We start from the raw sequence: 102592 nt of genomic DNA on the forward strand, positions 1-102592 counted from the left end.
TGAAAAGCTTCAAGAACAAATTTCGCCTCTTCTGTACAATGGCCTGAACAGTGAGCACAGATCAGGGATTATGCTGCAAACAGCTCAGGGCAACAATCACTGTGTCCATCATTCACAGCTCTGTTTTCTTTCCTTCCTCCATTCTCTGACTGCACACAATGCAGGTGTTACACATGCTCCAGCAGGTCAAGTTAACACCGTTTGCCTAAAGGATGTTACTCGTTTGCAAAGAGAGTACAGGAGGCAAAGGGGGATCTGCACTATAGTCACAATGTTATCTAAAATATAATGAGGAGAGAACGAGAGTTTTGGCAACCAAACAGAGACTATAGAATGTCAGGCAACAGGTTTTTTATTTAATGTAAAGAACAATTTGATAGAAAGAGTTAGCTTTTTTCAGTCTTCAGTCTTTCAGATTATCAGATGTAAAAAAAAAAATAATAAATCTGTATGCAAACCTCATTAAACCTGTTGTCTTTGATAAAGCGCACAATTAAATTTGGATGCCGTTTGTAGTACTGAAAGATAAAAAAAAAAAAAAGAATGGCCTTTCCAAGTCAAACTGAGAAGAACAGACCACAGTATGTACGACCTAATGAGTTGATAATGACAGTGGCCAAAAGGTGTGACTTCATTTAGTGGCCCCTGCATACCACTGAGATAACAAAAGGCCTGAGCGTGTAATTAGGATAGACCATAGTCTGGACTGAATAAGGTCTGTTAACAAAAGCTTGAAGGGAATCCACAGAAAGCATTTAACACTCTGACACCTTCGCCATGTTAGTTTTTCTTTCCGAAGCGAGTTCCTGATTACTGCCGAGGAAATACTTCAGCTTGTGAAACACTTTGACGTGTTTTTTTTACTTTTCGTGAGAATATACAACACAAGCTTGATTTGATGTTGAGAGTTTTGTAACCAAAGAATAATTGCAATTAAACATATGGAATATATATATATATATATATATATATATATATATATATATATATATATATATATATATATATATATATATATTCCTATATAATATTAGAACTTAGATTAGCATTATTATTATTATTATAATTATTATTATTATTACTATTAATAGGCCACAAAATATTAAGACTTGCTTGGAAAATAATAAAAATAATATAGAGATGATCTATACACACTGTCAGCATATGTATCGTAATTTGAGACACTGAAAAATGTTCTCATGGCCTATATCTTTTATTTAAAAGTAGTTTATTATTAGACTATAGTGCCACACTGGCGTATTATTGACCCCCACACCCACAATCCACAAATGTTAGTGTTAAAAAAATTCAGATTAAAGAATCAAATCAAACAGATAAGAAAAAAGAAAAACACCCCACAATCTGAAAACCACTGTGTTTCTCCTCGGCCCCCCCTGAGCCCCCTATTGGAAGCACTAACAGGATTTACCGAGGCCTCGGTCCCAAATGGAGGGCTGTTAGCATAGCGTGAATGTTATCAATGCTGTCCCACCTCTTTGCTATCAATTCTCCCCCCCACCTCCAGCCCATCTTTTGTCGTTTTCCTTATCAGCCCTACTCCATCACTCCCTCTAACAGAGTAGTGGCACTGTAAGCGAACCGCCAATGGGAGGATGGCTTTGTTAAGAGATCGAGCAGGTCCTGCCCCCCGCTCTCTCTCCTGGGGGTGATTTGATTGACGGCCCCTGCGTGGGCTGAGTGACAGGTGGCATTCGTTAGCCTGAGACAAACACTGCAGGCCTGGCTCATGCGAAGTCCCTAGTGGCGTGTGTGAGAGAGATCAAGCTTTGACTTGATTTCTGCATGCTCTAATTACCTTATTACCACATACAAAACGCTTACGACAATCATTTCCTACTTTATATATGTGCTGTTTATTATGTAAGGCTATTGTAATGTTTATACACTTAGTCAAGTCAAGTCAAGTCAAAAAGCTTTTATTGTCATTTCAACCATATATAGCTGACGCATTACACAGTGAAATGAAACAATGTTCCCCCTGAACGCTGATACAACAACAATCACAGAAAACACAGGGCTAAGGACTAGTAAGTGTCCTCGCCACATAAAGTGCATCGTGTGCAACCTGGTGCAAACACAAGACAGTGCACAAGACATTGCAAAACAATTCAGGACAGCGCAACACAAGACAAATACACAAAACACAAAATAGCACCGCCAGTAAACCCGTTGTAGTCTCACACACACACACTATTAGTCACACTATGACACTATAATTTGCACTGTGATTAACAACATGCACATTTATATAGAAGTGCCAGATGTAAGATGTGTCTCTGAAACTAGAGAAAATCCAAAATATGAGGTAGAAAAATACGACCTGTTTCACGCCTCTACACCTTTACAGAAAATGCATGTTCAAGCCGTATTCGAACAATCACACGATTCACGGTTTATATATTTATTTTTAATAGCACGTGAGAAACTTTTTTGACATGTAGGTGCTATTTATTACACTTTATAAATAATACTCATGATGGCTAACCTAATGATGATGAGAAAACACATGTATACAGACCGTAATATGAAATTTTTACACGAATAAAACTACGAATTGCAGAAATTCGAAATTTCTAGACAATTTTCGTTCCTACGAATTGTCCTGTGTGGGTTTATTGAGTGAAATAATGGGGAAAAGGGTACCTTATTGGTTAGGATGGTGGCCTTCTATTAGCAAGATCTTGAGTTCAAATCCCACTCTTGGGCCCTTGAGCGAGGCCCCTTAATCCTCTGTAGTAGGGATGATTAATCTTTAATTATACATTATATATAAATGAGTATCATTGAGATTGACGATAGTCGCTCTGGATAACGACACCTGCCAAACACAGAGATGTAAAATATTCGGCTAATTCGATTGTTCTCCTCATCTGGCCACATATCATTGGTCATGCCATTGACCGAAGTCTGATATAAAAAATCCAGTGTGACTTATACTTCACACTCTCACTAGAGACAGCTACGTGTCCTGGAGTGTCACCGTGTTGGTCTGATACATAGCATAGGTGGATTAGCCGGTGTTTCATCACACCAGGGAAAAATGTCATGCGGCAGAACAGAAACGTGGCACTAATTGATCGATGTCGTAAAGAATATCTATAAGAACTTAGTAGTTTCAGTGCTGTTTCAAAATGTCACACTTTTTTATTTTATTTTATTTTATACAATGGCCAACTTATGCTAGTCTAAAAATTGAGTCGCTATGACATCACAATTCTATTTACGCATTACAATAATCATAATCTGCAGAGAATGCAGCGCAGATGATGACGATGAAGAGTGTCCTTGCAAGCGTTTTTTATTTTGTATTTTTTTTTTTTTAGATTAACAAATGTACTTTTATGCAGCCGTATTTTTCCCCACCTAGCGCTCACAATCAATACCTGGGGTGCTTGTAAAGCATCTGTGATGTGACATCTACATTTTGGGCCATTTGTAAAACAAAGGCTACAAGGAAGCTGGAGGCCTCGGGCCTTCGAGTTTCACCCCCCCTCCTTTCCCCGGCACAATAGCAGGCCAGGAGTGCAGCGGTAGGGAGCAGCCCTCAGATGGAAATGAGCAACCAAACCAACAATGTAGCGCCTAATCTCTTCAGAGAGCCAGGAGTCAGTTACACACAGCAGTGTGGACCTCTCTGTGCTTTTCACTACAAGCGGCCTCGTCATTGAAACAGCACCCCCTCCACCCCCCAACCCACCCACCAACTCCCTCCTACACCTTTCCTCCGAGCGCATACACGCTCATACACATACACATACACCCCTGACCCCCCTCGTGTGCAGCCGCAGGATCCTCTTACACACAGGCAAGATACAAGCTACAACAGAAGGAGTTGGGGTGTAAAAGGCTTGAGGGGGGGTGTTCTAGACCCCTCAAAGCATAGGATTAGAGCTAATGTGCCCTCCTCGGGTCCTAATCTCTTCAGAGGGCTGATTTTGTTTGAGGGCTGCAGGGCAGTCAGATAAGTATCTATTACAGCAAGTCCTTCTTATCCTCCCAACAACACCCCTCCTAGTAAGAAAACGAGGGCTCGAAAGCACTCGCATGTCCACCCTCTCAGCCCTCTGATACCTCCAAGCCGCAAAAGCAAGTGCTGCCCTTTTTAGCGGCTAAGCTGGAATTAAGGGCTCAAGCCTTATGGAGGACCAACAGGGCCCATATTTACTCCATCTGGGGGAGCTCAAAGCCGAGCGATCGAGGTGAATCAAAGGCAGGGCGAAAAGAAAGGAGGGAGGATAAAAAGAGTCTCACCGATTAGCTGAAGGATAGGTGGGAAGCCGCGCAGGAACCAAAACGGGGGATCTGATAGGGTGTAATCTTGTTAGGATCATCCATGAGCCGGATGACGAGACTGGAGAATGCCATTTATTATCATAAGTGTCTAAAAGTTGATTGGGGGAAAAAGAAAGCATGCTTTGAGAAGATTTAGTTTGCAGGTGATGAATTTTTTTTGTAAAATCGGTTGACTCAAAAAAGCTGAGAAAAGGAAAGCCAGTTCTGGATTTAGTCATGAGAGAGAAATGCGCTGATGATTAACAATGACATCAGAACAGCGAGCAAATGTGTGCCAATGTAGACAAAACACACCAAAACATGTCAGTGAGTCAAAAAATATATATATTTGTTCATGTCATGATCATCTGAAAAAAAATAGGCCTTATTAGAACAGAAAACAAACGTGAAAACACATTTTACACTCAAGGCAAAAATGCTATTTTATTTATTGATTAATTTTTTATATTTTAATCCGAAAAATCTATTATGAGCTTCAACAAGACGTCACTGGTATAAAACGTTTCATTTAAAAGCAAATGAACTGCAATATGCAAAATAGTCATGTGAGGTGAGAAAAATAGCAACCGGTCAAATGCGGTTCATTCGGCTTTGGAAAGCATGTAGCAGCATTAAAACAATATATATATATTTATATAAGAGATTAGATATTATAAAGCCATATGACTTGAAACATCATAGTGTATAAAAAAAAAATAGACAACTCAAAAACATAAATAAAACAAAAATTATTTAACATGAACAAGAAAAAGAACAAACACCAGGTCCATAAATGCGTTCCTTGTAAAAGAACCAATTGTGCTCGACCCCCCGGTTACTGTACAGCAGCGATCACTGTTCAGCGAGAGAACTTCCTGGGTCTGAATGCAGGGACCACGAGCTGATGCGGGACGCTCCTTTCCTCTGGGACGGGTGCCAGTTCTTCTGCAGAACCCCATTTCTTCCGTGACTGAAACAGAGACGTTAGCTTCCTGTTGCGGCGCTCGGTCACCTGCGTGGGGCTGTGGTATCCGGCATCTTCAACGGAAAAGAAACAACTCAAAACCAACACCTAGTATTACTCATATGCCACTCATAGCATCTCACTAGAGAGTTGTCGTAACTCAGAACCTGACACATCGCGGGTGGATTCTTTGTTTCAGTTGGTTCCCAATGTAGCACACTTAACCTGAGAAGATCCCAATAAACATGCTTAAACCTCCCTTATACGTTTTCTTTTTCCTGTCTCTTCAACACACTCATAACACCAGTCAGACTCTATTCTACTCTCATGTATAAGTGCCTGATTATTATTGTTTTAATTATAAATAGGTTACATGAGTTTGATTAGGCTAAATAGGTTGTATCACGCTACTTCTATTGTATCTAATAAGTTCTATGCTAGTTATTAGGTCAATTTGTTGGATTAATATCGGTTTGATTAAAACGCACGCTAGGTTGATTTGAATGAGGGAGTCCCTCCCTTTCTGGAGTATATATAAGCGATTTACGGATCAGTCGCCTTACGAGTCGCGGTCGCAATTATTTTCACGTAAATAACTAGCAATTATTTTCAAAATAGAAAGAATACAATGATTCCAATCACATAATGGAATGACCCATAATTCTAGCCTTGACAGCGGTAACCGAAGGTTTCTGAAAAAGCAAAAAAAAAAAAAACGTCCATCCTGAAGACTTTCTATAATCACACTCTTGATGTCACCCAAATGAGTCTGGTTCCTCTCAAGGTTTCTTCCTCATAACATCTAAGGGAGTTTTTCCTTGTCACAGTCGCCACGGCTGCTCATCAGGGATAAATGCACACCATTCACCTTAACTCTGTTGTCTGTTGTGAAAAACGCTATAGAAGTAAACTTGACTTGACTTGACTTTCCTGCGCCAGAACTATAACTCAAATTTTAAAAACAAATAATAATAGAAATATATAATCTGCTCTTTTTTTAAATATAAAAGCCTGCTATCCGATTTTCCTTTGTACGTTCTTACGTTCTCTTCTTCAAAAACTGATCAACCCCTTCTGACCAATCAGAGCAGAGCACTTAATGGTACGGTATAAGGTGTGCACACATGTTGAAAATGATTTGAATTATTATTTAGAATGCGCCGAACCACAATAAGGGGCTTGTAGTAGTCATTCAGGAAGACATTCAGTTGCAGTTTAGAGGTTTGATATGTGGGTGTGCACCATCAAGAGACACGGCTCTATTAATACATTGAAAGGTAGAGGCGTTTGGTATGACTGTGATTACTCACTCGGATCAGTGCTGTCCTCCGCTTTCTGTAAATTCAGGTAATGGGATGCTAAGTGGCCGCTGTAGTCACGAACATTCTCCTTTGCACCTATTTGACAAGACGGAGTATCAATGTAAGCATGTTATTTATTACATCATTATTATTAGTAGTAGTCGAATTAGTAGTAGTACAAATTCAATCAAATAAAATAATATTAAATATAGTTTAATTAAATATTTAGGCCACAAAGATACAAAATTCTTAATTCTGATCAATCAGAAGGTTTTGATTCCTTTTGTATTACAGCAACCCACAGAGTTTTGTATCTATGTATTGAATACATTATAATATTATACATTACAATAATTATTATTTACTATAATTATTAAAATATGATTTAATGTAATATTCTTTTAATAAGCGTTTTTTTTTTTTAATAAGCATTTTTCTCTCTCAATATAACAACATTCACAGCCTTTCTTTGTTTCGTTAGTTAGTGAGGGTCTCCACCTCTAAACTGCTTCAGCGGATGTTCTACAGTTGTAAGCGGAACAAAAATAGGCACAAAATGATTAGCTGTCAATTATCAGCTATCGTTCGCTTAATAGATAGAAAAGGATTGTTTGGAAAGTTTGGTGCTGATGGTCTGTTATAGGAAAAGCATCAATTTTGCAGTAGCCCACCCTTTCATAGATCTGTTATGTTACTATAACAGCGTTTAAATCGTTTGCTTTATTTTGAGAGAAGAGTTTGTTGAAACGTGTTACCAACATAACTACTGGTTAGTTACGACTTTCTCGTGTATCTCATCTCTTCATAAGCTGGTCCCAATTGAATTGAAATATAGAATATAGAAATATAGAAATTGGCAAGAAAACACCTGCCCGTAGGCTTCAATTTAAGGGTAGTTTGGAGTGTTTCTACTACAGGAAACATGCTGATCTTCACATCTGCACAGATTTAGTGTCATTATAATACAGAGATCACTAATCCATGATAACATGAACAGGGACTTACCGTAGGTTTGGACGAGTAAATTAAATATATGCATATGACGATGTAGTGCAGCAATGTGTAAAGGTGTGTATCCCTGGAAGCCAAAAAGATTTAGTCTCATTAGAAATAAAATAATATCATTTTGTTTAATATCGACAACAAAAAGAAACAACGAAGACTTACACCCTAGCGCATCCAAAGCCACAAATCCGTCCGGCGTGCATAAATCAGAGTAGAATCGGGAAAGAAGCGAAAGACAGAAGGAAAGAGAAAAAAAAAAAAAAACACGAGAGGGTGAGAGGACACAAATTAGGTGAGGTTACAGCAACAGACCCTAATAACAGCATGATAATTGGCTGGTAATTCAGTGCAATTGCTCCTCTCAGGGCCCAGCTATTGGAATACATGAGGACATTGTTTAGGGGAAGTGATTAACATGACACAGTTTGATTTATGAACACGCGCTGTGAAGCAGAGTTCATTTGTACAGCTGGGGTTCTCAGTAAGTGGAGTTATGGCAGAAGTTTGGAAAGCAGGCAGGCATGGGAGAACGGCGTCACTGTAGATTACCGATTTCCCGTAAGAAAAGAGGACAAACTGGGGCAGGTACTTACATGCTGTAGAGAAAAAAAAGACAGAAAAAAGATATTTGCTGTTTAATTAATAAAGCTATAGAACAATAAATTGTTTTAAGACAAAAAAACAAACACCAGACTATCCAATGATCTACTGGAAAGGTTCTATTGAGTAAAACGTACGGCTTTGATGTTGACGTCGGCCCCTGCTTTAGCCATCGCGACAGCCATGTCTTCTTTTCCATGCTTAGCAGCCCAGTGCAGAGCGGTCTGAGAAACACAAACACTCAGTGTAACACATCGGAAATACTGTACATGAGTCCACACTCCAAGTTTCTCTCCAAGAGATAAAACAGCTTTAAAAGTAGGTGAAAATAAATAACCATAATCATATGATCCTCCTTGTACCAAAGGACATATTTGACTTGAATGAATGCTACAATCGTCCTCAGCACACATTTTATGCACATCATTTAAAAGTGTGCAATCATTTGACTATTAATTAAAGGCAGAAAGTCTTTATTTTAATCCCTCAATTAGACAGAACACATAGAAAATAACAAAAAAGCAGCCAAACCAACTAATAACTATATTCCTCAGTGACCTCAGTGCTGAAAACATTAACTTTTATAATAACGGGGTGAGATTTGCTTCACGTCCAACACTAGAGGAATCAATGACGTACAGGAAAGATATAATGCAAGATCTTTTTACTGTTCGCCGAAAAGACTTTATTCGAGGATAAGACTTATGATCATTTTTGGGGGAAATCTGTAATATATATCAATTTGAACATATTGCAAATCATGGGATTGAATAGACACAGTATGCTTTATAAACTAGCATACAAATTAAAACGTATTAAACATGTCAAGTATGCTATGTTCTTAAAGCAGAGATTTACTTTTAGTACATTGCAACTATTTACAATAATATTACAATATAAATACAATAAGTACACTATAAAAACTTGCCACGTATTGACAAAAAAATGATGAGCAATTATAAAATGTTACATAATTCATGCATTAATAAATGGCTCATTCACCTTTAAACAAGAAACATTATAAACTTTAGAACTTAATGAAGTTGCTCTTAAATTTAATTAGATTTAAAAAATAATAATTTAAATAATATTTCATATAGTTCTACCCCTGAATGACTGATCACTTAAATCAAATAGGTTAAAAGATAAAACCCATCATCTCTGTTGTCATCACATAATTAAACATTATGATTATTATTATTCGTAGTAGTAGTATAGTGTGTACTATTTGGTATACACTTTAATATGATTGCAAATGTATTCACACGCCTGCTGTCACTTACATACATATATAGTTTATTCATTACAGTTCTGTAAAGTGATGTTTTGCTCATTTATTTACTGTATATTATTAATTACAGTTCACTCCCCCATACTGATCCCTGTTCTTTAAGACTCCGGGTTAGGCTAGACCACGTCTCGAAGATATTTTCAAGTGACAATGGAACGCGTCTCCATCGTAAATAGTCGCCTGTACTTGAATGCTGTTTAATGTTATGCTCATTTGCTATAAACTTTTGTCTAAAACTACAACTTTGCATTTCTCAATAAATGACAACAAAATTTGCATCTGTTTGTAGATGAATGGAACATTGTGGAATGCCCACAAAACCAGTTAGTTCCTGTTCTTACGTGACAGGCCCTAGAAATAGTCATTTAACCACCCACTCTTGATCTACTTAGTCTTGAAACTAAATGCAAAATACAAAAAAAAAACTAAACCTTTTTTTTTTTTTGTAAGCCAGAATGTTGTAAGCCGGACACACAAAAATATTCATCGAATGTATAAAAAGCTTCCTCGTATCAAAATGCTTTTTTTGTTAAATTATTTTTAATAGTTTCATAATTGTATTATTGTATGTTTTTTTGTTTAGAAGCTTCAACTCTAAAAGCAATCATCGTGTATAAATGCTTGATTATAACCCTGGTGGAAAATGAGAAGGTTAATAAACACTGTCTAATTTAAAAGCTCAACAGGAATGTGATACAAGATTAGTTGTATTAAGTGGCTTGTTGGTTCCTTCTTTACGTAAGATCACAGGTTTTAATCCCTAACAAGGCTTTCTGGGAATCGCACAATCCCTGTGCAACATGACCCGAGCTTTCATACATCAGCTATGCTCGGTTTGCTTTTCCTGGCTTGCTCCTCACTCAGAGAATGGACACGGCCGTGGGCTTCTGTTGGTCATTGGAGGAGGGGCCCAGCTGCGCTCGGAGAGGACGGATTCCTGCCATCTAATGGCAGCCTAATTACAAAACAACAAACCAGTGTGCCCACTGCGGGGGAAGCTTGGGCCTGTCACCCAGTGCAAGATTGATGATGTTGGTATGACCCTGTGATGGAGGACCCACCCAGGCATCAGCCCACTGACAAGCCCATCAAGAAGACACAGGGCCACCACCACCACACACACACACACACAAGCTGAAGCTACACTAATGGACAAGCACTGAGAACAGAAATGATGGATTCTACATGCACAACCTGATGTTTAACAACACACTCAGGCTAAAAAAGCACAAACACACGGATGTACAGTAATCACGTGTTCACGCTCGCCTTTCGTTTGTTCGAAGGCCATTTGGATTTGTTCTGCACAACTCCGTATATTTATCTTTTTTTAACGCTGATGAGTATGAGAATGAAACTGTAGACTATTTCTACAGTTTGAAGAGTGTCAAATGATTTGGGTAAATCCCTTATAATAAATCAGCCTGACAAATAAAATAATAAAATGAACCTTTTTTTTAAACGTGTAGAAACACGGTTTGGTTATAACCTGCTTTTCTTTTTCTCTCTCATGCGTTTTGTAATAAATCGTGTGAAAATGACCCAAACAGCTGTTGGTAGTGTTTTTTTTTTTTACTCCTCTATATTCCACTGTATGTGTCCCTGGTGCAGCAGGACGACCCTCAGCCCCTCCTCTAGGCTCGGCCCTTGAGACAGATTGTGATAAATGGAGTCTGGCTCTTCTATCTACGGACCCATTGTCCTCGATGTCACACTCTCGAGACGGATTGGTCATCGTGCCGTTTGAGCGACAGTCCGACAGGTCTCTGGGGGTGAGGTGTGACGGACGATGGCCGACAGGATGTGGCGTCTCCTGTCCTCATTGCTCAACTTCCTGTCTAGGCCCTGCGGGGTGCCCCTCTGGCGACACTGAGTAAAATAGAGCAGTAAAACATCCGTGTCCTGTTCTAGGACTGTTAACAAGGGGCACAATGGGGTGCACTGCCACACATATTCACAACATCTTCGAAAAAGGAGGAGATGGGGAAATGATATACTTACAAACTGGAGGAAGGAAGAGACGGGTCCAGGACAACGGGAAGAGAGAGCCGTGGTATACAGGACATGAAGGGGAGATATAGAGAAACACAGAAAGAGAGAGATAACAGGAGGGGGTAAGGGATGGGTACAGGTGGCTTTTCATTCGCACGTTATCTATCTTGCACTCGTTGACGGACAGGTCCAGCTTGCAATGCTCAAAGGCCAGGAATGTTTACGCTGCATCTGGGATGACGGGCGTTTATTTTTGGGGTCGCCCTGCGAGAGGAGCAGCTGGAATTCCAACCCCCTGCCAAAACCGCACCCTTCAAACATGTGAAAGGAAAACGCAGATAGCGCTTGTGTCAGGTTACCTGCTATTGCTGTAATGGTGCATTCCCTGAGGCTCAAGGCGATGCTTAACCACTTTGAGTGCGTGGAGGACTTAAGCCAAAGCCAAAGAGGAAAAAAAAAAGAAAACAACAACAACAAAAAAGAGCATCCCTCTCAAGCAATGCTTAAGCTCTGATAAAACCTTAAAAGTCACTTAAGAGTAGAAACAACCCTTAATGACAGGAAATTTTCTAATTCACCATGACCAATCAGGCACTTTGCCAACTTAATATTGTCTGGCGTGACCTGGCCAGCTTGGCATGCAAGTCCAGGCTGGCAGCCAGCGAACGGAGGGAGGGCATCAAAGCCACCCGAGGTCAGACCCGACATTGTTCCCCAATTAATCCTAGCCTGCGCTATTACTTTCAGATTATCTTTAAGTGGTTGAAGTCTTTGAGGTGGCACCTAATCTCCCCTGTACTTCAATGCTTGCTGTTGTATCTTGTCCGGGTGGGGAAGGGAGAGGCTTAGTGGCTCTTAGAAGGTGGTCCAAGCCAGGACACTGTGAGAACTCCGGGCCAGGGAGGGACAACAAACACTGAGGCAAAGCTCTTAAGCGCACATGCAAGGGAGGGAGAAGAGACAAATAAAAGGATTTGAGCTTGTTTTGAGGGTGCAGGAGCTAAAAAGCCATCTTTCATAATCCTTTTGATAGTAGGTCTTTGAAATGTAAGCCTGGGACAGATCCCCCCCTCCACAACTCCCTCCTTTTTTTTTTTTTTTTTTGCGTTCCTTCACTCTGCACTTGGGGGAACCAGGGAAAGAACTGTGTAGAAACGCGAACATTTTTTTGCGGTAGAAGACGTCATTAGAAATCATTTGCTATTTGCTATTGAGATTTAAATGATTACTCACCCCCTAAAGGTTTTCAAGCGCCGACCAGAGAAACGTATATTAGAGGAAAAAAAATGGAAAAGAAAGATATCATTAGCAAATAGTTATGATAAATGTTAAAACTAAGTAAGGGTTTTGAAGAGCTGGTACTTACTGAGGTAAAATCCTGGATTGGTGTGTGCATGTAAAAAAAACAAAACAAACAAAAAAAAACAGCAGAACATTATTTATAACATCAACATTTGCTGATAAATCTGTTAGAGGAGGTTTAATCTAAATAGTACTTTTTTGTTGGCCAGTGAGGCGTCCTGTTTGAGCAGCTGGGTGAGGTGTGAGAGTCTGCCACATGCTGCAGAGTAGATCCACTCTTTCTCAATAGGATCCAGCTGCAGCGAAAAGCACGACAAGAACACACTCAGGTGAACATCACTAACATCACCGTGCTGAAATATCAAACATCTGTTTGGTACGAGCACACGGCTGCATCACGGCCCACAGGTGCAACGTGATAAGGTCGGGTTTTGATTGCGACATACGATAGAAAGAGACTAGAAGATGGCGTATAATACAAAGAGAGATCCAGATGTGAAGTGAAACGATTTGGGCTGAAGATAATATTTTAAAAAAATGTTTTACGAGAAATTTCTTTAAAAAATACTGTACAAGCTTATTTTCATGTTAGAATTCGACAGCTAATACTTAAACAATAATGATAAATCATGATAACGATCGAAATAATAATGATAAATTGAAAAAACTTTTATTTAACCTATTTACAGAAAACCTCACCTCATCCAGAAACACCTCGCCTTGCATCGTTCATGCGTCGCGAGACTCACGACTTCGTGAAATTTCATCGTAGACAAATATTAAAGTAGAAAAACTTTGCAGACAATTACGCAAAATTCGAAAAACACCGACGCGAAAACAAAATAATGGAAATATGAGAACTTTGGGTACCACACAATTATTTAGGCTTTTAAATGATTTTATACATTACACAAGATTGTTTTGTATATAAATATATATAAATATTTTATCATTTATTTTGATGCAATTTTAAACCCTTTTATTTCCTTTAATAGGTTTTAATATAAATTATAAATATAATTTAGCATAAACCAAATTTTTTTTCTCCAATTAACAAAAAGTCCAAAACCTGACCTGATGCGATATCTGTATTGTATCGCATATCGTGAGAATCGCAATTTATTTTCATCATATTAACCAACCCTTAACTAAGAACACTAATTTTTGAACTTTTATTACCCTTAAATTAACTTAAATTATAATTTAAGTAAAATCTGAATTTTTAAAGTGGATGAAAATCATTTTAAACGTGTCTTTTGACAAAATGTCGTTTTTTTCAGGGGGTTTTTTTGCGATTTTTTTATTATTTTGCTTTATTATATTCATGATAGCAACAGCCTATAGTAGTCTTTTAAATATGCATATATTTTATTTAAAATGGGAAAAAAAATTCTGTAGTAAGAAGTTTGTCTGCTTTAGAACAATGTACATTACGAGCACTACACAAAAAACTGAATTAATTTAACATTTATAGAAGGAGTCTCCAGCATCAGTGGTGAATGTTTATGTAGTCATAGTGTGGATGTGGAGAGAAAAAAAAATCGATGAATTGTTCTCTATAACAGGACACTTACAGCAACATTTGCAGAGCCTACACTACCCGTAGATTCTTCCTCCTGCTCCGATTCAGACTGGAAAAATAATAGACAGACAGAGAAGAGGAAAAAAAAAGAGAAAAAGAGATTAGGTGCATTTTAATACAAAACAAGACTTTCATAATACATGAGATCTGTTGCTCATCTCCAATACACAAATTCTGTCCCTGTGTATGTGTGTGTCAAAGCAGCAAGCTTCCTCCTCGTCACTTCTACTGTGTGTGTTTCTAAAAGAATTTCCGTCACCGTCACGCTGTTAATCAAGCAGCGATGTGTGAGACTCGTTGGTTTGGCTGTAAGTACAGCATAAGGACCATAGACATCAATACACACTCGGGGGGGGGAGGTATTACAGAAGAGATCACAGATTCTGGGTAGTGATACAATGCGAAATAAACGAGAAAGAAATAGAACATGAATAGAATATGAAACGTATTGCATTCTCAGAGGAGAGGATACGGGAGAAAGACGAGTTTCCACCCTTTTTAAATAGAGACGAATCCAGGCAATGGCATGCGGTCAAAACCCAGAACAATTTGCTTCTCTGAAAGCTTAATTGCTCACATTGGGTACTTTGCTCCTTTTGAAATTATGTTCACGAGAGGCCAGAACACTTTGAGGGCCAATCTGGCTGTATGTACGCCGGCTGAAGTGTTCGTGAGAAAGGAAAATGGATGCTGATTTTTCCCCCCCAAAAAAAAAAAAAAAAAAAAGCATGTGATCGCTAAGTGTTCTGAGGGCAGGGGAGCTGCGGTCAGCCAGACAGAGAGCAAACACAGTCTTTCTTTCATGTGCTCTGCGCTAACTGTCCAAAGTGTCCGCTGTAAACGGTGCCGCATTTAACAGCTTAGACGGGCCGTGGAAAAGGTAACTACAGACAATCAGTTATTAACTGTCGGGACCTGAACATTCGCACTTGTCCTCTGATCCAGGTTTTTAAGCTTGAATGCGAGTAATTATTGCCATGGAAACTCACAGTAGGAGTTTTTACTTTATTTTGAAATTATTATTATTATTATTATTATTATTATTATTATTATTATATACATGCACAATTGGATTTTTCTACATGCACAGTTATGGTCTTTTGAATCCATGGATGAACAAGGAAATGCGGTTAAGAGTCAAACTCACTCATGTAACTGTATAGCTAATGTACATTACTTATTATATTACAAGTAATATGCAGTGTTTAAGGCTTTGGGTTACTGAACAGAAGGCCAGAGGTTCAAGCCCCAGCATCACCAAGCCCCCTGAACCTTCTGTGCTCCAAGGGCGCTGCATGTCTGAACCAGCGTCCTGATATGTGAAGAAAGGATTTGACTGCACAAAAATGTCTTCCTTTAATATTTAATATATATAATTCCTAATGTTGATTGCATTTTTATGTCTCTTTTATTTGTAATCTTTCTTCTTATTATTTTTTCTTTTATTTAATGAGATAGTGAATAATTGTTTTTAGTTAATAAACAATTTATTCATGCAATTTTGTAATAAAATTAAACGAATGTTTCTTAATTAAATAATGAAAGACAGTTTCTACTGTTTTGTCTAATAGCTTTGCCAAACCCGATCTACATCCGAATGGTGGGTGAAGAAAGATGATTATTTTCTCTCTAATGAGGAAGAACATGTTGCTGTTTTACACAACAACAGAGCGCATCTTTCACATGGAAATCCGAGGCCTTTTCATGTTCTGCTTCCCCGAGCAGCTCCAGTAAAGCAGAATAATTGCTCTGTCGCCCCCTGGTGGTTTTGCACGGCATACATTTTTTGGTTACATTTTCTTGCTTCTTTAAGTGCTGGAGACTAACCTTTGACCCCGAGTCCTTGTCCAGGTCATCCTCTGTGTCTGTGGGTTCAGGATTCTCCTCTGACAGTGGTTCTGGGTTCTCCACTGAATGATAGTCGACTGTTACCTGATTATTAACGACAGACAAGATCCTTTAGTAAAAACGAATGTTGAGAGGTACATACAGCATCCTGCACAGCATATATATAGACTTGTGTATAATCAGCTATTTGAGTATTCAATGTATTTTTTCTATGTAGCTTTTTTTTTATCGCTTCGAAATGTCTTGACAACTGAAACAGGAAACTGTACCGGTTGCAGTCAGTGAAAACTTTCCTGTTGTAGTGTTAAACCACAAACCACACTTCACAATCTATAGTCGTGTTCTTGCCAACCAGCTCATGGCTCAAGCAACCCATTCACATGTTCTATTTTCTTCCTAATTCGTCTCCGATTCAGCAAACGAGTTCACGTTTGCGTCGCTGTGAGCCGTTTGTGCTCGAGTGACACATCAGAGCTCGGGTCTAATGTTTAATTCACACCCAGGCTGAAAGAATGGCTGTGACGCAGCATATCCGGGAAGGAAATTCACACTTGGGAAATGTGGCAAAACTGACAGCCACGGGTCAAAATGTAAAAAAACAAACAAGAATAAAGCTGGAGAAGGAAAAAAAAAAGTACCGGCGTCATTTACAATTTATTTTTGCGCTTGGCTGCTAACAAACGTTGTTTAATATCGTTCCTTGCATCATAACACCACTTCGTACCTCCATTGTCCTTTACTTATGAGTCTTTATTAGTCATATTATAAGCCAGATATCACACAAGTTAGCTCATCCCTGTCACATCTCTGCTACTAACAAGTGTGGGTGAAAGCTAGCATGTGCTTCCTGCAGGACACAGGGAGGCTGCCGGTCGCTACGTGTTTTTTTTTTCTTTTCAACTGTCGCAATAACAAGACAGACACCAACCATTGGTTAGTATTGCTCAGAATGTCTCGTGAATGTCTTGTGAAGTATATACGCATTGAATTCATTGCAGCCAAGCGATCTTATCACCTATCTCTCAACAGCCAGTGCAAAAAAAAAAAAATGCCATAACAAAGTTTCTCCGTCCACAGAATTCGGGCATGGGGTGCAGGCTTCTGCTGTCCTTCTCTTACACACTCCAGACCCAATCAGAATCGAGGAATATGCCACAATTACATTTACATTTGCAGCATTTAGCAGACACCCTTATCCGGAGCGGCATAAAAAAACAACTTTGTGTTTCAAGGAATAAATCCACACCATCCATGGTTAAAATACCATCAGCCTGTTGAGGGGAATTACTGCACACTTTTTCTTTTTTTTTATTTCTATTTTTTTATAATTACAACGATCAAACAAACGGGTACATCCGAGCAATGAAACCAATGAGACTGTCCTGTTCATGTCTGAAAAACTATGGCAATTTTAAAAATCTTTCCGGATCTCTGACTCGACATTCTACCATGGCTTCCCTCAGATATTTCACCACCACTTCACTTCCTGTTCCATTTGTTGTCTCCTGCATCTCCTTACAGAGACGCTTCCTTATTATGTTAAAAACGTTCATTCGCTCGTTACTATAGCTTTTTTTTTCCTCTGATGATCAAGGCATTTCCACATTACATAATTTACTATAAAATCAAGTCAAGTCAAGAGGCTTTTTTTGGCATTTCCTCCAGAACCCTGGTGCTACAGTAAACAACATAGAGCTACAACACAACACAAAGCTACATAACATAAAGTGCAATCTAGTGCAAACAGTGCAGACAAAAAACATTACAGACAGACAGACAGACAACACAAGACAGTGTGGGACAATACACATAACACAAGATAGCACCGACCAGTAAATCTACTGTATACTCTGAATATTCAGTACTGTGCAGAGGACTATAAAAACTATAACCAGGAGTAAAATAAAAACAAATACAATGCAGTGCAAAAACAGCAGTAGCAGCAGTTAAGAGGTGCAAAAAAACAGCATGTAAACGGGTTAAGTATTAATAGTAAATAAATGGTGGTGGAATGGTGGAGATGAGTAATGAGTGTGTGTTAAGTTCAGGTTGTACAGTTCAGTAACACACAGTTGAGTGAGTGAGTGTGTGTGTGTGTGTGTGTGTGTGTGTGTGTGTGTGTGTGTGTGTGAGTTCCAGTTTAAAGTGTATATCTAAAGTGTATATATAGTCAAACTATTATCTTCATATTGCCTGACCCTAGACGCTAGCTCAGCATTTCAATACCAGTCTGGGCAAATATACACTTGGTCTGACGAACGTGGAACAAGTCCTGTTGCTTGTGCAATTGCACAAGGTTGCTGAGCTTTCTGGAGAGTGCAACTATTCAAAACTGCCCGTATTCTTTACACATGACCTAGCAGACGCCAAGCCCGGTTATGGCAGACGTCTCACACTTACGCCATCCGTTTCCTTTTTAGGCGAGTGAACGCCGTTTCCTACAGCAACTGCTATGAAAAATTGATTGCGGCACACTCAACACATGGCGTGTTTGATAATCGGGCGTGTTCGTAGTAATTCATAATTAATAAGACGAATTGCCCTTTAGGACCAAAAGATGGCCGATTAATCATAATAAACAACCACGATACCCCGTTCTCTCCACCTGGCATAAAACGATTCAGCTGTCCTTAAAAATGCACCCAATGCCTACATAAAACCTGTCTATCTGCCGTAATCTCCCTTATCTCTGTGTGATTCTCCGCTCCAGGTGAGCAAACGCTTGGAAGCCAACAGGGCACGCAAACAGCTTTCCAAGAGAACACTTGCCTGCAAATGAATGTGGGGCATTGGTAAACATCTCATGCTGAGCTTTAGTGGAAATGAGCTCTACACAGGAACGCTATTGCATAAATCGTGGGATTTTTTTACAAATATATATTTATATTTTCCCTCAAAAATGTGAAAAATAAGGCAGAAAACCAGTGTAAATAAAAGACATGACTGACTGAATTAAGGTTAGTATGCGTTAGTATGATTTTATTATACACTATATGGACAAAATAAAATTGCTTTTTGAACATCCTATTCCACGTTTAGTCCCCATTTACTGTTTAGCCTCAGGGAAGATGTTCCACTAGATTTGGAGTATGCTTGTGGAGATTTATGGTCATTCATCCACAAGAGCGTTAGGAAAGTCAGGTACTGATGTAGGTGAGGTAAAGAGTCCTGGGGTGCAGTCAGCTTTCCATTTTATCCCAAAGGTGTTCAATAGGGTTGAGGTCAGAGCTCTACAGCAGGCCACTCGAAATCTTGAACTCCAACCTGTATAAACTATATCTAGAAGAACCACAGGTCAGATGTCCTGATACTTTTGTCCATATAATGTAGGTTGAAGTGTTTAAAGCAGAATATACCGCTGTGACAAAAAAAACAACATGATGAAGCCACGTGTCCAATAAATAATTTCAATTACAACAAAGGATATATATATATATATATATATATATATATATATACAATAAACAAATTTTTCTTCTATTAATTATATATACAGTTAAAAAGCTGCAGTTGCTAAGCAGCATAAAGATCAGGATATTTTGCAGACGGAGCAACGATATAAGTTAGATGGTGTCGAAAAAACTGGTGCATCGATACGGAATACGGTTATGGTCACACGTGTGTGTGTGTGTGTGTGTGTGTGTGTGTGTGTGTGTGTCTGTGTGTGTATTAAACTTAAAAGCAATCGTTTTAAACTTGAGCGAAGCAGCAAGCAGCATTGGGACCATTTACTAATACGTCCCCAACTAGTGATGTACTCACATCCTCGCCCTCATCTGGCTCTTGGGCATCAGTAACAGTAATGGTGGGTCCTACACACCATTCCACTTGATTTGTGTTTCTCTTCAGAATACCCGACTGCAAATGAACCTGGGGTATTAGTACACAGAGAACGTCTCATGCATTCAATTTTATGGAAATGAGGACTTATTGTTCGATGAGCTTTCATAGAAATGAGCTTCACATGGGGAACCCTATTACATAAGTGGTGTGTAACTGTGTGTGACCTAAATCATTGTATCTGTTTTGTAGAAATATATTACTAATATTCATAGAAAAATACTATTTGTCAAAAAAAGGTGTCAGGAATATGGTTACTATATGGACAAAAGTTTGTGGACACCGGACAATAAGGTTCCTACGGACGTTCGATTATCCCATTCCATATTTAATCTCCATTTGCTGTTATAAAAACCTCGACCCCAATGGAAAGAAGTTTAATAGATTTTGGAGTGCGCTTGTGGAGATTTGTGCACATTCAGCAATAAGGGTGGTAATAACACAATTGTGTGCCTCCGACATTGTGGTGACATTTTGGGGAAGAACTTCATATGGCTGAAAAAGTCAAGGTGTCCCAATACTTTTGTCCAAATTGTTCTGTGTGCACGTTTTTTTTTTCGCACTTGCTTCCGCTTTCCGCTCATTACATGATGTTGTTTTGTCTAACTAGCACGGTTTACTATATGTAAACAAAAAGTATTATTTTTAATGGTTTTTGTTTGGTTGTTTTTTTGTACAAATGTAAAAAAATCATGAAAAAGTGTACATAAAAGGCATGAAATCAAAAGTGAGTGATTTGATCATATACTGTATGGAGGTGTTTGATAAACAGATCAGCATCATCTATAGACAGAAGTTAGGTTGGTTAAAAAAAAAAAATGGGTGTATTAATACAGATGTTATTTATGGTCATTTATGGCATTTAGAAACAGTTTAAACCGCTGCTTTTGTTATTGATCCGACCGAAAGCAATCGTTCTGTTCACATTCAGAGATCTTGAGCTAATCAATGTGTTTTTTTTAACAGAGCATTATCTTATACTTTCCCATGATGTACTCACATCTTTGCTCTCGTCTCGGTCTCGGTCTCGTGCATCGGTAACAGTAATGGTGGGTCCTACACACCATTCCACTTGATTCGTTTTCCTCTTCACTCCCTGCCCCGAAACCGCAGGCTCTGATTCACGCTCCTGCATGAGTTGCTTGTACTTCTTCTTCAGGATAAGGTACTTCTCTCCCTGAAAAAATAAAAATACAAATTATTTAAAAAATACATTAGAGACAAAACAAATACCATGAAAATCTTACAAATGCTGGTTTCTTGGGTTTGAAATAAATGTGCCTTACTAAAATATGTATTTGAGTATCCACATCATGACTGTGTGCATTAGAATACTGCTTGAAATCACAGAAAAGCTTCTCTAACTGAGAGAAACCAGAATTCACAGGAATTGCAGCTTAAAATAGAAATGCACTAAAACCCATATTAGGTATCAGATGAACTATTGCTCTGAAAATAAATTAGTACTGGATCTGCTTTCACACATTTTCCAGTGTTGCTTTATTTATCTAGTGATGACTGCAATGTTGACCTACCCCATGAACTGTCCTAATGAAAATACAATGAACTGCAAATTGCTTAAAAGTCTTCCATCATCACCTGATTATATCTTAAATATATACAATATCAGGCATAAGATTATCAGCACCTGTATAATATTGCGTTGGTCCCCCTCTTGCTGCTAAAACAGTTCTGACCCATCGAGCATTAACAGCATTAACTTCTTCAGCAGTTTGAGCTACAGGAGCTCGTCTGTTGGATCGGACCACACGTGCCCTGAATTCGCTTCCCACGTGCATCAATGCGCCTCAGCCACCCATGACCCAGTCGTCTGACCAGCACTATTTGGCTTTTGTCAAACTCGCTCAAAATTCTTACATTTTCCCATTTTCCTGCTTCTAACACATCGACTTTGAGGACAAAATGTTCACTTGTTGCAGAATACATCCCACCCACTAAGAGGTGCCATGATGAAGAGATAATCAGTGGTATTCACTTGTCATAATATTATAATGTCATAATGTTATATATCAATTTTGGAATGTGCTTGTGGAGATTTCACATTCTTTCAGCCACAAGCACTTTAGTAAAGTCGGGTACTAATGTAGGGTGAGGAGGCATGGGATGCATTCCAATTCCAATTTATATACAAGGCCACTGAAGCTCTCCCACTCTAATCAATGTACACCTATTAATGCAATCTAATCATGGCTTTGGCACAGCGGCATTGTCATGCTGTCATGTCTGTGTAAAGCTGCTTTGAGACAATGTTCATTGTTAAAAGCGCTATACAAACAAAAATGAATTGAATTGAATTTAAGGCTGTAGCAGGTTTGGGTCTCCCAGTATAGGTCAAAATTATATAATGATACAGGGTCACACTGGGAAGGGGGAAATTTTGGAACTAGAAGTTGGCACGTCAGTTTCCCGTGCGCTCATTTTGAAAAAACATGTTGAGCCTCAAGAAAGAAAAAGTCCTCGGGTGGTCCGTACACCAGAGATTATCGAGGCTGCCATCGCGAGGATCCTTCGCTGATCCGTTCGTCAATGAGCTGTTTCTTCAAAATTAGCACTCACACAATCACCATTCTTATAAAAGGTTTTACAGTGAAGGCTCCTTGTGCACCACTCTGCTGAGGTCACACTGATTCCAAACAATTGCAGATGCGCCGCAGGGTTGCCAAATACAAAATTTTCCCGTTTCCCTGCGCCACCCTGTATATGTCACATAGTAATTATCAAAAAATAGACACTAGACGGTCTTTCCAGAATCAGGAATAAGAACGAACAAAGGAAGTGGATGGTAGCATCAATAACACAAAGAAGCCATTCAGATACATTCAAATGCCTGTGAAGAGAGAGAACAGTGTAGCTCGCAAGCGAAATGTGGCACATGATGCAAGACATTTTCCGGAGAGAATAGAGACTATAGTTAGATAAAAACAAATCTCCTCTCCCAGATATCCGACTACTCTTTTTTCCCCCACAGTCTGTTTAAATGCTCATAACCTAGTAACTAGCATTCTGGAAAAGCATACATTGGCACAGGACTGGGCAGCACAACTTAATGTAATAAGACTATTAAAGCACACGACACATTCCAGTCAATTACACTTCAACTGTCTCTATGGGAACACAGGATTGTTCAGGAACTTCAGGAAGCAATATAATCTTATCAAACTTCAATTACATGGGTGTATCTCAGACAAAACAGAAATCGTACTCACGTTCTCAGTTTTACACACAGCTATCCGGTCGATGATGACTTTGAAGTCCTCTCTGTATTTGGCTGAGAAAAGATAAAAAGAAATGCATAAAAACAGAAAATGACATTTTGCTATCACCCTGTTCACATTGGGCATCGTCTATAAAAATCTATTTTGACATCGTTATGAAGCCTAGACTCAGCAGGCTCAATCAGATCTTCGGGGAAATGCCTGTTGGCCGTAATGCAAGCAAAACAGCATGGGAGTAAATCTCTGAGCTTGCAGAATCACCCATTTTCTCTGAAAATTGCACTTTGACTACGTGGTAAAAAACAAAAGCTTTCTCAAGCAAGTTGTCACTTTTCGGACAACTGCGGGGAGTTGCTCAAATGTGCGGCTTCTGAAATGACACTGAAGCTCAAACAACAATGGTGTATCTAATTACTTTTTCCATTTGCATATAGTTTTCTAACAAGTTTGGAATGACATTCAAATGTAAATTGTCCAAACAACTGATAACATGACAATTACTGTATAGTGGATTACTGGTGTTTTCTCTGATGTTTTCAACATTTAAGATAAGCAAGTTTAGGTAGGGATTAACCTCAGGCATGTCCAAAGAATGCAAAAGATTCCTGACTGGGAGAGTTCATCTATACTCCATTACCCTTGGATGATTTCTTTGTAGCTCCCACTGTCTCTGTTCATAATTTTGTGCATTAAATCATGTAAATGGATCTCACGCAAAGATTTTCCAGCATTGCCAAAGAAGTTGGTTTACATTGAGCAACATCCTAAATTTTGAACTCAAGCTCATTTCAGTAACCTTTCCAACTATTTGCAAATACTTGGATAAAAGGTTGCCAAGACGACAATCTAAAAAAAATGTCCTCGTGAAGCAAACTGAAAGCTACAGTTGCCAAAAAACATTATGAATTAGTTTAAAAAGTGTGTTAGTGCTTTCAATACTGTCGGGAATTCACGGGTGCGTGTTTACAAAAAGAGAGCATACCTACGACAATTTGAACCTTTCCGCTTTCCTGCCAGCAGACAACTGCTGCACAACAACAGGAAACCCAAACGGGAAGCCAACATTCAACGAGGCAAGTATACCACATTCCTGAGGGACACAGCTTATTCATTACCCTGTGCTCAATATACTCATGGTGACCAGAGATGTTCACATTAGCCAGTTCCCACATGGAAAACACTAACTGCTCAAAGTTCATTTTATAAAACAAACAACACATCTAAATCTAGACTGTTCCAATGGACTGGGTTTGATCCCACTATAATAGACTTGTGAATGCTGAAAAATGTAGGTGGTGCCAGATGTGAAAGGCTTTGCACACATCTGGACTCCAGCATCCGGAGAGAACTTGCAGTTCCAACAAAGCCATAGAGCCATGTAATGGAACATTTAAATACATACATTTAATAAAGGTATTAAGCTGGTTGAATATGTAATGTACTCATGTTCCACATGACCTTCTACAACAGTGTATATGCATCATAGGTTTACTTAGAAAGTGTCCATAAGTATAAATTACAGGCAAGTTTTCTGTTCAAATAGAGAACTGCTGCTGTAATCATAAAAATCCGGGACAGGTTCTCATCCCAGGATCCTTATTCACTGACTCATCTTTTTAAACCACTTGTTTTAGAGTATAAGGTCAAAAAGAGTAATGATTTACAATCCCACTATCCTGAGTCACCCAGAAGACGAAGCATTCGCTATTGATTCAGGTTCTTCTCGAGATTTCTTCAAGATTTCTTTGCCCCAATCGACCAGATTCCAATTAAATTCAAATGCTGTAAGAATGAAATCTAATTCAAATTGAATCAAACTTCAAAACACCATTACTATCCATTTGCACGGCAACATAACCTTGCGCTCACACTACCGATTGAGAGGTTGCTCATGTTGTTTGTATTTTATCTCTCGTGGTTGTGCCTGACAGGCACTGTTGGCAGATTTGGCAAAGCAAGCTAACGTACACCCACCAGAGACACCAACTGGTTGTGATTTCTTCCTTCCAAGATTGATTTTCTCCGTAATGTCTCTATACACGATTACTGACAGATCTGGTGCTTTGTTGTAGTATAAATGTAGGAAAAAAGCAAGTTCATTTCCATTCACGTTTTTCCACATTTTCAAGTAAATACGTAAATGTTTTAGTGGAACAAGTTCCTCTGGTGTTCCTTGGATCGTTAACAGTTTTAGGCTGAATACAAGGATTCAAATTGGGATCTTATTGGAAAGAGGAATTGTTGTAAGGATCTCTGTTTTATATGTCATACTGCCAAAGCTGTCCAATAATTTCAGTTAAATATATAATTATGAAATAATAAAAGATGTTCCTTGGGTGTTATTGAGATACTGTACGTACCATTTCCGAAAGACAAACCTTCAGTAGTGATGTAATTTTTAACATCCCTGCTGTCATATCAAAATCCTGTCTGTTGAGTTCACATGAGTTAAATACAAGAACATCACTAACAATTCCAGCTAAGAGATTCTACTCTTTCATAAGTCCTGATCAAATCTCAATTCAATGTGAAAAACTCTGGTGTTCTTTAAATGGATAGTGATTCTAGTTGTCTAAAGGAGTTTTTCCTGGATCCTTTTCTACATAAGGAACCGTATGTTGGGATGTTCTTGTAAAAGATGTAAACCTTCCTCTGGTGTTCTTTAAATGATGAACAGTTCTAAGTTGTCTAAAGAAGTTCTACCTGGATCCTTTTCTTTTAGAACCCAATGTTGAAATGTTTTCATCATATTTTATTAACTCACATGGTAAAATTATGTAAAAAATGTAACTTTTCGTTAAGGCTGTTCCTTTACCTAAAGGTGTTCTTTAAATATTTAATGGTTCTAAGTGTCCAAACTACATGGAACCTTCAAAAGGAACCTAATGTCTAAAGAAGTTCTACCTGGATCCTTTTCTTCAAGAAGAACCCTATCTTGAAATGTTTTCATTCTATTTTATTAACTTACAAGGCAAAATTATTTAAAAAAAATCATAAGTAAAGATGTAACTTTTCGTTAAAGCTGTTCCTTTACCTAAATGTGTTCTTTAAATGGTTAATGGTTCTAGGTGTCCAAAGGAGTTCTAAATGGAACCTTCAAAAGGAACCTTATGTAGGGATGTTTCATCATCATAACACGTAAACCTTTACGTTATAGCTGTTCCTCTGGTGTTCTTTAAATGATTAACAGTTTACATGGCAAAATTATGTAAAAGAAAATCTGAAGTAAAGATGTAACTTTTCATTAAAGCTGTTCTTTCACCTAAACGTGTTCTTTAAATGATTGATGGTTCTAGATGTCCAAAGTACATGGAACCTTCAAAAGGAACCTTATGTTGGGATGTTCTCATCATATTACATTAACCCTAATGGTTTAAATATGGGCAAAGATCTCCCCAAGATGGCTAAGAAAGAAACCTTGAGAGGAACCAGACTTAAGAGGGAACCCATCCTCATCTGGGTTTCACCGAAAGTCCATTTATTGCAGATATATGATGTTGCGGGGTACAGTGATGGTGATCAGAAGCAAAAACCTTTATCTTAAAGCGGTTCCTCTGGTGTTCTTTGTATGGTTATCGGGTCTAGTTGTCTAAAGGAGCTCTACTTGTAACCTTTTAAGAAGAGCCCTATGTTGGGATGTTCTTATTTTATTGACTCTCATGGTATAAAGATCTAAAAGTCTAAAAATCTCAGGTAAAAGATGTTAACCTTTCAACCCAAGCTGTTCCTCTAGAGTTATGTGTATATAGTTATCTAGCAGGGTTTTCTGTGTGGAAAGTGGAAAACCTCTGCTCTGAGATAACCCTTAAACGTTCCCCAAAAATGAGACCACCCAAAGAGTGTTTTAAAGGAATTTTTGCTATGAAGGTGCAAAAAATAAGAAAATATGTCTCCTGTGGCGTTTATCATCTGTTTATACAGAGTCAGTTATATATATATTCAACAACACTGAGGATATTTGTGCGCACGCGAGGCCCAACGGAAATGACCGCATTCCCGCCGCGCGCTATATGGAGCTTCTACACACTTCTAATGTAAAGCAGATGGGTTTGGTTTAAGGCTGGTTTTTAGACTAAACTAGGCGTTTGTGAACCCAATATATGTTCACACCGGCTTAAAACAAGTTATTTGAGATATAAATATATAATCTGAATAGGTAGATATATTTGAAAGATTGTCATATTGCCATAGAGCATTGAGAGAAACGTCAGAGCTGGAAGCGTTTCCAACATCACAATCTCTCCATGAGAAACAGAATTGATTATAGAGGCAAATCTTCGGCTACTCACCCCGTAGGAGCAAATCATTATGGTTGACAAATTGCTTAAACGTCTTCAACAAGTCTGCATTTTTAACTTTTCCGCCTGAGGAATGGATGTAATCCAGCAGAGACGCTTCACTCACATCCCCCATGTTGGTCACACGGCTTCCCCAATGCACCACTATAACCCGAGCGCGTGTGAATACACTGTTATGTAATCATCGGTTTTTCTTTTCCATCAGGAATACTATTGCATGGGCTTTGGTATTTGCTACAGAGCTGCCTAATTAAATAAAAAAGGAAAAAGTAATAGTGGATGTACCAAGTTCACTCCACCCTCATTCAGCATGCGCGCCTCCTACGATTTAACCCTTTACAGGCTGATTTGTACTTTGTCCTTGGTACTGGCATGAACTGGAGGGAGATTGGATATGAAATGTTCATTGTATAATCATCTATACAAAAATTACACAAATAAAATCATGGCCAGTTAAAAAAAGCTTAGCAGTTTAACAAGGACATGTATAAAACATTTCTGTGACTGCAACCATATGGTTGCTGGAATCCGATGAGCTGGTTTGGGTTGATCAGAAACTGCTGATTTCCTGCGAATTTCACACACGACCGGGTGTAAAGTTTGGTGTGAAAACAAGTGTGAGCGAATGTGTGTGTCGGAACACCACATCGATAAGAAAGGTCGGTTGAAAATGGCCAGACTGGTTTGAGTAAACAGAAAGGATAGAGAAACTCACTCGCTACAACCGTGATGAGCAGAAAAGCATTTCAACATGCATAAACTTTGAGGTAGAGGGGCTATTAGAGAAGAAGACCACACTGGGCCCCAGTCGAGTCAGCTGAAAACAGAAAACCGAGGCTATCGTAGGCAAATTGGCCAGTTTTGTGCTTTTCCTGCTGTTTGGTTTGTGTGAATTTGTTCCCCACGATATGACGTTATTTTCTGACAGGACTGGGGCCTAATTTGGTTTTCTGCTCTAAAAGCCCATCTATTTTAAGGTTTGATGTTTTATGTATTCTGAGCTGCTTTTCTGCTCACTACAACTGCAAAGAGTGATTATTTAAATTACTATTGATTTTCTGTCCCCCAGTCCCAACCAGTCTGGTCATTCTCTTCTGATCTCTAATTAAACTCCAGACCATTATGTGTACAAATCCTAGGAGATAAGCAGTTTCTGAAATACTCAAATCAACCTATTTAGCACAAAAAAAGGTCTGTCATGATCAAAGTCACAGTGATCACACATTTTCTTCATTCGGGTGCTTGATGTAAAGATTAACTGAAGCTCTTGAGCTGCATTTGCATCATTTGAATGCATTGTGAAGCTGCCACATGACTGACAAATCAAATAGCTCCATGAAGGTTGATCTGTAGGTGTTCCTAATAAAGTGTACAGTGAACGTATAGTGGCATTGTGAAAAATCCTAAAAACAATTCCGAAATCGTGAGCATTTGATATTCAGAATGTTCAGGTTCTCATTTAAACATAAGTACATTTCACACACAGTTTAGTCGTTACACAGAACAGTGCAAAGAAAAAAAATGTGTGAGCGATGGTTCTGTGGGTGGAAACTTTACTGATAAAAAAAGAGGTCAGAGACAATGGCCAGACTGGTTTGAGCTGAAAGTAAGAAGATGTAGAAACTCACTCTTTACGACCATCATGAGCATAAAAGCTTTTCAGCATGCAAATAAAATGGTCTGGATGGTCTACAAAAAATCCAAATTGGGCCACACAAGTCAGCCAAGAACAGCAAATTGATGAGTGTGCACAAGTGTGTGCATTAAATCACTGGTGGATAAATTACACAAATCATGTACTTAAGTTAGAGATACACCAGGTAAAACCTTACCCCAGTAAAAGTGGTTCCTTTAAATTTTCACTTAAGTAAACCTACGAAAGCATTTGCCTTCACATGTACTTAATTATCCAACGTACTATGATTTTTTATAGGTATAATGTTCCTGTTATCATTTTTAGTCACAAGACTCTTGCTTAATTACCTCAGTTTATGTGAAAATTCTCTTAGCACACCACTCTATTAGAGTCTGTTAGAGTCAGAAGTTTCTTCATCATTTATTACTTTCAAAATGTTCTGCTTGCTGTTGAACTGATGCAGAACTGCATGCTGGTGTTAAGTAAATACCACCAAGCGGCAATCAAAACAAGTTCAAAATAGAGCGTGTGCTCAACCCTGATTGGTGGCTCGACTGGTTTCATTTTTATCCAGTCTTAAATATAAAGGAATGACCGATTTTGCAAAATGGAGTTGAGTAAAACGTCGGCTATTTGACTCTGAAATGTAGTGAAGTTAAAGTAAAAGTCTCCCGTAGTGGAAGTACTACTACTTACTGTACTTAAGTAATTTAAAGCTACTTAAGTACAGTAATGAATTACATTTACTTGGTTACTGTCCACGACTGGTAATTCACTTGTCCCAGGGACTGTAAATGTGGATGAGAGTCATTTGAATGATTAAGTGGTCATGTTTGTATTCATTTACGGTAGAGTCAGTTTTGAAAGTGTTATTGCAGTTGCAGTATTTTATTATTATTATTTTTTTTTTTAAGAGCTACAGGCCTTTTTGCCAAATATACTTTCCATTCTAATCAAACTCTTTCTATGCATTTCCTAGCGCCTTAGGAACTACAGTATGGTGCAGTGTCAGCCATGATACCGCACTTCTATGCGACTTTCTCCAAGGCGCAACATCTGCAGCAGTGGTGGACAGCTACTTTACTTACAACAACAACTTTCTTTCGGCTTCTCCCATCAGGGGTCGCCACAGCGGATCATCCGCTTGTTCAATTTGGCACATTTTTACGCTGGATGCCCTTCCTAACGCAACCCTCCCCATTTATCTGGGTTTGGGACCGGCACTAAGAGTGCACAGACTTGTGCCTCCCTAATGGCTGGGGTTGGTTCCCTGACCGGGGGTCGAACCCGGGCCACAGCAGTGAGAGCGCCGCATCCTAACCACTAGACCACCAGGGAACCGGACAGCTACTTTACTTAAGTAGATTTTTTGCGTAACTGTATTTCCATTTGGGGAGATTTTTACTTTAACTTCACTACATTCAAAGTCAAATATCGTACTTTTTACTCAAATACATTTCTAAATCAGTTCTTTTTTTTGAGATATTTGCTAATTGAACAATACAGATATGTAGAAAGATATATGTTTTCAAACATTTACACTGTTTGTACAATTGTATCAAGATAATACTCAGTGTATATACAAATGGTTTCTAGATATATAAAGATAATCTAGGATGTGCTATGAATTTACAATTATGTACAGTTATAATTCTACAGAAATAATAGAAATGTGATATGACATGTATGAAGTATATCAGTAAAAAAATATCGTATTAAAGGAGGACTTCTATTTACTGAGGGCATGACTGTGAGTCAGACACCGCTTCAGATGTTACAAAATAATAAAATAAATAAAAAAACTTTAGCTAGTAACAGTTAAATACATTAAAATAACTTTCCAAAATGACAAACCCCATTGTGCTCTTGATATAAAAATCATGCAGAGATCATCATGTTATTAGTACTGACAGGATTAATCATGTTATGATGCACCTTATCTCTATTAAGTGCTCCTTAATGGGGCTTTTGCTTTAGGTTCTGGGTGCCTGGTCCATCAAAAAGACATCACTGGCACGGTGCACTATACAAGATATATATTTTTTTATCAGCACACTGCAGATATTAATGAAAAGGCCCTGGCTTGCAATGTGGCCTCAGATGACTTTTCATTTAATTACAGGACACGTTTTAACCCATTTTAAACAGACAATATAAACATGCCACAATAAGCCTCTTATGTGCTGATACAGTAACAGTGAGTTATGCTTATAAATTGTTCCTTATGGTCATGCAGTTTCAAATAATACTACAAATGGTAAGCAAATGCAGGAGGACATATGTTTTAGAGGATTGGGGTGTGCGGCTGTAATTCCAGTTTACCATCCTGCTGTACATTTATAGGTAAGGCTCAAATTGATTTTCACTGTCATAGTACAAATACAGAGAAAAGGAAATGCAATATTAATTAGTGCAAATAGAAAAAATGAATCAGTAAGGTTATGGTGCAGTATTTAAAATAACACTGTAGATGTACAGGTATACAGTATGATGCAAATTGCAATGAAGTTAAATCTAATTATATACAGTACAGACCAAAGGTTTGGACACACCTGCTCATTCAAAGAGTTTTCTTTATTTTCACGATTATGAAAATTGTAGAGTCACACTGAAGACATCAAAACTATGAATTAACACATGTGGAATTATATACATAACAAAAAAAGGGAACTGAAAATATGTCATATTGTAGGTTCTTCAAAGTAGGCATCAAGAGAATGCCAAGAGTGTGCAAAGCAGTAATCTAAGCAAAAGGTGCCTACTTTGAAGAACCTACAATATGACATATTTTCAGTTGTTTCACACTTTTTTGTTATGTATATAATTCCACATGTGTTAATTTATAGTTTTGATGCCTTCAGTGTGACTCTACAATTTTCGTAGTCATGAAAATAAAGAAAACTCTTTGAATGAGAAGGTGTGTCCAAACTTTTGGTCTGTACTGTATAATAACAGTAGTTATAACAGATAATCACAGTAAAGTGTTTAGTTATTAGTGAAAGCTAGTGGAGGCTGGCTGTTAAACCTGAGTAGCTAAGGTTCAGCATTGGTATGACTGAAGAGATAGAGCTGTTCATGAGTGCAAACAGTCCATGGTGGGGATTGATAATACCTTCTGCTTCCCACCAAAAGCAATTCTCATGTGTCCATAATGTTGCGTAAATGTGTTCCAATGACATTTTTAGGCAGTTTTCACTACTACTGATCATGTTGCTGTCCATATTGTGATGCAGTTTGTAAAGATGGTACAGCAGTAGAAGTTCTCCATGATCCATGAAGGTACTGAGGTTGTGAGAAAAGTCAGAGGGAATGTAGACAGCCAGAACGATCTCATTCTTTGGTTTCCGTGGTAAGTTAAGGGGGTTTTATATGGACAACTGGCATTGAATATTGAATATTATCTATTATATAAAGTGCTGGGTTTTTTTTTCCAATAGGCATGCAGCAAAGGCAATATGATGGTCTATAAACAATGTTCTTAAACATTTTCTGAATAATTCTTAAAGAATTTTGGATATTTTTAATGACATTTTCATAAATAAGCCATGTTTCTGGCATTTATCTTCTAACGAAGCATCATTTTAATATTGAAAAGATCACAAGGATGTTCATTGTAATAGGACTTAAATGATCTTTTTTTTTTTTACCTTATCCAAATATTTTGTTCTTAGATTTAAGAGTACTAGAAATGCCCCACACCTATAGTAGTTATCATTATTGACAGACAGTAGCCAAAATGCCTATTAAAATCAGTTGTTTGAAGAACTTAAGAATTCTCTGCAAGCATATTCTCCACCATGAACACAGACATGAAAAAGTTTGGTTATATAAATAGGAAAATTATTTATCCTACATGTTTTGCTATTTCCTTCAGCTAGCATATGAATAAGGGTCCTGATGAAGCCAGATGTTGCTCAGCATCCTCCACTTTGCAGCAGTGCCATCCTACGCTGTCTCGGCTGATGGCCAGCAGCTGTTCCTATTGTGATCTCCTGCATATGGCCACAGGGGCTTTTGTAATCCGTTCCTGAGCCTCAAACTGACTAGATTCCAAAAGCCACATAAATCCAATAATTTCTGCCCTCTTAAAAGCTGTGTCACAGAACGAAGAGCACATGTTCAAGCTCTCTAACACAACCCTCTAGATAACAGTGTCACCAAAGGGACATGATGTTCAGGGCTTAACAACATGAATTGTTTAGGCAGACAATAGAGTTTACCTGATTTGAATCCCAGGGTAGTGCAGAGCACTGGGATTAGCAGTGTTTAATAAACGAAAGTGCATCTGTAATCTGGATTTTCCAAAGTGCCCTTTTTTTGTGGATCACGTTTTTTTTTTTATATATATACCAGATGCTTTCTGACATCTGTCACAGGCAGGTGCATTAATCCTTAAAAACCAGAAGAGGTCTAGAGCTTGATGGTCAACCTACAATTGTACACATAATTACATTTAGCACATTTATAATGCTCAATTATTTCTAGTTACTTTCACTACAGAACATTTGCTGCTTTCATATGCCAAGTATGGACATATGATGGTTTAGAAATTCGATATGAAACACATAATAGCCCTTTCACAGGGAAATCTCTATTAAAGCTACAGCAATGGAAACACGACAAACTAAAAACAATACCTAAGTAAGGAACAAAGTTCATAAAGCAATACAGTTGTGTTCAAAATTATTCAACCCCCAATGCTGTAAATGGTTTTAGGGAATTTAGTGTACATTTGTAATTGTATTCAGAATGAAATCCTACAAGGACTTCTTAAAGAACCATATGCAACTAAAATGACATCAATTAGTTTTGTAATACAGTAGTAAATGTTTCTTTTGTGAATTCTTCATTGACATAATTATTCAACCCCTTAAAGACTACCACTCTGAAGAACAGAGGTTTAATGAAGTGTTTTCAATCAGGTATTGAAAACACCTGTGGATATCAGGGAGCAGCAATAAAGCCTAATAAGCACCAATTAGGCAGCTTTAAAATGACTGTGATACTCAGCTCCTTCTAGACATTTACTGGTGTGGTTACAAACATGGTGAGGTCAAGAGAATGGTCCAGGAAGACAAGAGAACAGGTGATTACTCTTCACAGGAAGGGCAATGGCTATAAGAAGATTGCAAAGATGTTAAACATACCAAGAGACACCATAGGAAGCATCATTCGCAAATTCAAGGCAAAGGGCACTGTTGAAACGCTACCTGGTCGTGGCAGAAAGAAGATGCTGACTTCGACTGCTGTGCGCTACCTGAAGCGTAGAGTGGAGAAAAGTCCCCGTGTGACTGCTGAGGAACTGAGAAAAGATTTGTCAGATGTGGGTACTGAAGTTTCTGCTCAGACAATACGGCGCACCCTGCGTAATGAAGGCCTCCATGCCAGAACTCCCAGAAGAGTCGACTGTAGTATGCCAAAAGTCATGTGGACAAACCACAGAAGTTTTGGGATAGTGTTCTGTGGACTGATGAAACAAAATTAGAACTGTTTGGGCCCATGGATCAACGCTATGTTTGGATGAGGAAGAACAAGGCCTATGAAGAAAAGAACACCTTGCCTACTGTGAAGCATGGCAGGGGGTCAATCATGCTTTGGGGCTGTTTTGCTTCTGCAGGTACATTTACATTTGTGGCATTTGGCAGACGCCCTTATCCAGAGCGACTTACAACTGAGCAGGGGAGGGTTTTAGGGCTTTTGCTCAAGGGCCCAGCAGTGGCAGCTTGGTGGTGGTGGTGGGATTTGAACCTGTGATCTTCTGATCCAAAGCCCAATGCCTTAACCACTGAGCTACCACCTCCCTCCCAGGTACTGGGAAGCTTCAGCGTGTGCAAGGTACCATGAATTCTCTTCAGTACCAGGAGATATTGGATGACAATGTGATGCAGTCCATCACAAACCTGAGGCTTGGAAGACGTTGGACCTTTCAACAGGACAATGATCCCAAGCATACCTCCAAGTCCACTAGAGCATGGTTGCAGATTAAAGGCTGGAACATTTTGAAGTGGCCATCGCAGTCACCAGACTTAAATCCGATTGAGAACCTCTGGTGGGACTTAAAGAAAGCAGTTGCAGTGCGCAAGCCTAAGAATGTGACTGAACTGGAGGCTTTTGCCCATGATGAATGGGCGAAGATACCCGTAGATCGCTGCAAGACACTTGTGTCAAGCTATGCTTCACGCTTAAAAGCTGTTATAACTGTAAAAGGATGTTGTACTAAGTACTAAGATTGAATGTCACTTGGGGGTTGAATAAAACTGATAATGATGTGAGCTCAGAAAAGACATTTGTGGTTATTTCATTATAAATGTTATGTTATATTTGTCTGACCTACATGTGCCTCTTTGATTTAATTGTAAGCAGGATGACTGAATGATCATAATCAATGTCAAACCGACCAAAACAATCAATTTCAGTGGGGGTTGAATAATTTTGAACACAACTGTATATGTATATATATATATATATATATATATATATATATATATATATATATATATATATATATATATATATATATATACAGTACAGACCAAAAGTTTGGACACACCTTCTCATTCAAAGAGTTTTCTTTATTTTCATGACTATGAAAATTGTAGATTCACACTGAAGGCATCAAAACTATGAAATAACACATGTAGAATTATATATGGAATTATATACATAACAAAAAAGTGTAAAACAACTGAAAAATGTCATATTGTAGGTTCTTCAAAGTAGCCACCTTTTGCTTTGATTACTGCTTTGCACACTCTTGGCATTCTCTTGATGAGCTTCAAGAGGTAGTCACCTGAAATGGTCTTTCAACAGTCTTGAAGGAGTTCCCCGAGAGATGCTTGGCACTTGTTGGCCCTTTTGCCTTCCCTCTGCGGTCCAGCTCACCCCTAAACCATCTCGATTGGGTTCAGGTCCGGTGACTGTGGAGGCCAGGTCATCTGGCGCAGCACCCCATCACTCTCCTTCTTGGTCAAATAGCCCTTGATGCCTTCAGTGTGACTCTACAATTTTCAGAGTCATGAGAATAAAGAAAACTCTTTGAATGAGAAGGTGTGTCCAAACTTTTGGTCTGTACTGTATATATATCAGGCATAGCATTATGACCGGTGAAGTGAATAGGTAGCAAGTGAACATTATGTCCTTAAAATTTATGTTTTAGAAGCAGGAAAAATGAGCAAGAATAAGGATTTGAGTGAGTTTGACAAGGACCAAAATTTGATGGCTAGACGACTGGGCCAGAGCATCTCCAAAACTGCAGCTCTTCCTGTTCTGCAGTGGTCAGTATCTATCCCAAGGAAGGAACAGCGGTGAACCGGCGACGGGGCATGTGGGAAGCGAAGGTTGGCCCGTGTGGTCTGATCCAACAGACGAGCTCCTGTAGCTCAAATTAGTGATGAAGTTAAAGCTGGCAATGCTCAACGGCTCAGGACTGTATATATCTAGTCTCAAATTATTGTACAGAATGATAATGACATCCAAATCCAAACATTACATAACACATGCACACACACACACACACACACACACACACACACACACACACATAATAGACATACTAGATTTAATAAGACTTTTGAAGGTCAAGAAGAAAGACTGCATTTTCATAATTAAAATCCAGCATAGTATTTATGAAGCATAACCAAATTGTACGAAAGTGCAGGATTACACTGTACGACATGCAAAGCCAAATGTGTGCATAAGGGAGTTAAGAAGGGATTAAGGAGTGGAAAAAAAAACCTGCAGGCCAATATGTCAAGTCTTTTTCTCTATTAGAAATTATGGCCTTGTGTGGATTCAACATGCTGTAATCTACAGATTATCTGATATAATTCCCTGTAAATACACCTTGACCCTCTTACAGTACAGACTATAAACCAGTGCCATGCCAGGAAGTAGATGACTTTTCAGTTGATTTGACTTAGATGAGAGAAACTGAATTTGTTTAAATACACTCTTGTAATAGGTCCTTACGTTCCTTCTGTAGCTGTGAAATTCCCGAAAGAAGGTTTCCCACAAAACATAATAATACAGAATTATAAGAAGTTGATATATTTTTTCAAACATAAACTGTCATGGATGCTTCGATCTTTGTAATAAAGTCATAGAGTGACAATATGGCTGTATGACAGTTCTCTCCATTGTCATACAGCCATGTTTTCCACCACCTTTTTTCACTTAAATCTCATTCATACAACTGAGCAGTTAAAAATGAAGGGCCTTGCTCAAGGGCCCCACAGTGGCAGGATTGTATCTGCATAACAAATTGTGAATAGACTACCAAGCTAAGTTATACCTATAGTCATGCCACGGTGGGGATTTTTGTTACTGAAGCAAAGAAAAGAAATGTGCAAATATATAAAGAACAGTGGTACCCCGCTTATCGTCCGGCTCGGACAACAGTTTTTCGACGGAAATTTGTGCCTGCTGAATGAACAAATGCCCGCTTATCGACCTTTTTTTACCCTGACCCACGTGGAGTAAGGGAAAGGATCTCGCCTCAGCCTTCGTGGAGAGAGCATCTATCGTAAATTATACTTCGGTTTGTGAACAATAGTGTTATTTAGCGGTCAATATAACAATTTAGTGCGTGTATATTGCGTGTACATTTGCTCTTCGACCTTTTCAAATTTCGACCGGTTTTAAGGAACGGATTAAGGTTGATAAGCAGGGTATCACTGTATACACATCACAGTGTATAAATAGAAAAAAAAAAAAAAAAAAAAAAAAGAGACCACCAATAAATTAGTTACACTTCCGAACATGTTGCACATAATAGTGGTAATAGTGCATAGTTTCAATTGGTGTTATTGCACAGTTATTACACAAAATTTCGAGTGGCCAGACCCAAACCTGTGCACAAATCCAGAAGATATGATTTACATGAGAAAATCTTGACTGGCCTGCTATAGAGATCTGACCTCAGCGCTACTGAACACCTTTGGAATAAAATGGCTGAATTGGCCCTTGTGGCTGAATGATCTCCACAAGCACACTGGAAAACCCAGTGGAAACTCTTTCCAGAAGAGTGGAAGTTATTATAACAGCAAATGGGGACCAAAATGTGGAATGGGATGTTGGGGAAGAAAATTGTGATCTTATGATCAGGTGCTCAATAACTTCTGTCCATATATTGTATTTCCAAATACTACAAAAATGAAACAAAACCAAAAAAATTAAGATCAGATGCCTTTTTATTACATGCAGGACCACCCCCATCACTGGGAATACGGTTTTTTTTGGTTGTAAGCATATTAAATTCAAACAAATTACATTTGAACATATTCAATCTGAAAAACAAAAAAAGACAGTCATGAAATAAGCAACAATACATTTACAAACCATGGTTTATATATAAAAACAAAGCAATCTTAATAAATATTATGAACAACAACAACAACAACAAAAAAAAAACCTTAGTAAACAATTAATGCACAATATTAATTTTGGGCAAATTTACAAATAGTACATTTCTGAAGACTTGCTTTAGTAAATTAGGCAGACCGTAGTTAAACACTAGTAAGAAGAACGCAGGTCGATTGTTCTTTTTATAAATAACCCTAATGTTAATGTGAGGTTTGAGGAAAACCAGGTAGTTCAGTCTAAACCCAAATCCTGCTATATGTTCAGTGTCTTAAATGATCTCGTTCCTAATAAGTGCTGATCTGCGACTGGTTGATTCTCTGTTAATCCTAAAACTCAATCTAGGACGAGTAGGAAATGTAGACAACACTGCGTTGTTAGAGTTTGGGAGTAAAGACGTGAGGACTTTCGCCTGAAAGTTGCCAAACGTAAAACCTGACCACGTTGTTCAGTCTTAAAGCAAAACTCTTGTAAAAAAAAAAAATAAATAAAAAATGATGATGAATGAATTTGAAAATTGTTTCCATGCCACATGCGCTTCGTGTATAGAATCCTGACCGTTTCTTTTCACGCAGCTTCAGTTCGTCTCATGCTGTTAATACTGAAGAATTAAGAACTACTCTCAAGAATCTGCTTTTTTCAGGAGATAATGAGACTGTATTGATAAGTGATGGCTGCTGCTTTGCTGTTAATGCTGGTCCTTGTAGCCTGTTCATTGGCTGCTCAAGTCATTAATACCATCTTCAAATAGATATTTTTGGTTTCAGCATGTATTTTAGGTCATAATTTAACACACACATGCTCTCACTCACTCTCGATGGCATTATATGATCACAGTCAGCATCACACCCAGTAACAAACGCACAAAGACAATACCAGTGAAAGTGTGAACTATTAACAGATTGCTTTTGAATTATGTAATTACAGCCTACTTTTTTGGTTTTGCACATGAATATGACCTCTGTATGGCTTAGTCTTTTCCTAACACATATATGGTAGCTTTTTGAACACACATTGCCTCATAAGCACCCAGAGAACCGTGGACAAATGTCATCTGGATAGTCTGATATCAAGTGGACGAGCACAAACCTGAAATCAAATTAATCTCACCTCCAGAACAGAGGTATTTCCCCATCATAGAATAGTGTGTAAAGATTGAACTAAATCTGTAAGAGATTTCTCTTCTTTTTTTTTAACTCGACTGAAAACACCTCACAGAAAAACAGTAACATTTCTGGAAACCCAAGGTGCCATTATTTCACTGCATGCTCTAAATTGAACCCTTCGACTCCTTTGTCGTCTCCCCCCGCCCCCTTCTGATCGGGTCCAAGTGCACAAATGGACCAGACGTAGGCTGAAACCTTTCCCCCATGTTTCCATGTTCTGCATCTTGCTTAAGAATCTTTTTTCCCGTCCTAAAGCTTAGCCTCCTGCCTTATTAAAGCTACTTGTATTATTACAAAAGTGCAAAAAGCTCATGAGTTCTGTTCATTGGTTTGAGTGCATTCGTCTGATGAGCGGGTCAGCCATGAAGGTGGTGCTGCTGACGGAGTGATGGAGTGGCCGATTCTACACTTCCCTACAAAGAGAAGAGAAAGAGTATGTCGGTAAATTGGTCACGTTTACATTTAAATTAATGGCATTTGGCAGATGCACTTATTCAGAGCATTTATAAAAAATGGAGGATTAAGGGCCTTGCACAAATGCCCAAAAAAATGGCAGCTTGGTGTTACTAGATTATTATTATAACAACAAAAACAAAAAGATATAAGTCTTCGACTACTATTAATAGTTATATTACCATGGCTACTAAGAAAAACAACACTTACCCTCCTCCTACAATTAGTAATATTATTACTACAAATAATGAGAACTACTATAATACTACTAATAATATTAATATTAATAATAAAATAAATAATATTATAATAATTAAAAAATATAAATAATACAAAGAAATATATTAAATAGTAATAAACCACTATTATTGCTATATATTTAGTATCATTATCATAATTTTTATTCCTATCTCTTATAATTATTAATAATAATACTACTACGCATAAATGTGTAATCCTATTAAATAATAATAATAATAATAATAATAATAATAATAATAATAATAATAGGGACACTACTACAGCTACTACTAATACTAATAATAATGATATTTGATTTATTAAAGTTGAAAATTAATATGCGCTACTTACGAGGCTGTGAGTGTGGAGTTAAGCACCAGTGTTGTGCGTATTCTGTACAGCTGCGACAGCGTAAGCTTCTTGTGCTGATCCGCTTTCTTCCCGCTGCCCATCTCGTCCTCCGAAGCACCGCAGTTTCCCTCCTGAGATCCGGGGGGTGTGATTTCTCCATCTGAGCCGCTGCAGTCGATAAGGCCTTTCTTTTTGTCCCGTTTGTAACCACGCCGTCTCAGTGTGTTCCTGAACACGTAGGACGGCAAGCTGTGTGCCAGACGCTCGCTCTGCGTCCTCTCCGTCTCTTTCGGTTGAGACGTCTCAGTGTTATCTAGGTTCAGTTCGGTCAAGCTCTGGCTGTGTCCCCGCCCTTCAGCCCACTCCAGACCCAGCTGGTAAGGGGCGTCCGGGCACTGTGCAATGTCTTCGCTTGTGCCTTGCGTGTCCTCTCCATTGACCCGCTGCAGCAGGTTGTCCTCTGAATGGCTCTTATTCGGCAGCTTTTGGAGACAAAGAGTGCGAGACTTGACCGGTGGGCGTCGCCTGGGTTTTAGATGGGTCGCTATTGAGATTCGCGAGTCTGATGAGCTCCTGTCGTCTGACTCTTCCTCTTCTTCTGGCTCTTTTTCCTCGTCCTCTGTGGCCACCTCGGCACTGTCTGCCTCGGCCTCCTCTTCTGCGCTCTCCTGCTCGCTGGTGGTCGTCTGGATTTGCATATCCAGCAGCAACTCGGGGGAAAGTGTGCCGTAGGCGCTGTCCATGGACAGACTGCAGAACTCCGGGTCAAGATCCGAGCCCTCTTGGGCATGCTGGGAGGGCTGGAGCTCAGCGCTGCTGAGGAGGGAGGATGCCAGCGTGTCTGAATCAGTTTGCAGATCCGAGCATGCTCCTGAATCCTCCGTTTCCATCACAGACAGTGTCTCTGTGGAGCCGTCTGAGTTCCTGAGGTGGAAAAGAACATTTAGTTTGAGTTCCCCGCTGTTCAAGAGTACATCATTTGAATTATTATTTTATTTGAAATTCGATTCGTTATTATTACATTTATTTATTTTTTGATGACTATTCAGGTTGGATGCAGGACAAATCTCACTATTCCTGTATGGTACAACTACCAATAAACCTCATTTGCTGTTATATCTGTTAATGTTAAAACCAGTGGAGAAAAGCATTTACCCTATGTTGAGTTGTCCTTTATTTTGGAGGCGTGGAGAGCTGGAAGTAGAGTTGCTGCTCTGCTCACCTCCATCCTCCTCCACTTCTTTCTCTAGCATTGGATTTTGTCCAGACTGGTGCCGTCCAGCTACATCGCAACGCAGACGCTGCAGCTTAGTCTGGAGTAAAAATAGGTGAAGAAAAACACCAGTCAGACGATGTGCATGCATTTGACTGATCGATTTTATACCACAGATTAATTTTTTTTTTTAAACAGTGCATTTAAACTATCAGGATTAGAAGACTTGCTGTGAGCACAAACCTTAACTTTGTTGATTGTGTCAATCCAGGTTCGACCCTGGGAGGCGCTGTTGGCCTGGAACATGTAGGCAGCCACAGCACTCTTGAACTCATTGAGGTAGATGAGAACAAAAGAACCTATTGGGAGATAGAAATGCAGGAGGAAAATGTAAGGATGTGTGTACAGAATGCATTAAAACAGAACCACATTAACATCCATGTTAATTTATGCAATTTTGCGCTCGGCCAATCGCATGGAGAGAATGTGATGTCATTTCTCAGGTCTTCAGCTGCCCTGAAATGACCTGTGCATCCTGAAATGCCTTTTCCGCTCACCAAAGGGTGCTTGTTTGTGTTACCATAACCATCCATAACCCCCTATACACACAGATTTGTGCAACCTGTTTGCTTCTGCCACATGATTGGCTGATTAGAAAATTGCATGACTGTGCACAGCAGTAAGTGTAAACATACACATGTTCATGCCACTGTAATTCAGTGGTTGTTTCACCAATTTGCATGTGTGTGTGTGTGTGTGTGTGTGTGTGTGTGTGTGTGTGTGTGTGTATTAACCTGGGTCTTTCAGCTCCTTGCATACAACATTATGAAGAAGAAGGGGCTGCCGGATAACTTTCACCTTCTCTAAACGCTTCACAGGCTTCGTGATGAGGAGGAGGTCGGTAAATAAGAAGCAATGGACTTCCATCTGAAAAGCAGGCAGATGTTGGCGATATCAGCATGCGTTGTTCGCTACTTCGTGCAAATGAACTTATGCGTAACGCGAAGGACAAACAAAACCGAACGGTGCGTTCAGCTCACCCTGCTCTCTTTGCCTTCTTTCATGCGTAGCGCTCCCTCTAGGTGGAGCTGTCTGATCTCCTCTGAAGAGACGTCGATCATAGGGGCCGTGAGGTCCATGTGGTTAAACTCTTTTAGAATCTGAAAAAGGGAGAGGATTTCATCTTTATGCTTTGCTTAAGCCAAGAACAAGTCATCTGACTTTTTAATGAATGAATATTTACATTATATGTTTGGTATACTCTAAAAAGTGCTCGTAAAAAAAAAAAATTCATCAACAACAGCATTCTTAAGCATTATTCTTTGAGGAAATACATTCTTGGAAGCTGGTCTTACCCTCTCCACCTCCTCACTGCCACCCTCTACTGGCTCGTAGTTCTCAACTCGGGCTGAAATGGCTGCCAGCTTCTGCTGCTCCTGCTTTTGCAGCATCTTAGAGTCCACACTGTTGATGAAGCCCTCCACACTGGCCACCTGAGTAGCAAAGACACAGAAATTTATGAGACTACATCTTGCTATGAACATAAAATTTTCCTTTTTTACTTTGCAAAAAAAAAAAAGAAAGAAAGTTGTATATAACGATTCCTTACCATGCTCAGGAGAGAGGCTTTTGCTGCAGAGTCGTCTGTTTTCTTTAGGATCGTTTTAAGCAGCAGGGGGTATTTGGTGAGTCTCTGGTGTGGCTTCGCCAACATGTCGGCCAACTTCAATCGGTTGCACTGCCTGTTCCCCTCGGCCCACTGCAAGCAAATAGCGGGACAACAAAAAATTTAAGCAATGACTTAAAGCAAAAAATATAAAATGTAGAAGTTGTCTTAACATTGCATTTTGATTGTTCAAAAAAAAAAAGAAAAAAAAAGAATAAAAATCAGTATCAGTTTATCATTTTTTTCCTTTAAATGAAAAATAATTTTTGAGAAGCCTTAAAATGGGAGGCATACGCATGCAAAAACTCACTGTGATGTAGATCTTGAAGAGCTCGTTGTCTCGTAGCTGGGTGCGCATGTACTCCAAACAGCTCTCCTCTTCCATGCAGTAGCGCAGGTACGGCTGGAACCTAGATGGAAACTGCAAAAACAGCATGACAAGATGTTAAAACATCATACATGATGTTTGCAAAAAAACAGTTAGAATTTCCCAGCTATAAACAGTTTCTGTCTCTTTCCTGAAGGTACTGTGATGAAAAAAAAAATACAACTTGCCATGTAACAAAGTTACGACGTTGTTACGTGAAGTTACATAACGTACTTGTCGTCTAATTATAATTAGTCTCACTATTTCACTATCCAAGTCTCTATTGGAAATTAGAGATGAAATTATAGATATTCATTTTAATTTCATTTGTCTAGAACTTTCAACAATGGACATTGTCCCAAAGCAGCTTTTACATTGATAAAGAGGTTGTAAAGTTGGAATGCACAAGTTTAATGCCTATAAGTTCCTTATAAGTTGGTGACTGTGGCAAGTAAAAGCTCCCTGAGATAGTATGAGGAAGAATCCTTAAGAGAAACCAGACTCAAAAGGGTACCCATCCTCATCTAGGTGGCACTGAGAGTCCATTTATTAAATATAAGAAATGTATTACAAGGAAAACATTCATCTATTGTGACTCAAAATATAGGTGGGACTGCTATCAAAAACACCTGAACACCTGAACCAAAATCAGCATTAGCTTTTTCGCTCCCGACGTACATCAGTGAGCCATGGCCGCATATGACCCTATCACCGGTTCACCACTGTTCCTTCTGTGGACCATTTTTTGATATATACTGACCACTGCAGACCGGGAAACAACCTACAAGAGCTGCAGTTTTGGAGATGCCCAGTCAGAGCTATCACAATTTGGCCCTTGCCAAACTCACTCAAATCCTTATGCTTGCCCATTTTTCCTGATTCTGATACATCAAATTTGAGGAGAAAATGTTTACTTGCTGGCTAATATACACAACCCACTAGCAGGTGACATGGTTAAGAGAAAATCAGTGTTATTCACGTCACCTGTCATTATGTTATGCCTAATCAGTGTATGTGCTGTATAAAGATTTTGCTGTGTACATTTGAAAGCACGTGTATTCTGAGTGTTCACTCACAGTCTGGAAGCCCTCGAACAGATCGGTTGGATCGAGCAGGCTCCGGTCTTGGCGAGCTTTTTGCAGTGCCGGCACCATGACCTGACTCCACAGTGCTGTGTGTACTCGCACCAGGTCCTGGATGTTACTGAACAGCTTGGCTGGTTCCACCTCATTAAGGAGGCCGAAGTCCTGCAGGTTTAGCAGGCCACACTGGAAGAGCTGCACCGCAGAGCACAAACACAATTTCAGAAGGCAGATGAACAAGAAACAACAACGCTGATTTAAATTAAATAAGCTACTTAGATATGAATATCAACGTCTGATTGAAACCATACACCATTGGTAAAAGCATAGAAGTAAACCTGGACCTACATCAGTTATAACCCTCAGCCTCTTGATGTAGGTTGCTTCAGTATTCAACAGTTCCCATATCGCCTCCTGCTGGTGGAACTGTCGCCTGCTCAGAATCTGCAAAACATCGCCTTTATTAGATCCCATATTCGATTAACTAGAACAATCCTAATAATAATGTGTATGGGTTACCTCTGGATTCTCCAGTAGCTTCTGCCAGCTGTCCTCTAGTGTCAGGTCAGGCTCCACTTCCTCCTCTTCCCAAGAGTCCTGATGAAAGGAGAGTTGTGGATGCATCTTGGGAACACCATGATACTGGTACATCTGTAGTCTATTGTTGAGCTGCTCCACACGGTCCACCTCCTAGTACACACACACATACACACACACAGGGTCAGACATTAAAAAAAAACAACCAAAATTAATTATGATACAATGCTAAGAAAATTATCTAAACACCTTGACTGTGTGGTCTTCTGTTCATGAATCAACAAAAGCACAACTGCCCTGCATTTAAAGGCTCGAGTTCTTACAAAAATGAGTTGGTGCTTTCAGACAATAGAGAGCAGAAACAAACGTGAGGTCATTCCTCTTTCTTGTCACTCTGGGTGGAAAGAGATTAAGAAAGCAAGCCAAATGTGACAGCTGAGTGACAGTTATTGGCCCCTCCTGCCACACATCTGCTACACGACTGGCCCCCCGAGGGACAAGACAGAGGGTGGAAAAAATGAACCGACACCTAGTAACCTTGCTCGTTTCGTTTAAGCATCTGCTCGGTTCATTTCGGTGGTCTCTGACATATTGGAACTTATAGCCTAGCTTTACTGGAAATTAAGCTGGTTCCCGTTGTGCATCCATGTGGAACAAAGGGAACAGGGGTTCCTCACCTTGGAGGAGAAGAAGAAACCGCTAAAGCGACTCGCACTGCGGTTCTTGTGTTTGTCGTAACCAGAGGAGGTGATGGTCGGAAGAGAACCGCCGAGCTGAGCCAGGGAGTCTGGAGACGGGATGTTGGCATCACCCAGGAATTCGGTCATGTTCTTCCGCCGACGTGCTTGACTCTGACCCTGTTGCAAGAGACGAAAGAGACACATGAAGTGAGCAATTTGAATATTTTTTTTTTTTTTTCCGGCAATAGACAGTTTCTAATTGAGGGGGATTTCCAATGTTTTTACAGATGATACGGAAATGACCTCACTAAAGATATCAGGTGGTTTTCACGGAAGACAGTTCTGAGAGGGGGGTGATGGTGATGGTTTAGAGGGTTGGTAAGTAATGCTGAGAAAAAGGAGGGGCTACAAAATGAATGGTGAATTTATAAATAGAATGTACGAGGAAGGAGAAAATAAATGAGCTACGCAGTAGAAGCAAGAGCTACAAATTAAATAGCAATGCAGAGGTGCCTTTTAGACAATTACATCAACAGCAGAAGGATGTCATAAAACACCATCCTGGCCAGCCGCACAATAAGCTAGGACATACTGTCATTTCCTCATTAATTCATCTTCGGGGATGAGGTTAGATTCCTTAAACAAACTCGAAATAGCCTTCCATTGTACCTCTCGGCATTGTTCTTGTCCCAGAGAGCTCGGTCACGCGTCACACACACGTCCAGTAGCAATCTTCTATAAGAGGCCCAGTGAGCTGGACAAACACTCTTTGCGGTTACTCGCTGTCGGCGAGCCGCAAACTTCCGCAGCGGCCGCAAAAAACAAAGCTAATGACCTCCAGTTCGAAAGCTTGTGAAATTCCACACGGCCCTGAGTGATGTCCCCTACTAATAAACATTCCGAGTCGCACTCTGGCATTTTTGGGCTGGAAACTGGCGGAAATGAAAAACAATGATACCCTCTGAATGGAATGGTGTTGTTAGCAGTGTGTGACATGTTAATGCATACTTTCCGATTTCATTGCAGCAGATTATTAACTTATGACTCAGAAGCAATAACAAACGTTTCAAATAGATCTCGGGGGGCAGAGCAGAAAGATTGCTATTGATATTAAACCCCATTAGAATACAGGTAGGGGTGTGTGTGTGTGTGTGTGTGTGTGTGTGTGTGTGTGTGTGTGTGTGTGTGTGTACGCCACAGTGAATCTCTCTAATCCTTATTATTTCAGCCTTGTTTGAAATGTGCTGTTGTGTAAAGTCAGTCAGGACTTGGATGGAAAAACAGCGCTGATGGAGAATACAAGTGTCCTGCTAGAATTTTATACTATATTTAGAGCGCTTACAACAGGGCACCAGGGCACTGAAGGCAGACACCGATAAGGCTTTGATGAGGGGATTTCTGCAGAATCTGGGCCAAGAGGACGAGGACAGGAACACAGATGGCAGGAAGTGTCACGACTTCAAGGAGAAAGAAAAGGAAGGTCTGCTGGGGGCCGATGTAACAGGCCAACCCCTGCACGGTGGAAGGGTTATGCTGCTACTAGTTTACAACAGATTTGCACCAAAAAAGACAGAATCGTGTTTCATAGGACTGGAGTAAAAAAAAAAAAGGAAACCAACAACTGCTTAGGATCAAACATGGAAGGACCGAGATGTAAAAATCAAGGAAAGACATTTTCCAGACCTAAAAATGTTGCAAATCTCCGTCCTGAACCTGCAACACTTCAACACTTTTTTTACACGTCTACCGGGGATCTGAAAAGCGTAACAGGATTCTCAGAGAGACCAAGCTTTACTTACCGTGGAAGAAAGCGGCATGTCAAAAGGATTGAAGACCATTGTAATCCTTCAAATGGCTTCACAGAGTTCGGCCCATAACAGAGCCAGCTGTTGCTCCCTCTATCACTATATATCTCTCTCTCAACCCTCTCTCTCAACCCCCTTGCTTGTACTCCTCCGCATTAACTCCTACATGTGCACTGTGACACCACAGCAGCTGCAAGGACAGCAGTTCAAGTCGCAGCCAAGAAAAAATAAATGCTCTACAGATCTCAAACGCAGTCGCTCCTTCGTCCTTTTTGTCTCAGACCGAGTTTTTTAGGGGTCGCTATTGGAAAAACAACACATCTTGGTCCTGGACGTCCTTGTTGTCCGGTAGCAATTGAGAATGCTTGGCTGCATTACTAGGGAGGACTGTGTTGCGTCATGGCAACAAGGAGGATCTTGTCCTATTTGGTGTGAGCAGGAAGAAAGAGGTGCGGCTTGTGGCAGCCAGAACACTAATCTGCATATGCACACACACCCGCAGGACAGCCTGCTGTGCCTCAACAAAACATTTGGGCGCCACAGAGGTGCCAACTGTTTGTTTGGAGGCACGCCTTTTGTCTAAATTTTGCCCTTGGATGAATCCTTCTCCCAACTGATTTGGCATTCATTTCAAATTGGAGAGCAGCTGTGAACATTCTTAAAACTGTGTTAAAAAAAGAGTTGTTTTTTTCTTCCCTCCGCACAAAAAGAAAATGTACACATTTAATGAGTTGGGAACTTACTATTGCATTATGAACTGGTATAATGGTTTAATAATTCTCAGTTATGTTGTACAGCAAGCAGTCAGTCATGAAGGGCTTTTCCAAATCTCAGTGCCTCTCAGACAGAGGGGAAATGACCTCTGAAGTATACGAGGGGAAATCCCAAACTACGACACGTGCTGCCTTGAGATATGTGAATTGTTAAATAAACATTGTTAAAATACGTTATCTACTCAAGCTCATTGAGCCGGATCCATACACTCAGCCACTGCGAGAACTTCCGACATTTCCAAACCTATAGTCCCAAAGCCGACCCGTGCCTTGTTTGCCAGAGCCCTAACCTCCATGCTCACTCACCTAGTTTAAGATTAAAGACATTCTGACCTCTAAGGCTTATCTTGACAGCTCTGGGAACTGCAACGGGAGTGTAAAAGACCCACATCTCCTACATCTCAGGAATTTCACATCTGCCGTGCCGTTTAATAACTAAATAACAAAATACTTAATCATCGGCAAAATTCTCGGAATTAACAATATTTCAAAAATCCGAAAACTTTTCGACGCAATACCTTTTTCGAGAAGGCGGCACGTGTTGCTCTGCTCGTTTGAGTCACTTTGGGGAAGATAAGAATAGCCCTTGATCAGTCTTTGATCAATTATAAGGAAACCTGTAAGGTAATAAAATCAATCCTCCCTGATAACCACCCCCACACGGAAAATACCCAGAATTAAAACGGTGGAAAAACAAGTCTCCAGTTTCACTTGGTAGCCTCTGGATGACTAGCCTTGACTGTCAACAACAACCAGGTTTCAGGGCCAGTCAGAGTAATACCACCATTAGTCAAATGCCCAGGTAAAACAAAGAGCTATTGAGAATACAGCATTGCAGATTAATCAGTGATCAACTACGGTGACATCCTGGAGGAATCTTATCGGCATAGACAGATAAGCCTGTATGTCCCACAGAGGGCCCTGAACATATCCACAAGCTCCGTCTTTCCATTACGTTGGCATTCTACTTCCATTACAAACTTCCTGTTATTGAGCATCCCTTTCGCATATGCACACAGCTGCTCAATAAGCAATTCCTCAAACAAGCGGAATGGTCGGAAACCAAATATCACACTGGACCTAGAATAAAACTAGTTTCCGTTATATGACGAGACACACACAAAATTCAAAAACAAGTGACAAAGCAGTACAGACACTGCAAAATAATTAAAACGATATACTTTAATAACTTACCTCGCATTGTGTAGAGGGTTGCTGTGGATCGGGCAAGTTCTCAGGAACCATGTGGAGCAGGTCCCAACTTCGCCAGGAAGTCAGGCGACCAAAACGCACCATTAAAAAACGCACCAGGTCCCAAACAAGCAGGCACCTCACAAGCCCCAAATGCAACACAACGACGATGCAAAAAAGGGGTAAAGTGTAAAAGCTAACGAAAACTCAGCATTTCGGGCCTGACTAAGAAATTGCATAAATAACCAGACTCTGAAGATCGTCTAACTGCTCTGACTCCAAGAGTGACACTGATGCTACAGAGCTTAGAGATCACAGAGTACCTCCCACCTGTACCCACTCTCAACACTTTATCTTACACACACACACACACACACACACATTTACATACAGTTATAACGTCCTCAGAGCGCTCACACAGCAAATGCTGAGCACCCCCCCTCCTCTCCCCTCCCGGGACTGAAGAACAGCAGACCATGCATAATTGCTTATCAAAAGAAAAAGGCACGTAAAAACAGCTAATGACGTGCAGACTCTCTACCCGGGGAATTCTTCCACAGGAGTCTCTTTCAGAGTCGGAATCTGACCGGCGCAAACGTGGGACTGAAAGTCAGAATAATAAAAACCTAAATAATGACCAGCTGTTGGCACCTAAATGAAATGTTTTGATTTTCCATAATTGTATTGGAATATACACTATTCAAAACTCTGACTTCAAAAGGGAATTCATAGTAATTCTAATAGCAGATTATGTTTAGTTACAATTAGACTAAAGTATACAGTACAAAGGTAGATCAAAAACATAACTTAAGATAAACCTTTTTTTTTTAAAAAGCTCTTATCAGAACAATAACGATGACAGGAGATCTGCGTCTTCCCAGTTGCGTATTCTTGCTTGTCCCTATTGTCTCTTAACACAGAGGCGCTGACAATGTGAAAGTAATTGCATGATAATCGGGTTGGACTCTGTGCAAATCAAAGCATCAAACGCCTCTGAGCACTGGGGGGGAAACGGGCTGCTAAGGGCTGCACAGAATCGCTGCGCTTTGCAAGGAATCAAGCTGTGCAAAGTGAGACGTACCATTTCTTAAATTCCTTTCATCCCAAAGTCACCACAAAGTTTAATTGGGCAAATGAGAAAAAAAAATCTAAATAATCAAAAACCATGCTTATAAGAAAAATTGTAAAGTTATAAAGTAGTTAAAAAAACAACAACTGTAATCTAATGGGTAAGAAGACTACGGCTATGATTCTGCACATACGTTCATTTAATCACAATGCCTTGTACGTTGGACCTAATCTAGAGCTAAGAGCAAATAGATAAAAAAATAAATAAATTAAAAAACGTGTTAAAGTTTGACAAGGAAAAAAACACCTTATTGACATAGTGGGGTTTTAAGTATTGTCCATCACAAGAAAGTCTTTCTAAAAAAAATGTCTTATGACAAGCCATTTCTTTCCAGAAATGTTTAAAAAAAAAAAAAAAAAAAAAAAAAAGATTTATATATATTTATATATATATAAAAAAAAAATGCTACAATGTACAGGAACTAACATCACTAAATGTAAGTACAAATTTATATTAAAAAAGAAAAAATTCTAAAAAATAAATTAAAATATTGTATACCACTTTACTTTCTGTAAATCCAATGATACAGTTAGAAATAAACCTCATTCTGATTGGGAAACTGCTCCAGAACGAGCTATCATGTACAAATAATGTTTGTTATTCCTTGCAGAACAGAATGCGGTCATATTTTATTCCATTTTTAAAGCTGTAAACCTTTCAGACGGTTCTGTTGTTAAGAAATAAAAGCTTATACAAATACAAAATCGGCTCTGATACATGCCTGACAGCACGATATCTCCTCCCCCACATGCTGCGTTAATGTCGCTGCAGCATCCTGCGTTTTCCAAACAGCCCACTTTATTAAATTAGGAAACCTACTATCTTCCACAATCCCATTCTTTTTCTTAGTTGAGCCAAAATGGAAACATAAGTTTGAATAATGGCTGTGATTACAGACACTACAGAAAAAAGAAAGGATAAGGTACCCTTGAAGGCACAGTGATCAGATTTATTTTTGGCTCAATAACCTGAGGAGTTCCATGTCCAGATATTAGAGACTATTGGTCGTAATGTCGGTGATGAATTGCTTCCCTTTGCCCAGCGTCATGTGCTCTAATCGCCTCTTGATCCCATCCGCCGCGGCCCTGTGTGACGCACGTATCTCTGCATCAAACAAGTAGACGGTCCAGGCCTGAGGCTAACTCATACAACGCATTCTCAATCTGATTGGTCAGTAAGTGTGGATACATTTTATGTAATAGCAGCTCTGGCTTTGAGAAAAATCACCGGTTTACTAAGGCTCTCGCACATAATTAAATAGCCGAGGGTCCAGATGTGGAAACGTCCCAAATGCAGGCACAGATAATGTTCAGACAGGCCTTAAAACAAGGTCCACTCAGGACCAGGATCAAAGAACACATCGGACATGAACAGGAGTTTCACCAAAACCCACTCTTGTGAGACATTTGTCCTTTAAATGTCCAGGAAATCGGGAAAACATCAAAAAGGCAGCGGTAAAGGTCATCGTGACAGACACGGGAAATCAGAGCTCACAGAGGAGTTTCTGGGTCATTAGCGCCCCTGGTGCGCCATAGGGTGGAGGGTTTGTTCTAAAAGTCAGGCTTTGGTGAGGGGTCAGGGCGCTGTAGGGAAGACACCATGCGTGGATCAAATGCTGTCATACTATAACGAGAGTCAGAGAAAGGAGGAACCGTGGCTGCATTTCTGACAATGCCTAATGCAAAAAAAAAAAAAAAGTGCTACAAATATAAAAATGAAGCACGCGGTCAATTTCACAGGCCCTGAACTTGCCTTCAAGATCAAAAACCGGTCTCTGTTAGATATGGCAGGATGTCAAACTCCATTTCCTTGTATTTGGGGAAGTCCAAAATCCAAAGCCCCAGCATTTCACAATTTATTGTGATTGTGCAAATTGTGCAAAAACTAATTACAACAGGACAGTTACTCTGTCTAACTGCGAAATATAATGACTGCACCTCCCTGAGATGCATTTATATTATTTCTGGTACAGGTTTGGGTACTTGGCAGGAAACGTCATACAGCAATCCTCATTTTGGTTTTGAGGACCTTTGCGCAAAATGCGCTTTTTCAGTTTTGAATCAAATCTAAATATCAAACGTAAATGTTATTTTTTTTATCCATACTTCTTAAAAGTACCTCCCTTTCCTTTCTGCATCAACTCCTATTCCACCATATAGACAAATGTTATACACGAGTTATATACAATACTGCAACAATACAAACAATATACTTTATATTCTCTTCGTGAATAGAGACACTTAAAGAACATAATTTGCATACAGTGGTAGAATTATATTCAGAATAGCACCAAGGAACAATCAGAAATCTTTTCCAGGAAAACAAAAAAAAAAAACACAGGGGAGGAGGAAGGTGCAGTGTTAGAGATTGGCACGAACTACAGTAATGCAAATGCTATGTTTTGGAGTTAGGCAAATGTGCAAATGCAAACCCAAGTGCAGCCTAAGGCACAGCATGGAGGCGAAAGTAATTATCCAAATCACTTATCTTCACTGTTTCAATTTTGTAAAGGAAGGGAGGTCAGTTTCAGGGCAAAAGCAGCAAAGTTGAAATCAGGACAATGTTCCCAAACGCTCAGTGCTAGCTCTACAGCGTGCGCTTGTGGTCAAATAGGTGGCCGCACTTTTCACTGAAATGACTGTTTAACCACTAATATCCAGTCTTGTGGGGTTTCTTTTGTTTATCTTCAAAGCCTGGAGGGTAAAATTATTTTTTTTTGTGGTTCTCCATAAAGAAATTAGTTTCGCTTTGCCTAAATATTGTTCTTTTTGTGGCATGAAAGCCACTTCTCGGAAATGAGGATCGAATATGTGCAGGCCTGTCTTGTTATGTTTCTATCATAGCTCTCTGCCTAGCTTAACAATAAAACCTAAAACAAACAGGCTTAAGTGTTGCAGAAAGAATAAAGTGTTATACACACTTGATGCTCTCGCCTGTAGATTTGAAGCCAACAGACAAACTTGCCTAGAACAGAAATTCCTTTTTACTGACTAGTACAAAGGTATTAATAAAATACTTTAGTGGTCCTGATGGTAGCCACTTCCCAGTTTAAAAAACTCAACAGCCCCACAGCCAGGGTTGGGCAAATATACATCAAAATGCATTTTCAAATACCTTAAGTGTATCAAAATAAACTACAAAATACAGCAACCACACCATCAAAATAAACTACTGTATTTTTGTATTATAAAAATACTAAAAAATACTTTTACAAGGGAGCATGTCATGTCTTCTCAAACCTTCCATCTATTGGTGTATCGGACCTGTTCCCTCACCATTACACCGAATCAGTTAATTAAGTAAACTATGTTTGATGGCAACAGCTTTTCTCTAGCAGAGTCACACAATAAATATCACATCTGCAACCAGTTAACAGATCAAATATTTACATACATAATCCCTGTGATCCACCCCTCTCTGTTAATTCATTTGTGTGTGTGTGTGTGTGTGTGTGTGTGTGTGTGTGTGTGTGTGTGTGTGTGTGTGTATATATATATATATATATATATATATATATATATATATATATATATATATATATATATATATATATATATATATATATATATTTATCTTTTTTTAAATATACCTTATAGTTAGACTATACTTTTAATATACTTTTATACTTATTTTTACTAGTTTACATGTTGGGCAGTCGTGAAAAAGTATTTTACTACATGTCGTACTCTGTATGAATTTGTATGTGACAAACAAAAGTTAAATTTGATTACATCTCCAAGATGACGGTTAGTTTTAAAGTAACCAACAGTTTACTGTTTAACAGTTTGCAAATGACTCAGAATTGTACCCTAATTTAGTTGCTTGGTGTTTGGTAATGAAGGGCTACTTTGCATCAGCAACACCGACTCCATGACAAACAAGTCAATCATAAGAAGACGAACTGATGGCACCTGTATTCAAAGCAACTCCTTACCTTCACCACCTTTTTCCATATGGATCAATTTTCTGTTCTGATCTCAACAAGTCTGGGCAAATTACACCGATCAGTCATTGTATTTAAAAAAAAAAAAAAAAAGTATAAAAAAAAAATACAAAACACTAAAGTATTTTGCTACAAAATATGAATCCATTTTCATCAACCCTTTTAAATACAAATGACAAAAATTCTATTTCATATTTGAAATCTTATATCATAAATACTGCCCATCACAGCTATTTTCCAATTGGAGATTCAATCTGCCACAAAAGCGCTCGAAAGGTCAGGTAGCAGTGCTAACATCATTACATTAATATTAATCTGGTTCAAACAAAGGACTCTGTCATGTCACTATAACTAAGAAAGAGCTAAAGAAATCCAAGCTTGTCGATATCGAGTGCTAAACGCAAAAAACCCCCCACAAAAGTCAAAGATAGTGATTCAGATCAATACCTAACTAGCTGTTAATTGAAAGACCTTACTGCTAAACAAATGATCAGAAGGATTGCAACATTTCGCCCACCAGTAACAAACGGCAGAAAAATATTTGTAAGGACTATAGATCTACCCCTCTTTCTCATACATTGGTGACACAATTTGAAGGCACTTCCTGTTTAAAGAGAAAAATGGCGGGAACAGTGGCTTCTCATCTGAGATGATGAAATAATAGTTAAAAACCAGACAGGAAGTAAGAAGCTGTTGATCGTGGGAAGGCTGGGTACGCAGGAAACGAACGCATTCAAAATAATTCTTTGGCGTCTGTACAGATTTCAAAACAAATACATGCACATTTAATGCGAGTACTACTGACCAGTATATCCACACTCTCTTGGCGGGTAAGGGAGCCATGTTCGATCTTGTCAAGGGAGGAATTGAGGATGTAGGGACTTCCCCCAACTGAAATCTTCATATTGGGCATTGTGAGAGACTCCTTCACTTCCTTCTCCACCTTCAGCTCATCACCAGGACGAGCTGCAACATGCAGGCCCATACCAACACGTACACAGACCGAGAGAGAAAAAAGAGAGGAAGAAAGAGAGAAAGCATGAAACAAAACAAGTTCACTGAGTAGGAAATAGTCAATAACATCATTGAATGAGTAATACTTTTACATCAGTGAGTAATAATAATGACGGTTTTAGAATTGTCTACGTATACAGAACTGTACAAATCTCAGACCCCCAACTACTCACTGCCTTTCTGATTAATACATGATTATACCAAGGAGAATCTGGATCAAAGATTTCCGAAACATTTCACTAAAACATGCTACTCAGCGTGAGTGTTGGTGCATACTAGATGATTAAGAAGACCACACTGGTTACGTGGGGTTTGTAGAGACGTGCCTTGTACAAATTAAGTTCTCTGGTGCCAGGAGGATTGCGGGAATGGGAGTGTTTTCAACTTAAATTCGAAATCTATGCCATGACTGGCCTGAATTCAACAAATTATAAATTTTTCATACTGGCCAAGAGAAATTGAGATCTGGTTGGAAACACAACTGAGACGATTATCATCTTCCCTGATCCGAGTTTAAACCTTACCTTTGACTTTGATGTAGTGTCCTCCAAAAGGGTATGCCTCAAAGCTGAGTGACAGGGGGGTGTTGGACTGGTCTAGGAACAACTCGACCCGGGACAACTCGATCCCCTTACGCTCAAACACGGGCCCCAGCACCTCTCTACATGTACAGATTGCATGTACCCAATCGTTATAACAAAATAGGCATAGAAAAATGTATGCACTATATTAAAACAATCTATACATTCTATAAAAGTTCTAGACTATATGATGACATAATTAGAGGTCGACCGATTCATCGGTTTTGCAGATTAAGCACCAATAGTTGATTGCAGGAACTATCAGCTATTTGCAAAAATCCACATCGATAGTTTTTCAGGCTTCCGGACAGTTCTCACTACAAGAGCGGCCTCTAGCCATGTGCTGTTAGTTTTTTCACGTGAGACGGTATGCTGCACGGAGAGAGTGATATTTATTATTTATAGAATAATCAATTAATTCATATATTCAGATTATTTTCATGATTTACTCTTTTACATGGAGTGTTATTTTTCTTGTCTTTTTTAAACAGTATCCATTTTTAAAACTACCGTTTGATTAATCAATTACTGGCAATTAACGATCCAACCTAGCTATTGGTATATGTAAAATCTATCAGTCGACCTCTAGACATCATACCAGATGCCACCGGTTGCGAACAAATAATTATAATGAAAAAGCTTCCTGAAGTACTCAGGAATAACACGTTTTTCCTCTACAGAAGATGATAAATCCATGTAAATATTGTGATGCTACGTTTGAAACTTTCCAGCCTGACTCACCTCAGTGTCTTCTTTTTCAGGGCGGGAACGATCTCGGTGTCGACGTCGAAGTTCAGGTCGAATTTGAGAGTAAAGCACTCCTTTGTGGGGTCCTGCAGGGGGCGACAATGCCAGTGCAACAGGTGAATCATTGCAGGTGCAGTTAGACATAGGAACAAGCTGTAGTGCTGTTATTATCCGAGTTCGAGTTGATAATTAAAGAGCTGGAGATAACTCAAGAGACGTCGGTTCATTTCCTGTCTTCTGATAATGAGCTCAGCAGACATGAGAGGGAAAATATGGTGGCTTTATTTTAGTCTAAGTCATCGGCGGATGCTTTTGCAATATAAGTATTTAAACCGGAGAGAGCTGGACACACTGTCTGTTGTAAACAAACGATGACGAAGCACAGCAGGCAAACTGTGATTATAGGAACCAGTTTCCTAAACCTGGAAAAGCTCAAGACTCAAGTTTTAAATGATGAATCAACCACTTACAATAGGCAAAACTGAGTCACTAACATCTAATGTTAATACTCTCCAGTTCTATTACAGCAGTGTTTCAAAAACAGAAACATAAAACAAGTTAATGATTTGGTTCTTTTTTAAGATCGCACTGAACACATTTTAAGAATTTTTGAAAGTCCTGCTAGAAAAGCTTAGTGAGTTACACCTCATTTGCTAGCTAAAGAATGTGTTTTGAAAGTCTGCAAAACAAGACAAATGCATGCCAACTTTCTGGAATTCAGGCAAATATTTAGACATTTTTGGCATTTTGGCAGACAGCTTTATACAAAGCGACTTATTTTATACTGCTGAGAACTCGAGGGTCAACAGTGGCAACCTGGTGGTGCTGGGATTTGAACTCATGAACTTTCAACCAATTAAGTCCAACGTCTTAACCACTGAGCTACCCCTTTTCCCTCCATTTAGAAAGGAATGAAAGGATGGATAGATAAAAAAGATAAAAAGAAAAGCTACAAACAAATTAAAAGAAAAAAATAATACCAGTAAGAAAGGATGAGAAAAGAAAATGGAAGAGACTAGAAAAATCCAAAGGAATTGAAAAAAAGGTAAAAACAAAGAAAATGAAAGCGAAGGATGAGAAAGGCAGAACTGTATACAGAAAAATGTAGAAGGGAAAGAAAACAAAAAGCAAAATGAAGGCAAAAGGGAAAAGATGATGAAAAGAAAGAAAGGTAGAAATTAATTAAAAGGTGAAAAGCAACAGAATGTAGAAGGAAAAAGATAAGAAGTAAAAAGCAAGGAAGGAAATTAAGAGGAATGAATGGAAAAGAACGGAATGAAAGACAGGTGAAAGCTTTGGAAATATTGTGAAATTGAATGATTGCCTGCAATACCCATAGTGCCCAGCAGGAGGACACAAGGCACTTACATCAGTATAACGTCTCCGGGCCTTCTTCCTTATCTTCATCGGTCCCACCTTACGCTCCCTACAACACACAAACACACACTTGAAACAATCTAACCATTTAAAATAAATAAATAAAACACAAATGGAGTGTATAAACAGTTTATTAAGCTTTTTAATGCATTCAATTAAAATCATTCGAAAGTCATTTCCAGGAAGATGATGGACGAATGTAACCCGGATGTCTCGGTATGTTCTCCTAATTGATGGCATACTAACCCTTTCTCTGTGCCGCTTTCCTCCTCCTCATCCAGGTCAGAAGGAGGGCTGGTGCGTGGGGGGCAGGAGCGAGTAGACACATTCCGGCCCAGGATGGAACCTGTACAAACACACGCCAGCTTGTCTTAGTGTGCGCGCGTGTGTGTGTGTGTGTGTGCAAAGACAGATTTGCTGTTTTGCTAAGTACCAGTGAAGAGCATTCGTAGTTGGAATGAACTTTGCTGAGCATAATCTAATTTCCTGCTTACAGATGGAGCTCATCATCATGGCATCGTTTAAACTTCTATTCAAACAGCATAAGATGAGCAGATATTTACTGGAAATTGTGTAAATACGTAATATTTCAAAAGATCGCTGCCTCGCTATTTTTACTTTATAGTAATCAAATAGTCATCCTCTACAGACTGCTATATTTCAGCTGGCTGCTTGTTTGAATTATTCTAAATGTGTGTGTGTGTGTGTGTGTGTGTGTGTGTGTGTGTGTGTGTGCGCTCAGTCCTACTTTGAGGCTGCAGGTCGAAGCGAGGGTGACGGTCAAAGTGCATGGTGTGGGTCTCGTCAAAGTGGCAGCGGGAGTCGCATGACTCGCACAGGTGAAGAGGACTCTTGTTGTTCAGATCCTGACACTCGGGGTGATGGCACACCTGCACACACACAAACACACACAGATTTCTTTAGAAAATTCTACATGTGCAATAAAATAGATTAGCAAGCCACAAGCGTTGGTGCTTTCCAGGCCTTGGTTTTAAAGGCCTAGACACCTAATAAGCGACCGCTTTGCTGTTACGCAATACCGTACAGTAAGACGGTTAGCTAGACTAAGTAAGTTTAAATGGAAAATAAAAACTCTATTTCTAAAGAGATAGGTTTTTGAAGCAGACCATTATTTTACCTAAAATTGATGATGTCCCACGTAAACAATGGTATTCAAGTCTAGCTGGGCAATACAAGGCAAAGTACAATTTTAAGTAGAGGGACAGTTGATTGCTGGAAATATTGGCAAAGAGTTGCACTATAGAAGATCCGCAGTCATTATACTGTACGAGAGCGGCCTCTAGAGGAGAATCTCTGACATGCTGTACTTAAATCATGTTGGTTCACAGTTCATTAACTAAACTTAACAAATACAATAAAGCCTTACCATTTTACATAAATCCAAACAGACATGCTTAACATGACCATCTTTAAATGTCTTCACAAAGCCCAGTGCATTGAAATGACATTTATTTTTTATAAGTATCTATTTTAAAAACTATTAGTTGATTAATTATTTATCGGCAAGTACGATCAACCTAGCTCTCGGTAAAATCCACTATCGGTTGACCCTCTAGTTTTTATCACTCACAAAGCAATAGAGTTGGGCTGTTTACATGTTTAACCCTTAAAAGGTACATCAGACATTTTTTTTTTACATTTAAATAACATACTGTTCTTGAAAACCGCAGTGTTGTGTACAATGCTCGGTAGTGCAGTAGTATCAACGTTGCTGCCACCAGTGGCCTCACTTAGTATTACATCCTTTGTAGGAACAGATCACGTAAAAATCTAGTCAAACATAAAAATTCATTTTGATAATTTTTCATAATCGCAATTATCGATTGTTCACCGTCAGCAGCCTTATACAGCAAATTCATTGCATTTTTGCCAGTGAGTGGTTTTGCCCAGGTTTAAACTCTCCATAGTTTCCTACTACAGTCCTTCCTGCTTCCTATACAGAACTGACCATTTATATCCCCTCTTCAAGATCTGACCTCCTGCAAAAAAAGCAAAAAAAAAAAGAAACAAACAAAAAAAAAAAACAGAAGCACCCGAAATTCATAATACACTGATACCTCTGAGAACGGCTCAGCTGGCATGACTACACACTGGGCATCGCTCTTTCTGTCATTTACCACATAAGCCTGAGGGCTGAACAGTGTGATGATTCACATTTTCTGACTGGAGAAATCGTGTAAAAACATGAACAGCATGTCAATGCGTTTAATTTCAAGAATTCTTGTTTTCATATTGACGATACCACACATTTTCAATCGTATTAGAGGATTCAGCACACAGACTATAGTGTACTGTACGCATTTCAGTGCAAGACTGCCACTCCTCAAATTACCCTTCAGCACACCATTGCTCAACCTGCTCAAATCCTTACTGAATATCTAGTAGGGACAAGCAGCTGCACCTAGACATGCCCCATTCGATCTTCTCTCACAAACATCTGTACACATGTTCTTACCCTTCACGCAAATGAGCAGCTATGAGGTAATCTGCAGATTTTGCGTGCAGGCATTTTGTCTTTTTAAAGACGACTCAACTGAACTCTATGTTCTACAGGGATTTGCAAACAATAAATTTATCATTTGTCCACCAACCAGTAGCTGTAAACACCATCCCAGATGTCTACTCCAACACAAACCAGACGCCTCCCGAAACCCCAAAGACACCACTGCGACGCCACACTCTATTAAAAAAAAGCTTTGATTGATACCCAACTCAGGGATCTCGACAAAAAAAGACTTCCAAAAATGGTTTAATCCGAGGAACTAATCATCAGTTTGGCTCAGACAAACCCACCTGACACGGTGGTGAAGATTATCTCTAAATCTTCCACTCTTTTCTCTAACCCCGACTTCACATCCAAAGAGACATGGTTCCAAACTTGTTTTAAATGGGTTCCAAGTAAAAAAAAAAAAAGCCTTGATGTCAGTACTAGGTGTGTCCAGAGCGGTGTGAGCACCTGTAATAAAAGGTTTAGTTGCTTGACTGTGCACTCGTTGCAGCTTGTCTCCATAACTCATGCAAGTACATGCAAGACGATATAAAATTCGGTTTTATTAAAAGTGCAGAATTTTCAGCTTCGGCTTAACTGAATAAAGAAACGCTTGAAATTGTATTTCATATCCTCGTTTCCTGTGTACACAGGTTGGGGCGGCACACAACTGCAAGGTGGACTTGTGCTCCCACAATTTCAGAAGCCAAAAACATTGGCAATGATGAACGATTAGGAAAAAATGGAGCAAAGGCATCCACATTCCAAACTGAAGTCAAAGCTTTTTAATACAGGCTTTAAGAACAGATATTCAATAGGGCTGTACAGACAGCAGATGACATGACTTAGATAACTGGTGCACAATATCAGCTCACTCTGTTGAATAAGAGGAGGAGAGGAAGTGAGTGGGAGAAAGACACAAGGCCGTTCGGATTAAATTATGATTGTGTTAAAAATTGTTCTTGGGAAAGAAGTAGGATTTTTTTTTATTTCCTGACTTCTCTCCATTTATGGTTCTTACTCACAAATGACAGATTATTTCAACCGCTACTAAAAATACACGATATGGACACCTGATCATGAGACTCGAAATATAGTACACATTTGCTGTTATAATAACCGCCACTCTTCTTGGAAGCTGTTCCACTAGATTTTGGACCATGTTCGTGGAGATCTTTGACTAGACCTGTGTTTACGTCGGGGTGCCATTAAGGTTCCAATTCAACCCAAAGGTGTTTAATAGGGTTGAGGTCAAAGCTCTAAATCAGTCCACTCAAGATCTTCCACTCTAACTCATATAAAACATATGTTTATTGAGCTGGAACAAGTTTGAGTCTCCAAGTTCAAGAGAAAATTTAATGCTACAGCAATCGAAGATGTTCTATACAATTGTATGCCTCCTATTTTGTGGTAAGAGTTTGGTGAAGAACCACATATATACAGTCAAGGATATGTGCAGGTCTTCCACACCAAACCTACCAAACTTTCTGGTGCAGGCTTAGTGCACAGGGTTTTCGCCGTGCTGGAACATGTATGGGCCGTTTAGCTCCAGTGAAGAGACACTGTAATGCAACAGAAAGCCATACCGGGGAATTGGCAACCGATCTAAATGTCAAAGAGTGGAACTAGGTATTTTGTTTTGTTATAAATTTTGTTCAGAAGTAACCAGGCTTGAAGATGGTAGTGTCTGAAATCCAAGGAAAAGATAAAGACTCACTGAAGACATGAGCTTGTTAGTTAACAGATATGCAGTGTGTATGAATAAGGTGATGGGCTTCTTAGCTAGCAAAAAAATGTAATAACCCCATAGAACACTAGTGCCATCATTAACTAGCATATGAGGGGGCATTCCAGAAGAGGCGAAACATCTCCATCTTTATTACATACATGCTGTGTTGCATCTCTTTGGTCACTGAAATTCCGTGCATAAAAAGACAAGACTCGGACAGCTGTGAACACACATCCGTCATGTTAGCTCCTCCGCTGGGACGGCTTTCAATCAGAGCCACGTGGCTGCCCATATGGACTGTTTTCTGTCCGAGCCTGAGGTCTCCGATTACATGACGTGCATGTCTGAAAAGCAGCTGCCACCACAATGTTTGCTTTGAACTCTCTGCTGGCTTGGAGCAGAGAGAGATAATGCTGTACTTTTGATCTAAATGGACAGGTTGTACAGCACAGATGCATTTAAGCGGAGACAGATGAAAGCGTCGGTCTGGTCGACAGATTAAATATGCGGGATCAAATGCGGCCTGTAAGCTCATCCTCACAACCTGTTCAGCACTCCTCGTCATTATTACTGTTATATAACCAGCTTCGGCATGAACGTGAACAGCTGTGTATCTAACATGTCCTGAAGTCTTTTAGTCCTCCTGCACCACTCTGAAATGCCAAGCAAATTCTAGCTGGAAAGTCAAATTTCAAATGTGTATTAATACATATATTCCACAGAAGTTCATTCCTGTAATTACTTGCCTCATAGCAGCTATATACAGATGTTCCTTCACTAGGTCTTTCGGATGATAAGACTAAAAGAACGCAGCTTATATCACAGAGAAACCAGAAAGTTTATACTTAAATAATTTTAGCGAACGGAGGAAAATTGTTACAAAAAACAAACAAACAAAAAAAACCCACCAGGCTTGAAAATTCTCCAACTATATATTTGTATATTTATTCTCTATTGAGTCAAACTCTTTATTAAATGTGTACTTATTCTATCGTCATTATCTCAGGTACCAACTCTGAAGACGTGTCTTGCACAATCGGCTAATCTTACTTTCGAAAAACTTGACCTATGCTCTTTTTCCATCTTTGTTTTTCCTATGGTCACTTTTGGATTGAAAGAGGCAGATGTAGCGGACAGGGGTGTATGGTGACGGATGATCCGATGTGGCGACCCCTAATGGGAGAAGCCGAAAAAAAGAAGACGACGACTTTCTCATATTAACAGTATTGTTATATTATTATTAATATTTTTGAATGCATGCATCGTGTGTTAACTAAAACTCTATTGCAAAAAAACAATGCTGACACTGCAGAATCTTTCCAGAAATTATCATTCAACCAATAAAACAATTTTTATAAAAAATAAGAACCAAACAAATAAGTCCCAACAAACGAGGTGTTACTGTAGAAACGACAGCACATTAGAAGCATGGGAACCCAGAAGACATGAATTACAGCCAATGGCACTGTTGCCAGTGCTGCCGTTATACACACTAAATCAGCAGTGCTCGATTGTCCAGTATGTCAAAGAAAACACAGCTGATATAACAGTTATGCAAATGAAAAAGTAGTTTGGGAACTGGAAATATATCGTTATTAAGAGATTTGTATTTTTCACCTTTTGTTAGGACTCATTTGATGTTTATAATGTAGGTGATTTCGTTTTTTAAAAAAAGTAAAGCTCAGCAGAAAAGCAAACAATACGAGATGAGTATCAATATTGGCTGATGCTCAAGATTTCAATATCAATATAAAAAAAATGTATTGTGGAATGTATACTGTGCTCTAGCGACTACTAATATCACATAGGTCCTCTCATGCAGGTTGTGAAGCAAAGCCTGAGACGTCAATCTAGCTACAATCCACTTCTCAATCCACAGATTCCAAAGATTCCATATTCAGGCATGAAGAAATGTTTGGAAAACGAAGAAAGATTGTTTTAATCATATCGCGTTTTCAGTTATAAATGACTACGCTACACAACTGACACACACACACACACATGCACGCATGCGCACACACACACACACACAAAAATAATGTAAAAGTAGAAATTAAGCTCCAAAGAAACCATTCTGGTTCCGGTTTTCTTTTGTAAAACCTGAACTGATTTCTGACTCTAGTACACATTTAATGATCCCTTAAATGCCTTGGGCTTATAAACTGGGACGACTTCTAACTAAAGCATGGAATAGTTGGAGCATGTGTGCGAGACAGACGGCTGTAAATGATTCACTGGAGCAAAAACGTCAGCTTTCCTGAAAAAACGTGTGTGATGCAGACTGGATACTCATACACTCTCTCCCACACACACAAAAACACACCCAAACACTTAAGAATCGGATCACACCGGTTAATGATAAAAACGGATTCGTCACGCCACACAAACAAAAGATGTAAACATTATAAACTAAATCCTACCACACGCCAACACCACGGCCAGCCTGTTATGGCACAACACTGAAACGCACATGATTTGCTGTTTTTTTTTCCTTCTTCCTTCTTCTTTTTTATTTACCGTATTCACTGAAGGATCAAGTGTTCACACTCCACCAAAGCATTTCCAAAATTATTTCCATTTCATAGACACTATAAAGGCAAAAGTTTGCAGATTCCTGACTTGAATTTCCCATTCCACGTTCAGTCTACATTCATACATAAACTCCACTCTTCTGGGAAAATTTTTCACTCGTTTTTAAAGTGCGCTTGTGGAGATTTGTGCTCGATCAACCACAAGGGTGTTAGAGTTAGGTACTGATGTAGGATGAGGAGGCCTGGGGTGCAGTCAGCGTTCCAATTAATCTCAAGGTTGTATGGGATTGTAGAGGTTTTCAGCACTCTATAGCAGTCCACTCAAGATCTTCCAATCCAATCCGTGTAAACTATACGTACATGGATCTGGTTTTGTGTACAGGGGTATTGTCATGCTGGAACAGGTTCGGGTCTTCTATTTCAAGTAAAGAGAAAATTTTATGCTACCTTATCCAGTGACGTCCTATACAACAGTGTGCCTCCAACTTAGTGGTAAGAACCACTTTTACCTGGAAAAGTCAGGTGTCCCTGATGTCCCTTTTTATGTTCGATTCCTACTCTTTAATTGCGTTTCATGTATCGAAGCTTCGAAGGGGAACAAATGAACTACATAAAGTAAAAAAATTATAATAAAAAAAAGTTTATGATGACGCCAGAATCTCACAAAAAGGTTTCACTGCATGAATTATACATCTTTAAGTAAACCAGAGAAGGATTTCATTTACTTTACAATCCTAGGGGCTCGGTGGCAGCGTGGCAGGAGGTTCATGTCTGGTCTATTAAAAAAGAAAGAAAAAAAAAAAAAAAGACAAAGAAGGCAGCGGCAACGTCTGCATCCTATTAACTTTCTTCTCCACAATTTGTTTCGCATTCACTCATTACGTGAACCTAAATACAGAGGCCTTTTAATGACGAGTCTTCAGATGCAAGCTGTGGGTCGGTGCGGTTTGGCGAATGTTAAGGGGAGACATGAAAGCGTTTAACATGTTAATGAGCTCATTCACATAGACAAGCAAAAAACGGTGTTGAACACGGACTCTTGCACTGGTCTTCAAGGAAAAACTGACTTGTGGCTGTTTACTAGTTGGTCGAGAAAAAAAAAAAGAAAAAAAGCATGGAAACCGTCCAAGGTGTAAGTTTTCTACATCCAATTGACCTGAATTAAAAAAATTAAACAAATTTAAAATTAGCCTAATGTGTTGGATATCCTGAACAGTTGCAGGTTATTATTAAGGTTTTATTATTATTATTATTTAATATTGCCGTATATAATTAGGCAATAAGGTTTCTTCCTTCCATACCACCATGGAAAACACTCATTTTCTAAGACATCAAACCTAACTATATCATAACCATGGTGGCACCTTGACGCTCGTTTCCTGTAAAGCATCTGTTTAAGAGAAAGAGAGACAGACCACAAGGTGCAGGTTTCTGAATGAGCTTAGGCCACACCTATGAAGGATGCCACTGGGATTTCCCAGAATTACACGACTTTAAAGCCACTGCTTCCTTATGGAGATAAAACTGACTCGCGTTCCATCCAATATTCGACAATATCACATGACTCAGGAATTACTTGAGAGAATGAGACTTTCTTTGGGTTGGATTCACTCTCTTAAATGTGTTTATAGATCGGATTAGTCTACTAGACTAGACTACTTGGTCTCATCACCTGAGCCAAAAACTGGTAGGTGTGGCAGAACAGTGGAACAGTAAACATTTAAATGTTTTCCCTAATACAAATAGGCGGGTTTGTGTCTATTTACTATAAAATGTATTTAAATGAAGAGCAGTTTGTTTTCTAAACTATATTTGCTCTCGCTATCTATATTCAGATGTAAACCCAAAATGATTTGTTGTTTTTGTAGCCCAATCAAATGAAACACTAAGCCAACCACTACATCTCCTTAGAAACAGGACTGAAGAACCCCAGCCAGCACTCTAACTCAGCCTGTCTCAAACAAGTAAACTAATTTCATCCACCATGACCCTGACCAGGATTTTATATATATATATATATATATATATATATATATATATATATATATATATATATATATATATATATATATATATATATATATATATATATAAATAAAATCATATATTATATAAGTCATGACCTTGCCCAAGAGATAACATGGATACTGAAGATAAATGAATGACTCCAAACTAAGATTTTTTAACAAAATATAAAGGTTTTTTTTCCATCAAAAACACTTCAGAGTCTCAACATAAACATCTTCAGCCATTTCTGGCAATTTATGATATAACTGCATAATTCAATTCATTTTTATTGATTTTTGTCTCAAAGCAGCTTTACACAGATAATGCGGTGATAAAGAATGCACAAGATGTTCTTTATGAGTGTAAGTTTGTCCATGATGAGCAAGCCGGGGGCGACTGTGGCAAGCAAAAAACTCTCCGAGATGGCATAAGGAAAAAACCTTGATCATAAAATATTTATAATAAAAAAATATTAGACATCACTATTGGTGCCTCAAAAAAAAAAGAAACACTTGTTGATGTAGACACCCTGGAAACTTAGGCAGCGAATGATCTACGCTCTAATCATATGACGTCATCGGCAGCCGATGACAGTAGCCTGGATTCCCGTAAAACATTCTGCAAGTGTGTGTGTGTTTCAACATGCAGTGCAAACACTTATCTAGAACTGCACACACACACCCACCTAAACCAGCAAAGTTTGTCAATTTCCTCACAACTACCTGTACATGGGCCAGGATAGAGCCTGGACAAAAAACACTTATGAATATGAACACAAACATATACTAATATTTAGCCATTAAAAGATCGTCTCACACATTGTTTCACAACCAATCACATCCCCTGAAAACGCCGTCCAGTTCCCAGTAGCACTAAGAACCACAGTTTTCTAAACAAGACATTAGATATGACCCTTTAGTCCATTTAGGAGCACAGCTGTTTCACGTCTCTGTGTCCCCCGAGAAGAGAAAAAAAAGACACGATCATAGAAAGCAGACTCACCTGCAGTTCTTGCTCACTCGGCACAACAACACAAACTGAGAACCTGATGCGCTGACTCGGGCTCTTACAGCCCACTGTGACGCAACATCGCTATCCATAGCTCGAGGGGAGGAATGGAGTCGAGAATGATAGAGGGCGGGAAAGACGGGCAGAAAGGAAAGTGAGAAGGAGGGAGGGAGAAAGAGAAATACGAACCAGATAAGGAAAAAAAATAAAGTAGATCGCAAATGAGAGATATAAACAAAAAGAAAGAAACATGAACCTTTACACGGAAATGGCAGTTCACTTCCCCATCACACAAAAACATGCAGAATTAAATTTTTGAAGCACTTTTCAACTTTCTAATGAGCAAGATATTAACACTCGTAGAGCCAAGGTAAATTTCTGCTAGAATGCAAGCTGGGGAAAAAGTAAGTGTGGGCATTTACATTGGCGGCAGTTAGGGTAGTTGATATAGGCAGCAGATGGGAAAAATGCAGATGTTGGAAGGAAAAAAATCACAGGCATAAATCTTAGGCTTGAGATCTCACAAAAAAAAAATTAATAAAAGCAAATTTTAGTTCCTGTTAATAAAAAGAGCAAAAGAATTGGGAAGAAAATAAGTTCTGTTACAAATCCCCATCCAGCCCAGACCTGCTCGTCTGCCCAATTCGGTGCGACGTGTTCAAACTGCTCCGCTTACACATATGTGCGGTTACCACAAAATTTGCCAAAAGCTTCTTCAGGTCAAATCTGGCAGACTTTTTAATGTCACACTTCTTAGATCAGCTAATGCAATTAAAGCAACAATAATAATAATAATGAAAAAAAAAAAAACGCAGTATACTTATCCATGCAAATGATAGAAAAATAGAAGAAAAAGATATTTTTTTATTTTTTTGCTCTTGCAGCTGCTTACCTGTGGCAGACAGACAAACACGTGTGCTCGGGCTCCGTCTAGGCTCTGTGGATTGCACGTCATCCTGTGTGTGTGCATGTGTAAAGCCAGTGTTTGGGTTCCTCTCTATCAGTGTCCCCTGGTCAAGTGTCCCCTGGTCTCAGAGTCTGTGTGTGATTATGTGAGTTGTGTGCATTTGCCTTCTCTGCCTAGAGATATGGAAGCTTATCTGATTGGCACGGGGTGAGGCTTATGCAGGAGAGAAAGAAGGAAAACCATGTTTGTCTCGTTTTTTTGTTGTTGTGTGTATGTGTGTGTGTTTATGTACATTCATGTTTACGGCAGTTTCTCAAGGCAGATTATTATCACCAGTGCAATTGTGCAACCCAAGCGGGGAAAAAAACCCCACTAAAAAATAACAAGCTTCCTTTGGCACCAAAGAATAAATAAATACATGTGAACAGAAGAAGCTGCGGGGCTAAAAGCAAGAAAAACACACTCGTGCAAAAACACACACACACACACACACACACAAAGAAGCGCCTAACCCAGTTGTTCAACTGTTCACATCGTACCAGACTTTCGTTTATTGGAACAGCAAAAAGTTCACAAATTCAAAGCTCGCTCAAGAAAACACGGTGAAGCATAGCATGGCACGATGCATCCCCAAATAAGCCACTCTACACATGAAGAATCATGCTTGATCGCATGGTTTGCGTTGTCTATTAAGATCTCTGGAAACGCACCACGAGTGGATGATCTCTTTCTTGAAAACTGTTTTCTGTTTCTTTTCTCCTTTATATCGTCGGGAAATTGCAGAGCTGATACTTGTGCTGAAGGAAGCATAATCAGAGCTCTTTTTTTCAGAGCAATTTACAATTGTCTCATTTTTACCTCTGAGAAGTTGAGAGGTTAAAGGACTTGCTCAAGGGCCCAACAACAGCAGATGTCCATCACTGAGACACTACTCAATCATGAGAGTCTGTGAGCTAATGTGTGTGGAAGAGGGTAGATATTGTGTGTTACGGAGGTGCATCGCCATAACTGATGCCGGTGCGATTCATTTAAATTAAAGATACATTTGAATCAGCTACCGATTGCGATACGATTCATCCGTATTCAACCCTGATGCAATGCAGTGTTTGATTCAACACCATGTGATTCGATGGAAAAAAATCTAATGCAATACAATTCAATATTCAGATAGAATTACAGTTACTTTTTTTAGTTACTTTTATTTCTTTGGTTCAGACAGACAGCAAAACATAAGTTTGAAATAAAAAGTGCCTTCTGAGTTCTAATGCATGGCCCTTTCACAAACAGGCCTTTGTGTTGCGTAAAAAAAAAAAAAAAAAGTAAATTCAATTAAATTTATTTTAACAAAATACAACCAGATGTTCTTTTTCCAGGAAGATGCAACTCTACCTCTGCCATGTTAATCTATATTCTATGCGACTTTCAGGACACGCCCCGGTCCCCGTAATGTTCATGTTCACATAGCAGCAGTGGTACGCGTTTAAGAAACAGCTTAGCGAAGAGAAATAAATTGTCCCTAATGACTGTATGCATTAAATTCATGGGAACTGGTGAAGAAAATATTGTTTAATAGACAAATAAATGAAGAAGTAAACTAGAATCAGGGATTGTAGTGTTGCAACATACATGAATAACCCACATATGGAACAAAAGAATAAATAAAGCATCTGCTTTCACTTTTGGCACATAGGAGTTTTGCCCCTTAAACAACAATGGAGAATCCACAATTTGAAAACATTTCGAATCCAATTGCTTCTGCACCAGAAGTTTGGAAAACAGTTTCCTTTTTTTTTTTTTTACTCACAATGCAGTTCAAGTACCTGCTGATTGAGGTGATGGTGAGATTTAGCCCAAAAGGAGTGATCCGGCTGTGATTTAGTCTACCAAGCTTTCTCACCTTCTGTACACTCTGCTCCGAGAGATCAGGGTTCCAAAGCTTTCAGATCTATCACACTCATCTCATAGATCAACAACTGAGTATCTGCCATAAATCTTTAACATGATTCCCCTCCATTAATGTTATACAAGTCCAGGAGCTTCTTATGAAAATTCATCGTCAGCCCAGATATTAGCATCTGAATGGGTAAGCAAGGCAGAAAGGCAAACACATTTAAATGCGTTTCAGGGTGGCCCATTTCCTTTACCTGTATCCATTACAACACAAAAGGCAGAAACAAACTATAAATAAGTACTCATAGGTTTATATACAAGGCGCCAATGATTGACTGGACCAACCACCTGACACTTTCGACTGGAATAAACTCTAGAGGGTGGCTAATATCCAGGAACAAATCTTGGAACCATCATCTCTACTCCTCATTGCTACAGTATTTACTATTTAATGCCAGGAGCCAGTCTGCTTGCATGCATTATATGACCTCTCTGGTCTGCATTTCTCGAAAACCAATCCACATGCATTTATTAGGATAAAAACAGCCGAAGCAAAACCTGGCTCTGGAACTGTAGATTTGTCTGGGTGATGATCAGAGTTGCTGCCAATCAGATGCTCTGCCCATTTGTCATTTAAACTAATCCGAGTTGAGCCTTGCTTAAGTCTGCTACAATCCGTTTCCTAAATAAGAAAATCGAATAACCAATGAGGTAGGCTACATGGCTTTAGGGTAGAGGGTCCGGTGGGGGGACAGAACAGAACAATCCCTGGTCCTCCCAGCATCCAGTCACACAATCAAACAAGTCTATATTTAGTGGATAACTTCAAGGCTAAGGACACTTTACAATCTGACCTAGGGAACAGGAGGAACTCAGTGGAAGTCAAAGAGTACTGGGTAAAGTCAGGTTTAGAAGTAACTTTACTACCCATGGTCCACCATCACCACCATTCTCCATAGATTTGGAATCTAAATAACATTTTTTTCCATTTAAGTCAAAAGAGATTAAAACTAGAGAATCCTTTAGAACATGTATTCTTTTAAAATGACAGCAACATACACCATACTCCCAAAAGTTTGCGGACACTTGGTCATGTATCCCATTCCACATTGAGTCGCAATTTGCTCTAACCCTATCCCTATCCCTCCACTTTTCTGGGAAGATGTTTTACTAGATTTTGGAGTGTGCTTGTAGATATTCATGTTCATCAGCCACAAGGCTGTTAGTCAAGTCGGGTAGGTGAGGAGGCCTGGGGTGCAGTCAGCATTCCAATTTATCCCAAAGGTGTTCAATAGGGTTGAGATCAGAGCTCTATAGCAGGCCAGTTGAGACCTTCCTCTCCAAACCATATCTTCATGGAGCTCTGCTGGAACAGGACTGGGTTTCAAATGTAAATGTAGTAAACAAACAAATGTTATTATACCTCATCCAAAGACATTCTATGCAATTGGGTGCCTCCAAGCGTTGTGGTAACAGTTTGGAGAAGAACCACATATGGCAGGAAAGGTCAGGTGTCTCAATACGTTTGTCAATATAGTGTACAATTGGGTCCAACCAAACTGCGTTTTTGTGAAGACCCCATATGAACTTCTATGAATGCCAGAAAAACTACCATGCTACAATATTTGTGGTGGTATGGAAAAATCATTAAATTTTACTATGGCTGATTTCTGTAAAACAGCAAAAAAAATGACAAATGATTATGTTTTAACCAAAGGTTTTTTGCCATTGGAATAGAGTAAGTGGGTTTATAGCAAATTCCTCAGATTTTGCTGCACTGCCCTTAGGATGCAGCAGGAGCAGGAGTTTGAGATAAGTTTGGCTGGCTTGGATGGTCAGAATTAATAAAATGATAATAAGGGAAAAAAATGTCTGCAAAAAGAAGTGTTCATAAACAATTTGTACATAGTTTTAGTGTTGAAAAGTGAGACAATGAACCAGCAACTCTTACCCAGCCAGTAATCATGTGAAGAGAAATCAGCTGGGCAAAGAGATGACTCATCAAGTAGTGAGACTGAAACTTTCGTTTACGTCAGTAATACTCAAAATGAGAACTTTATATAACAACTTCATCTTCCGGCAGCTGCAATAAGGTGTCACCACAGCGGATCATCCATCTACATACTACTCTGTCCTCTACATCCGCCTCTTTCTACCCAACTACCTGCATGTCTTCCCTCACCACATCCATAAACCTCCTCCTTGTTCTTCCTCTTTTCCTCCTTCCTGGTGGCTCCATCCTCAGAATTCTCCTACTGATATACCCCATGTCCCTCCTCTGTACATGTCCAAACCATCTCAATCGCGCCCCTTTCACTTTGTCTCTAAAACGTCCGACATGCACTGTCCCTCTAATAAACTCGTTTCTAATCTTGTCCATCGCCATCACTCCCAATTAAAATCTCAACATCTTCAGCTCTGCTACCTCCAGCTTCACCTCCTGTCTTTATGCCACTGTCTCGCCACAGTCCCATAAACTTTTTACTTTCACTCTCACAGATATCCATGATGGAGTCCAACCTGCACCTCAAACCAGTCCGTCATTCTTACTGCACACTTCACCGCTGTCACACTGTCCTCATACACGTCCTGCACCACTCTCACATGCTTCTCTGACACACATGACTTCCTCATACAACTAAAGAAGGCAAAGGTTTTACCATATCTTTCGGTTCTAAAAGTAGATGTGGAGGTGGCAGTTTCAGTGGAGAGAAAAAAAAAAACAAAAAAAAAAAAACAAATAAAGACAGTTGAGAAAGGCCAAGTTTTCAGATCAAGCAAAAAAAATAGCAAAATGTGAGCATGTAAGGAGCTTTTCCAGGCTGCCACACCTAGATTTCAAGCAAATCTTACAATAGCTCTCATTCCACAGCTCTCATTACAGTCACCTCTTTGTGACTAACATATGAAACTGACTAAATAAGTATGATCTCTAGTAACGTCACTACAAAATATCAACACGGAGGAATTGGCATGTTTGGCATGCGTACTAATTTACACCCTACAGGGGTTGAACAAGGAATAGCTGTAGGAAGAGGACAAGGAAATATAGCAAATAATCTTTTCCTTATCTGCCTTAACGGTAGCTTGCCTTGCTCTGAGAGCATATAAAGAATTTCAAAAACTTGGCTAAGCCTGCGGGAACATGCTATTAATTCTTTCAAAGCCGAAGTCGAAACAACCTGATAAATTTTTAATACATTAAAAGGCGGACGAGGCGCATCACTCAGGAATTGGCGGGAATTTCCCCGTTATATGTTTGATAACATGCTGGAAGTTGTGTGTATCATGTGGATCATGTGTATAATGTAGATACAGGATACAGATAAATGGTGTGTGTATATTTATGGAAAGAAGAACTGCAGGCCAAATTTTATCTCTCACCCATAGCTTGCAGCGTAACATTGATTGGCCCACACACCGTAATCAGGTCGAGCAAACAGACTTATCTTTACAAGAAAAGCAAGATCCTTCCAGATAACTACTATTTATAGAAGCAAAACATTATTTTTTACGGTTTGCGATTTTATTTCAAATACTTACACACCACTTTATTAATTTTTTTTTATTTATTCTTAGACAATTTAAGGTGAATAATGTCAAAATATTCTACTTTAAGGAAAATAAATTTATAACAAAGTCGTATAAATCTGTTCTACTCGTTATGCCGTCTCCGCTAAATTATAAATGCGTACGGTTGGTTACATAGAGACGGAATTTTGTTCTTTCTTGTTTTCTCATGATCGTGAATTCATTTTCTTCAATTCAACATAAAAACCTGTCTCTCACGACGCAATTGTATGGTGGGAAAATCTCAAACCGTGTCAATGTTTCTGGTGTATATTATGCAATACACATTGGTGTTTAAAATCTCATAAAGTTACTAATTTCTTGCAGCAAATATGGACTTTATCTGTAGTTTGAGCGTGTTCCTGGTCAAAATTAAACAGAGAATGTGATCATCTATGTTGCTGCATTTAGAACATGATCTTATGCCAAATACACAGAAAAATTAAGTACGGATCATGAGGAAACAATGTCTGACGTGTCGAGATCACGAGAAAATGAAGTCATGATAACAGCAAGAAAACTTTCTTCTGATCACGACATAAAAGTTGTTAGGTCGTTAGAACGAGAGAGAAAAACTAGCTACACTAACCAGCAATGAAGAGAGTATTGACACCAGGATACACATGTAGCTTCAGGGTACGGCAGATGAGATAAGCTCAACTGAGGTATTTTAAAGCCAGGGTCAAGTACTTACATCCTGGATTATATATACTGACTAACCTTCTGTTTTACTTCAAAATGATACACAAAATAAGCAATTACGTTTGACCCAACACAGAAGAGCCACAAACAGGAAGACAAAACATACTCAATTTGAGATGACTGATCCGGCTTCCAAAGAAGCAAATATCTGGCAGACTGACAGCCCCCACACTTACACCCCCCCCCGACCATCCCGAGCAGCTCAGGACTTGCTCAGGCACATTGTTAGTGTTATTTGGAACCACTTTGGTTAGTTTCTTGCTCCGATGACTCTCGATTTTTAATATCTTGCCATCATGCCCTCAGAAACACATACATATGATAGTCTTTCTGTGGAAAATGTGAGACTGAGGAAATAAAAGAACAGAAAGTGCAGCAAAAGGATGTCTCAATATCATACTCCACCCCCCACCACCTTCTTGAGGCTTAGAAAGTATGCATATTTTTAAAAATGATTCCCAACGATGATTCAAGCTACCTTTCTAAACATCGTGTTTATCATGATTAGCAAAATCAGCCATCGCTGCTGCTGCTGCCCTTTCGCTTTCCTCCTTCGCTTCTCTCTGAGCATCAAAAACACATCAAACTAATGAAAAAGCCAGTCCGCGTCACTCTGTGAAGATGATTGATCTTTCTTCCAGTACTGGAAAAGCATTCGCTAATTTTAAGCCATAAGCCTGATATCCAATTCAACCTCTCAGTCAAAAATTCAAGGGACCACAGTTCCGGCCCTGGCAGCGGCAGGACCATCTTTCTTGCGAGACCCAGTCCATGACATAATGCTTAAGTCATAGTCCCAAATCTTCTCCAGCCAATCGTCTGGCTTCTCGTTTACTTATTTAAACTTATGAACCCCTGTCTAATTAGGATGGATTTATGATGTTTTGGTAATGGCATTGCAAGCAGCAGGGAATATAGGCATGTCATTTAGCTAGGACCAAAGCCCAAATCCTACTGTTCAGGTAGAGATGGAAAAATAGAAATAAATCCAACATATCCACCAACGCAGTGCACTTCTAGACTTGTAAAGATGGGACACCATTTATATTTGAATGGTTTTTTCCCCCCAATTTTTGCCCAGTTTGGCTATTTGATAATAGTTTACTATTATATCCAATCTAGTGTTGCACTGGTTGACAGTGGACACAGTTATGCAGAGATGGCAAAATTACACACATACTTCACTTAAGTAGAAGTGCAGATACTTATGTTTTAAAAGACTCTGGTAAAAGTTTAAGTACTGACTACACTTTTTCACTCGAGCTAAAGTAAAGAAAATCGGGCTCTGTAAGTGTGACTCTATTAACTAGACCTTACATCATATTATTAGAAAACAAATGTTACCTAACGAATGTATCCAGGCTGAACAACCACCATATAGAACACAAGCACAAAAAAGATGATGATGATCAGGTGATCAGAAGTGTCTTCTCGTTGCCTTCTGTCTTGCTCGTTGTTGGCTTCATAGTCTGTGGTGAGTGAGAGTCAGGAAATGATACAGCAGTGGTAGGTTGAAAAAGCCGTGCGATGACAAGAAATAGTTTGATGGGCTGAAAAGAGTGCGCAATGAGAAGAAAAAAATCTGTAACCAAATAGAAATGAAAGTAATGAGTTTGCACTTCCTTACTTCCCATCTATGCATTTGTGTCCACCGTTTTAACCATGGAGCATGGCTAATTTCACTCTCTTGGCTATAGAGCTGCCATGAAATCTATTAGAGATCACCCATGGTATATTTCATGACCTTGGATATCTGGAAAATTTGGTTCCCAAATGTCCTGTTACAAAATTACGTGCCAATTTCTTTTACCTTCTCTTAATGTATTTGACATGAGGTATTCTTTTGATCACACAAAACATCATGCCATGATATTCTTATCCTATTCCAGGAAAACTGGTCATTGATGGAATAATTCACTTTGGATGGTATGCTAGTTTATCACACTTGTTTCTACCTAGGGGCAATTCAGTGTCATTGTATTTTTTGAGAGGTAGAAGAAAACTATAAAACTATAGGTGGGGAGAACTGAGGATCCTTGAGGTATGATGCAACTGAAGGTTGCAACTCTGCACCACTGTCCAGGTTTCTCTGTGCCTGTTCACATTGTAGTGTCAGATTCCTGTACTTGGCCAATCGGAGCAAAACACTGCATTTACTGCAGCATATCAAGATTTGACACACTGTGAACTGCTTTTCTGCTCACCCTGGTTGTACAGAGTGATCATATGAGTTACATTACATTGGGACATTACGTTTGTCATATGATATGAAGCATAACTGAATCTCCTGACGTGTACCTGCCATGTTTTTACGTATAGCCGTACTGCCACGTGACCAGATACTGACGAATGTCAAATGGCGAAACACAAAACAAAAGAAATTAGTTTGAGACATACATGTGCTGTTTGGCCAGGAATATATACAGTTTTCAAGCTGCCAAATTGAACATTTGTAAATGTGGATTTTGTTCATTTTTTTTTTTTTTTTTTTAAACACGTTCTTTTCGTCCTTTTTTTCTCTCTGGTGTATTCAATTCATTTATGGTTAGAATAAGCAAAAAAAAACCTATCAATTAATGTACTGTGAGGTGCATAAAATTTTAATAAACCAAATACATATTCAAATACATTTCTCAATTTCGATGGTTCGTAGAAAAACAACTGACGCTGTCCGTGTTCAACTCTTTTTGATGTGATGTATATTTACTATCTCCTGCGAATCATCATTATCATTACAGGCCTTATCCGGTAACATTAGACATGTCTGGAAATCCAGTCCTCGCAAACAGTCATACTCTATGTGTCATCACCTTCGTTGTTATGATTGTAATCGAGTCTGAAGCTACACCCCCCAAGACTCAAATTTAAGACTTTCGAAATGGACGGTAGAAAATTTTCCATCGTGATCGCAAGTTGCCGTGAAAGGACGGCCCTCTGATCCACCTACACAACATACCTCTGGTGAGAAGCTGATGTTGAAAGGCACTTGGCTGTCAAGTAATAGCTAGAAGCACTTCCCTGTAACCCTGAAAACTCATGGGTCATGTGATAAAGAGCAGGGTGGTATAAGAAAATAAGAAGGTACACGACAGATTAAATGAAAAAAAAAAAACAAGGACTAGACACACACACACACACACACACACGCACGGGTGGTAGTTTGTGTTGGGCAGGGCAGGTCGTCCTGGCAACACGGAAGCAAACACACCCTTGCAGCGTTGTCTGGTCCTGTCGTGTGTTGAAGTCGTTCCCTGAGCATGCTCAGACTGGCCTTCCCTGCACTCACTCACACACACACACACACACACTGCACTGCCAACTCACTGCGAACAGTCACATGCTTTGCATTATGCATTATTAATACAACTGTGATGTGTGGAGGCGAGTCAAATTAAAATTTCGAAATAGAAATAAAAAGAATTGATGTAGAGGAATTTAAACTGAAATGAAGAATGCGCGGTTGCTTGTGGAGAGCCACATGCTAGTAAAGTTGGGTACTGATGAAGGTGAGTGGAGGAGGCCTGTGGGGTGCAGTCAGCATTTCCAATTCATCCCCGAAGGTGTTCCATAGGTTTGAGGTCAAAGCACTATAGTAGGCGACTCGAGATCATTTTCAACCTCTGTGATTTCAAGCGACAATGAGACGACACCACTACGAACGCTACCGTGTTTGAGTGCTGTTAATTAGCGAGCTAAGAGAAGTGATGCATAGAATTCCCTTATCCAAATGGAGAACTGTACAGTCAGCGATTTAGATTTCTACATATGTTGTATGCTGTTTGATCTAAAGCAAAATTTTTAATGTTCACTAGAAGCTGTTGACAAATCTTCTTTGTTGCCTGCTGATGTCGTTCTATGAGAAGATCATCCCGAGTTCCTGAGTAGGAATTCTGTGACGAGGGCACCGTTTCTGCAGGTTTTTCCTAGTCTGAGGTTGAAAATTGAAATAAAGAAATTAAAAACTTTACTATACTGGGGGGTGTTCAGTTTATAAAATAAAACAAATTTGAGTGGAAACGGCATTTATTTTTTATACTCCCCTGCTACATTTATACACGTATCCTGGCGTTTCATTAATGCCTGGAAAGATTCCGCTTGTACGTCTGAACCATCCTAAGACAGCCTGCTTCTCCTCGTCTTCAGGAAACCACCACGAACGATGATAGGCGTGCGGCCCTCTTTGAGCGTCTCATCACCGTTATGTGACTGAAGACTTCTGTAGATATCCGCAGGTTTTTACCTCTTCGTTCACAAGAAACTTGATCACCACACGCTGTTCCATGAACTCACTAACCGTTGACTGCTATCTTGATTAACGGGCTCTGGACTGGCCCGCGACATGTGCGCCCCCTATCAGTAATAGGACACACTAGCCACTTACTACTGCGAGCAGTTCCGCCATGCTAGCATCCGTTTTTCTACCTGTACAATTAAAAGTGTGGGTTTCTCAGCACATGGGTGATATGCTGCAGGCCAACTCACAACCATATACTTTTTATTTACTAAAGGTTCGAATTAATATTGTGTAACATCTACAAATATTCCTCTTGTGGTCCCGATAACGGTCTTTCCATCTGCCTCCACCCCATCCCCCAATTCCTTCCTTTTAAGGATACTTAAAAAAAATCATGCACAGTCATGTTTGAGAAAAACTTCCTTGTTATAAATACTTCCGTAAAATTTGTTCTTTAAAAAAAAAAAAAAAAAAAAAAATCTCCAACACTCAAAATAACCATGTATTTATTTTATTTTTTTTACTAGAAATTAGTTGTTGCCATAGATACCAACACATTACAATAAAGCTGTGATTTGAACGACAGCCTGAACCACAGCTATAAGAAATCGATATTGCACTTTTTCCACATCTAAGCAATTAAAAAAAATATGTGTACTTTCTCAACGAACATGGATATAACAAATATCTGATTTTTTTTCAGCCCTTAGCAGAATGTGTCTTTTGGCAACCAAAATGTAGCTTGCTGAAGGAAAAAGGAAATTCCATTGTCCAAATCATTTATATATGCAGGCTCTAGTGACCACGACTCGTGATGCTAAATATAACTCGCTCCGTACGTGCCAGTCTACGAGTCGAAAGCAATATCTGTGGACAATGTAATACCAGTGACTCTGTTCCAGCTGCTCTGGTGGCTAAAAACCACAGCCGGTGATTCAGAGCACAAAACCTTTCTCTGTCTAAGCCGTGTTTTTAACCTGACATGACAGGAAAACACACACGGGTTGCTTCAGGTTCAGTGCTCGAACCATTTGGAATCTTTGCTATTAATTATTTGTCCTGCATAGTTATACAAAGGCACAGGACGGTCATAGCTTCAGGCCAAATGAAGTACTCATGATCATCTAACACATGGGCACGCAATGTGGCACACAGGTGCTAACTCGCAGGACTGTCTCCCCCTAGTGGCCATGGTTTGGAACAGCTGATAAAAAAAAAAAAAAAAAAACATGCAGAGCATGGAAAAAACAATGTTTTTCTAGTTGTTAATAACAAATAAGAGCTTCTACACAATCTATATTAAATAGACTGCTGCTTTAATAGTATATTTCTAAAAATTAAAGTAACTGCAGCATTTATTGCTAGATAGATTAATATACCGACAGACAGCATCTACGAGAAAAAAATAGTAGCAACTGTGCAAACTGACAGGTGCACATTAATATGTAAATATATGTTTAGCATGTAATGTATACATGTAATTACATACTAAATAACAATGAATGACATGAGTTTCGAATCGCTCGATCATATTTCTTCATACAAACCCGGAAGACGTTGGACCACTGCAGAGAAGAATGGTTAAAAATATCATGCAAAGCACCTATAGAGCACTCAGACTAACTGATGCCAAAGATGGTCAACTTTATAGGGAGTGAATACTCATGCAATCAAAAAATGGTAAATTTATTGGGTTACTGATCCAAAAATTGTCCATGTAAATACTTATGCAACTAATGTTTAATAAACCAGATTGTTTTTCCACCTTAAAATGTTAGACACATTTTCAACAGGGGGTGAATTACTTATGCACTGATAGTGAGAAGTCACATAAGGGCACAGGCAAAACATCTGATTTTCTATTTAAACCACCTCTGATCCCAGAAATGTTTTCTGCTGAGTCAACTGTTTTGTTGGTAGTCTGGTAAATAACTGATTTAACTATGAATTCGACTCAACTGCAGGAAGTGAAGCAGACAAGGATTTTTTTTTTTTTTTTTTTATGTGAACTGGTGAGTAGCGCTTCAGTGCTGACTGAAGTGTTATGTTCTAGATATTTGGACCATCAATACAAAAAAAAAAAAAAAAAGAAAATGAATGCTTGATGTTAGACAAAACTGGATATTTATTCTAATCAATAGAGATATAAAAACACAGATTCAATGGTCGTAATTTTTTCTTTTGCCCTGTTGCTGGATTTCTGAGTCAACAAATTTAGAGCATTAAACCCCTATATGCTTTTTTATTACCTTGTTTTATTATGTGACTGAAATATCACTCCAAACCAAATATCAAATGAACCAAAAGTATCAATTTAGCCCCGATTCAGACTTGATAATCCGAGTAACAGGTGAGTAATGAAACTGAGTGATGCATGCACACTTTCAGCCATGACATAGCGCACTCAAGAATGCATAAGAAACACTGAAATGAACCCAAGCAAACCTAGTTTACAAAACTAACAACAATCGTGGCAGAAGGCAACAAGAAGTCTGGGGTTAACGTGGATCAGACCGAGGGAGTCAGCGATGTAAACATTCCTGATCACGTGATCATCATCAACTTTTCTCTGCTTGTGTTCTATATGGTAGATGTTCAGCCTGGATACATTCATTAGGTATGAGGTTGCAAAAGTACACACATCCTTCACTTAAGTAGAAGTAAAGAAGTTTGGGCTCGGACATGTACTTAAGTTAAAAAGTAGCCAACACTACTATCTGTTTTAGTGTCACGCTGGTAACTGGATGTCATGTTATTAATATAAGAGCCTTGAATTAATACTTTCCAATTTTTTAATACTCTAATCAACATGGACACAAATTGATGCTTTACGCAAATGTATGTTTATTTTCAGTGAAACCAAACTCAACGAAGTGCATGGAGACAAAATATTCTTGTCAACGTTTTAAAGTAATTATGGTGTTTTAAAATTACAGAAATTATCAGGACACCAAACGGAACCTTTGCTATGTTTCCACACGGACGGTTAATAATGTGATACTAGAAAAACTGTACCTCATAACTTTAATACAAACTACATGATTAAAGTATATTTGTATTCGATTCGTTCCTAAAAGTAGACTTTTCAAGTCTTCTATACATATATTTATTACGTCTGTGAGGTAAGTATTCACTAAAATTCAGGTTTTTTTTTTTCTGTGAAGAGAGGAAACAGACAGCAGAGCGCGCCCCCGGTCTGTTCACTCTATTTTACAAAAGCACAGCATTTTGTTGTTATTATAAGTGTGTACAATAAAAATTAGACCCTTTACAAATTCCAATGATGTATTGCCCTTATCTGTACGATAAAAAAATTAATTCTTATTTTTAATAATTTAATCATTATTTTTATTAAAATTTGTCGGATTTTGGTGCTGTTTTGAAACTTACCGCATCAGTAAAACAAATGTTTACTAAATTTTGGTGTTTATTATGAATTTTTTTTTTATATTTGAGTAAAGAAGGGATGTCGTGAATAAACGTGTTGCCCTGAAGGTTTTAATTTCGCCACTTTTATATTTATTTATTTATATTTTTATATAAATCGTCAAACAGAAATGCGTGCTGCATTAATCGCGAGTTAATAAAATCATTTGCATTTGGACAGCCTTAATTAATATATTAATACAAAACAAATGAAAAAATGTTTACCTAATGAATGTATCCAGGCTGAACATCTACCATATAGAACACAAGCAGAGAAAAGATGATGATGATCACGTGATCAGGAATGTTTCTTTTCTCAGTCATGTTTATATCGCTGACTCCTTCTGTCTCATCCACGTTAACGCCTGACTTCTTGTTGCCTTCTGCCACGATTGTTGTTAGTTTTGTAAACTAGTCTACATCTGTGGTGTGTGAGAGCCAGAAAATGATGCACCGGTGGATTAAAAAAGCCACGCAATGACAGGAAATCAGTTGATGGGCTGAAAACCGCGCAATAAAAAAAAAAAAAAAAAAAAAGAATAGTGACATTTCACCAAATAGGTTAAAACTAAAGTAACAAGTCTGTTTTGTGAATGTAAGAATTAGAATATACAGATATTTGTGTAAAAATGAAATGAGTAAAAGTTGCCTGAAAAATAGTTAAGTACTGATACCAGAAAAATTGACTCAAGTACAGTAACTAAGTATTTGTACTTAGTTACTTCCCCCCCTCTGCTCTCCATAATGCCTTCAATTAAAGAAAGCAACATTTTTACTAAAGATGCATTGAAACACTATGAGGACAAAAGTTTGAGGACACACAACCATAAGATTCTCCTGTTGACGCATTTAGTCCCCCGTTATAATATCCTCCACTCGTCTGAGAAGTTCCACTAACTTTTGGAGTGTACTTGTGTAGATTTGTGCTCATTTAGCCTCAAAGGTCTGGGGTGCAGTCAGCGTCCTAATTTATCTCAAAGATCTTCAGTAGGGTTGAGGTTGAAGCTCTATAGCAGGCCATTCATGATCTTCCACTCCAACCCATGTACACCATATCTTCCTGTAGCTGGCTGTGTGAACAGGGGCACTGTCATGATGGAAACAGGTTTGAGCCTCCTAGTTCAAGTAAAGGGTAAATTAAATCCTCCTGCTTCCAAAGACATCCTAAACAATTGTGTGCCTTCGACTTTGTGGTAACAGTTTAGGAAGAACCACATATGGCTGTAAAAGTCAGGCGTCCCAATATTTTTCCCAATATACCGTATTTTTCGGACTGTAAGCCGCTACTTTTTTCCCACGTTTTGAACCCCGTGATTAAAACAATGAAGCGGCTAATTTATATTTACTTTTTTCCCGGTTTCACAAACTTCAAGCCAAAAAACTGAGCCCCATAACATTAGACCAATGAAATTTCTGAACGGAAACGAAAAAACGCACCTCACCTGTGTTCTGAGCTGCACAGCATCGGGAGAAAAAACTTCCACCGGTGGTGATTTTTAAACGCACGACAATGCCAAAAGAAAAACTCTCGAGAGAAATAGTTGTGAAAGGAAGGACGAATACAGTGAACAATGACTTTCTTGGTAGGCTACTGTTTAGATACAAGCCGTTGTAACGCGTTGAGTCTGGGTGAAGGGAGAGCTCACTAACTCCAGTTGCAACAGAAATCATATAAGCACAGACAGGTTTTCAAAACTCGTGCTTTTTTATTTTTCTTGGCAACAGCGTTACGGGTTAGTCAAAGAAACTTGGAAATGAGCATCAGAAAATAATAAGGACATATTCCTCGGTCTTGCACACATGCAGTAATAGTGGAAAAATGCAGCGGCAGCCTATTCCCACAATGCCGCTCTGCTCTTAAAGGAGCCACAACATATTTTACCCGTTACACCGTGTAACAGACACTGTCTTTTGTTAAACCCTGTGTAAAGTTCATTCGTTTCAGTGTAGACACCTTATAGACTGGTGCGGCTTATTTATGTTTACAATAAAAATCCTTGTCAGTGCGGCTTATATATGGGTGCGCTTAATAGTCCGGAAATTACGGTATTATATTTAGGTTTGTTTTATACTTGTCACATGTACATTATAGCACAGTGAAAGTCTTTTTTGCGTATCCTACTGATGTTATGAAGCTGGGGTCAGAGCACACCCGGACCACAGAGGGTTAAGGGCCTTGCTCAGGTGAGGGGTTTGACCCCCCAACCTGCCGATCAGTAACCCAGAACCTTAACCACTGAGCTACCACGGTCCATATAGTGTATCTAATTTCCTAACAAGGATTAACTGGGCCTCCTCATTCTTTTTCTTTATTTATTAACATCTCAGGGAAAAATTAATAAACGACTGTTTAGAGGTGCGGGAATGTGAGCGAGAACAGGAAATAATGTCTCGTGGAACATTCCGCTACATTAAATAAACGGTTAGACATCGCGACATGCCGTTCGTTAATCGGTTCAAAGTGTAATTGTTGGCTGCTGCTGTGGTATGTGAAGAACAACATAGTTCACTGTATGAAATGAAGGAACCGAACTGTGGGGATGTAAATAAAAAACGGTAAAAATCTTTCATTTGATCAATTTTAGCACCTCTCTTCACGGTCTAGTCAGCTTTATATTAAATTACAGGCTTAACGATAGATAAATCAGTACAATTCTAAAGTACGATATTTCCCAAGTGTAGTGTGTATGGAAGGGCTTTATTATTTCTGTGAAGGATTTTTTTTCCAGCCTGCTTTCCTTTCTCTGTACTTTCTCATCTGATGAAGTCGTTCTTGACAGGAAGAGAGGAAAGAGAGAACGGGAAAGAGAGAGAGATATATTGGGGGAGAGATAACAGAACACTCTCCGAACACACACACACACACACACACACACACACATATATATATATGGGCGGGCTAACTTTGTGAGAAATCCTGTCCATGTTTATTAGTAATAAAGCCATGACTCACCACACACACATAGATGGGAAAAAGTCAAAGAAGGAGAGACTGACTGTCTGTGTGTGTGAGAGAGAGAGTGTGTGTGTGTGGTAATAATTGAGCCAGGACCCTCCACAGAGCTGTGTAAAGAATGTGTGTCCTCTCCAGCTCTTACCTTGGAGGCCCGACGGCGCTCGCTGCAGTCTGGATGCTGACACTCCACACACTCCTCCACTCCTGCAGACTTCTCATCTGGAACAATACAGCAAGCGGCGTCATTAATTCGGACAGCATTAAATCAGAGGAGCACACACACACTAAGCACTAAGCACAAATACACACACATACTGGAATACATGCCATCAAACGCAATGTGGGGAAACACAGAGATTGCAATAAAATTTGATTATTGGATACAAAAAAAAAAAAGATGTAAAAGGATTAAATAAAGGCACAATAAAATAAGAGGTTGTAATAGAGAGGGAAGGATAAATAACAAATAAAAATACGAATAAAAAAAGGAACAAAGAGACCCGAACATGTTCCAGCATGAGAATGGTGAGATCTATGAAGGCATAGTTTATATGGGTTGGAGTGGAAGCTCTTGAGTGGTCTGCTATAGAGCTCTGACCTCAAGCCTATTGATTACCTTGAATATGAATTGGAACTCTGACTGCACCCTCACGTTCATGAGTAGCTTTTATTGTTTAAACAATACGTTTAAAGCTGTATTTATTAGAAAGAAAGAAAAAAATATATATATATATATATATATATATATATATATATATATATATTTTTTTTTTTTTTTTAAAACCCTTGTGGCTGAAAAGCACTTGGGGTTTATAATAGCTGGAAAAAAAAGGATTTGTGCTAAAAACTTCTGTCCATATAATGCAGATTCAGACCCCCGATAAGCAAATACACATCTACAACCGTATATTATAAAAGTAGCATGTAAATTAGCACTAAATATTTTGAAAGCATGTTCAGTATGAGCATCATGGCCTTTATGATTACAGCACCAGAACCAATTAAGTACAAGAATCCTAGTGAGATTACGTTCTGAAACTAAAGCATACATCTTGGGTAACTGAACTGAGAGGCAAGTCCAGAAGGAGGTTGAGCAACTGAAGCCAGACACTACTCAGGGTGTAGCCCATTTCAGTCTACCCCCAGCTTATATTTTATTTAGATTGAATAAGGCTAATACCACCATGCTTCACCATGGCTTCAAAGGTCAAATGAAACTACAAAAAAAATTAAGAATTTGAATCGCTTAATTGATTGAATGATAATTACTTTTAAACGTTTGGCACATGCCCCATCCGTGTTTATTTTAAGAATTGATGTATTCCTACAATTTCATGGTTTCAAATCAGAGCCACTTTAAAATGGACCATTTTCAAACAAATGTAATCAGAAATGACATTCATACTACTGTTATATAAATTACGGATTCGCATCGGAGTATTGGCAAAAAATTGTTGTGATACGTCGATTTAAAAAAAAAAAAAAAGTGTTATTTATATAATAATGATTAGTAAAAGCTATACTTTTATTGCTTAAAAAGTGACCAATAACTTGTGACCTATATTTAATATGTAGATTAATTTCTCCTCGCTAAACCGTTTCTCGAGCGCGTTCTCCCAGCACCACTGCTGCTACGTGAATATGACGCATCGTAACACTACGGGGAACATGGCGTGTCCTGGGATTAAAACATGGCAGAGGTAGGGCTGCATCTTCATGGAGACTACAAAGGCCTGTTTGTGAAAGGGCCATGAGTTACAATTCAAAAGGCACTTAGGTAAATTTATGATTTGCTGTTTGTACCAATAAAATAATACTCTGTACCATATTGAATTGTATCATATTGCATCGTCCTGTGTGTGAATTATATCGCATCGTATCAGAAGATGTTTGTATGTATCTTTAATGTATCGTATTGTGGCTATGCATCAAGATGTGAATTACATCTGCCCCAGTTATGGAGATACACATCCCTAATTATCAATGTCTGTTTCCTGACAAGTGGGAATAAGAAAAATAAATACACACCTCCCATTGTTTAACACAAAACTGAAGTTATAGATTCATTGCATACATCTATTCCCATCCACAGTTGTGTGGGATTGGATTTACATTTTCCATTGCATCTTTGTGGGCTTCCTCAAAGTTTTCCAGTTTCTTCCAGCACCCGGAAATTCTACCTTGGGAGGACTGGCTAAAATTGCCATGAGGCGTGAAAGAGTCCGAAAATTATAACACAGGAAGATGCTCGACAGCATCGTACAACAGCAGCCAGATAAAGCCCACAAAGCCTTTTTCAGAAGCTGGTAAAGTTGATGATTTGAAACTGTATTTGACACGATGAACAACGGCTGTACAAATGACCAAACAGAAGATGGAGGGTCAGTAAAGGCCAATGTGCAGCAAGACAGTTGAGTCAGGAAACCGGTCCGGGAAAGAGACTTCTTAGATAAGCAGTAATTTTAGTTTTAGCGTGAGTCAGTGGCTGGTAATGACTAGGTGTGAAGAGTAGCAACAGTCCAAGTCAGCAATTTCCATCTCTGCTACTCTCTCGCTCTCCCTCTCAGACAGGAATTCCTGACTTCAGCGCTGCTGATTAAGCCCAAAGTAAACAAATAAAACTGCGCTTAGAGCTCCTGTAGCCACACACACACATGTGATGGCAATGAGGTAGAACATTGAAAGTCCTTTTTACTTTTTATAAAGTAGTCACACCCAAATAAAAATGATAAACCAAATCTACTAAATCAACTAAAAGCATCTCAAAGACTTTCTATTGGCCACATCAGCAAACAGTGTTAATAGTATATACTTTAAATCAGTCCTGGCCCTGAACTATAACCTCAGTTAACTAAGGACGGCTCGATACCATAATTTTGGCTTCGGTACGATATCAGAATGTAATACCGCGATATCGATACCAAATCTATACCATAAGTGACAAATAACTAATGTTTTCATTTTATTTAAAAAAATAATAATAAAAATTGATTCATATCTTAATGCCTTTGTATCAAACTGTAACAAAAAAAATATATAAAACCGAAGTAACACAATAAAAATATATTCAAATGTTCTAATCTTTTCAGTGCACACACAATGTCTCAAAATGTAACAAAACACCTACCAGGATCATACGTTACATTTTCAATTTGAAGAAAAAAAACAAAAAAATGCAGCTGAAGTAACAACAATGCATGTGCATTTCTTTTAACGGTTTCGCAGCAATTTGAAAAGCATTTTTGCCTACAGGTGAATTTCAGAACAGTGGAGTATGAAATGCCAAATTCAACTAAATTATGATATCGTACCGTGTGATATATAATATATACCGGTGGTTTTCCAGGACCGGTATACCGCAGATCACTATAGTTGACGCAGCATAATAAGCCTAGTCCCCACGATGAGACCTAAGTAAAATAAAATACATTTTGAGGTACCAGTCATGCCACAAATCCTCTCAGAAGTCGCCATGAAGTTTCTAGCTCCCTTTAGTGTAACAAGTGCAGCACGGGTTGCTATTTATATTTTTGGATGCGGTTTTCAAAAAGTACTACCCATGCCACCACAATATTTCCTATTTAAAACTTTATATAAAAGACTATCAAATTAACCAAAGCTATAAAAATGTTGACCACGCTGATGGAGTAACTTCTGGCACCAACTAGTCTAGTAATTTTAGATATCTGACCTTACTGTGAAGATAACTTTATTTGAGATCAATTACAATATCTGATTAGATCTGATGCTGCTTGTAATGATATTCTCAAATATACCAAACTATTCAAGCAAAAATCTTGGCTAGACACATGGAAAGTCCAAATGGCACAAAATGCAACAAAATCTAACTCATTTTTAACGTCAACCAAATCAAAAACACAAAACTGCAACAGGTATTTGAAGATTTTCCAGATAGATAAAGAAAAGAAAAAAAAACCTGCATTTCCTTTGCTCAAAGGATTCCTGGTATTTAATATGATCTAATGCCAGAAGCTTGAGTGTGTGTTCCACAATCGTTTCTCTGTTGATTTGCAAGCGCGTGCTGTTTTTGTTAGCTGAACCGCCAGCCACAGAACGGCCACAAAGCTGCAATCCCTTACCATGGGCATATTTTATAGGGAACGTTTCATAGGGATCAAAACATGCTTAGATGCTTTGAATGGCTAAAAGGCTACAGGTTTCTGACTACAGCAAAAGCTCCTTTTCTAAAATTGCTTAATGAAGATCAGGACCTGCGAGGTAGCATCTGATACCTGGAACGTCAACTATAGTTAACTGAAGTGATAGTTTCTCAAAACAGCTCTCTTCCTACTCCATCTTCCTCACTGTGCGGGAGGGCAGTACAATCAAGTGCCCCGTTCATGGCAAAATTCTAACAGCAGCAAACTTTTGAAACTTTTGGCTCTTTCGAACATAAACTGAAATAGTCCACACTGCCACAATCCAAAATCTAGTAGAAGGCCTTCTCAAAAAAAAAGGAAAGGCTGTCACATTGGCAAATAGAGAACAACTCAATGCCCATAGTTCTAGAATAAGATGTGCAACACTAGGATTATCCACGTACACTTTGTCTGTGTAGTATATTATTTCCATTGTGCTTAAAACTGTTTGGTTTTTCCATGATGACACATGAATTGTTAATTTCGGCAACTCTGCATTTATACCTCATGAATCCACAAAAATTGTCCTAAACCAATTTCTGAGAGCCTGGAGATAAAAAAAAAAACAAAAACAAAAAAAAACATCCCAGCAACCATTATGAATGGGTACCAATAATTTTTCCGAAGGCCTTGGTAATGCTGCAATTTCCTTTAGAAAATAATTGTGTAATGCCTGATTATTTATAATACTTTCTGATTTGGGGTACAAGCCACCACCATCATTATTACCATCGCAATCAAGGAAAGCATTTGAAATTCCTAAAAAAAAAATAAAAATACAAAAAGCCACATTTTAGTTATGGGAGAATGGAGAGTCTTTCTCCAATCTGTTTTGATCGCTTTTTTCCTTTTACATGTGGTACTGTATGTGATTGAGGCGGCCTCCACCTCTCTTGTCTACTGCTGAGAAAAGATCCACAAAGACAGAAGCATTTGATTCCTTCCCCACTCTGAATCCTGTCTCCTGTTCCAGCTGCCTGTGAGCTGAAAACTATACACAGTGAAGACTGAGGGCAGGTTATGTGGGAAGGCTTCTCCTACAAGACAGACAGCACGGAACAAAGGGTTTCCTTCAGCTGACCAGGACAAAAGCTAAGGCAATAATTCATTTCACTGTTAGATCACCGGCTGGACAAGTGCATAGTGTGAACAAGATCACATGACTGAACGCTGTTTTGGGTGACCTTTGAACAATTTTGTCACTTCAAAAAAAAAAAACCTATATTCCAAATAGAGCTACCGGAGATGGAGCAAGACACCATTTGTTTTTGGGGTTTTTTTTATATGCAGAGATTGTAACCTGGATGGGTTATTATTCATAAAAATAAAAAAGCGTTTGTTTGAAAGCTTGATAAAAGCTGTCAAAAGTGCTACAAAGTTCATTTCAGGGAAATGAAGAAAAATTCAAATGAGGTGCTCCCCATGCACTGTCAGCGAAAAGACGTGGTCTTGCATACTGTCTCTTTGTTTTGTTTCATAAAAAAAAAAATTAAAAAAAGATCCCAGCTGCAGCCGCCTGCAGTGGCACTGAGGCTTAAGTGAAGCCTTGCTTGATGTTAGCGCAGTCTGCAGAATGATTCACACCATTACGTTTTTCCTAAACACAGATGCGCCCGCGGAAGTGGGAAACAAAAAGAAAATCTATAAACAAAGACAGCAGAAACCCTCTCATCTCCAGGTCTCAAGCCTCAGACCTTTGGTAAAGCATAATGAAAGCGCATGAGCCAGCCAGACGCTTCGGTTGCTTAAAAGGTTTCCACAGGGAACTCTGGATAAACTCTAGCGCCATGTGTACCGATCTAATGTAACGATCAAAAGCAGGATTTCAATAGAGAACTTACTGAAAATATATGAATAATTACATTCGTTCATTTGGTGACATTTGACAAAAGGGTTTAACGTCTTAAGGATTTAGCCACACCCTCGAGCAGTGGATCGTCTTATTTCCGGGACAAATTATTTGCGATTTGTGCTCAGTGACAAAGCCAGAGCCTGGCTGAGCAAAGACATGCTGGGAGAAAACAAGCCATAAAATAACAGTGTTCCACAATACAGCCACTGCTCAAATGGAGAATTTGTAAGTGCTCGGTTTAAAAACAACTAATAAAAGCATCTGCCAACCATCTTAATTTAATAATGAAAAAATGAACCAAGCAGAAAATATTCCCTCGTTGCTACCACCAGTTTCAATTCAAACTAGTAAAGTCTTCGTAACTACCCTGATTTCTGAGACAGCAACTAACACTTTTTTTTTTCCCTTGCTGCTGAATCCTGAAATGCGAAACGCTCCAAAACTAGTTTTAAGTAGAGCAATGAGAGAAGAGGAAAATAAAAAAGCAAACAAAAGTTTGAGAGAAAATCAAATCCATCTGCTATAATGCGCAGCAGATCCCTGAATCCAGGATATCGTCTATCCATTTTTATGTGGGAGGGAACATTTTGGACAAACTAAATAAATTGTTGTGAAGGACAGCAAAAAATAAAAACAAATATACACCGATCAGGCACAACATTGACATTATAACATTTACATATTTAGATTACTGCTTTTGACAGACGCCCTTATCCAGAGCGACTTACAACTGAGCAGGGGAGGGTTAAGGGCCTCGATCAAGGGCCCATCAGTGGCAGCTTGGTGGTGGTGGGATTTGAACTTGAGACCATCCGATCCATAGTCCAATGCCGTAACCACTGAGCCACCACCTCCCTGCCTTAACATTATGACAGGTGAAGTGAACACCACTATTTTTCTTTTCATCATGGCACCCGTTAGTGGGTGTGATATATTTGGCAGCAAGTGAACTTTTTTCCTCAAAGTTGATGTGTTAGAAGAGGGAAAAATGGGCAAGCGTAAGAATTTGAGTAAATTTGACGAGGGTCAAATTGTGATGGCCAGACTGGGTCAGAGCATTTCCAAAACTGTGTCTTGTGGAGTGTTTCCTGGTCTGTAGTGGTCAGTATCTATCAAAGGTGTTCCATTGAAGGAACAGTGGTGATCCGGTGACAGTGTCATTGATGCACGTGGGAAGCAAAGGCTGGTCCGTGTGGTCCGATCCAACAGACGAGCTCCAGTAGCTCAAATTGCTGATAGTTAGTTCTGTTAATGCTCCATAGGTGAGGACTGTTTTGGCAGCAAAAGGGGGACCAACACAATAGGCAGGTGGTCATAATGTAATGCCTGATCAGTGTAAATAAAATAACATCATAATGTTGTTCTTGTCTTGTTCCTCACTGCCCACAACTCTGCCGCTAAAATTTCCTCTAATTTCTTTGCTTTTTTTTTGGGCTATTTGTTTCTGTACTATATAATAATGCCACAAAGCCACATAAACAGCTATAATACTCATTTTATGAGAATATGGGTTTGATCACAAGTGATGAAAGTAATGTAGTGTGAAGGCGCCCAAGCAAGACTGGCTAAATCAGATTAGATAGCTGCAAACAAATAAAACCCTGCATAATGCATGAGTGTTTGAAAATACGTCACTTTGATTTGACACAATCCTACAAAATGGCAACACGGGTTTCATCACTTAAGAATAAACCAGTGTTTGTCAAAAAAGCGAAGAAAATTAATTTTTGTAAACAGTACACAGCATATGCTCACCATATTTGTTTTTAAGAAGAAGAGAATTTCACCTTACCATAAAGATCATGAATGACATCTAGGGAGGAGGACCAGGAATAACGTTCTGCCCCCAATATAGAAGATGGAAGTGTCTCTAACTCATAGGCCCCCCGCTTCTTCCAGTAAAGGAACATGGCACAAAGTGAGGCTTCTTAGAGATCAAAAAGAATCACTCTCTTTTACCGTAGCTAATATTTCAACCACTAAACTGTTAGAAAAGTTATATTGTGGACTGGATTTTGCTCCAAGTCCCTGCAATTGAGGTCATGATTCATCCAAGTGCACAATACAGCCAAGCTCTCTAAGAACAATCAATAGCAAATCATTCTCTCGAAATCAGAAACGGGGACCTTTTCTGTCCAAGATTAGTCCAAGATCCAAGGCATGCCGGTATGAATACTTTTCCCTACTTATCCCGAAAGAGTCTTGAATCCGTTTGACAGGAACCTGAGTAAATATCTGACTATGTTTTTATGAAGAAAGTATAAACCCTTCCGCCATCTGGATTTAATTACAAACTAAAGACAAGCAAAGTTCACACAGATATGCCCGGTCAACAACTCCTGCCAGGAGGAAGAATTCCTAAGATATCCTTTCACTATCAAAAAAATGGTGCTTCGCCTTTGACAACTCATCTTGAAGCTATGGCCCAGTTGCTAAAACTTAGCACTGGCCAAAGTAAGATCTGCTCTGTGTCCCATGGCAGAGGGGGCCGGCTAACAGAAGGCATTCGACCTACACGTCCAGACAAATGTTGCATTCACAACAGGATGAAATGAACGCTGGGACAGTTGGAGCCAATAGCTTTCACTATAGGTGACACAAAGATCTCTTGTAGCCCACCTCCTACACAGACAGTGAACTTTCCTCATAATTTGCACAAACTTGAAAAGCCTCACATTCTTGAGCATTCATTGCACTCTGGCACCCTCTGCTTGGTGATTGATTTATGCCTTATGAATGCAGTGTGACCACGCTAATGTTTTCAGCTATTTCTGTGGAGGGACAAGGCAGGCTCAGGTCCAGCAGACTGAGACGATAAAGTGAACTGGCTGGCCTGCAAAGAAAATAATTTTGGAAAGGAAAAAAAAAAGAAAAAAGAAGGAAAAAAAAAAAGTATGTTGCCATAATCAAGATGACATCAGGACACGAGTATAAAAAAAAAAATAAAAATAAAAATAAAAATAAAATAAAATAAAAGTTTCTGAATTTGCATTGAAAAGCTGTAGCACACCAAATCTCACACCAAGTCACCTCTTGGATGAAGTCTCCCCACTGAGGTTGATTTATTGTTATCTGCCAGCTGGAATGGGGAAAGAATCACAAGGAGAACACACTGTGCTAGTTTAGAAAGGCAGGGACAATGTCATACAGCAAGTCAGATGTCCAATTTTGGGATAAGAAATTAAAGGGTAGGACGGCAGCCGGATGGCCATTTGGAGCTCTGCTCCGCAGACATGTGGTAGTAATCTGAAACAGCTTTGAAAGTACAGCCTTGTCATGGCGCTCCTGAACTCAGCCTTTGTATTAACTCCTGCTGAAAGGGAAAGTTCACGATTTGTACTTAGCATTACTGAAATAAATTTCAGTACCACTCTTTTTTTTTTTAATGTCTGAAGCTGGCTAGATCTTAGAATTGATCCAAATCATAAAACTTTTCCTTTGTAGTCAGTTGCTTTTAGCATAATAAGCATAGTTTAAAAATATTTCATGCTGTTTCTTTGGGGTTTTTTTGGACCTTCTTAAAATATATTCCCAAGTTTCAAAAATTCATACTTTTCTTGATGTTATGTTGGTAATGAACCAACAAGTTGAGACATTAGATCCAGTAGAATAAGTCTTCTTCATAGTTCAAGTTCATATAGAGCGAAACTTGTATTAAATCTGACCAGAAAGGCACTCAGAGAAATAACAGTGGCTAAAGAAATTCAACATTTGGTCTGCAGATTGAATGGTTGTCTAGTCCAAATGCTCAAAAGGGCACAAGGGCTTGATTCACAAGGTTACATGATCTTGGAAGAAAACCTGGATTCTGCTTAAAAAACAAGTAACATCAAATCAATAGCAAATCAATCCATGTACCCAAACACAGGCAATCTGGTTAGGGATGCCAAATATTGTTGTTTAGCACAGATTTGCTCAGGAGGTTCTGACAACCAGTGTAATCAGCAGTGAAAGTCAAGAGATTAGTGACTAATATCTTGAAAAAGGTCAACAAGTAAGCCTTTGTGATGTGGTTGCTGGATAAAAATAAAAAAGGGTGGTAAAATCAGCAGTAGAGGAGGAAGTGGATAAAACAGATGGTGAAGCCAGTCAGCGCCAGAGCACCCAAATTTCACTCGAACCTCAACCTGGTCAACCATTGAGGTTTCGACCCAATTGACCTGGATGTTCTATTGTAGTGTGTGGAAGTGTGACTATTTCATTCTCTAGCAGAGGAGTATCTTCACATGAACTGCTTGATTTCGAGTCCTTCCACAACATGAGTGGGTTATTAAATATGTTCCTCTTTTGCAGAATTACTTGCATGGTTTGGGTTCCAAAAGTTCTTAAAGATGCCACTAAATTTCCAAATGACAAAAATTATGCATCTCATTTTTACCGCTGTACATTTTCAACAGGTGCACAGAACCTGCTTCATTGCCAATCCATCACATTCAACTCAATTTAGCATTTACATTCATTTAAAAGTCTGGTTCCTCTCATGCCATCTCAAGGAGTTTTTCCTGGTTTGCTTAAAATTTTTTTACAACTGTTTTATCTCTGTGAAGCTGCTCTGAGACAGTGTCTACTGTTTAAAGCACTATACAAATAAAAATGAATTGAGTATGAATTTCTTCACCTTGGTTTATAAAATCCAATTATTGGTAAAAAAAAAAATTACAAGGTTCGTGTTGACACGTCTTCCTTCTTCTTATATTAGAAAGCTCATCTTTAGAAGACATGCTTATTAAAGGAGGCATGCCATGCACCAAAACAGTCATAAAGTTGGGTGTGGGACCTCGCCTGGGCTAAAGAAAGGCTAGAACAGCAGTTTAAAGACAGGTGTTGGGACGCAACCTCGGAGTAAAAACACCTTTCGACATCTACCTCAAGACGGCAATTGGTGAGGGTGTGGGCTATTTCACCAGAGAAACAGGACATAACTTATGCACATATGAGGTGTTTCCTTACCAACAGTTTGATGCAACAAGGCACAAAAAGCAAGTTCCACATAAGTGACTAGAGGTCTACTTCAATTAAGCTATAAAATCTTTTTCCATTGGCAGCACAAAACATGCTCATGAATGAAATCAGTGGAAACTGCTTTACTCTGGCCCCTGCCAAAGGTTCCAAATCGCTTTCCCGGTTCAGATGTATGATTGCGGCTCCATAATAGTCTATATATTAGTACAGATTACCGACTCAAGAAACTCAAACACCCCCCCCACCCCCAGGCAATGCATTATCTATTACAGAAAGACATCACTGCATTCAAGCAGGCTGCTAATCTCCGTCGTTTAATAAGACTAATCTTTAACCCAAGACCAAAAGAGCTGGGGATGAAAGAACTCTAGAGTATGTGAAATGCATGATGATGGAAGGAGATGATAAGAAAGCAGGAAAGAGGAAAAGAGGAATCCTCTAAACCGTACGCGTGTATTAATAGTCATGACTTCATCCCTTTTTGTTTTGGTTTTTTCATGCTGAGTTTATGTCCATATGTGGTTTAGGCTTTAGGAGACATAAATGGTAAAGCCATTTAAACACATCTCAGCTACCCCTCAAGATTTAACGTAAATGTTAATAAATTCTATCCGGAACATGTAAGAGAAGGCGTTCCCAGTCCCGCCTTGTCATACTGTAAAATCCAGCTGTCACGTTGGAAAAAACCGACACAACTACTTTTCGAGCGAATGAGCTCCTCGTCGAGGTATTACAGCATTACAAGGACACGGCCTGCTTTCTATCAGACTGTCTGGATGATGCTTGGAACAAAAATAAGCTTATACCAACACGCACTTGTGAAGCATAATGGGTCACATGACTCTCGACAGGAAAATGCGGGTCTACTCTGCTCCACATGCTGAAGGGTTAATTTATACGGGTAGCTAATAACAGTTTTTTCTCAGTTGCTTCGGAGCGTTTCTCAAATCGTTCTTAATCTTTGCAAAGCAGTAAGAGTATTTCTCGAAACAATTAGGACAAATGGCAACACGCAATGGATTACTTGGCAAAGCCTGTACTCAATGAGTCGATGGACATACCATTACCGTTACAATGACGAGTCATTTTGTAATTTTTCTGAATTTCTTTTGAATCGCATATACGAATTTCAACAGCACCAATTTACACATTACTGTATGTGGGGATATTGATTGCAAGAGACCAGACAGGATTCACACTTGTCTGTACTAGCATTCTTTTCCAGCCATTTTCAGAAATCGGAATTCTGGGCCTGTATACGCTCGCCAATTGAAGGTTCACGAGATTCACCATTGACCTGTTTTAAGAACTAATTGACCATTGCTTGATCATGATGCCATCCATTTCAAGACATATTTACAAACAAAAGAAAAGTTTATTAGAAATTTAAAGAAGATGAGCCTGACAGATGCTGACAACTGGTTTAACCATTTTTGCATTCAATGATTTATGCCATGAACTGATGCCTAAATGTTTTGGGGGTTACGACGATTCAGGTGGGAACCAGTATCATATATTGTGATCAGCAAGACGAACAATTGATAATGTGAAAACAGCAAACAATTGTACACCATCAGTTAAAAAAGAATGGACCAAGTGCGTTCGCAATTTGTTCTAAGAAACAGGAAAATGCTTTTATGATGTGCACAAGAGACTACATGATGTGCAAATTGAACAAGTAGTCTCGAGAATTTCATTTCCGATCTGAGAAACGCTCCAAAGCAACTGGGAAAAACTATAATTCCCAGTGACATAATGGAGAATATAATTACATTTTATGTAAAAGGATTTAAACAGGGTTCATACAGTTATTCAACTGATCAAGAGCAGAAATGTGAACGACGCAAAAAAAAAAGTACGAAAAAACCCCCAGACATGAGCAGATAAGATTAATATGTATAACTTTTACATTTTTGCTTTAAAGTGAAACGACTGTAGAAAGTATGCCAGAACACCACACACACACAAACACCCCAGTGACTCCACAAGAAAGCCTAAAACTTCAAGGAGGATTAATTGACCTGTGGTGGGTTAAAGCCAAGCTTTAGTGCTCCAAGCTTTACCAGCCCACGCTCCTGCTTTAATTACTGCACAGCTAAATATAACCTGCTCCAGTACTGCACATCGCCACACTAATCTTCTCACAGGTGCGACTTTGAGCTACAGCTGTCTACAGCATGTCTGCTTACCTGCTTACTTCACCTCCCTTAAGCAAAGTAAATGACCTACTTTTTCCTTTGTGTCTAAAGTCTCCATAAATCAAGAAAGCAACCTTTTTCACAAATGTTTATATTTAGTTTACAGTATATAGACCGTTTTCTAATTTGTTTTTATTTTGTAAGAAGAAAAAGGGATCGAAAGCAATCGTCAGTACCAAACATGCCCCAACACATTACACACACATGTGCAACACTGATCCAAATCCAAAATCCATACTGGAAATCGGCACGTGAAAGTCCACGAAAAACTGCATAAATGAAGACTTTTGAGACAGCACCTGTATACATGAACGCTGACAAAGGAAAATAATAAAACAGTTGGAAATACATGTTAATTATAAATGACGATATTACCCACCATGGCTGGGGAGGGAAAAAAAACAAGCATTAACAAAATTGAATCTGGCATAAAAACGTGAGAAATTGATTTGTGATGGTAGAACTGATATTATAGGAATTTATAGGTGTAATTACGCTTTAGGAGTTCCCTAAGGTTCTAGAGTCCTTGATTTCCAAAAGGGGTTCCTCCGTATCCTGAAAAGCTTTTGCACTGAAGCAAAAGGATGACGAATCAAAAAAAAAAATATGCGTTGTCCAAAAAATGTATTTATTTATTCCAGTATTTTTAGGCTGTTTATTAAACTTGAAAGTTCTCCAGGAAGGATGTGCTCATTGCTCCGGTGGATTTGGTGTTATTTTTACATTTTAAAAAAACATAAAAACCTGTCAGATTGTATTGTATTATAAAGTTTATTATTCAGAATTGATATTTTTATATAGAATGGGTTCCTCATTGGTGTTTAGAGTTTTGAGAGCTTTCTATAATGGTTCTACTGGAAACTTTTCCAATGAGAGAAGGCTTTCTGTGTGTGGAAAAACAACCAGAGCAGCGCTAGAGTTTGTTTTTCCAATTCAGCAAATGTTTATTTTTTGGTACGTTTAAGGATTTTAACAACAACAACAACAACAACAACAACAAGGAAAAGCTGGTAAAGTTTTGGAATTATCGTAGAAATGATACAAAGGTGTAAAGAAACACTTACTGAGCCGCAGCCGGATTCCAAGCCAACTTTTCGGAGGGGATTTGTGATGGAGTGCTGTGCTCATAGTCCACTTACTGGGAACCATATTCGGCTGCTTTGTCGAATTTATTCTAGGAATTCCTTTACACAAGCAACTGATTGAAGGGGAAGGGAAAAAAAGTCAATTCAGGTCATAATATTTAGGAAAAGAAATCGTAAATAAACCACAACCTGCCTTCATCTCGAATTAAAATCCTGCAGTCGTATTTGTTGATGCTAAATACATATCTGCAATATAGACCTGAACCCCTGCAAGCTCAAACACGGGTCAGAAATAGTATTGTTATTATTACAATATATATATAACAATATACTTCCTTATATTTTAGACATTCGCTTTGTCCAAACGATTTTTTTCCACTTCACGGTGTTGCTACTTGTGTAGCCTCCAGCCACATTTTACATTGTATCCCTCTGACTCTTCATATCCCTCCATTGCTTTTCGTGCATATAGAATGTCCATTCGTATATATATTAAAAAATAGCCTAAATATACTTTTCAACACCGAGAAGTGTGTATTATATAGTCCAAATTCATACTACTAACCTGTTGCGTTGATTGCAAGTGGACTAGTGTTTCCATACCGAGCAGCTCCTCCTGCACTACATTCAAATGTCCTTCATTGTGTCTTTTGTTCGCCAATTTCTTTCCATTTTTTCCATCTAAAAATAAGGGTGGTTTTTATTTGAGTTCTTTCTTTATTTTTCTTTAACTATCAGCGTCCTGTAGCTTGCTTCGGGTTGTGTTGAATCCTCCCCCATTCACACTCTTTCATTCATTCATCATCAGCTTTACTGGAACTCTTACTCCTCCTCGCTCCAGGGATGTAGTTCCGAGTTTGACCGCTATCATCGCCAAAGATCAATTATTTCCCCTCTGTTTAACCCGTTTAGTAGGGATGCAACGATTCACCGATTCGCATCGGTGCAACTGCATAAAAGTTAATGATGTGATACATTATATGTTGATACAAGTTAGTATTTGTATCGCAATGCATCTTTTTAAACATATTTCATTTTTCCACATGGACGGTTAATGAGGTGATACCGGAGAAACTGTACGTCTTCTAACTTTCATACTGATTTGCTTATTTTGATTACGGTTTTATTTATGTCTATGAGTGTGTACAAATAAAAATAGACCAGTTACAGATTCGAATGATGTATTGCTCGTATCTGTATGATCAGAAAATTCAAAGTGATTTAAGTTCGTTTTTGGCGTTATGAGGAAAAACTGCCAAGATTTTGGTGCTGATTCGAGACTTGCCGCTTTAGTAAAACAAATGTTTCTTCTTCTTCTTTTGGCTTCTCCCGTTAGGGGTCGCCACAGCCAATCATCCGTCTCCATACCCCTCTGTCCTCTACATCTGGCACCCCAACCACCTGTATGTCTTCCCTCACCACATCCATAAACCTCCACTTTGGCCTTCCTTTTTTTCCTGCCTCCTGGTGGTTCCATCCTTATCATTCTCCTACCGATATGCCCCATGTCCCTCCTCTGCACGTCCAAACCCTCTCAATCGCACCTCACTCAACTTGTCTTCATAACATTCTACATGCGCTGTCCCTCTAATAAACTCTTTTCTAATCCTGTCCATCGTCGTCACTCCCAACGAAAACCTCAACATCTTCAGCTCTGCTACCTCCAGCTCCACCTTCTGTATTTTACTCAATGCTACTGTCTCTAAACCATACAACATTGCAGTTCTCACCACAGTCCTATAAACAGTAAAACAAATGTTTACTGAATTAAAATGCATTTTTGGTGGAGTTTATTTATGTATATATATATATATATATATATATACATAAATAAACCCACCAAAAATGCATTTTAATTCAGTAAACATTTGTTTTACTGTTTATAGGACTGTGGTGAGACCTGCAATGTTGTATGGTTTAGAGACAGTAGCATTGAGTATCTATATATATATATATATATATATCTGTGTAAAAAAGGATGTCGGAAACGTGTTACCTAATGAATG

General features: G+C 38.9%; 2 protein-coding genes across 13 annotated transcripts; both read right to left on the bottom strand.

Annotated features, from left to right (window-relative positions):
- Nucleotides 1–4620: 4620 nt before the first annotated feature.
- On the bottom strand, nt 4621–27850 carry LOC124399056 (ankyrin repeat domain-containing protein SOWAHB). Of its 4 annotated transcripts, none has more exons than XM_046869727.1 (14): nt 27544–27850; nt 23246–23307; nt 21019–21195; nt 19941–20036; nt 16158–16262; nt 14323–14379; nt 12943–13044; nt 12812–12824; nt 10426–10430; nt 8301–8387; nt 8157–8159; nt 7564–7636; nt 6568–6654; nt 4621–5331 (listed from the first exon to the last, which is right to left on the bottom strand). In XM_046869727.1, the coding sequence occupies exons 1-14, from the start codon at nt 27665–27667 to the stop codon at nt 5153–5155; spliced, it is 1170 nt and encodes a 389-aa protein (XP_046725683.1). In that variant the 5' UTR covers nt 27668–27850; the 3' UTR covers nt 4621–5152. The 4 variants fall into 4 exon arrangements, with proteins under 4 accessions (XP_046725683.1, XP_046725682.1, XP_046725681.1 ...); XM_046869726.1 differs by lacking the exon at nt 10426–10430 and adding an exon at nt 12680–12682 and having other exon boundaries at nt 12813–12824; nt 19941–20048; XM_046869725.1 differs by having other exon boundaries at nt 19941–20048; nt 27544–27849.
- Nucleotides 27851–38358: 10508 nt separating this feature from the next.
- plekhg5b (pleckstrin homology domain containing, family G (with RhoGef domain) member 5b) lies at nt 38359–101367 on the bottom strand. Of its 9 annotated transcripts, none has more exons than XM_046869434.1 (22): nt 101152–101367; nt 100566–100699; nt 86472–86548; nt 59609–59750; nt 59107–59206; nt 58852–58909; nt 57478–57569; nt 56680–56816; nt 55947–56128; nt 46298–46477; nt 45603–45773; nt 45432–45527; nt 45078–45278; nt 43945–44055; nt 43578–43727; nt 43324–43461; nt 43009–43128; nt 42763–42895; nt 42212–42327; nt 41911–42068; nt 40756–41679; nt 38359–40124 (listed from the first exon to the last, which is right to left on the bottom strand). In XM_046869434.1, the coding sequence occupies exons 2-22, from the start codon at nt 100648–100650 to the stop codon at nt 40115–40117; spliced, it is 3381 nt and encodes a 1126-aa protein (XP_046725390.1). In that variant the 5' UTR covers nt 100651–100699; nt 101152–101367; the 3' UTR covers nt 38359–40114. The 9 variants fall into 9 exon arrangements, with proteins under 9 accessions (XP_046725390.1, XP_046725391.1, XP_046725392.1 ...); XM_046869435.1 differs by having other exon boundaries at nt 55947–56107; nt 101152–101366; XM_046869439.1 differs by lacking the exon at nt 38359–40124 and having other exon boundaries at nt 40752–41679; nt 55947–56107.
- Between the last annotated feature and the right edge of the window lie 1225 nt (nt 101368–102592).

This window comes from Silurus meridionalis, chromosome 16 (genome assembly GCF_014805685.1).
Source record: "Silurus meridionalis isolate SWU-2019-XX chromosome 16, ASM1480568v1, whole genome shotgun sequence".
NCBI classification, from domain to species: Eukaryota; Metazoa; Chordata; class Actinopteri; order Siluriformes; family Siluridae; genus Silurus; species Silurus meridionalis.

Bases quoted from the DNA above. Each gene is read 5' to 3' on its own strand.
- LOC124399056 (XM_046869725.1), bottom strand. From the start codon at position 27,667: ATGGGGGATGTGAGTGAAGCGTCTCTGCTGGATTACATCCATTCCTCA. The intron at 23,308-27,543 runs GTGAGTAGCCGA...ATCTTTTCTCAG, and splicing joins TAATGATTTGCTCCTACGGG to CCAAATACAGAGAGGACTTC. The intron at 16,263-19,940 runs GTGAGTACATCA...GTTAATAATCAG, and splicing joins AGCCAGATGAGGGCGAGGAT to GTAACAGTCGACTATCATTC.
- plekhg5b (XM_046869434.1), bottom strand. From the start codon at position 100,650: ATGGTTCCCAGTAAGTGGACTATGAGCACAGCACTCCATCACAAATCC. The intron at 58,910-59,106 runs GTTAGTATGCCA...TGTGTGTTGTAG, and splicing joins GAAAGCGGCACAGAGAAAGG to GGAGCGTAAGGTGGGACCGA. The intron at 43,129-43,323 runs GTAAGACCAGCT...TCCCTTTTTCAG, and splicing joins GCAGTGAGGAGGTGGAGAGG to ATTCTAAAAGAGTTTAACCA.